The sequence below is a fragment of the Odontesthes bonariensis genome, chromosome 9 (genome assembly GCF_027942865.1).
Source record: "Odontesthes bonariensis isolate fOdoBon6 chromosome 9, fOdoBon6.hap1, whole genome shotgun sequence".
Lineage (NCBI taxonomy): Eukaryota > Metazoa > Chordata > Actinopteri > Atheriniformes > Atherinopsidae > Odontesthes > Odontesthes bonariensis.
In genome coordinates, this window is record NC_134514.1 from 14,190,605 (window position 1) to 14,293,768 (window position 103,164).

At 40.1% G+C, this 103,164-nt stretch overlaps 3 protein-coding genes and 1 long non-coding RNA gene across 7 annotated transcripts; 2 read left to right on the forward strand and 2 right to left on the reverse strand.

Moving 5' to 3' along the window:
• The first annotated feature begins 645 nt into the window (after window positions 1–645).
• Window positions 646–74,247, forward strand: LOC142388218 (roundabout homolog 2). Of its 4 annotated transcripts, none has more exons than XM_075473233.1 (26): window positions 646–1,199; window positions 12,817–13,143; window positions 25,407–25,564; window positions 27,973–28,093; window positions 28,170–28,308; window positions 29,279–29,406; window positions 36,197–36,321; window positions 38,650–38,821; window positions 39,250–39,455; window positions 47,901–47,982; window positions 48,197–48,365; window positions 56,087–56,253; window positions 56,570–56,691; window positions 56,903–57,119; window positions 58,463–58,581; window positions 60,272–60,449; window positions 63,397–63,600; window positions 64,478–64,520; window positions 64,613–64,749; window positions 64,843–65,130; window positions 67,198–67,336; window positions 69,777–70,102; window positions 70,308–70,424; window positions 71,172–71,351; window positions 71,587–71,711; window positions 73,624–74,247. In XM_075473233.1, the coding sequence occupies exons 1-26, from the start codon at window positions 1,145–1,147 to the stop codon at window positions 73,633–73,635; spliced, it is 4,056 nt and encodes a 1,351-aa protein (XP_075329348.1). In that variant the 5' UTR covers window positions 646–1,144; the 3' UTR covers window positions 73,636–74,247. The 4 variants fall into 4 exon arrangements, with proteins under 4 accessions (XP_075329348.1, XP_075329350.1, XP_075329352.1 ...); XM_075473235.1 differs by having other exon boundaries at window positions 71,590–71,711; XM_075473237.1 differs by having other exon boundaries at window positions 70,332–70,424.
• On the reverse strand, window positions 42,870–44,949 carry LOC142388219 (uncharacterized). Its single transcript, XR_012770296.1, has 4 exons — window positions 44,890–44,949; window positions 44,521–44,688; window positions 44,064–44,159; window positions 42,870–43,250 (listed from the first exon to the last, which is right to left on the reverse strand). It is a non-coding gene; the product is annotated as an uncharacterized LOC142388219 (long non-coding RNA).
• A 6,336-nt stretch (window positions 74,248–80,583) lies between the features above and the next one.
• Window positions 80,584–82,415, forward strand: LOC142388801 (lens fiber membrane intrinsic protein-like). The gene is made up of 5 exons (XM_075474360.1): window positions 80,584–80,664; window positions 81,315–81,507; window positions 81,897–82,046; window positions 82,136–82,270; window positions 82,354–82,415. Exons 2-5 carry the CDS (start codon window positions 81,333–81,335, stop codon window positions 82,413–82,415), a joined length of 522 nt encoding a protein of 173 aa, XP_075330475.1. The 5' UTR covers window positions 80,584–80,664; window positions 81,315–81,332.
• A 290-nt stretch (window positions 82,416–82,705) lies between these two features.
• LOC142388220 (heat shock cognate 71 kDa protein-like) lies at window positions 82,706–95,161 on the reverse strand. The gene is made up of 10 exons (XM_075473238.1): window positions 95,060–95,161; window positions 89,726–89,935; window positions 89,444–89,649; window positions 89,106–89,249; window positions 88,800–88,868; window positions 84,399–84,885; window positions 84,103–84,305; window positions 83,805–84,003; window positions 83,454–83,686; window positions 82,706–83,372 (listed from the first exon to the last, which is right to left on the reverse strand). Exons 2-10 carry the CDS (start codon window positions 89,928–89,930, stop codon window positions 83,184–83,186), a joined length of 1,935 nt encoding a protein of 644 aa, XP_075329353.1. The 5' UTR covers window positions 89,931–89,935; window positions 95,060–95,161; the 3' UTR covers window positions 82,706–83,183.
• Window positions 95,162–103,164: the final 8,003 nt, after the last annotated feature.

The window sequence follows — 103,164 nt, forward strand, 5'->3', positions numbered from 1 at the left end:
CCGGAAAACAAAAAAATATTAATTTCATTTCAAGTTTCAGAGGAAACTAAGTTTAAGTTTTTAGCTTTTTTAAATGTTCTAAGCATTAGTGATTTCACAATATTTTATAGCTCTTCAACCTGCTTTTTAACAACAACAAAAAGGTCTGGAAAATGTAACTGCAGAACATATAATATTATTAAACAAGTAATTGACTGATTGATTGATTTAATCATTTTCTTTACTCTTTTTTGGCTTTATTTGAGTGTCATCACAGGTCAGCATTTTCCCCCTAAGGTGGTCCGATTTTGAAAGATTTATTCAGTATTTCGGGACAGAAAAAAAAGTCTATATTTTCACACTTTTATGATCTTCTTGACCCTGAATTTGAAATACTGCCTTTAGCAACAACTCAACATATCATTCTTCAACCAAACAACAAATGTGAATCATTTCTATTGTTATCTTTGCCATCTGGACACTTGCTCAAATGACTATTTTAAACCATAACCCCAAATAGGCTGTGGTAGGCTTCCATTTGTAGTTAAGTTTATTTAACTCAATAATTCAGAGCTCTGTTTTGGTTTCTGTCTCTTTAAAACACAGACTCTCGAAGGCTGGGGAGGATTTGTTGCGGAAAGCTGGGAGTGCGCTGCCCTGCTCTGCATGTGGAGCGCTTCATATTCGCTCAAACTCACGCCGCAACCAGCGACTGGCCGGATCAGAGCACAGAAAGGAGAGGAATCGTTTCATTTATGACTGGGCTAAATATAGTATTTTCTCCTTTTTATGTTGTTTTCGGAAGAAGCAGCGGGGCATCCTAAAAAGAAAGTCAGCGTGTGGGTGTGTGTGACCATGCGGGAGTGGAGAAGTGATGCTGCTGAGTTTAGTTATTAGGTTTCTCCGGGGCGGTGCTGCTGCTGCTACTGATCCTGCAGCTGACATGCCTTTCTTGTAGGGACATCATCAAAGTTTTTCGGGGTTATTTTACTCGCGTGAAGTGTTCCAGCTGAGTCTCTGTCTCCAAACTTGTTCAGTTGGCCTCGTTTTTCGTCAAATCTGCGCCCGGCTCAATGACTGAAGGTTTGGTTTAATTGATCAATTGAAGCTGAGTGGACCGTCAAGAGGCTGCAGAGTCCGGACTTGGCATTGGTAAAGTGTGGAGATGAACTTTGGAAATTTCCTACTTGTGATTGCTTCATTCCTCGCCATCGCTTCAGGTAAAATATTTATAGTAATTTACGGAATTCTCCTTTAAAAAAAAAGGGCGCATTTTCTTACTGGTTATTTCCTTTCTGTTACACACTCATGCACTCCCACCCACAGCCCATATGGACTAACATGCCTGCAGCCTAGTTGACACGTTTTATCGTGTTTTCTGTCCCTCTAGATGGATGTAAATTTTGTGTTTAATTTCCACTCTGCACGTTTCTGACAGCTGGGAACTGAGCACATCCTCCAATCAAAAATGGATCATAAAGGGGAAAGTCGTATGCACAGTGATTTGTATAATATTGAAATACCAAGTGGGAATGCCAAAAAGATTCACATTTTGTCTGCCCCCCCAAGAAAGACCAACATCGAAAAAATTAAATCAATAACTCTCTCTTTTAGTGTAACTGTGCACATCTCTCCTCACCCTAAATAATTAAAAGCTCAGTTTTGATTGTCTTTCACAAAGGGATTATTCATTTTAACCATCGCTTTAATGAGAGATTACATTCCCTTAATCTAAATCGCAAGAGAAATCAGGGCTCAGAAAAACTGCTCATGTGTGAGGAGACTCAGGACTGAATGTTAGGTTTCCGTATTAACTTCAGGGAATATCTATTTTACTTAAACCAGAGCCTGTTTGTTTTTAGATTAAATATGGACGGCGTTGATATTTGAGAAAATGGAACATAAATGACATTTTCAAAAAAGAACATTAGCTGTGTCACGGATAAACTTAGCATGGACAGTATTTTTCACGATGCCCTAAAGGTACCCTGTTAGGTTTTCAACCACTACAAGTGCTATGGAGCAGTGTTTTTACACATGGGTCCTACATTTTGTTGCACGGTCTATATTTAGCTGGTGCTTCCCTTTCAGCTGCAAGAGTTTTGAGCATGGATGCATTGTGGAGAACTGAATTCTAGAATTTCAAGATGCTTTTGACATTCCGGCTCAGCAGCAAAACCTACAAGAAAAATAGCGAAAATGCTAATATTTTTAGGCTCCAGGAAAGGAATACAGTGCTTTTGTGGATTGACAAAATCCCAATGAAAAGAGTAAAGCTGACCTTTGCTGAAGTTGGGGGTGACCTGTTGAAAGCTTTAGAGATGGTTCTTGCATGACGGTCTGTCATGCGAGCAACACTGCTAGGAAAAGGGTTGCAATAAGGCTGAGAGGTAGTGTCATATTCAGCACTCTTTATACTCCCATGGTTGTTCCCATGAACAAATGTACAGGTGTACATTTCAAAGACTGATATGCACTGCCATTTTTGTTACACCTCAAAACCCATAACACACAACATGCATTCAGGTTAGAAACAGTGCCGGGTTTCCTTTGCTAGATTCTCAGTTAAAAGAAACAAATAATAAAAGGAGAATTGAAATGGTAAAGATAAGTTCCACTAGTGTACACAATGTTTATGTGCTTGTTTGAGGAGACTTTTGCACATTTCAAAGAAGACTTCATGTGTATCGGGGAGAGTGGAAACAACTTTATAAACCTAAAGATTGAAATAAAACTGACTCATTAGCTTTTTCTGGTCTGAGTTGGCAAACAAACTCACATGAATTATTGGCACCTTCCCAGATATGATATAATATCCCAGATATTTCCAGAAATGAAAACGTCTCTTCATTTACCTAGTAGGAGGCTCCACCAACTCCTACAATGCAAATCTTCAACTGCTATTTGCTCCAGCATGCTTACAGGATAGTTGCCAACATTTTAGGCTTTAAGATTTGTACTAAACAGGAATTTTTAAGGCAATGAACCAAAACCATAAAATCAGGGGCAACAAAACCAAAAAGCATTGTTTTAAAATGCCATAAAGGAAAAACAAGGCCCTGGATACATTTGCATAAATAATGCAGATAAAAAACATGCATACTATACCCCTTTGTTACATGCAAAATCATATTTTCAACAATTATTTTTAATCTTTCTTCAAACCGTGTTTACACATGTAAACATGAGCAGCTTAGAGCTATTTAAACCTCATTTGGAAAAAAAGTGACAAAATAAATAATTAAATATATATATTTCTCAGCTTGTATTCATATAGTCTTATTCGATTTTGATTTTGGGTGCTATAAATAACTACAGCATCATGGTTATAGATCAGGACGGAAATGAGACATTTAAACAATAACGAGTACTTAGAGATTGTTCTGATTTTCTAGCACAATATTAATTCCAGATTTCCAGAAGCTGTTTAAGCAAAGCAACATATAATGCTCCATCTGTTAATCTGTCTCCCTCCTTTGGATCCTCTCCCTGCAACCCTATACTGTTCAGGTTATGCGTTCATCTATTGAAGATAAAGAGGAAGTTATCCATAGCCCTTATTTTGACTATGTGAGAACTTATGCAGCATGTTTTGGACTTCTTGTTTCTAACATCATGTTTCTAAATCTCTGCCGGGTTCTTAGCTCTTAAAATTGTTTGTTTACTGATTGATTGATTGATTGATTGATTGTATTGCGTTTTTTATTCTGGTCGCGGTTCCAGAACTCAGACCACCAAATAAAACAGATTTAATTTTCCCTACATCACTGATGAAGGTCTCAATTTCTCATTGAGTAAAACTGTGCTTCTTCTTTGCTGTTGCTTTCATTGTCCTATGTAATTAGTTGTGGTGCACCACAATGTAATGATATGCAAATTACTAATTAGGGGATTCAAGGCTTAAAAATGGGTGTGGAAATCAGCTTTGAGATGTGAGTAAACTTTCAGGGTGACTTAAATTTGTAGGAGGACCATACCTGGCTTTATAAATCCTGCATAAAGAATGTAGTTTTATTCATGAAAACTACAGTTTTATGCATCTGACTCCTCATTTCTCTACTTTTTCTGAATTACCTTTAAACATGTCTTGCATATTTTTGTGTTGCTGTCTCTCATCCTTGGGACTGACACTGATGATAAGCAAAGTAAGCAAATATCAACTGATACTTATCAATGCAGCAGATTTTAGAAGTGCGGCACCATTTTCAATCTTTGTCAGGGATAAACTCTCACTATCTCTCAACATTAAAGGCACTTGTCAGCACCCATACCAACTGCCTCCATCCATTAATCTGGAGTGAGCATCTCCTCTCAAACTCACCTCTGTTACTGTGCACATTCCCAGCGGTAATGCGTGTAATTTCCACAAAGTGCTCGAATAAAGAGGATTCAAACAAGCCACATGGCCTCTCTCTGGCAGATACTGTCCAGTTGAAATATGACACTTGCAGCAAGATAGGCTTTGTTTATGTTAAAGTTCAGTCAATAAATTTCTCTGTGTGGGTTTTTGAGATAATGTGCAGAAGGTGTCGTCCATGTTCTCTCAAACCTCTGTGTGATTGTGAGGAAAACAACAACAGTCTCCTTCAAAGCAGCTCAGCTCATCCACACACACACACACAAAACAAATCTCAATTAATACACTCCAAAACACCCCATTGAAATTTTAGTTATCTGAAGCTGTATTCACTCAGCTGTTGTGGTGCTCAGTGTGGAACCAATCGATGCTGAAAACAATCTTTAGCTGGTGGTTTGCGTCCACTCTGTCCCTGCGGTCATTACTTAGTGACACATGCGGCTGAAGACTGACTAAAGCCTGCTACTCTCCTGCTTGATGAAACAGTGGAGGATAAAACCACTGTAGATGCTGTTTAGTCATCTAATGTGCCACAGCCTTGAGTCATGTTGCCAGATGATGATGGTGTCCCACTTCTTTTGCAGTGCTCTATGACATAAATATTAGATCAGGGACAAGGAGAACAGTTGTGTTTTACAAGTGGGGCTCAAAATTCTCATTCTCAGACCGAATTAAATAAACTTGACTTCTCTGCTTTGAAATGAAGTTTGCAGTGGCATGTTAGAGATTACTTGGCAATGTCACACAAACTCGCTGAATGTTTTTGGCCTTTTCAAGTATGCAAATGAACCGAAATTGAAAAAAACAAAGAAATCTCAGCAGACAGCCACCAGCCCCACAGGCAAGCTGCCAGCCTTCTGGTCCTGTCTCACTGTAACTTGCATGAGTTTAATCTCTGAGCTTTCTGCAGGTTGTTGTTTTCTCTTAAGATATGAAGCTGTGAGCTCAGACAGGTCCAGGTTCTTGTATCTGTTTTATTCTGCGCTTGGCAGTTGCTAAAAGGTTCAGGAGATCTGAGGCAAAACAGAATGTCCCCTCTGTGGCTTCCATGTTTTCACACATTAGCACGACAGCAGTAGAATTCTGCCCCTGGGGAGGATGCAGGGTTAATAATTGTAAATGCTAACTAATGAAAGTCCCCACTCTGACCCCTCCCACCCTCATTACGTAATGCCACAGCTTGGAGCCAAGAAACGCCAGTAATGGGCTGAATCAACTGGGTTTTCAAGACATGATCTTGATCTCCCTCGCAACTCTTCCAAAGCTTATGCTGTGTGTTCAATGAGGCAAAAATTAGGAGACGCCATGAGCAAACATGTGGGTGTATGTCAGAGTTTGCAATTAGGACCAATGCAGTAACTTGTCTATCAGAGCTGCGTGTGCCACTAATGAGGTTTAATTTAAATGAGCTGTCTCTCTTTCGCAGGAATTAATTTAATTTCCTTTGTGAATAAATGAGAATATTTTACAGCTAATCATCATAATACATACTATCAACTCACACGGACTCAAAACTGTTTCTGCATTAAAAATTTACAATCTTTGTAACGCCATTTAAAAAAGAAAACAAAAATTCCTGTTTTTTTTCAGATTTTCACTTTGTAAAAGCCTGATGAAAAGAGACCAGTTAAACAACAGAGTAAAAATAATTTGATGAAGGGAAATATAAACGTACAGAAGATTATCAGAGGAGTCTGGTGCTCACCTTCATTTTGTAAAAGCCCTACAGTTATTTTTGTTTATGTGTCTGGTCAAAAAATTCACTTTGCCTCTCTGTACACTGTCTGATTAGGCGCCTTTGGCATCTGAAGAGTCATTTTTCCCTCAGCAGTTGCTGCATACCAAAAACAGAGCTGAAAATTGAGAGTGACAGAAACATGACTCCAAATTAAACCTGCTTGTCAATCTCATGGTCTGTGGTTTCGGTTTAGTTCTTTGTCTCTGTTTTTAATCAGGAGCCTTTTAAGGCTTGTTTCTTTCTGTTAACTGTACTTTGAGATGTTCTGGGTCTTGGTATGCCTTCACTCATGTTAATTCAGAATCGGTCTCTCTTTGTGCGCCTCAGTTAGTTTAACTTCCTAACCTCGTTTCACACCAAGTTTTTGTTTTCTGATTGACTGATTTTTTTAAATTCTTGGTATATACCAACTAAAATACTTCAATAATCTGGAGACATCTCTGTGTGTAAGCGATACACGTGAAACAAATATTGGATGTCCGTAACCTTTGGGCGCTGCATTAAAAACAGGCATGACTCTGTTATGGAAATCACTGCATGGATTATGGAACACCTCCAGAATTCATTGTCTGTGAACACAGTTCACCGTGCCATCCATGAAGAAGAATAATGAATAAGCCATATGTGAACATGATCCAGAAAAGCTGATGCCTTCTCGGGGCCAAAACTTATTTAAAATGAGCCTTGGCTTGAATATTTCAGCAAGACACTGCTAAGCCACATACTGCATCCATTACAACAGCAACTGCATGACTTTATAGTAGAAGACCGACTGAAGATATTTGGAGCATCATGAAACGCAAAATACAAAAAAAGAAGACCCAGGACTAGAATCCAATATCAGACAAGTATGGGACCAAATGCCCAGCAACTGGTCTCCTCAGTTCCTAGATGTTTAGACTGTGAGACGACATGAAGAGGGGATAATACACAGCGGTGAACATGGCCCTTTCCCTACATTTTGAGATGTGTGGCTGCCATCAAATCCAACATAAGCTGTGTCCCAACTTTTTGGGGAATTGAAAGTTATATTTTTGTCGGTTTAAAGTCATTGACTACTTCATAAAACAGTTGTTATATGGAGGGACATCAGATTTAATGAGATTTTCCTCCAAATCTGTCTCCTTACACCATGTAGTTTACGGCAGGGAGGCAGAAAAAGACACCCCAAGGCAATCTACAACTGGGGCAGAAGAATTAATGCTCACAATATTAAAAAGTCATAGTAAGAAGAAAAAAAGCAAGCACCGATAATAACCTGGTATTTTGTACTCTAGAATATTACAAGATATTTGTTAAATACATTTTTTTTAACTATGATTCAAATAAGTGAGGCTGTTTGATAAAATGTGCTGCACCTCTCTTTGAGAAGCAACTCTCACTCTGACACATTCATTTGTACACTGGATGGCCTTGAAAGTGTACTGGGGAGTGATAACCTTGTGAGCTCGGCACATTCTCATCCTTAAAGCTTCCTCCGTTTGTGCGACAGCTCAAGGTTAACTGCCATTCACTCTTATGGCTTATCTTGACTCTGTTTTGCTCCTTAAGCACGCAGAAGTTAACGCGTTTTAATGGAATTGTCAGCTCTGACACCGCAGTATAGAGATGAAGTGTGCTTTGTGACCGTAGGAGTCTAACAGTGTATTATTCTGTACAACCTCAGCTCCAAAAAGGTTGGAACACTGCAAAATGTAAGCAAAAACAGAATACAATGATTTCCAAATCTCATTAACCAAACGGATATTAAATGTGAGACATCATACTATTTCATGAAAAATGGTAAAATGCTACAATCAAATGTAAGATAACCTCATTTGATTCATTATATAGTAAAATGTCTCACTTTCAACATTTCATGTATATTCTTTTCTTCTATTATGATTTAAATATTGATTTATCGGATTTACAAATAATTGCGTTTTATTTTTATCTTACATTTTTCACAGCATCCCATTTTAATGTTGACTTCGAGGTTCTTGGTAAATCCAGTGAGATGGAAATCTGTTGAGAGTGGGATTGAAGCTGCACAAGCTCACTGAAACCCACAGGTGTTGTGTTGTATTTGCTGCTCAGAGGACACCTGAAACAGTCTGATGAAGCACCTGTTTCTTCTTCTAAAGTCTTTAAAAACAATGACTATATATAAATCGTCAACGTTAAAAAGTGCTGTAATGTGACACAACACATCGATCAAATCGTTGCCCTGCATTTTATCATTTGTAACAGTGTTCTAGGTGAATTTGAGAAGGTCGTTCTAAAACGTCTCTTCCTATTTCTATACTTCATTCTGAAACTCTTCGCCATATTTAGCCAGTGTTCTTCCCTGCTTGTACATACCTTGTACATTTGAAAGTCATTTCACAGTAGAATGCCCCAGATTCAAATTTTCATACAAGTCACTCTCTGGGTTCCCATGTGCTCACGGATTTTTTTGAGGACCCAGCGCTGGCTCAAATGGGCCGTGCTTATGATCCGACTAAACACATACCTTTAGAGATCCCCATCACCGCCTGTGACATTTATTTTTCTGTGACACAAACAGGGTTGACAGAGTTCTTCTTTAGCTAAAAGGTGCTTTCAAGTGCTGCACTGCAATCTTCCTGTCATGAGGCAAACGTTTCTCTGAAAACATTTCCTCTCACAAAGAAAATGTGTTTCGGCCGTGCTTAAAGTGACACCGACTTTTGGCTGATTGCACACTTGTCACATGAACAAGTTGTTGCTTGTCACTTCGGTCACCTGAAGCTATTTGTAATTCTTCTTTTTTTTTGACAAGATTATTTTCTCTGTAATATGTCAGCATGGTGCCCCATTGTGCCAGTTGCACGACAGCTGTAGTTGCAGTAAGTGACTGAATAATTTCAGCACTCGCTTTATCAGTATGAAAAAGTGTTTCGATCACAATTTTATTTCTCAGCTGGACTGTGGCTGCATATCCAGAGGCGTTTAAATGACTTTTGATATTTTCAAAAGCAGCTATCCTATTAATCGACTTGAATAAAATAAAATCAATGCATAAAAATTTGTCATGGTGTTATTTGTGCTCTTCAAACCAGCTGAAAGTAACAAGGATTTCACGGAATTTGCCCACACACAGCTGAACACTACAGAACAAACAGTCTTAACTACAGTGGTTAGAAATTAGAATAATAGGAGGATTGAAATGCCCTGCTGATAATAGATGATGACTTTGTTAATGGCTGACAAATGGTTCTTTTGGGTGCTGGTAATGATGAAGTAATCAACTCGATAAGCCTGTGTGCCTGTAGGTAAATAGTAATTTGTCTGTACTTAAAGGAGTCCCTGAATGTTAATTTATTTTCCATTTTCCTTTGAGAGTTTGGACACTTTAGATATTAAGGAAATCAGAATAATATAAAACATTTTTTTAAACAGACTGTTTTCACATCAGTTGTCAAAAAATCCCAAATATTACTTTGAAATTTTAAGTTCAGCAAATTGCTCTTCTGATTATCGAATGTAAACAGTGGATGTGCAGCATGACGTGTGGCACTCTTTATGACAAATCCACAAAAAGAATGTCACTCGTCTATATACATTTCCTCTTTAACAAGAGCATTTTCAACTCTTTATTACGCTGTCGGCCCACTGCTTGACAACTCTTATCAATTTTGCTTCCAGCTTCAGTAGGCAGCTGCTCTCACAAAAAAAGCTCCAAGAGTCAGCCTGACTGCTAACCTGCAGAGCTCTGAACAGCAGACTTACACAGTTAGGGACTAGATGGTGAACAAAGTGGAGCATCTATAGCTAATGAGGCAGACGTTTCCCTGCAGAGTTGAAACAAACTAAACACAGAGCTAAAAGGAGAGTGATTATTGGACTTGTAGTCATCAGGAGCCGAGACATGACTAAGTCAATGTTAATGTTGCTTGATATATTCTGCATGTTTAAATAGTCCAGCGTGGTCTCACTGTAAATTCTCAAAACAAAATGGACTCATGCAGATGTGACACCCAGCATGACTTGCAAAATTTTGCTTTTTTTATTTAGTTTCCTTTTATGCATTGTAAAGAGAAAATGTGCATAAATTTGAAAAATACAAAACAACCCCCTAAATCAATGGACTATTTCTTTTATGTTAAGTATGTCTTCACAACTTGCTTCAGTGTCTCTACTTTAGTGGAGGAAAATGCATTTTAGATAGTATAATTGTACAGCAAGTCCCTTTATGATGTTATCTGTAAAGCACAATTTGAAATACAAAAAAAAAAAAGAAACCACGAAAGCTAAACGTAGCTGTCTTTGTAATATAATCTGTGGCCATAGATGCAAATATTTAATTACATAACTTTTGAAGCATCTCAAATGAAAGTTAGCTTTAGTGCTGAACTTGTGCAGATTTGTGTGGTAAAGCTGTCATTTTAGAGTCATTTATTTGGATAAAAACTAGTGCAGAAGCTAGAAGATACTTAGAAGAGTTTTTTTGTATGGCAAAAAAACAACAACAGCTGCAGTGCACAAAGTTTTGCATGACTTTGGAAGACCTTTGTTTAAGAGAATGACCTCTGTCATGTCGGTTCTCTTGGCGTTGGCACGAGGATGTAAAATTTAGAACCATTGTCCCCGGGAGAAAGCCTGTGGCTGTGCTGTCACTGGCATTGACATGGCAGCCAAACCTTGTTCATCACATGATTCATACTGACCCGAAATGTTTCTCAAAACACGGCAAATACCATCTTCTGAGTGCTCCAAATGCTGTGAAGAAAATGTGTATTATCAGATTGTGACCCATTTGCTCCAGTTACATATGGCGAGTCTAGAAAGGCAGTATGAATATTTTATTCTCTCCCATTCATGTGCTCTCAGCCTGCTGGAGTCTGGGATGCTTTGTGCTGTGGACTCAACATTACGAAGGTTTGGGAGACATGCACGAACCTCATGAAAGAATCCTGGCAAATTTTAGGTGTTTTTGCACCACTTTGAATGAATGGGGTGTTATCTTTTAATCCAATCTCCATTTTTTTTTAATACTGTGTACTCATATTTAAAACCAGTGTTAGAAACTTGGTATGTGTATTGCAAATATGTGGTTTATTTTTAATAGATCTGTGAATATCTATTAAAAGATGCAACTGAGTTACATTGTGGGAAGTTCTGGATACATTTTTCTGAAGCTTATTTTTCAGAAGTTGTTCTATATCAGTATCTCGGTTTTAGCTCCAGAGAATTTGGCCTTAATTCCTTTTTTTAGCTTGATCTTTTAAAATCTCTATTCCAAGTATACAAAGTCAATGTGAATCTAAACTACAGGAGGACTCTTAAAAGAGGGCAATTCTTTCTCTCCTAGTATATTTTTTTTCTTATGTGTGCGGTAAAATGATGTTACCGCTGAGGAAGAGAGGACCTTTGAGTGATGTAACTGAATTACATGAGCTGGGATTTGAAATCCTTTGCGTGCTTTAAATCCATGGTTCAACACATCACTGAGCTGTGGAGACTCTTTCTTGTGGACAGTCGAATACATCAATATGTGCTGGCTGCAGTTGCACCAGACAGGCGTAATGAAATATCATCTTAAAGAAAGCACATAATGGTATATAAAGGAGTATCTTCCAGGTTCTGTTTTTCTTTCTTAAACATTGTATGTTTTTACACCAGAACACTCTGAAGGTGCAATAGCACATTTTAATGGCTCGATTAGTATTCATCCACATCCTGCATTAGCGTCTCGAGCTGTCCTGCTTCGTGACCCCGGGTGTGAGCTGCGAGCACTCAGATCAGTCTTTATATGTTTACCTCAGGCTTATGCTCTGATGATGACTCCTTGTCTGCATGGATCAAATCAGTCCATGAAAAGACATAAATCTCCTTATAGCATAAGTGCTGGTATATCCTGATGCCCCCTGGTTAGAGTATAATATCATAGCAGCACGTGTGTGATTAGGTTACTCCTGACTGCACCCCTACAGTAATAACAGAGAATTTTTTATACAGTCAGAATCTGACTTAAATGTCTCAGCAGCAGCATAATAATCAGTGACACAGTGACCATTTTATTTCCTTCTTTAAAAAAAGAAAGTGAGGTAGAGACCATCTGCTCCTCAGAACCAAACTAAGAGCAGCAGCTTTTGAATTATTCATTCTTCTGACTGTAACACATTGTTGGAGACATTTGGTAGTGCTCCAAGAGCTTACCTCAGGTCTCCAGGCAGCGCACCTTTCCCTCACAGCCAAGCAAAGATTGTAATGGATCCCCAGGGAGACAGATTTATCGAGAAGAGAAGTTATCTATATCCCTCGGCCTCGCTCCTTCTCTCTATTTGGGTCTTTCCCCTATTAAATACTAAGAACTCCATGTCTTATTCTCAACTTTCCATCAACTGTTATTTCGACATCTGCAACAATCCTAACTGACATTGAGATTAGCCATTTCCATATCACATGGATGATTGGATCCTAGGAGCAGGTGGTGGCTTCAGCAAAATATTTCACTCTCTGTAAAGCTTGTGTATGTTGTGCCGTCTGTGTGCAGCTAAAGGAAGAGTAAATAGGGTCAAATATTTCTGAAACTCATGGGAAAATGTTAGGTGGAACTTTAAGATGAAATCGCCAATACTTGTTGCTTTGTTACTCACAAACATTTCCAGAGCATCTAATGGGGAATGTCTTCGTTGTTCAGATGGCTTTGCTGCTGTCTGTCCTCTTTAGAGTATTTGATTTGTATGTATGGTATGTGGTCAGCTGGTCATATAACATCTGTCCTCTCCTTTACTCATAGGATCCCGAGCACGGTTTGAAGACAGCGCTCCCCGGATTGTGGAGGATCCCTCAGATTTAATTGTCTCCAAGGGGGAGCCTGCCACCCTCAACTGCAAGGCAGAGGGTCGACCAACCCCCAGCATAGAGTGGTATAAAGATGGTGAGCGCGTGGAGACCGACAAAGATGACCCCCGTTCTCATCGCATGCTCCTGCCCAGTGGTTCCCTCTTCTTCCTGCGCATCGTACACGGGCGCCGGAGCAAACCAGACGAGGGTGTCTACACATGTGTGGCCCGCAACTACATGGGAGAGGCCTTCAGTCGGAACGCCTCACTGGAAGTTGCAGGTAAGCCTGTATCCTTAATAATTACCTTGATATTGTGGGTTTTTTTTGCACTACATCGATATAAACACAAGTTTCATGGTTGTGTCCCAGATCCTTTTGGCTGTCTGCTGGTGAGTCGAGTAATGATAAATAATAGCCAAACTGTTGGAAGCAACCACTGCTGTACATGGAGATTTATTTAGTAATAAGTTCTTGCCTTTAGTGTTGTGACTGATTATACTGCAAAGGTGACAATGAAGCATTTTGTGTTTGTGTGTTTGCTCAATTTCCCCGCCTCTACATGGCAGAAAACTTGCAAAACTGCAGTTTTAAGTCCCTGCTTTTATTCACCAGAGCTTTGGTTTTATATAAATAACAAACATGGCAGACGATTTTTAAATCAGAGACTGTGACTTTTAAGGGTATTTCAGATGTCATTTCAAACCATCTGTAGTTATCCATATAATTTCTTGTTGTCTTTAACGAAGAGGTAACGTAAGGCCAGCACTGTGTGCAGTCTTTCAGTTTTACCTCAGTAGATGAGCAGTTAGGGTCCCCTGCACTGGCCTCGCTACAATCAATATTTTTAATGCAAAAGTATCACATTTTTTATTACAAAAATTGGCTCTTGTTGTATTACAAATTAAGACTTTTACAAATGCATGTAGACCTGACAATAAATTGCTATCAGTGCATTCATTGACAAAAAAACTTACATCTGTTTTGGTGATAATTTTAAATTTAAAAAGGTATACAATTTGATCAGTTCCAGCTTCTAACGTGGGCAAATTTGCTACTTATCATTTGAAGTAGTTATTTCTTTATTAAATTGTAGTATGACGTTTGGAAAGTTGAACTGATGAAATGCAATTATTTTTCCTTACAAATCAAACAACAATGATTCCTTTTAGATTTATGAAAAATAATTCAAACTGAGCTGTTCTCACATATTGAAGCTTGAATAATAAAAACATCTGTATTAGTTGGTAGAAAAGATCATTTTATTTCATTTCTCATACTTTTGAGCTCTTAAAAAGTGACATTAGAGAATTTGACAGATGTTTTTGCTCTTTGGCTCTTCCTACAGTTGTGGGATGTAACACCACTGTCATAAAAACAAATCTCCATGTAATCCCTACACACAAATTTTCTGTGGAATTGAACAGGCAACAAAAACGCCACCAAAGCCCCACAAAGCAAAACTGTGTAGTGCAACGCTGTGTATTTCAGCCCCTTAAGACTTTAGGGCACTTTCATGCTCAGAAATGTACCCCACAAAAGTTGATGTACTTGAAAATGAGTCAGAAGCACATAGTCTTAGGCTTCACGCATTTATCTAGCATTGCTTTAATCCCTTAAGTATATTTCCAACACTGGGTAAGATATTTACAATCTTTACATTTACATGCACAGTTAAGTTGAGTCACAGTTATTGCTTGATAAGTCCACATAATTGGACTCCTCTCCTTGTCCTAGTACACATGTATGAGAGGAAAATCAATTTATTCACCAAAGTTTGTCTGAACTCACTGCACTAGGAGGTGATACGCCCCCTTTCTGCTCGTGAATATGGGGCTTTTTCCAGTTGACCTATTACATTACAGACAATTGACAAACAATGTAGCTCGCGGCAAATTATTAACCATATCAAGCTGTGAATTGGCCAGCTTTACAGGTTTTGACATTTCACACATGCTGTATGCTTTTTGTTTTTCACAAATAAGGTGCATACTGCTTTAGGTCATTCTCAGTGTCTGGCTTTTCTGTTACTACTGAGACAAAACTGCAGAGGTGAATTTCAATTAACTCATGACTGCATTATCTGTTTTTTTTTAGTTCCATTTCAAATATTTGATTCAGTGCAGTTTGGTCGGCCTGTAAAATTTCTCAGTTCTATATCTTGCCTGCATACACAGGTTTTTGTCATAACAACATCATAGGTGTTGCTTTTTCCAGTTCCGTTGATAGCTGTAGTCGAATTTGTGTTGCTTTCTGCATTGAACACCTTTAAAAGTCTGCCTTTAGTCTAGCTTACACAATATGCAAGTTTTGAGACCTGCATAAAAGTGAGGAATCCATATCTGGAAAGAAAAAAAAAAACTTTTCTGCTGGAGTCAATAAATAATGGAGCTCTCCTGTAACATCCAAAAACATTTAACAAAATCAACAAAGAAAAAAAGCCTGTAAAATTTCATCTTTGTGTCATAATGGATTTGTTCACTGTCCCGTGACTGGGTTTTAGGTAACTTTTATTAAACTGAAGAGTTACAGAAAGCACAAGTTACCAATAGAGAATAACTTCCAAAGTCACCAATTCTGGAATTTCCATTTTGATTACTTCTGCTGGACTTGCTTAACCCTGATGTGTGTTTTACTAATGGTACTTGAAGGTAATGTACTTGTTAATATCAAGTAAAAACAATTAAACATGCCTCCTTTAAGTCCTATTACCAAGTGTCTGTGCCATCATTTAAGGATAAGTCCAGTTGCTGAATGAGCTCTCTCCATCTTTGTTGTTGAGATGCAGCACACAAGGAGTTAAACAAGCAGATTTCCATAAAAAGGTCATTTATACACTAATCATTTTCTAAGATTTCATTTAAGTGCACCGAAAATAATTTCAGAAACAGCAGCTTGAAGCAGCCATTTTACTACCTGCATTAAAGTTGTAGTCATGCTCATGAGAAATATGGTTGAAAATAAGTAGACTACAGTTTAACTCCAAAGCACAGAATACTAAAGCATGTGTTTTCATTCACTGATCCTCTGCCTTTCATTGTCCAGAAAGATATTTTCAAAAGCATTTGGGCAACTTTAACCAGTGAACCGCTGTGATTTTTGCTGAAAATAAACCATCACTAATCAGTTATGTTGGACAGCTATGTTAAATGTTTATAAATCCAACACCTAGAGTTTTTGTTGCCAACTGCTGAAGAGTATGGTGGGGAAGTGTGATCTTCGTCATATGTTGGTGAAAGTGCCAGGGAACGTGCAATTGTCATCCCTCCCTGCTAATTGTGCCAGTGTGGCCCAGCTCTGGGATCCTTGCCTTGAGGAAACGGATTAGTCAGTGGGTTGATTAGGGGAAGGAGCAAAACAGATTTGCAAGGTCGAATTGTCTTAAACATACAAAACAGCAATTTGAGCACTGCCTTATCTTCCACCATGCTAAGGCTTCCTTTCTGGCAGTGTGTGTGGGTGTGTGTGTGTGTGGGTGTCTGTCCTTATGGCTGGCTGACCTCATCAGCAGCTGTGTCCAAAAATAGGGACAGCCCTCTCAGATATAATATACATTGGGAGGCATAAGCGTCTGCAGCTCATGCAGATATCCAAGCTGGGAGCAGATAGCATGTGTATACTGACATATTGCCTCTTTTGAATTGTTGATAATGAAATTTAGCATCGTGTGCTGCTGCAGATTACACCACCGTCATATGGAAGAGGAGATGATTCACCTACAGGCACAGCGTGACTAACAATATCAATAAGTGCCTGTTTTGTTCTAATCTCTGCTTGCAGCCATCGAAGGCATATGCTAAGGTAGCATGGTGGTGGTCTTAGAGTTCCCCTCCCCTCGGTGTGAGGTTGTGCTGACTATGGGGTAAATAGTGACCCAATTAGCAGTGGCAGGGAGGTGGGGGGGTATGCAGTGTTAATGAGAGGCCAGTGTTAAGCTGGTGGTCTTGCAGAAATGTGTGTTTGCTGCGGCTGTGTGTGAGGTAAGGGTCTGAGGAACAACAGGTGGGGAGAGGAAGAGCTTTAAATTCCCTTTGAGCAGTAATTAATACTGATGCATCTGTTCGACTGTTTCTGCTCAGAGGAGGCACCAGGAGTGTTGATGCTAACCTGGTTTTAACCACATTAGTTTCAATTTTTTTCCCATGAGTGCTGCATATTGTTTTGGACTGCATGACCAAGATTTTTACACTGCCACACACTTTACAGCCCTGTGAATCTTTTGTTCTAAATTTGGCACAAATAGCACTTATTCCAGGAAACTGCAGGTGCTATGGGTAACCGGCGATTGACTGGACCTCATACTGTTTCTCTATATTTCCTTAACATCTGAGGCATGCTTTCTTTTATAGTATTGGCACAAATGATATTCTAGCACCCAATAGACATATAAATAAACAATCTTTCCCGACATTAAATTATTTCATTCTTTTATCACACATACAGTGGTTAGCTGTTACTGGGATTAAATTGATTTAGATTTTCTCTTATTTACTCTACATCTACATCTATCCACATAAGAGTGAAGTAGATCGGATGTTCTGCTCCCCAATGGAACAAGATCTAAGGAAATAACAGTAAAACGAGGTGGCACTTTTCATCAAGTTGCTGCAAATTTTTCCAAGTAGTTAATTTAAAAGAAAATTAAAAACAAATCCCCTTTGTAAAAATATACACTGTTTTCCCCAACCGACCAAACTGTTTTCAAGGCACCTCTAGCCAAAGAAAAAAGTCATATTACTTTAAATCCACCAAAGATCCATCCATTTTCTATACCTGAATCCATCGGTCGGGTTGGAGCCTATCCCAGTGGTCACTGGGCAAGAGGCACAGTCCTGGACAGGCCACCAGTCCATCACAGAGCCACACAGAGACAAACAACCATACACACTCACAAGGACAATTTTTAGAGAGACCAATTAACCTAACATGCATGTTTTTGGACAGTGGGAGGAAGCTAGAGTACCCAGAGAGAACCCACACATACACAGGGAGAACATGCAAACTCCACACAGAAAGGCCCCAGCCAGGAGTTGAACCTGGAACCTTCCTGCTGTGAGGCAACAGTGCTAACCACCGCACCACCAAAGGTCCATGAATGTAAAAACAAAAAAGTTTAATTTTAGTGGAAAAAGCACACAGCAAACCAGGAAACATTTTGGCTCATCTTGAAAGAAAGCAGTCAGTTCTCCTTAATACATCCTAGTGGAGACATACTCTGCATCATCTGCATGGTATGTTAGAGTAAACTGATTTTTCTTTTTTAAATCAAGAAATAACACAACCCTGTCTAGAGGATGCCAAACCAACATTCACTTCTGCTTTTTCCCTTTTTGTTTCATAAGGAATTACACCAACTGCGAACCGCTAAGGTGCATCCCTTTCTACCCATCATTGCCTCAAATATAATTTCTTAATATCTTTTACAAAAGGTTAGTTTTCTGAGACATACAACAGCTTTTTCCTGTGGATTAACCGACATAAAATAGCTACATTTCTTTAAATAATCAGTGTGTTCAAAGTGTAATAGAAACTAGCACACACACTTATCCTGATCTTACATGTGAAGATCATGTACGCTTATAGCCTGGAAATGCATAATTCCTTCCATGTGTAATCCCTTTTGTGAGAGCTTTTTGGGAAATGAATGATGTTTGAACACGACCTCTCCTTCCTTAATTGGGTTAATATGATCAGAAAGATTCTGTTGTAATGAACAGTCTAAAGCGCATAATGCTTTTTAGGTGATAGAACTCAATTGAAACTTTTGCTGACATGAAAAATCCCTTTGTCCATGTATATTGAGTGTTGAATAAGAAACAAATTTAGTTCAGCTTCACAAAGTGAAGCTGTGAAGTGTGGCTTGTCACTGTAATACTTGTCATATCGGTTTCTGCTGTGTGTGGCCATTTCTTCATTTCATCCTCCCACCCCTGTGCAGGAGAGGGATGAGGTGTGATCACGTTGGCTCCTTTAAAGTGTGACACATTGTTATAGCTCATCTTTTAGTCCCCAAAAACGGTAGGAAAACCAAATGTATATTCATAGCAGATAACTGGAAATGTTGCTCATAATTTCCAGAAGGAATGAGACAAGATTTAAGACTCTGAATGTGGAGATAACCTAGCAGAAACAAATGATGACTTCACCCCTGAGTCACGAGGTCTGCATAAAAGCGTAATTCCTTTAAACGATTCAAGAACACAGACACACATTTACAGGTTAAGTAATGCGTTTCTGCTCAAATGCTTTTTGTGTGCCCTGATGTCCACATGTTGTGTTTTTTGTATAGCCATTGTTTCTCCCTTGTAGAGTATGTCATAGTAAGGAGCTGGCATTGCTCAGAATGGCGGCAGCACTCATTATTCAGCTTTCTTTTTTTTGCTTTTCACTGTAGGCTGCCAGTAACCGGCTGACTTGCATGGCTGTTGTAAAGCCAGAATAATGAGGCAGTGGGAGTGGACTGAAATCTATTCCCTTATACTTGGATTTTTTTTTTTCTTTTTTTCAGGGGAAGGGGTAAAACGGTAGTTCTGGCAATTTCAAAATCATGAATGTGAATGTGTTCCTGTTTCAGAAAGTAGACAGTGACATGGTGTGGAAGGATTAGAATAAAGTAGGACAAATGAAAAATAAAACTTGCTTAAAAGGCTTTATAGCCAGATGTTCCTCTTACTTCTGATGAGGGATTATGAAGGATTCAAAGTTCTGAAAGCAGCTTGTTTTTTGTTTCCTTCAGCTTTGTGTTCTCCTTTCATCATAGAGCATCAGCAGGTATTTATCATCCCTAATATAGCTGAAAGCTGTGCGGTAAGGATACATCTAAGTATGCAGTTTATATGAGACCAGTCAAGGGTCACTGATATTACACAGTGTTGTCTTCATTAGGTGTCATTTTTAACTAACATGATCCCATTTTTTGGAACATGGAGGAATTTATGACCGAACGTCTCTCATAAAGGCTGTTTGCTCTGGAGTAGCTTCTCATCCCCCATCAACACATCCAGACAATGGGTGGATTAAAGCAATATCTCTTCTCTGTAGACAAAGCTCCCATTAGCTATGACAGGGCAGTATCATGGCAATGGGATTAGACCACCTCCCTAACGGGTTTACCATTCATGAAATAAAAGAACAATTGGAGTGATGCAGTAGGATCATTTCAGATTCAAATATGTGCACTTTTGCTGGCCTTTAAACTTTCCACCTTCCCACCTGTCAGCTGCAGACACACAGAGACTGATCTCTATTCACACATCTGTCTGGCTTTCACTGTCTGCTTCCCTCTCTCACTGTTGCCTCCTGTTTTTATGTTTTTACTTCCTGTCCTGGCTGTCTCACCCAGCCATCATGTCCCTGTTGACTGAGAGTGCATTCAAATGGTCTGTGAACTGTTTATCACCTGCACCCATGCAAACCAAAGTGCAAAAACAATACCTAGTCATTTTTGTGATAAATGTGTTTTCCTCTGTAATGTTAATTTCTCTACAAACAGCAACAGATGGCCCCTGTGCTGTGTTTAGCTCTTGAGCTAAAAACTGTATTTTAGAGTTAAATATCATTTAGAATTTAAGTGATGAATATTCTCGGAGAGATTAAATCTCCTAATCTGTATATCCCTGAAATATTAAAGAAATGAAAATGAATGGTTGCTCTCTGAAAAGCACCCACAGAAACAATGATGAAAGTCATTTTTTGTTTGCTTTGCTATTGTTTAAGCTCACAGGAAGTGCCTTGGGGGAATATGAGGATTTGTCTCTGCAGAGTCAGGGTTAAACCTTAGCTGCCCTGCAGGAACTGTGCTGCCTGTCTGAGCTCAGTGTGGATGGACTGGAGCAAGAGGAGATTACTTGGCAAACCCAGTCGTTTTATGTCTGGGAAGTTCCTGTGAACGGCAGCCCCCTCGGGAGGGGGAGTTTGTCTCTGTGTCTATGGAGACGGATCGATTCCGTGGTGGAGCCGTCATCGCACAGAAACATAAGCGGGAAGCTCTGTTCTGCGTGGCAGACTTTAAAGCCGGAGCCAGGGAAAGATCACATTAACTTTAACATAGCTTCAAAGAAAATTGTGCGTCTCATAATGTCAAGAATATACTCTGCTCCCTGGCATGTGAGTCAACCCTCACATGTCCCACTTTCTAAGGGCCTGTGCCCGGGGGTCTCTGGGATCCAAATGCTACAGGTGTGTGAGTGCATGGGTCATCTGTGTGACTTTTGTTGTTGTGTGCGAGTGTGCACTTCAAGGATGAGCTGTCTGAGCACAATTTTTTTCTTCATTCACTATGACATGGAAACAAAGGTCTCCCATCTAACCAGGCCTCACAGACAGAGGTAAAAAAAATAATGCAGTGCCTTTATTGAGCTCCTCAGCTCGACAGAACATCTGAAACAGGCGAACCAAGTCAACAATGGCAGAGTGATTTGGTGGTTTTGAAGCAGTGTTAGAACCTCGAGTGGTTATAGCTATTAATTCTGCAAGGACTGTCTTATCATGTGAGGATTTTTGAGGGGATGTATTTCACTTCTCTACAGATGACAACCCCCCGCTAATCTCCGATTGGTCCGTTGACACCTGCTCAGACACGTATTACTTGGCCATGAATATTTATAAGCTATCTCCGAAGCCTAATGTAAATTTGATTTTGTTAAACAGGTTATAAGTTTTCATTCTCTTCAGACTTCTCAGTTTTGTTTATCAAATGTCACAGCATTGAAAAAAATGAAAAGAAGGAAAATCCAATTTTCTCTCTCAATAAAGAGGGTAAACTCCCATTTCATTTCAATAAAGTTAAGTTATATCACTGTCTGAGTGAAAGAGGCGTGCAGATAAGGTAAATGGATTGCGCAAAGAGAAAACTGTCTGCTGCCTCGCTAAGTTTTGGAATATTTATTGCTGTTTACCGAGGACAATCTCACCTGTTAACCCATTAAGACCAGATGCAGCCGGATGCTCCCTTTCAGATTTAAAATGGTGTTTATGTGCTTCTCTCCTTCAAGCCAGATGCAACAGCGGCTTTTTGTTTTTTACCCCTTTCGTGAAACGTAATCAATGAGTCTTTTGATGTATTGATGTATTTTGTAAAGACAAAAGTACTGAATTACCATAAAAGATTAAAGTTTCTGCTCAGTAACCCTTAGTTATAAGTTTCTAGTTTCTTCAGGAGCAGAGGATTTAAGGATTTGGTGAACTTTTGTGAATATCTTTAGGTTTTATGATGCTTTTCTTAGAATTTGGTGTGTATTTTTTAAGATGCAGGGAGAAGCATTTTCTGTTCTCATAGAATGCAATTTGATATTTCTCTAAAATATAAACCGTTCTTTATTACCTTTACACCAGAATCTGGCCCAATAATGACTGAAAGCTGTTTTATGGGTATTTTCTTTTAAAACAATTAAAATGTCGATGACTCGTCCTGCACTCAGCGTCCTATTTTTGTCTGTTATTGTCCGATTTTTATGTACTTCCCCCAAGTTTCCAGCGACCTGGATACATTTTATGAAAACCGCCAACCAAAATGGGCTAGCAGCGTTATTAAGGACTCAACCCACCCATTTCACAGATGTTTCACCCCCCTCCCATTTGGAAAAAAGATACAAGACCATTCAGGTAAACAGAGACAGACAGTAACAGCAGCCTCTTCCCTAAAGCTGTAGACTTCATTACCCCACAGACACTGAAGGCAGCAAGCAAACCAGCCAGTCTTATCTCCTCCACCCCAACCCCAAACTGCTGCCATGGACCAAACACTCTACATCCAAGAGTGCAAATACAGTGTTTACAATTTGTGCTGTACCAACTGTTTACAGTGGCATGGCAATATTTATGTTAATCAATGCTGCTGCTCCCACAGAGCTACAAAGCCAAGTTTTTCTGTATAGCTCTAATGACATAAAGTCATGTCTTACTTGTTCTTTCCTGGATAAGCAACAAATTATTTAAAAAAAATATCATCAAGATAAATCGACTCACAAATTACAGCATTGTTTGAAATACAATGTGCAAAACTGAACAAGCAACAGTTAAATTATCAGAGCAGAAATCTGAATTAGATAAACTTGATTTGTTTGAGGGCAGACTATTCATAACAGTTTTTAAGGTATTCCCTTGTCACCAGACTAAAAAAAATGATAGAATTGATCAAATTTTGGTTGCCATATGATTCCATCCGTTTTATGAGCAGGACTATGGAGATGGGAAAGAGAGCGGGAAAAGCTGAGGAGGTGAAGATTGTAACAGAGGTGGAGAGGTGAAGAAGAAGAGGGTGTCGGATGAGACAAATAGCTAACAGTTTGTCATAGATTTGATTAATACTTGTCCTTATTGGAGCAAAGACTGACACATGAGTTGGTGAATTTGAAAACTAAAAACAGAGTAACATATAATTAAGTATACCATTGTCATCAATATTAAAACTCTCAGTAAAACCTCAGATTGTACAAATTTTGTTTTGATTTTATGTTGAAGAAGTAGGACAATACAAATCACTTTGACGAAACAGCTTTCAATGATTTTTTTCTTAAATAACAATAAATTTATGCAACCTGTGTGAGAAAATTCAAAACATTTCTGTGATGGGCTTGGCCCCAGACTGCTTCAATACCCTATCAACACCCAGGAAACCAGAGTTTGAGACCTGCCCTACTTAATGTTTTCTAGTCCTTCCACTTTTTACTTTTCTCTCACTCACAAATGGTTTGGGTCAGATGTTAGAAATAAATGGTTATGGTTAGATGCTACAAAATATATGGTTAGAAATCTATACATGGTCTGAGGTTCCCAGCATGTCACGTGGATGCTGGCCCACGACGCAACCTGCTAAGTATACATTGTAAAACGATTGCATTCTGCAGATACATGTACCTATTACATGTTTTCCAGAGAGACTGGGCTGAAACTTTATCTCCAGCCGATTTAAAATTAGAACTCTGAAAAGAATCAACAACTGGTTGGATCATCCAGATGTCTGCAAAATAACTGAGACAAAAGCTGCATGTCCCACACAAAATCTTGACTTAAACATGAAGGAACAAGCACTGTTTGCTGATGTCACATCAGAAAAAGTTAGAAACAGTATTATTGTAATATAATGAAAATGTTATGAACAGTCTCTTAAAAAGTCATTGAAAAATAAAAATTGTTTTCTTCAGAGAAACAAAAATAAAATTTAAAAAAAATCACCATTTTTTGCAGCAAACTGCAAGAATTTTGCACCTTTGATGATAAATTGACTTTTTTGTCCCTCCAGTGTTACTCCTGGGATGATACTTGTGCTTGATGTATCTAACAGCCTTGAGTGCCAAATTTTTTGAATGTCCTTCAACAGTTTGAAAACAGAAGAAAATGATAGTTTCAAATTCATTTACCTTTTTTTTTGTTTTGGCTTGACTGAGTATTTCAATTTACAGGTCTTAAAGATTTCCACATGCTATCATTACTTGAAGCATTGTTTTATAGCTTCAATCAATGAGTGGGAAGTACGACTCAAAGGCAAAGTCAAAGGCAAGTTTGGGGCTGTTTGGAGTGTAAACCGGATGTTGTAAACCCTTGACTGAAACACCTGACTGAAAGGTGTGTAAAGGGGCTAACATTTAGCATTTTGCCACAGATTGCATATGGTTGGAAAAGGAGAAGATATGTTATCTTTGTATCAGCGAGACATCTCTGAAATATTCATGACAGTGTAAAATGAGACTGCATTGATTGATTAGCCTGGGATAATACACGTTGGTTGAAATAAAAAGCCTGCAGGCTGTAGCTACAGGATGTGGTCCAACATGACGGGTGAAGCCGTTTTGTGTGTCTGAGTGTGTGTTTGAAAATGTGAGCCTGTCAGTGTCCAAGTATGAGTTTCCATTGTACAGGAGGTCTCATGAGAAGGTTCAGTCCACAGTTCACACTGAGGCTTTCATCTGTCAATCACAGTAAAAGATTAGAAGGTCGCCATGTCAAACCTCTCATCCTGCCCTCATCTAGAGGGTGGCAGGAGCCAACACTTCAGCGTTGACACGAGGATAGCTTTTCGCATGTAATACTGATTCCACTTGAGCTACAACTGTGCTGCAGATTTATAATATAGCGATTCAAATCAGAGACGCAATCTTTTCTTGAATGCAGGGGCAATTTTCTCCTCCTCTAACATGGGCTAAATTATGAATGTGATATTATTTGTTTACTCGATGTTGGACTGAAAGACGTGCATAATTCATCTGCTCTGACAGGACAGACAGGAGGAGTAAGACACAGACTTGGGAAAACATTAAAACCACAGTCTAACAGGATGTTGCTGGGGATTTGAGCAGTCATGCACAAGCCAACATAATAATGAGCTTAGTCTCATTCAGGTTGTTTGCAGTCAACCGTCAGCAAAATGATAGTTCATCCAGGAAAAAGTAGTCTCAATTATATTTTGAAGACAAATTGACATTTCATTTGATGATACTGGTTGTGTGGTTGTGCTGCTGCTCACTAGTATGATTTCAAGTCATCAGACAGAATCCATCAGACAGACACAGCCTCTCAGCCTAATTAGATTTGTCTTTTCTTCTTAGTACTGAGAGATGATTTCCGTCAGGCCCCAAGTGATGTGGTGGTGGCTGCTGGTGAGCCTGCGGTGTTGGAGTGTGTGCCTCCACGTGGTCACCCTGAGCCCACCGTGTCCTGGAAACGCAACAACGTCCGAGTCAGCACCAAAGATGAACGCATCTCTGTGAGTTCAGCATTTATACAGAAGGTGTAGGGGACTACATTTCCAAATATAACCTAGAACTAAACTTTCAAGAAATGCATGAAGTGAAGTGCACAACTACAGTGCTCACACACAATTACAATTTTTTAAACAGTAAAGGTAGATTTAGATTGATTGTCATCAATGAATCCAGTGAAAAACAAATCCAACAAAGAGCTGAAAAATTAAGACATCATGGTGAAAAGATGTTTTTTCTCAGCAACCATAGAAGTTGTTGATTGAATTTTCACATTTAGACCAGATTTCACTCAAATTAGCATTAAGTAATAGATTGTCTCTATACAACACATGCTTACTTTTCATATTTTTTGTATGAAATGTAAAATTCTGTCTTTAAGTGGGCCATATATCAGTAATCAGTAAACCATAACTTTAGAGAAATACTCAAACCTTTTTTTCTAAAAAGCAAACAAATCTTGAATTTCTTACTGTAATTAATTTGAATATTTATGTAACGGACACAAGTACTGTAGGAAGGATTTTTTTTCCAGTGCTTCACTCACCGTCTTCATTGCATTTGAAAAAAGTATAAATAAAGTTAGACTTTAATGGCAGCTAAAAATGTTTGCGATAGAAGAAAAGAAAGACAGAAAAACTGATAGGATATAGTAACAGTGTCCTGAAATATTGTACAATCAGCAGATTGTATTTGGGTGTCCAGATTGGGCATAAATGGAGCATCCACAAAAGGTTTAATCTTTTCAAGCAAGTATGGGTCATGGCTCACCACTTTGTGCCAAACTCTGTCAGAGAATCTTCAATCTGTAACAAAATATACAAATGCTCTTTTAACCTTTACAGTACTCATTACTGTGAAAGGATTCAGAAGGTCTGAGGGAATCCCAGTGCGTAAAGACCAAGGATGCGCATGACCTTTCAGCCATTAATCCCCCTTAAGGCATTGCATGAGAAACCATTCTGACACCATGACCAGTAAAGCCACATGGGCTCAGGAGTACCTTGGAAACCTATTTTTACTCAACACACTCTGCAGCTGCATCCATAAATGTAGCCTGAAACTGTGTTACACAATGAGGAAGCCATATAGCAGCTCTGCAGATAATTGCCACTGAGTTTTCTGGATGCAAGCTAATCTCAGATGTACAGAAAGAACGCGGACGCATTAAATCTGCTTTTGGGAAAAAACAAACAAAGATGAGGAAGACCTTTGCGACTGATGGAACGGGGGAGCATCAGTGTCCATAGCATCGGAGGCTTACATATGGGTGAAGGTACCATTGATACAGAGGCGTATGCTAGAATTTAGATTATCATTGAGATATATGCTACTATAAAGGAGACGTCTTTTCCCCGGGACGTCCGTGGTTATTTAAACAGAACCTCATTCTGCACAACCTTCAACAAGGTGGTGTCATAGAAACAGACTGACCTGCCTGCAGTCCACATCAGTCTCCTATTGAAAATGTATTGAGGATCATGAAGAGGAGAATCAGACAACAACAACAACCATGGCCTGCTGAGTAGATAAAGTCTTGTATTGTATCAGGAACAGACACAGATTCCTCCGAGAAAACTGCAACAATTCACATCCTCTGTTCCCAAACAATCAAAAAGTGTCTTTAAAGGAAGGATGGTGGAACAAAATGGTAAACATGTCTCTATCCCACTTTTTTGAGTGTGTTGTTGGCATAAAATCCTACATTTGTTTGTATTTTAGATAAACGATAAAGTCGGTCGGTGAAAACCCTTTTCTTTGTACCTCTGTCAAATGAAAATTACAGGTTTATGGTTCAAGGTTTTATTTTTTGGTTGCAACTGCTGGCTTCAGTGGAGAAGACTCAAGCTTACACTTTGTTCCTTGCTGTGTCACATATGTTCTGACATTCAAGGAGAAATCTATTATACAAGAGGGAGAGATATTGAATTAGATTGACAATGGTTTCAAAATACTATAATTCAGAGTAGACATCTTGGTATGCTGTGGACTGGAACACATCTTTGATTCTTTGTGTCACTGTTGTTTTGTCCCCTCATGTGTAAAACCAAGAACTGAATATGTGAATGCTGAAAGGTTTTTTTCAGAGGTGACGAGCTGAAACTAATGAAGGATTAACAGCGGTTATAGAAGCAGCAGCAGAGGGAATTTTTTTTTAGATTCTGCAGATTTCGCGAAACTATGTAAGAATAACATCACTCGTCAACTATAAGTAAAGTGCACTCCACCACTTACAGATGACTAACAAAGTGTTTTATTGTGAACTTCTGATACATTATAACACTGGAAGTCTATTCTAATGTGGATTTTTTCCATCAAGGGTTGAAATGTTATCATTAACATGTCTGTCATCTTTATTCAGGGTTTATAAAATGATAATGTCTTGAGCTCTAATTACTGTGCACATATTTAGATACGTGGGGGCAAACTGATGATCTCTAGCACCCGGAAGAGCGATGCTGGCATGTATGTTTGCGTGGGCACGAACATGGTTGGAGAGAGGGACAGCGATCCTGCAGAGCTGGTGGTGTATGGTGAGCTACATATGAATACATATGTATTACCAGGAGCATAAAGTGGATGTGCATCAAGCCTTCTTGTGCCCTGCAGAGCGTCCTGTTTTGGTACGGAGGCCAGTAAACCAGGTGGTCATGGAGGAGGAGACTGTTGACTTCTTATGTGAGGTCCATGGGAATCCTGCTCCCACTGTGCGATGGCGACGAGAGGAAGGAGAGCTTCCCCGGGGAAGGTGAGAGTAATAGACATGAGTGCAGACCAGTGGAGAGATACACAGGCTGAATCAAAAATACAGCTTCGCCATTGTGGAGGAAAATAAGCACGTTGTAAGTGTTGATTCTATGATTTCATTTGAATGTCATATTCTGTTAAGGTCAAGGTGACTGTTCACGTTTACTCCCCTCAGATTGGAAATCTGCATTTTGCCTATCTTGCTTTCAGGCCCCAGCTGGTATCAGGGCTCCAGTTAGTCTTAGTTTGCTTACATACTGTTTAAAACCACAGTAATGCCATGGTGGCATGTACTTGAACTGTGTCTGAGGACAGTATGAATAACAGTTTCTGTATTTCTTGTTCACATATTGCTCATTTGTGCATATATGGCTATTTGTAGACTTGACTAGATTATTCCTTGAGCTCTGTATTTATTCTATGCTTAAATGATTCAAAATAACAAATATATATAAATTCCTCTTAAAAAGGTCAGACTGGAATGAAAATGAGTGAAAAAGAAGAAAATAAAATAAATAAATACATTTGATTCACATGTTGCTTTGCATGACAATGACAATGGAATTAAACGGCATATTTTTTAATTGAAATAATTCTCTGCAAAAACAGAGACTGTCTTGACTTGTATTCAAAATGCTGTTAGGAAATCATAATTTTACATAAAATCCCTCGGTAGTTGAGGTTAATTCCGCATGTTTCTTGATGCACAACTGTTTTAGAATTTTCTTGGAGTCAGTGACAATATCTAAGGCAGATAAGGAACACTGTTTCACTGGTTTTCCAGATAACATTAACTGATAGGAAAGACAATCTTAGCAACAAGATGATTGACAAGGAAAGGAAAGATATTATCTTGCCCCACTAATAGATTTTTTCATTTTGTGCAGAATAGTAGCCTACAGGGATTCTTTTCTTTATTTTTCTACAAAGCCCTGTTCGGCCTTTTATTATCTCACTTTCTTCATTCCCAGGTTTGAAATCCGCAATGGCAACAACCTTCGTTTGTTCCGTGTGAAAGAGCAGGATGAAGGCACGTATACCTGCACATCTGAGAACAGTGTGGGCAAGACAGAAGCCTCAGCCATGCTGCAGGTCCACGGTAAGAAACACATCATGCATATTGAATTTGAGGACGCATGCATTCCTGAGTATGCACAAAGCTCTCAATCCAAGGCTGTGTTCACTCACAAGGTAAAGTTAGGTCGCATGACAACGACATCAACAGAAAGCCTGCTCCCACACGATATCCAATGGGCTGTGTGTTTATATCAGAGCATCTGTGTGAGTCCATGCTCAGGGGTGGTGCCAGGAGCTTATGTTAAACCGTATGGATTACCCCATTTGACAGATGTTTGGTAGATGTGTGCTTTAACTCACTGCCAGAGAGCAGTCACGGTATTAATAAGACATGACTCCCCCTCTCCCTTCCTGTCTCTTTATCTCCCTCCTCTCTCCGCCTTACTCTGTGCCCTTTTTTTTTCTCTGTCTTGGTTTGAATGTCTAAGATGACTTCATCCACTAATGCCTTTATCAGTGCAAATGAAATCCAAACCCAGCGTTTTCAGTCTCCTCACTTTTTTTTTGTTTGTTTCCACACCTTTTCATACTCCATCAGGCTTTTTGTTTTGTGGCTCTTTGTTTGATCCATTTAAATAATTTTCCATTTCTCTCCATCGTGTTTCAAACCCTGTCATCATTCCAGTCGGCTCATTCCATAAGCTCACTCTCTATCTAATTCTTATCTAAATAAGGCATTCATGTTGTTCGGTAATTTAATTAAAAAAAAGAAAAAAAAGAAGCTAGTCTGTCTCGTATTCCTAATGGTTTTTAAAAGCAACAATCAGTGCTTAATAGCGTAAATAAGTCTCTCCATTAGGTCCTGACATGTTGACAACATTCCTGTTGCTGCAGTCAGGCATTAAGTAAGCCTCGAACAGAGTGACTTAATGTACACCAGGTTAAGGACTCCTCTCCTCCACTCATCCGTGTTGAAGGGAGTGTGTCATGATAATGTGACATGTAAATCCTTTCCTCAGTCACAGCTAGAGCAGTTAAAATGCAGCTGAAAGGCTTTTATTCACAACTAAACTATCTGTTTGGCTCAAATAGGAATGTGGTTTGACCCTAATGCTGCATTACTGACCTTAAACTATGATGGATATGCACATGTGCTTTTACATATGAGAAGTACGAGGTTCCTATTAAAGGGGTATTTCTAGCTATTGAGTGATTAAAAGACTAAAAAAAATTTAAAAAAAGATCTTCAAAGTCCAATAGAATTTTTTACTTTCTCCCTCCATTAATGGTAAACCACTATATCTTTCTTCTACTCCCTAATTTTGGAGCACCCTTTCTTTTCATAGCCTCAGGCTTCATTAAGGATAACCCTGATGAGATCACTGTGACATAAATGTACTCTCAAGAGTGCATTTACAAAATATGTGGTGCAGAACACAAAAATATTGAGGAGATATAAAGATGTCAGACATGGAGAGATAAAACTGAATTCAAAAGAAGGTACATACAGAAAACATCACAAGTAGCACCAGGATCAAAAAATGGCCAATGGTATGCCACTCTTGATGCAGTGGCATATGCTACTGTGTTGAGATGCAGCTGTCAACTGTTATGCCACTTTTCATGAGTCATGCTACTTTCCAGCTCACTTTCTTTCCTGTAATCAAACTGTTTCATTGAACCCGTCCCCTTACGCATATGCAAATTTGAAAACCAGCTTTATAACATGCACTGCTCTCAAGAAACTTTTTTTTTGTCATCTATCTCTTAACAGTTTACTTTTAAAATATGGGAACATGAAAATGGATCTTAGTTTAATACTTTTAAAAATATCTGATTGTGAAGCAACTTCGTCTTGCTCGTCGATGCAGCCAGTGCTTTATTGAGCTATATTTAGTTGGTATGTCGTCAGCCTTTCCACATAGCCAGGCTGTGTAATTAATAATCAATTGAGAGCTCAAGCCTTCAATCACAATTCTGATTATTTCATTCAGCAATAAACGTTCAATCAATGTAAGGCCAAAAATATTCGTTGTTATTATTTAGTCTCTCAGAAATGTTTTTAATGACATTATGGAAATGCATACCATATCCAATCCCTTAGTAAACCCATTAGTAGTGCTGTTTGTGTAGAAGCATGTCATTGGCATCTTTCAGCAAAATAAACATCACCATAAGTTACAAGGATAGTCTGCCTTATTAAAGGGGAGGAGGACGATATTTATATATGCTTATCCATCCATCCATCCATTATCTTCCGCTGGTCCGGGGATCGGGTCGCGGGGGCAGCAGCTTAAGCAAAGAGACCCAGACGTCCCTGTCCCCGGCCACTTCCTCCAGCTCTTCTTGGGGGACCCCGAGGCGTTCCCAGGCCAGCCGAGAAACATAGTCTCTCCAACGTGTCCTGGGTCTTCCCCGGGGCCTCCTCCCAGTGGGAAGTCCAGGAGGCATTCTCACCAGATGCCCGAGCCACCTCATCTGACTCCTCTCGATGCGGAGGAGCAGCGGTTCTACTCCGAGCCCCTCCCGGATGACCGAGCTTCTCACCCTATTTCTAAGGGAGAGCCCAGACACCCTGCGGAGGAAACTCATTTCGGCCACTTGTATTCGCGATCTCGTTCTTTCGGTCACTACCCACAGCTCGTGACCATAGGTGAGGGTAGGAACATAGATTGATCGGTAAATCGAGAGCTTCGCCTTCTGGCTCAGCTCCTTCTGCACCACGACGGGCCGGTGCAGAGCCCGCATCACTGCAGACGCCGCACCGATCCGTCTGTCAATCTCCTGCTCCCTTCGTCCCTCAGTCGTGAACAAGACCCCGAGATACTTGAACTCCTCCACTTGGGGAAGGATCTCATTCCCGACCCGGAGAGAGCATTCCACCCTTTTCCGGCCGAAGACCATGGTCTCAGATTTGGAGGTGCTTACATGTATGTAAATTAAGGTTCCTAACGTTTTGTCGCTGTTCCCAGCAGCTGTCCTTAGAGTTCTCAACGGGCCTGAAAATTACAACCCGACCCGACCCGGCCCGTGGCTTTCAAAGCCCGAGCCCGATGTAACCCGACACATTATTATAAATTATCTACCCGAACCCGGCCCGCGGCCCGACGCCGGGGCTCGAGTTTTCCCATGTTATCCTATGGAGACTGACGGGCTGTGGGTCGTTACGGCACTTATTTGCAGTGGCGAATGCCCACAGCTTACTGTATGGCGGCTCAGGCTGGACGTCCCTGTTTTTTTGCTGTCATATTTTAACAGCACCTTGCATTTTGAGCATTGCACATAACCTGTGGAATTTCCATCAGAATCCAGCACCACTCCAAACACTTTCCAGACCTCTAATTTTCCCACTCCTGTAGCGACGGTGAATTCATCTTCTTCTCCGCTAAAGGCGTGCACGCAGCGGTGTCATGTCTGTCCCCGCTCCATGCAGACTTTCGTTACGGTAGATAGATAGATAGATAGATAGATAGATAGATAGATAGATAGATAGATAGATAGATACTTTATTGATCCCCAAGGGGAAATTCACCATGATTCACGGTAAATAGCAGCGATTATTAATTCTTTTTTTTTTTTTTTTTTTCACTGGGTGGAAAAGATTAAGCCCGAGGACCGACCCGACCCGAGTCATCTGCTTATATTTTCGACCCGAACCCGGCCCGAACCCGTGGGTCCCGTCGGGTTTTTCGGGCCGACCCGACCCGTTGAGAACTCTAGCTGTCCTCTCATTTTCCAAAGAAATTATTTGAAAAAGCACATTTTAGGGTCTCATTCACAAATAGAAGTTCATAGGTGTTTTTTTTATGATTTGAAAAGAATTGTATATAGCAGTATGAACTTTTCTCAGGGACCTGTAAACACTTGTAAATGACAAAAAAATGATGCTTTTCTTTTCAGCAGCACCTGTTGCAAAGCTGGGTTATTCAATTTGCATATTCTGAGGCAGGTCTCATTGCACAATCTGGTAACCAGACAGAAATGGCCATTCAAAATTAAACTGCCCACACCGTGGGGAAGTGGCGTGACTGAAAATCCTAGTGGCATACCAATCGAGAGCGACGGGGCACTGCTTGAGAGCAGCGGCTGACCACAGTACGATCGGCATATCCCTTTACATCAAGCGCAGCATAAAAGCAGATACGTTCTAATTTTTAAGAATTATACAAAGGAGCAAAATGGGAGTTAGACATAGTAAAACATTTATAATAAAACAAACAAATAGAAAAGAAGAGGAAGAGGAAACAAATAGGTATTTAACTAACCCTCATGTGAAGACTCTTTAAAGTGTCCTTTTAAGTCATACTGTAGGAGATATGGTTGTAGTCAAACAGCACAGTGGCAGCAGTTGCTCTACTCTTGGTTTAAATTTGTTGACATGTTTTAATTTCACCATAAAATAAAAAGAGCACCACAGAGAGACAGAGTCTCTCAGAAGTAAAGATGAGGTTAAGTAATCTGCAAAAAAAAGCGAGCAATTTCAGAAAAATGCTCCTCTATGTAAAATTGTTGTGACTTTGAATATTCCGTCTTCAACAGTACACAGTATGTGAGCAAGGGACACAGCCAAAAAAAACCTATTGGACATCTGTGGTCTTCAGCATTCAGGCCGCACTGCTTTAAAAAACAGATATGATTCTGTCATGGAAATCACTGCGTGGGCTGAGGAACACTTCCAGAAATCACTGTATGTGAATACGGTTCACTGTGCTGTGCACAAATGAGGAGAACAAAGCGAAAAACTGTTCTGTGGTCAGACAAATCGAAATTTTAAATTCTTTTTGGAGTGCAGATGGACCATCAGACCATCAGTACTCGGTTCAAATGCTCTCATCTCTGATGGCATGATGGTACCTTAGTGCCTTTGTAAGTGGATACTTGCATATCTGTAAAGACACCGTCAGCACCAAAGTATAACAGATGTCATCTCAAGGGACTTTAAAGATACAATCCAGTTCAAGCCAATTAGAATCCAATTCATTGTAATCCAGTCATAATCCAATCAAATTCAATTAATTAAATTCCAGATTATTTCAACAAGACAACTATTACAATAGCACAGCTTCTTGTCACCTCCAATAGAATCCTATATCAGACGAGAACCGGACAATATTCTTCTCCCAACGGTCCAGCAACTGGTCTCCTCAGGTCCCAGATGTTTACAGACTGTTGTTAAAAGGAAGGGGGCTTGACATAGTGGTGAACAGGACCATGTCCCAATTTTTTTTACTACCATTAAATTCAAGATGATCTAATATTTTTAAATGAAATCTGTCACTTTCAACATTTCGTATGTTCAATTTTGAGACCTCCAAATAATTTCACTCTGTTTTATTTACATTTTGCATCCAAACCATTTTTATGAACTGGTGAGATAGAAAATCCTCTTTGAGACTAAAAAACAGGTTTCTGCAAAGTGGGAAGAAAGTATTCCCTTTGACTAGTAAATAAACCACATTTTCCAGGTGAAAGTAAGCATCTTCTCAGATGTTGTGTTCAAATACGGTTTGATCAGATAATGTCCAAAAAAACAGCAGATAAGCAATAAACCAGATATCAAGTTCTTCGAGTATTGTAATCATTTTCACTGTAGGCACAATTTATTATCAGAGCTTCTAAAATTCAGGAAAGAAAGCTAAAGCCTGTCTTACATCAGCTGCTATACTAACCTCAGATACATTGACATCAATAAACTGATAACAGGTATTAGTCTCAGTTTATTGAAATTCTTACACCAATTATGAAATTATAGCATAAACCTGCCAATAAGAGCCCTTGAGAAGATTTCCTCCTAGAAACAGCCTCAGTTGAACCCTTTATGACATCCTAACAACTTAAACACTGGAATAAATGAGATAAATCTAATGCTCTGTGTGACTGAGACATCCCATTTGTTGAAAGACGCTAGAGCGTCTCATGAAAAGAAAATTCACTTAAACATAATCTCATCACTTTCATGTTGATGAAAGTGCGAGGTGCCTTCCGTGGTTGTTTTCAGTGAAAGTATTAAGACATGACGCAGATGACTCAGTTCTCTCGTTTCCTGAGCCAAATATGTGTTTGTGTGCTGTTGTGTGAGGTCACAAATATTTTTACACACATTCCTATTTTGGGGACATTTCTTAAGTGTGTTTTAGACAGGTGGTTGTAAACAAGTAATAGTTACGTGAATGAAATGACTGTAAAGTCTGTTTAATGTCTCCTCGTGCCATGGATACGTGACTCTGTGTGTGTGGTCGTGTGTGTGCATATGCATTGTGTAGAGATTTGTAGAGAAGATGACACCAGGCTGGATAAACTCCTCATTCAGCGCAGAATGTGAGCCAATTATTCAGACTGGAGGTAGCAGGCAGTGGTCAGTGTAAATCTTCAGAGAATATGATAACGCAGTGATCTGACCTAAGCTGGAAATTGGCAGATCTGGAGAGACCTTTCCCAAAATAACTCTTTAAATGTCATCAGCTTTTGCTGCTATGATCTGTTGTTGTTTTTTTTGAGCGTTTTCTTTTTTTTCCTCAGAGGACCTGAAGGTGATTTATCTCATTAAAGATGTGAGAGCAACGATAGTGTAGTGGCAGATCAAAAAACTTAGAAGGTCAAAGAGACAACTCTACATCCTTGTTAAGAGCTAATAAGGGCTTCATCACTCGAGATCGGTTTGTAAACAGAAGTGGTGAAGAGTAACTTAACACATTTACTGCTTTTTCCCTCCATATTTTTTTTTTACATTTTGTTGTTTTGATGAGCATTTCCCCACCAGATTAAGGAATTAAGTTGTTTATATTGTGAGAAGACACAATCAAAGAAAAGCAGGTGCTTTCTTGCAGAAGTAAACCTTTTAATGAGTGATTGCTCTCCTTCTCCTCTTCCAGTACCACCCCAGATTGTTACAAAGCCCCGAGACCAGATTGCAACCCAGGGGAGGAGCATCGCCTTCCAATGTGGCACTACAGGAAACCCTCCACCTGCCATCTTCTGGCAGAAAGAGGGCAGCCAGGTAAGAGACTGGAGCACAGCATGGGAAACTGTAGGATGCTAAATATTGGAACAGCACAGACCCCCAGGAAAGTGTATTTTACTTATTGAATCTCATAATGAGGGATTGCGAATACACAGTTCCAAGATGTCATTTATGGATTAGTTTTCGGGTTTGTAAACTTTACTTGTTGCCGAGATTCACACCTTCTTTATTTTAAAGAAAAGAACGAGTCACCACAACAGAAGCAGGTTTTGTCTGATCTAGTCATGACACCTTTTTTTTTTTTTTTTAAATGCCCACACGCTTCAAGACACATTTTCAAGATATGAGTACAGCAGACTTTCATTTGGCTCAGCCTTATCTTAGAGACAATGTGTTGGAAGATAGTACTGTATTGTGCTGGTGAGAAATGTTCCTCCTCTTTGCGAGAACAGCATGCTGACGGGGATGGGAGCGGAGGAATGAAGTCGGTGAAACAGGGAGGGCTTGCAGGAAGTAAGCCAGGTGTTGAAACTACATCTGCAGGGCAAACCTGCAGATAAACACTGCCCTCATTCCACATTATCCCCAACCTTTAACACGGTGTCTCTCAATTAGCAGCAGGGATCACTGAGTCAGAGGAGAAGGTTCAGACATTTTCAGGAGGTTAGCTACAAATATTTATGAATAATCTACAGTCTGTAGGGTATTGGCACGGCTTGGCTGTTTGTAGAGCTTTTTGCTGTATCTGGGGGATTATCTTTAGCCTTATAACCTTGGTCCGTCTACTGAAATCTAAGCCTCTTAGAGGAATGAAATGGATGGCTGAATGGACTGATGCATCCCTTCCCCCTTGCTCGCATCCACGTCAGTCATAGAAAAACAGGATGAGACTGCTATAAAATGTCTGTTACAGGGCATCATCCTCCAAAACAACAAAACAACCCATCTGTTGTTCTTATCCTTTTTCTTTTCATTTCATTTTGTGTTTGGGAGTTGATCTGTTGTCCGTTGGATGCTAAATGATGCACCCAGCAGGGATGGAGTAATTAGTCTGTTAATAGTGAAATAGATCAAGATGCATGTGTCAACAAATTAGATAATTGATTAATTTTTCGAGTCATTTATCAAATGAGACGAATGGCTGCACATATCTGTGCTCAGTGACAAACTTTATTTCAAACCCGTTTTTTGTAAAAAAAGGGAAACGTTTGACTTGTGATGGTGGTGATAAGAAATCAGAGGATCAGCAAAGTTATAATACTGCTCAGAATTTGAATTTAAAGCAAACATCTAAGAATACTCTTGAAATATAAATGCAAATAAATCAATAATCTGAATATTTTGATAAAAAAATATTTATGGCTATGTCTAATCAAATCATTGACACAGTTTTGGCACTCTTGAATAGAAAAGGAAGAACCATTTGTGCCAAACTTTGTGTTCACATATAATGGTTTTATGACAAAAAAGAGGCTCCTTTTTTGTTTAAACAATGTTGAAATAGAAACTTGCCAATGATAAACTGTTGACAATGTTATTAAAAAGTTTCACAGTTCTAAAAAGTGAAAATGCTTTGAAGAAGAAACTCAGCGGGAGATGGCTGCAGAGACTAGTGCTGATTGTACAAAAACACCGAACAGGACATCTCCAGAGTTTCAAATGCTGGAGCTGGATCTGATGTGCTTAAGTGGGGCTTTCATGTCGTATCACACACTACACACTGAACCAAGTCGACCTCTGTGGGCAAAAAGGTCAAAGAGAGCACTGATAATGAAAGAAAGTTCATAATTTAAGTCACCCTCAGACGGTGTTCTCTGATAATGTAGAGCTCTTCGGGAATGTCATACATCAGTTTGTTAATAGGTGGCAGAATGACGCTCATGAGGATGAGAACATAAGACTGAAAGTTAAACACGGTAGAGGTTTGTTTTGATGCCTGTGGTACAAAGGTCACTGAATTCATCCACAAAAAAAGGAGGAAATTATGAAATCAGAAGAATCCTAATGTATTTTAAAGTGCAATTTGTTGCTCAGTCTTAGGGAAGGTTGTGGGTCTCTCTGCAGGATAGAAAACCCAAAGTGTACATTAAAAAGCACAAAAGCATGTCTGAAAAGGAAAAGAGACACTGGTTAACACTGTTTTCTGACCTAATTCCCACTGAAATCATTTGAGGAGCTGAAGTGTGTCATTGCAAAAAGGAGTCATAAAAGAGCTTGAATGCAATAAGAGTGGGAGGAAGTACGAGCACACATTTTTGGGTGTATGCTTGGACAACACAGTCAAGCTAATGACACAGTTTTGGTCTGAATGAAGAGAAGATCTCCGACTCTTATTCAATATCTCTTTTTTATTTGCGTATTCAGATGTTGCTGTTCCCTGGCCAGCCACCATCGCAGTCTGGACGTTACTCTGTTTCTATGAGCGGAGAGCTGACCATAACTGATGTTCACCCTGAGGACTCGGGCTTTTATGTGTGCCAGGCCATCAGTGTAGCAGGAAGTGTTTTAACCAAAGCACTCCTGGAGGTGGAAGGGGGTAAGTCTTGGATCTGCATGGTCACATTTTTGCCTGGGAGAGGTTAGTCTATACTATTAACTAATGAGGGGAAACATATTAATTACTTAGTAGGTGCATAACAATAAGGCTCACAGAGGCAGTGAAAGCACTGATAGAGACCCCATGCTGGATGAGCAATGAATTTAAGGCCTAATATTCTTCCTCGGGCAGCTTATACACAACAGATTTATGCTTTTTTTGCCAGTCTTTATGCAGCCTGTTGTTTTCTGTCTGCTAAGTACCTAAGTATTTTAACCCTTTGCAATCAAACAGCTGGCAAGTTTACAATCGTGTTTTCTGTCTTTTGTTTGTCTTCCAAATGTGTTTTTCTCCACTTTTCTTCTCTGCATTCTTGCTTGAAAAGCGATGATCACAACATTCTGCCTTCTCTCCACCTAAACTACCAGGTCCTTCAGGTCGTATCCCACCAATCATTCAACAAGGCCCGGCCAACCAGACTCTATCTCGTGGTGCAACAGTGCAGCTGCATTGCCGCGTAGCCGGAGGTACCTCAGTGAAGATTTCTTGGGAGAAGGATGGGGAGCGACTTCAGGGAAATACACCTCGACTGACCTTGATGGAGAATGGCACATTGCAAATGGCAGACATGAAGGTGTGTGTGTGTGTGTTTGTGTGCGCGTGGGGGGAGCATTTATTGGAAAGGGCTTGAAAAGGATGAGTATTGAAAGTCAGCCGCCCTAAAACGGAAAGGAAAACTGACTGAATGCCTGATGGAAACTACAAACACAGAATGGAATAATAGAATGTCTCATCTCTGACCTCTTGTCACCTTCTCCAAAGCCCACATAGTGACAGGATTTTATCTCATTTCAATCAGAAATTCCATTTTCGCCGGCAAAATTAAGGTGAGACTGAGTTTCAAAGACCAGTCTTTCTAAGGCGGTGCATTATCTCTCCAGTGCAATTATGTGCTCATGCGGTGTGTAATTGTAATGTTAATGAAGGCGCTTGTTTATAAATGCTAATGTACTCTGCTTTGATGGAAGAGGAGTCAGGAGCCCCTTTGTATTGTCACCCCACCTGGAGGTCAGTGAGTGAATCCAGGACAGTGCAAAGGCAGCATCAGTTTCATTAATTGACTTGCGATAGCTTATTAATCATCTAACTGGCTTTTAATTAGATCTCCTGGCTGGACTTTGCCTATTCACCTCCTACCCCACCCTGTTTCTCAGTAGTGCTGTGCAGCAAACTTGGAGCATTAGAGTTTGGTCTGGTGCACCGCTGAGGCAGGGGAAATCTGCCATGGCAATGTGCTCAATGGAACAGAAGACATGCATTAGTGTGGCATCAAGGGGTTGACATAGGGGGAAAAAAAGAGGGGAAATGGAGATGACGAGTCAGGGCCTAAAAATATTTACCCTGCTGTTGCCCCTACCAGCCATCAATATTTTAACGGCAGTTTGGAGTCATCCAAAAAAGTTCACCTGCCTGCACGCTGCGCTTTCTGTCAGCCAGAGGTCAACACTGCAGAGGATGATCTCATATGGTCTGATGGTGGTTCCAGCAGACTGGCTCTCAGCCAGGACAGCGCCACAGCAAACACCACAAGTATCAGTCAAGCGTGCATCCACATAGAGTTGATGATATAAACAGACAGGCAGGTTGAGTGTGGTGCAGTGGAGCCCCAGCAAGGAAGGAGAGTACTGGAAGATGGTACTGAAATGAAAGTACTGTTACTTCCTCAAAGCAGAAGGAAAATGTAGTGGGAGAAAAATGCAGAAATGGCCTCCGTTAAGAGTAAAAAGTGCTTTCGTTGAAATGTACTCATTTGACCTCATAGTTGACCTCATCAAATGCCTTGTCCCTCTTCTCTGGAAACAGCTGATGATCATTTATGAATATGTAACCGCCTTCCTCTCTGTGGCCTTGTAAGAATGAGCCAGAAGAGAGGACGAAGCCTCCTCAGTGGGTGTCCATAGACTTCATCTCGCATTGTGAAGCTGCATTTGTCAAACAACAGGCAAAGTTGATAGAACTGAAATTAGAATAAACGGCTGTCGCTGAAGCAAAACAATCCAGGGATGCAATCCATAGATAAACATGCAGAGATACAAATTAATACAGGTGCTGCACACCTTTTATTGGGTGTAGCAAACTCACGTACAATGCTAGATCACAATTTAACACTGCTTTTTGTATTCTGCTGCTCCACCACGAAAACAATGTTATTTCGCATAGAGAATGCCTTTTTAATATTAGACCCCATTAGAATGTTAATTCTTCTGGAAAGCACAACCTCTATCAGGTCTCTGGTCAAATAATAGTTGCACTGATAGAGGCAGAGAGGTAAGGGATCAAAAAAATCAACATGCCTGGACAATTCAAAAACAGCACCTTATAAATAAACATAAGCAAAGCTAGTAGCTTTTACAGTGGAATAATTAAAGTTCTGTTGCAACAGCTGATTAAGTTACTGTACTTGCATATGCGTAATGTGGTTGGTCTCCAGAAGAAGCTATGTCTATATTTTTGGTCAAACAAAGCTGACAGTGCATGATAGAGGTGTTGCCTCTCAAGGACTTGAAGTTACTTACTTAGGATGTTTAACTTTAAACTCCGTTGAACGTGACTAGTGTTCAGATTGATGTTAAGTCATTTTTTGGTTCCTAACTTATCTATAAATGCTTTCAATCAACAGAGAGATTTTAAATTGCAGCAAATGGGAATATCCCAAAAATAAGAGTTTAAAAAAGATAGGCACACACTCAAGACTCACACACAATTTGTTACTCCCCTTTCTGACAGCTTCTGTGGAGAAACGTTTCGATTAGCATGAATAACGTTTAAATTAGTCAAGAAATATGCGGAACCTTTACATAAAGCTGCTGGACCCTGTGTCTTTATTTCAACAATGAATCATTGTTCCGTGCGTGCAGAGAAAGGTGCTGTTTGTAGTGAGAATTATTACACAACGCTGCAGTTGCCCCCAGCTCTGTTGGGCTTTTTGATGTGTTTCAGCTCATTTTTCAGTTTTCATGACCTGCGGGGTTAAGGTTCTGGTTGACTTTCACTCAGAGTCAGGCTGCTGTCCTCGGATTGCTCCATAACTTACACAGGGATCTATTTAAATTCGCAACAAAGGCTTTATGAGGTAACAGTGTATTAGTGCACTGTAAACCCTAATAAGTTCACAGAACTCAAAAATTATTTTGTAACAGATTACACAAAAATATTTTAGTGATGTTTTTAAATGTTTTAAGTTTACATAAAATAAAAATTATATGTGCAGTTGCCTTAAATTATCTCAACGTTATCTTACAAATATTGATATTTCTCAACTTATAATTAGGGAGTACTTCACTTAAAATTTTCAGTATTTTCAACTCATAAAATGCTGGAAATACACTCAAATTTTTTAATATTCCTCAACTCATAATCTGGGGGACATGCACTCAAAATTAATTCTTTACTGAAATACTGAAGTGACACCACAGTGACAATTTAACAACTTTTTTTATTCAACACAATGTGCTTTTTAAAAAGGCACAAATCAAAGGAGCTCAGTCAAACAAAGTGCTTGTCATAAATTAAAACAATAGGAAAAGGAGATGACTCCAGCAAAACAAAATGTGTTATTCAGTAAACCTTATGATAAAAACTCACAAAGGTTTCATGATAAAATTTAAGATTATGAGTATAATCCATCCTCAACAACGACAACTATTAGAATGTGGAGCCATTTAACACTGTTTAAAAACGTTTTGGCACTTTCTGTACCGTGAAGCCTGCAACTTAAAAAAAAAAAAAAAACATTCAAATAAGGTACTTGTTTCTACTGTGCTGTACTTCAAATGGCAACATCAGGTAGTGCATCAAGGTTGGCATTAGGCAAAAGAACATTAAACATGTATAGTGCATGAATTGAACAGTCGTTTCCAACAAGTTATTCAGTGCATAAACTTTGACTGAGCAATACGCCAATGTTGTGATATTTATCTATTAACAATCAATTTATTAAATCTGAGGTAGAAGAGACAAATGGTTACATTTGTAAAGAGGGAAAAAAAACAAAAAAAAAAAACAAAACTTCCTCAATACTCACTTCAACAAATAGTCCATTCTGAGTGATTCACTCATTGAACAAATCATTCTTCAGCGTCAGGAGACGCCCTTTCAGTGGTTTGTTGTCCTCAAGACACATCACAACTTTTTGGATAAATGTGAATGTAAGCTCGAGATTCTTTGGGTACTGTAGGTCTAGCGCATAGATGTACCCAAAGAGCAGGAGAAATGAGTCAGCCAGATTTGTGGGACCACTCACAAGTATTTCATCCTCCACGACAATACAGATGCTCTCAGGGCTGAGGAGGGCCGCATCAGTACTGTCATCTGTGATGACTGTCAGAAGAGCCACCGGAGTGTCAGTGTGGTCTGGACCTTCTGCTGACTACAAAACACAAATAATACAAGAATGAGTTCAGTCCCTCAAGGATACAAATCATGCTAATGATGTCTAGACATTACTGTTGCTTAGCACTTTGGACTTAGACTGCAACTTAGCTACATGTTTAAACAATTTTCTTTACATATGCTTATATCTTATGCTAGATTCACACTTATCTGTTAGCATACTTTTTGTTTAGTGGAATGCTTTACACTTACCTTTTAATTTATGTAATTTAAACAGGAAGTTACGACAATTACGGAATATCCGCTCATGATGTCTGTGATTTCAGTAAATTACAGACTTTTGTTTGTCCCGTCCGAATGCGCCACAAAAAATTACAGAGGTGCGGGGGTAGTTGCGAATTACCAGTGATCCATAGGTAATACTTATTCCGTGCGAATTGGGCTTTACTATGTGAAGTGAAACTCTGAGTTTTCAGTTCCAGAACAGCTGATCTGAGTTAGGTAAGTTGACTCTGAGTATGTTAACTCTGAGTTGATCTCGTGCCTGACGACTAGTAAAAAGCCACCATCAATGGAGCTCCGATACTGTGATTCACCAAGGCAACAGGGGAGAAAAGCAGACATTTTCTGGAGGGACAACACATCAACTCAGAGTTCAGAGTTTGTTGAACCTCCTTTCTGGAACAGTCCTCTGGAATGGATAACACAGTTTTTCTCTCATCTCAGGATTCACTCTGAGTTTTCACATAACCTGCTTTCTGGTTCTCCTAGAGTTCTTTGAGTGATGTGATATGTTTAAGCTGACTGAATAGCTAGGCAAAGGGATTGATAGTGAGGCCAGTACACTTACGTTACGGGTCCTGAAGAACTTGGAGGCATCTTCACGCAGGTATACAGGAAGTGCACGAAGGACGAGGGCCCGTCTCATATTTACATCACGTTATTCCTAGATGGACAAAAAATATCCATTACAATAGTAATTACACAAATACAGAGCAAACTGTTTTTTCAAATTAATAGCTTTCTATTGTAAATACTTTAATAACTCACAAAGGAAAAAACTTAAAATTGTAAATACAATTTTATGAAAGCAGTATTTATTAGGACTTCTTCAAATTGAAGCTGATAAAGTATCTTTTTAAAGGTACCTCTTTCTGATAGAATACATCTAGTCAAGACGTCTATTTCTGATGAGATGACAATGTGTTCATGGCATAATCCCCTAACCTCGGGGCACAGTTAAGGCACTTTACACTATGGCAGCTGTCTTACAGTTGTTTCTGAATCAGGCAAAGTTAAATATTCACCTGAAGGTCATAAATCCTCATGAGCTTGGTTAGCTCCTCCGCTATCTTGCCAGTCTTGGTGGCCTTGTCTCTGAACAAGGTGATGAGTTTAGACGTGTATCTGCCCAGCTCCTTGTAGAATTGATTGCACAGGTTAATATTGTTGATTTGGTGGAACTCTGCAAACACCTGTACATGGACACAATTACACAGAAATGTACAAAGATGAATTATGAACAGAATTGTGAATATATTTTAAGAAGTTTTCAGTTGGCAGGTAGCAAAACCAAGGGCAATTTTATTAGGGATGAGTCAGAACCAAGGTCAAAATAGAAAGTTAATTTTCATTCTTTAATTTAAAACAGACTGTACAAGTTTTTTTTCTCTTACCTGTGACTCCATAAGTAGGGCTGGCCATCTGTCCACGACGTCTCACACCCGTGGAGCTACAAGAGCTTTATTTAAAGAATAACGATTTATTTAAAGAAATAGCAAAACTACTGTGGAAACATATAAAATAAAACCAATTTCACTGGAACTATTTCAAAATGCATCCTACCTGAACTGTTTCGAGATGATCTCACAACCACACACTTGAACCTACGAAGAAATACAAACACAGGCCCGGTCAGCATCATGACACTCACATTATGTTGTTCAGTATTGTTCGTTTCACGCTAGCACACACATACAACACAGCTCGACAACGTAAACTATTGACTGTGTAACGCGGTAACTTATTGAAATAAGCATACTCACAGTACGCACGTGCATTACCGGCGAACAGCGAAAACAACCGGCAGAAACCGGAAAGCAGAGATAACGTTATGCTTCAAACTCATGGACCTAACTCCACTGTCAACTTTCCCGGGCAAACATGCATTATGGGAAATGTAGTTCATCCAGGAAACCCGCTGATAACGTTACAACATTGTAAGATGAAGTAACGTATTTGTCACATTCAACAACTTCTGAAGTTACAATAACAAACATTCACTGTGCACATTGTACAATTGTATTCCCAGTTCCAAATTTAAGACTATTTATCCAGGGCTCTCAAGTTTTCAAGTTTGCTTGGAGTGAGATTCGGGCGGGGCAGGGGCCGGGCCATGTGCGTGGGGGGGTTTCTTTCGGGTTTTTTTTGGGGGGGGGGGGTCCCTTGCAGCATCCCATCGCCATAAACTAGCTACTTAAAGAACAAAGAAATTGTTTTATTTATACCAAAATCACAAATCTTCACTTTTACACTAAATTCTGCTATATTTTAAAATAAATTGTTTTAGGTATGCAAAGTCTTAACAAACAAAAAAACAGACAAATTAAATTAAGAAAGACAAACATAACCCCAAATGGGCCCCTTGAGCAGTCCCTCTCTGTGTGTGTTTGTTTATGAGTGTTGTTGTAAGTGTCTGTGGCAGATTTTGATGCTTGATGACTGATATTGGGGGCTCCCATTTAAAGCACTGTGGCTCAATGTCAGCCATTTTCACAGTCATGATGGATGACAGAGTTCCATTCAGAAACAAAGTGTTCCTGGTCTTGGTTTTATTGAGCCCCACCATGGAAAAAACCTTCTCTGCATCAGCATTTCAGTGCGGCAGAACTAATACCAGTTTGGCAATTGTAGATAGCCTTATTGGGAACCTGCTCATACCAGTCACCTTTGAAAAAAATTAACCACGGAAGCCTAATTACACTCCTACATATTTTTCATTTTTCATTAAGTTGCTCATGTCAAAGGGTGTGTGCTGAATATTTAGGCCTACTACTCCAACGAACACTTTAATCGGCAGGTGTTGGTCTTTTACAAGGAGTAGGAAAACTATAGTAACTAATAAAAGATTCAAATAAATGAAGATATGACCTGCTGATGATCCTGAAGGTTCTCTTCCACCTCCAGCTCGTCTACAACTTCTGCAGCATTCAGAGCATAATAGGCTATGTCCGCTGTGCATTCATGGGACGCGTGCTTGCAGCTGAAAGCTATTTCACACCCGGCAACAAGAAATTCTGTTTTCTGATTGGCTGAGAAATTCTATTTTGTGATTTGCCGATGGGTTGCTAAATCAAGACAGCTGTACCAGAGCTATAGTTCTGAGCTGTTCGAGCGCACAGTAACCTGCCATTGACTCGTTTATAGTATCGGCCATTAGAATTTCTGTGCGACGAAGTTGACCATTTCTCAGCGTGAGAAATGGCATGTGTGGCGTGTGAGCGTGTGAACTTGTTGAAATGCGTGTGTCTCACGCTCATTGCGTGAGACTTGAGAGCCCTGATTTATCGAAATTCAGTTTACTAACGAAAAAAACTGAGGTTGTGGTGGTTTGAAGCGGGGGGATAAAAATGCGCATTGCAAACAAATAAAAACAAATTAAACCGTCTTCCACATCCTCACGGGCTGACCAAAACTTCTCCGCATCAAGGCAAATTCAAGATGGCTGACTCCCTACCTGAGGGAGAGATAAGACCCACCCACCAGAACGTCATGACGTTGATAACGTCATGACACTACTGTATGGTTCCTAAACCTTTTGAGCGTTCCACACAAATTAGCTATAAAATATTGAGCCCTATTCAATTAAAGTGGCATAAATCTTAACAGAGCTCAACACTTTATAGTTTGGTCAACTCCATAACGACATTTGACTGTTATGACCTTATTAGTTATGAGCTAGTACAACTGTTTGGGATTACAGTGTGTTGTTTGGAGCTTTTTTCTGTTTCCCTCATGTCTGTCTGTTAATGCCAGTTTCGCTGTAACAATTCTTCAGCAATTTTATAGATAATTTTCCTCATAATTTCCAAGAAATTTGATGGATGTAATTTGGTGCTAATTATAAGCTGTTGGTACACATAATTGCTGTAATAACATAGAGCAGCAGACCCGCACAGCTAACAAAAATACATTGTATTATATGGGAAATTCACAGTTGTCTAATTATGAATTCATAACAAAAGAATAACGAATGAGTTTAAATGGAGCAGATCTCTCAGGGGTATTTTTATTCTCATTTTGAATCAGATAAAGTTATGTAGCTCTTTAGAAATGACTGACTTTATGATTATCATAATGCAATATGTTTACATTATAACTACATCAAACCGCATTGTGCGGCCTGATTTACGTGTGGAATGTTAATCTTTAAAATATCGAGCACCTTTACCTGTCAGATGAATGCAGCGGAGTAAAAGTAAAGTATGCAAGTGCGTCAGACTGACTGTACCGAGATTGGATTTTTTTCCATTATTGCTCAACAAATATAGTAAAAACATTGTGTATCTCACTGGTCGCTCATCTAAATAGATTCAAAACAACTTTTGAAAAGATCAACTACCTTCAGCAATTACTGTCTGACTTTATTCTTTAGTGACGGTCATAAATGCTGACTGCTTTTTAACAGGACACAGATTCAGGGATGTACACATGCGTGGTATCCAGCGCCACGGGGGAATCGAGCTGGAGCGGGATGCTAACTGTCAGAGGTACTTCCTCCAAAAACTCTCCACACTGTCCCTTCGTTACACTTCACACTCTGTCACTCTCACATAACACCTCAGTGCTCAAGAAACTACACATTCTGCTGGTGTTTCTCATAAGAGCACCATCTGTTGCATTAATGAGACAGAAACCACAGCAGTTACAGCCAAACTGTTGCTCAGAATCAGTCCTTTGATGTGGTTTCTATTTTTGTGATAGAGGACGGAGCGTCTTCAGGATCCAGAGTTTCTGAGTTCATCCAGCTTCCAGGACCTCCACAGAAGCCCATAGTGACAGAGGTGACCAAACACACAGTCACCCTCACTTGGCAGTCGAATCCACATGAAGGGGGAGCCGCTGTCACCTCCTACATTATCGAGGCCTTCAGGTTAGTCATACAATACTCACATTCCTCCATAATGGTATTTTAGAGAAAAGAGCACTCCACTTTGAATGCCTGAATCAGAGAAACTTTGTGTCTAACACACCATGTAAAAACTGTGTGTGTATAAATGATCAAATGAACTGTATGGCCTAATTTTATTTTATGTCTGTATCTTATAAGCATCATACCAAGCCTTATCTTCCACATTGCAGAAAATGCAGGATTTTAATTATAAGTAATTATATTCTCCAGAAATGTATTTTGCTTTTATGGATTAAAAAAAAAACCCTCTTTCCCTACATTTAAGTTATTGACCACTTATCACACCTCAGAGAAATTAAGCAAAATAGTGTTTTGGGCGCTTTTAGTACCTTTTTCTTTCACATTTTGAATCTTTACAGTGGGAGGCAGATTATTTTCTGGGTTACAAAGATTCCTGATTTAAAGACACTGTAGTATTGTGGTATGCACATACAGGCCACTGGACCAAATTTAGTCCTCTAACACAATTTAAGACCCCATAATAAGAGCAATGTTTTTCACTCCAAAGAAGGCTTACAATGACCTTTTACATAGGTTGACATAATTTCCTGTTGTCTTAATGAAATTTCAATGACATGTATTTGCAAAATAGCACAGAGAAGCATTGCAAAAGCTCCTTCTTTAGCCTCTTCGTAGTTCCACTCCATCACATTTTTTTAGATCCATTGTACCTTGTAAATGCAAATTTGGATGCAAGTTACACTCAAAACCCCCTGAAGCCATTATAATGTATGAGAGCGGTGGAGAGTGCAATCTTCTTTGGGGCTCTCTGTTGGGGCAGCAGCATCAGGGCCAGTGATTCAATGAAAACTGAAAAAACTGATAAAGAAGACTGGCTCTAGGCTGGGGACTGCTCTGGGGTCCCTGGAGCTGATTGTGTTTCCAAAGCTGCTAAGCGTAATGGACAATGTTGCACGACCTCAACATAACATAGTGATCAAACGATGAAGTGTGTTCAGTCAGAACACTTTTAGTGAAATCAGATAACTCTTCTTTTACCCTACATGAATTATATTACAGTTTTTTACAATTGAATAAACACTAAAATCAAAAGTATTACACAATTATCAAAAGCTTACACTCAACGAGCAAAACTCGGCCCAGATTTGCACCACTATAAGCACAGTCAGTTCACACTTTTTGCAAAACAATACACACAGTGATTTGCAAAACACTAAACACACTTGTATGCATTAGACACAGAAGTATATCAAGATGTCACTTCCTTGCAATTCTAAAGCACTGACTGTCAAATGACCACACCTATGTGCCAATTGGTTAAACACAGCCATCAGGTGTGTAAACACAAGATTGCTTAATTGTAGACTCACCAATCAGGTTTAAGCACTATAAATATGCAGCAGGTGAGTTCACCTATCTTTAACCAAAATGGAAGGAAGAGGAAGAGTGAGGGTAAGAGGAGGAATCGCAGGAGGAGAAGGAGGCAGAGGCCGCGCCAGAGATGGAGGCGGAGGTGGAGGTCGTGGAAGAGGAAGAGGAGGTGAAGCGGAAAGAAGAAGAGCACCAAATGAGAGAAGGAGAGGAAGAAATATAATTGGCCAGAGGGCAATTATCAGTGTGCCGGGGCAACAAGGGGGTAACATCACCCTGTGCGCTGCAATTACCCAGAATGGGGTCCTCCACCGTCATGCCAACATGGATCCCTACAAAACACCCCACATACTCACATTTCTGGACAGATTACACAACCTCATAGCCGCACAACCGCAACAGATGCAATACATTGTCACCTGGGACAATGTTCCATTCCACCGCTCTGCTCTGGTTCAGAACTGGTTTCAGCAACATCAGCAGTTCACGGTCCTATTCCTGCCACCGTATTCTCCTTTTTTGAACCCAATTGAGGAGTTTTTCTCGGCATGGCAGTGGAGGGTTTATGATCTGCACCCCCAGGCTTGCATACCCCTCATTCAGGCCATGGAGGAGGCCTGTGACCTGATTGACGCCACAGCCATACAGGGATGAATTCGGCATTCAAGACGATTCTTTCCACGCTGTCTTGGAAATGATAATATTGCATGTGATGTTGATGAAATTTTCTGGCCGGATCCAGCGAGGCGAAGAGATGACCAGTAGTGATTTCTGTACTGTGTTTTCTTTTTTTTTTGGTCATTTTTTTTGTACAGGATACAATTTTATGTTTGTCAGAAGCATGGAAAATGGGGCATGTTTTTTTTTTTTTAATTTTTATGTCTCTGTTGACTAAATTCAGTATATGGAGAAATAAATGACATTTTCATCAGTCTGCAGCATTGGTCTTGTGTCGTGTCTAATGCATACAAGTGTGTTTAGTGTTCACTGTGTGTATTGATTTGCAAAAAGTGTGAGCCGACATTGTGTTTATGGTTGTGCAAATCTGGGCGAGGTTTTGCAAATTCACTGTGTACTTCACCTATACTACTCTATTCACTCAGAAGCAGAATTAGCCAAAAGTGTTTAAGGTTTTCAACAGCAGTGTGTAACTGTTACAAACAGAGTTAAGTCATATGCAACGTGTGTGTTTCATATGGTAACAAAATATGGTTTTGATAAATGAGCGTATAGTTTTTACAAGAGTGTTTCATTTTGCAAAGGATCCAAGGTGTTTTGCGAATTGGGTTTGTGGTTGTGATAATTGTGTGTAGGTTTTGCAAAAAAAAAACACAACGCTCAAAATTGTGTTTAAGCAATCGAGAAAAACTGTAATTCAACTTCAAGTCCATACTTTCCACCGGAGCCATATACTTTGGCTCTGTGACCCCTCCCCAGGGTCCAACTTCAATAACCAGAATCAGAATCATTGGGCCTCATGCAAGAACATTTTCGTATTTTTATTCTAAATTTCTCTTACTTTTTTCGTAAGAAGGTCTTGTACGAACACGCCACGTCAGATTCAACAAACACACCCACCTGGCCTTCAGCTCAGTGCGCTCCTCGACAGGGGCACGGGTGTTTTGATGCGTATATGTGTCTCGTGCTCCAATTATGATTGGCAGTCCAGCCACGGCATGAAAGTCCCTCTTAATCTGTACTTGTTGGACAGCGGTGTATGGGAATTTGATGTACCATGGGTGATAAACTGATGAGAGTTTTGATGACCAAGGGGAGCGCACGACTCACAGAGGACAAAGACAACCCCGATCTGTCTCCAATCTCCCTCTGAAAGGTTCCAGTGGCCAAAAATCCAAGGGTGCTGAGGACCTGGACGTGTGGTGGAATTGGGTTTGATCGGCGTGTTTTTCTCTGGAGTTGTGGCTCTAGCAAGCTGCATATTTGTAGCAGCACAGTCCTTGGGAATCTTAATCGCGATGTCAGCCATTCGTCTGTCCCCACACGGTCTCTTCCACGAGCCTGACGCACTAAAGGCTCTAGCATGGTTGGCGCGTCTGCTAGCGCGAGCGGTGTTGATGACGTCACGATTTCGTGCCCGCCATGTATAGTGGCGCAAGTCGTTGCGCCAGTAGTTGCAATTTTCTCCGTCACAGAGGTGGCGCTGCTACGTGACGGTTACCGCTACTCTACAACCACGAAAGTGGAGAAGAAAACAATGCCGCTGTCAAGAGCAGGAACACTGTAATTAATGATACTGCTGCAGTTTTCGGATCATTTTAATTTTTTAATTCAGTTAATAGAGGTGAAGGTCTGAAGCCCCCGGCATCAACAGAGTCTCTGCCCTCTTCTTTGCCTTAACGTATCTGTCCCGTAGCTTCTTCCACACATTCTTACAGAACTCTCCCTCTTTCCCCAAAGTTCTGCCCATCTCTGTGCACCAGTTTTGGGAGTTTACGTGCTCCCTGTGCTGTTTCACTGCAGTTTCGTACAGCTGCCTGTACAAACGCACCTCCTCACTGAGCCTGGTCTCACATCGGTCCATCCGGTTCGTTGTTCTCGGCGCCGCCAAGTTACAAAAATCGACTGGTGCACGACAACGCGCTGCGCCGTCTTTTCAAGGCAAGCGCCATGCCTGAAACGTCATTTTGACGTCACGGTGCGACACCGCCGTGACAGACGCGGCAACCATGCTAGCGCCTTAAGGCATCCAAAAGTAGCAAGTCAGTCGCTGCGCTTCCCGTTACAGATTCAAATAAACCTTCAATTAGTGCACAATTTAAGTCAAACAGAATAATGTCAGCATAATTTTGGGGTATAATGTATATTTATTTATGTTTTCTTCAAAGTAATTAAATATACAATCCATTAGTCAAGCAAACTTGATTGGAATAACAGCGGACTTTTTTACGAAACTCCTACGACAGGTCTGGATCACTCGTAAATTCTGTTCGTACCTAAAAGAAAACGTAAAATACGAAAAGATTGGTGAATGCGCAAATTCTCTTAAATCACTCGGACGATTTAAGAACAAATCTGTGCGTACGAACGGTTCTTGCGTGAGGCCCATTGTTTGGAGAAGATGTGAGTTCATTGTTTGGTTTAAGTTTTCATTTGAGTGGAGGTACTATTCAGAATTTGTTACACATAATGAAATGTGAACTGCTGCTGGCAAGACGTTTGAGGCCAGCTGGGGATTCAAACCTTGGGCCTTGGTATTCCCAAGAAGTGGGTCGCTGACTGACTACGCACCTTCATAGAAGTTTAGAAAACAGCATTTTGAGAAACAGTCACCCATTGTAAACTATTCATTTATGTTCTTAAATGTGCACAACTTTCATTTAGAAGATCTGTGTTTGTCTCCTAACTGAGGTGATTATCCAGTACACTTTGTTTCATTTTTACACTTCTCTTTTATTCATTTGCTGTTGGGTTAGGTTTAGCCATTAAGAAGTATTTGGTTAAGTTTATGATAAATGTTAAAGATTGGAATCAAAATAGACTTCCTTGAGAACATCTACCATCTGTCCCATACTCCCTACAGTCATACAAAATATAAGCTACCACTTGAAACTGATTATAGGACTGGATGTTAAGACAATAAGGACACTAACATGAATAGATTAATAGTGCTTATAGTTAATGTTTAAATTTAGTTTAAAAAAAATTGAAATAAATTTCATCTCATTCTGATGGTTTTGTATCAATTCTCAAATATTTTGGTAAGGTTTTTCAAAATACAAAATGCTGTCCCTACACTACTAATAGGCAGCATTTATGCAACCGTATATAATGACAGCTTATAATGACTGATTGGGAAAAAAAAATCTGTAATTACAGCAACATCATAATTTACCTTTGGGATAAATACCTTTTTTGCCATTTAATTTCATTAGGCACCTTGAACTTTTTCCATGAACTAAGGTCTTTTGGGTGGGATCCTTTCCACCGTTTAGAATAGGGACTAAACAGAGTTTACTTTTCTCCTGAAAATGACGTTTAGAAGGAGGAAGTAATGATAGATGTGCAGAACCTTCAGGTTGGGTTTTGCAGAGCTGAAGATTTTTATTTGTTTTTTTGTATTATTCTTACTACTTTTAACCTAATTTAGTGTCTTCCTGAAGTTCAGCAGGCACCCTCCTCTTAACCTTCCAGCTCTGTTAAAGGTCTCAGCAGCCGACAGACTATTCCCCAATAATAATGTCTTCTTCATTTAGAGTCGTTAGAGTTTGGAAATGACTCATCCATGCCGGAGGGAGAGACAGTTCTGTTAAGTGACGTCGGAAAGTGAAACTGTGACACTCGCTTTCTCTGTGTTTAGCCACAGTGTCCTGAGGAGAACTGTAGCAGCTCTAACAACTGACTGGAGGCTGCAGCAAGACAGACAGCAAGTGACAGAGGACACAGTTACTGCAGTGGTCAGCCAGGCAGTTCTGTCCTGTCCTCCAGCAAAGGAGGGAGGGAATGCATGCCAATTCTGAGACATTAGAGAAGAAAGATAGAGAGTACAGACCCAAACACAAGCATTCTTTCCTGTATGTGAAAGAAAAATTAATTCACCGCTGCATGCTCCACCTCCTACAAACTGCATGGAAATGTAGATTTGTCAGGCATCAGAAAGAACAAAGACAGAAGTACCATCCACCAACCCCTAGATTTGTCAGTTGTCACATCTCTTCTTGTATACCATACACACCATCGCCTACATCTATGCTTTTGATTTAAAAGACAAGAAATCTTGATGGAATATTCATAGAAAAGCCTCCACTAAAGTTTCCACTTGAAAAGCAATTTGCAAATGCAGCTTGACTCTATTTAAATGGCATAACTGCTTCTCCGGAGAATATTTGGTGAGAAATGTGCCCCTGATGATAGGAAAAAGCTATGACCTGTGTGATGTAATTACTTGGCCATTTTCCTCTCCATGGAGTGGGGGAAAATGTTAAACACTGCTCATGCTGTTTGATAGCGCCCATACCTGCACAGCAGCAAACCATTTTGTTCTCACCGGACTCATTTACAAAATCTGCTGCAGGAAGGAATAAAAAAAATTTCTGTAAGTGGAGACCTGCTGTGTGTTATCAAATGAAAAGAATTTTAAAGATCCAAGAAAGAAATTCTTTCATTATTTAATTTGTTTGCTAAAGGCTGGTAAAAGATTGCAAATGAAATCTTTGACATTTCTGCTCACTTTCTCAGAGACAGATGAATAAAAAGATCAATATCTGAGTTATCTGAGGTCTTTATACTGATCAAACAAGCGGGATTTCTTATTTTATGAGTTTTTTGAGGTGACGGAAACTGGATTTTGTTACTGGTCGCTTGTTATAGCTTTACATTTGTCAGATGAAATGAAAAGTCAGTTCATTGAAAACTCTAATTAGCGCTAGTAACTTGAGATTGGAAATAAAATGTGTATGGTGATGATTTTTTAATAGTATACATAAAGGCTTGCACACAGAGATTAAGTTGATACTTTCTTTCTACACATATATCAAACCATATATAACAAAACAAAGTAGGATAAATTTTATAAGATTGATTAAAAAATTCTGCGAATTGCCTCTGCGATGGACTGGTGACCCATCCAGGGTGTACCCTGCTTCTCACCCAATGGCAGCTGAGAAAGGCTCTCGTCCCCCACAACGCTGAATTGGATTAAGTGGGTATAGAATGGATGGATGGTATAGACTCAAACCTTCACAGACTGAACTACTTATTTAATTACAGATAACTATTGAGACGTTTTCAAAGTGTGAGCCAGACAAATCAGATACAATTACTCTATGGGTAGCTTGCTGTTTCCCCAGTGTCAGAGATTTTCTGACCAACAAACAATCATTTACTCAAGATAAACAACTGGCGACCACAATTATAGAGAAAACCTTACCTCCAACTGAGTCATACTCAGGCCTTGAGATTGCATATTATGTTTTCTCATCCTTATAAGATTTCAAATAAACGCCTTAATCTGTTTATAAGGATGACTACTATAACTGCGTGTTATTTAGAATTTAGATCTCCCTCTGACTGACAGTTCCAATTTCATCCGTCTTTTCTATCAGGTCATCAGAAGTGAGTGACTGAACCAGGATCCATCAGGATAAAAGGACAGATTTAAATAGATAGATGAAAAAATTACGTGTTCTTTTTGAGGCTGCAAACATTTTCCTGATAAAGATCTGATAAAACAAAATCCTTCAGTCACGTCACATTCAGGTTAACTCATTCTGTCTCAGTAACAGGGTTTGTTAAGTTAAACCATGATCACAGGTGATCACATGACTTGTAGATGATTAAATGTTTTTATATTCTTATTTCTTTAGACTAATTATGCTTTTTTTGTCCTGCAGCCAATCAGTGGGCAGTACCTGGCAAACCGTCGCAGACCACGTGAGACAGGAGAGGCACACGGTTGTTGGACTCTTCCCGAACACAGTTTATCTCTTCATAGTCCGAGCAGTCAACTCTTATGGCCTCAGTGATCCAAGTCCAATCTCTGAGCCTGTCAGGACACAGGGTGAGTTACATAAGCAAAAACCATCCTTTTTCTCATAATACTTTTGCATTACATGAGTCCAACTGTTCAGTCTGTATTTTAGTTTCAGTTTTTGAAGAAAGAAATCAGAGCTACTGGATGTAGGGAAGAGATCGTGTAAACCTTTCTTTGGATGTACAGTGTCATAACTATTTGCTTTCTCAGTGCGATGTTTTCCTGCTCTGACCAGTGTTAAATTTCATATCTTGTTTCCTTTTTTTTGCTGAATGGCTGCTATTCAGCTGTTATTTTCCTTCTTTGTCTGGCCTGATCTGAATAGATTTCTTTGTGGTTTCAGATGGGAGTCCAACAGAACAGGGTGTGGACCACAAACAGGTGCAGAGAGAGCTGGGAGAGGTGTCTGTCTACCTGCAGATGCCTGAAGTTCTGTCTCCTAACAGCGCCAGGATTACTTGGACAGTGAGTCCAGTTCACTGAAGGAATAGGTCCTAATTTTCAAAGGCAGCTTGTAGTGAGCTGAGAACAAGCTAATCTTCATCATCATTATCTTCAAAAGTTCTTCCACTCATTTTGTAACGTGAACAGATTAACTTGAAGTACAAGCACACTTTGCTGGCCTGATTACTGATGAAAATGTGAAATGTCTCTGTTTGTCCTGCCAACTCTTCAGGTTGCCCGTCAGTCCCGGTACATTCAGGGCTACCGCATATTTTATCGAACAATTGGTAGCACCTGGCTGGTCCAGGATGTGGAGGCCACGTTAGACTACAGCTGCGTCTTGGTAGATCTGCACAGCAACACAGAGTATGAGGTCAAGATACGACCTTACTTCAATGAGCTACAGGGACATGACAGCCTCATGGTTCTGCTGCTTACCCCCGAGGAGGGTAAGAAATGCTCGCTGATAGTGTTTTCAGTGTCAAAAAATGGTAATTATCTTCTAAAAGTGGGTCATTTTGAAAGGAGTTGTTTGATTTTCAGAACATAACTTTTTCCCACTATTCTGTGGAACAACCTACTCCTTCACATAGTGGAAGGCAGAGAATTCACTTGCTTTTTTAACCTTGTGCTTATGTAGACAGCCATCTCTACTCCTGGTGTTATCATTTACATATTTACTACATCTGTAGCCACATCTGTAGCCGCTACACAGCCTCTGGCGGTCACCTCCAAATAGTATCTTGCGTACAAGTAGTGTTCATTTCACAGCAGACTCTCCAAAAAAAACACAGGATACCCAAGCTAGCCATCATAATCATGCGTGCATAATGTGCACTAAATCTCAAACTATTCCTTTAAATAATTAGTCGAGTCAACAGCAGCATTAAAGTTATTTCCTGGTGTCGTGGGTGCGCCTAACAGGCCTGGGCCTGCTGACTCCAGAGTCTGTTCAGTAGAAAATGATGGCTAAAAAAGAAACTTTCCCAACTACAGCTAAACTAATTAATAGTTATATCCCCGTGTTGAGATATTTTAAAGCAAGCTTGTTAAAGCAATAAAACAATAAAAACTCACTGATGCCAATTTAGAAATGCATCACATATACAGAATTGCTATCAGTGTGATGATGCCACAAGCTTCCATCTGCTTGCCAAAGCATATATTATCATAAGAAATGGTGAGTAAAGTGAAACATTTGACTCAGAAGTCGAGTACACTGCTGAAAAAAAGATGTCATATTGACAGTAAAAAACAAAAAATAAAAATACTAAGAACAACGTAGATAATACAGGCAGTGCCGAAAGTTTCTGTTTGATTTTCTCCACTGAGACAAGTTAACTAATTAACAGCACAGCATGCTGCTCACTATAAAAGGCAGCTTGGCCTCACCCAGCAGTCGTTCTCTCTTTCTCTGTGTCATCCAGCTCAATAAAAATAGTTACAAGGCCAATCCAAAATGTTCCTTTCCCCTCCAAAACTGAAACCATGGCTCCACACCTGGTGCTTTCATTCAAATACATCTGAATGATTTACGTTTTCATTTACGTCACTGAAGAATCTTATGACTAATCATTTAAAAGTACTTTTACTTTAAATGACTAATATAAGACGTTTACTTTGGTTTTGATCCAGGTTCTATAAGATTGGTACTAAATCCCATTCTTTATTTCCAGAAAACATTTTGGAAAAAAAGACAGAAGTTATAGACCTTCAAATGAATCATGATTACATCACTGGTACCTGTTTCTAACTTCACTTATAGCGCCTCTATTTTCTTCTCTTTCACCAGTTTTAAGTGCTGCTCCACAGGCTGTATCAGTGGTGCAGCTCAGCAACAGCTCCAGCATCAGCGTCTCCTGGGAGCCGCCTCCTCATGATATTCAGAGTGGCATCATTCGCGAGTACAAGGTGAGACCACACCTGACTGTTTGTCTTCTGAAGTTTATTTGTGCTTTAAAGTCACACTGTCAGACTGTTTTGCAGCCACACAATGTGGAACAAGTTGTATTTTCTCATGCAGGTATTACTCAGTGGTGTGCAGAATAGTTGTTTAGATGATTATCAGCCAAGCTGATTAACAATTAGTAAGAATTAGTAATTACTCATTGTCACTCATGTGCTGCTAGTACTTGTTTTGTCATCAGTTTCTCTGCTGAACACTGAGTATCCTTGCCATCTGTTTTCTCTGTGGAAAAACACAAAGTTCTGATTTTCTGTTAGCATCAGTACAACACTGACTACTAATCATCAGGCTGCTGTTTCATGAAGGAGTTTAGTTCTACTGTTTTGATTTGTTCACATCGAGAAAGTAAGGAATTATCTTAGAGTCATGAAAATCCAAATTATTTTAAATTTAACCCATAGAAAACAAGGATCACACCAAATTCCATTAAATTCTTCATTTTCTGTGAAATACGAAATAATTTTGTATAAACTTTGATAGGACAAACTGTAACGTTGCCTGTCAACTGTTTTAAAATGTAGCATTATTGTGTGCAGTAAATGTCACTACCGATTATTTAAAAGAAAAAAGGACATATATGAAGATATGGAAATAAACACACAATCTCAATATATGAAAAGATGGGGATGAAATTTATTTTAGAAATTAGAATTAAATGAAAAAAATATTTAAAAATAAATAATCCGATGGAAAATGCAAAGGAGATTAAAAACAGGGATATATTATTTTATTAGCTCGAATAAAATGAAGAAATTTAAATGTATTTTCTTCATGTAGAAATATAGCAGAAATATAATATGATTTTATTCATATTTTTTGCCTAAAATAACAATTCATGCCATTTTTGTGGCATTTCTTGGCATTTGGCTGTTTCAGTCATCCATACTGTGGGTGACAGTAATTAGAATATCTCAGATACATCTAAATTAAGATGAAATCTTAGTCCTAGTCCTTATTTCAGCCTCAAAAATCCTTGATATTTTCCCTCAGCTGCAATTATTGCACAATACAAATATGCAGAAATTTTAATTGACAATAGGTGCGACTTTGCACTATATGAATAAAACTGAACTGAATCAATGTAAACAGAAAATTGCGGTAGATGTGGCTGTTTCTATTGCTACTACATTGCTATCAGGTACTTGTATTTCTTTATTATATTTATTTCAATTTCACTCTTGTTTCCCTGTGAGTTTTGCTTTCTGTTCAGTGAGGCAATTTGGGTTTCACCTGAGCTTAAAAAGTGCTATTATAATAAAGATGAGTTGGGTTTTGTGGCCTTAAAAACCACATATATGAGAATGTGGCCTAAAACTGTTGTTGTGGATTTTTTTTTACCTGCCTTTAACATTCATAGATAACAGTAAAAAAAAAAAGCTAAATCTTGTATTGGTTCAATTTGATTTCAAGTATTTCAAGAACCGAAAGAACCTACATATCTTTGCGTTTCTTCAAATCAATAACATCAGAACTTTAAATCAGTCTTTGAATGGTTATTAAATGTCTCCTGTATGTCTACCACCATTTTCTGCTCTACACTTAAGCACAGATAAAGTTTTAGTCCCAGAAAACAACAGGTTTTCATTGTAATTAATCAGCTTCAACCCTGACTCTTAACTGTTTGGTTTTTCTCAGGTCTGGTGTGTGGCCAGTGACTTGGAGCAGGAGAGCCAGATAAACCGAACCGTGGATGGAGCGGTTCTTTCCATCCTGCTGACAGACCTTCTGACTGACGTCCGTTACACTGTGGCGGTGGCTGCTGTCACCAGCCTGGGTGTAGGCGCTCAAAGCCAGCCTGTCAGCCTGCTTCTCAGTGAGTCACTCAAACTGTTACAGCTACCACACATTGAGAAATATGGCAAAAAGCACCCACAGCAGGATTACTTTACAGCAGGTGAAATCTATATGTGGAGTGGGGTGAATTGGTTCAAAACAGGGTGATGCGTGATCAACACGCATTTTCCAAGCTTGAAAATATGAAAGGAGCTTGTGAGATATTCACAGTAACATTTATTTACCTGTGTTGAATCCTTTGTTGTCTCCACTTTTCTACTAAATTTCCTGTGATGTGGAAAATACTGTGATAAAGTGAATTTGCTTTGCTAAAAGCATTTCTCGCAATAAATAGGCCTTATGTATGGATAAGGAACTCCTATCTTTTTGAGATAAAAGACCTGGAATTTAATACATGAATACATTCACAGGTCCGTGTCTCACACTCTTCGCTGCAGTGGTAAAACAGTTGAATAACGGCGATAACGGAGAATGTACTGAGCTTTGTCCCCGAAACAATGCCAAACCTCATTACACACCTGCAAGCTTATCTGTCTTTGTTCCTTCTTCAACGGTTTTGTGATTAGCATGTGTGAACAAATGGATTAATGCTCCTCAGAGGAAGAGAGGATTTCTTGATTTATGATCGTCTGTACACTAAACTAACCTGCGAGCTGACTGAGAAAGGATGGGACACAGATTGATTCATGAAGGAGTTCTGTTCATTGAAGTCAGCCCAGCAATTAGAACTTATGGATGTGGGGAGAGATATTTCCATATTAGGCCTTTAATCCACAATCTCTTTGCCATTTCTTCCATAGTGACACAGAGCTTCTAACAACTATTTACAAATCCAGAATTTCACACTTTCAGTAAGTGAAGCACAGAAGCTCTTATTCAGTGAGGTGAAGGGTCAGAGACTGGATAAAAATTACAGACGATAGAAAAAGTTCGACTGAAACTTGGACACATTTTGTTCTGTGGATGGAGATGAATTTCTAAGCGTATATTTTTTTTCAAACTGGACTAAATAAATAAATGAATTCCATTCACTTCTACTGTTTTCATGAAATTTCAGGATGGGATTTTTAGAGCTTGAATAAAAAGCCAAGATTTAGCTTCTGTTTAAGCACTATAAGGATCACAATCACCTCGATGAATCTAGACAAACATAACCAGTCAAATGTTGCTTATTAAATCTGACAAAAAAAGTATGAAGAATAAAAAGTACAACAAGCTGTGTTTTTATTAGTATGATGACACTTTTATCTTATTTTATTTTATTTTATTTTGTTGTATTTTATTGCTTTCACTGTTCTTTTATTGTTTTTATTTGTTTTTACATATTCTTCTCTTTATTTATTACCTGCTGTAAAGCACTTTGGTACATCGTAAGGATTGTCTGTAAAGGGCTTTATGAATAAAATACATTTACTAGGGCTGTGACTCGATTAAAATTTTTAATCGAGTTAACTACAGGCTTTGAAATTAATTGATCGAAATTAATCGCATTTTAATTGCATATACTTTATCCTTTAGAAAATTAACATTTTCAACAATATTTCAACAAACACAGAACATATCCCTATTTGAAATCTGAATGTAGCATGCATGAAAACACAGTATATAGAATCTTGGATGTTAAGCTGCGTTGGGCCCCCGTTAGCTTCCACGCTAGCTGCTACATGTTTAGCGTTGAGGTGATATTTGAGGCTTGATACGCTGCGGTGATACGCGAATTCCTTGTTGCATAATCTGCACACAACCACGCTCTTGTCGACGCTTCCATCCGTCTGTATTTAAAAAAAAAAAATAATAAAAAATTATAGTGTGCAATTAAAATGCGTTATTTTTTTTAACGCGCTAATATGCGTGTAGTTAATTAATCGAAATTAACGTGCTAAAGTCCCAGCCCTAACATTTACATTTATTATCAGTTGAATTATCTGTTGCTTTGTTGGTTTTTAGTTTATAAATACCTGGTTGCACTAATAGCACCACAGCAGATGTTATTAATGTAGGAAAACTGAGATTTCTCTGTAATGATCAGCCAGTTATTCCAATAAAAGGAGTTGGTTTTCTTAGAGGTGGCTTCATACCGAGCATGCCTGCTTTGTTAATAAATAAGCGTGTTGACACAGGAAAAAAAAATAAGTATCATGCCAGCCCTACCAAAACAATGCTTTTACAATGCACATAAGCATGTTAGTCTGACCAAAATCATGAAAAACTAAGCTTCTCAAAACTGGAATAACACACGCAGATAATATGGTTGGGGTTCAATATACGTATTGCATTAAAATAGCCTTTTTCTGGATTACCGGCTGGCAAGACCTGCTTCCTCTGCTAAAGACGCTAGACGTGCTTGACACACGAACCAGACATCCTATTGAAATAAGGTTGTTTTTTAGAAAGCCATCCTAGAAATGAAGTTTTCATCTTTATCAGCACAAATACAAAGTTTTCTGTTTCATTACCATTTTACATTTCACCGTAGAGTGGGCTGAAGTAATGAATGATGTAAATTCTGAGTGACTTGCATAAATTGTGCACAGAAATGAATTCAAGTTGAAAAAAATAAGCAATGTTCTACATTTATTTGTGTGTCTTTTTCGGACAGAATTCTGCCCACTGCTTCTTTCTTTTTCGTGGTTGTTTGGTGATTTGGCTTTTGATTGAGTGTGTTTTAAAAAATGATCATGAGCACATTAACTAATGGACTAATGGACTGAAACAGAGGGAGAAAGGCCCTATCGAAAAAGTACTGCACTGATACCTCTACAGATCCATGAATTGATATGTTCTGAGCTAAAAAATTATAGATGAATAAGGGGGGAAGGTGAGAAACAGTTCAGCGTTTGACATGCAACTTCCCCAAAAAGGCTGAACTATTCATGGTGATCACTACACAAAAAAAATTGTGACCAAACACGACCACTTGTTTTTTTTATCTTTGTATCACATGGTTGTATTAACTTTTCTTTCAGCTCAACCGCTGGAGGTGAAGAGAGGCAGTAACCTCAGCGTAGCGGAGCAGATCACAAGCGTGCTCTGCCAGCCAGCCTTCATCGCAGGACTGGGCGTGGCTGCTTGGTTGGTGCTGATGGGCTTCAGTGGATGGCTCTACTGTCGGCACCGCAGGAGGAAGCAGCTGGGACACTACACCACATCCTTCGCATACACACCAGCAGGTGAGCAAGAAAACGGACCATGACTTATCTGTCTGATCAGGGTTTATGTCAAGTTGTTATGCAGATGAGCAGAAAAGTTACACTTGTTGTGCCTCACGACTTTGATACACTTAAAGTTGTCATATCTTGCACGAAGAAGAAGATACAGGGAAAAAAAACCTTCAGCTTGTAGAGCAGACCATCAGATTTTGTTTTTAACTAGAGACAGTGACAAAGCTCTTTATAGACCTCTGGGAATATCTTCAGCAGTGATGAATGTTTTCAATTTCAGATTGTGTTTTGCAGAGCGACTCTTGCGCTTTCAACACATAGTCGGTTAATTAAAATGTATTTATCCCTGCTGGGTTTTTTGCAAGGCATAAATGTAAAAAAACAACAGAGACAAACTGAATGCAATGTAGAATGTAATCCCAACAATATGGCCTTTGGTACAGTACATAAGCACACGAACGTATCATTGTTTAGTGCCCAAGGCTTTCAGCAAAACGCGTGCAGTCACAATTATTTCCCAGTGCTTGTTGTAGTATATCATGTTTTCAGTTTGCAATCCACTGTGATCACGTCAGTTTAGACAGCAGAAGAATAACATCTGCATTTTTATGTATTGCAAGCATAATGTATCGTTTAAAGATATGTCATATTCCTCTTAGTGTATGTAGGTCAACAGTGTATTTTCATAGAAATCAATTCAAATCTGCTTTTGCTAACCTCGCTTGGGATAAACTGTTTATTGGATCATATTGTGGAATATAATGTTTCTGTATAAAATGTCTTTATCCTGTACTAAAACTGTAAAAATGAAAATGTCTTGAGGCAAAAGCTTTCTCTTCTCTGGTGCCAAACAAGATTTATATATATGCTCTTTTTCTTCTTGCAGTTGGCTTTGCTCACAGTGAAGGATCAGGAATCATCAATGGAGGGTAAAGTTTCCATTGTGGTTTGATTCAGATGGTTAGGTGCCTCTCTGTGTTTTACAGAAAAAGCATTTGTATACTCTCATCTCTCTTCCCAGGCCTGGGTTGTTGGGATCAAATATGGGCAACTACCCTTGGCTGGCAGACTCTTGGCCCACTCCAAACCTAACCCACAACAGCAAAGACTCGGTCAACTGCTGCTCCGGAAAAATGGACTCAGACAGATATTATAACTGTAAGAGCTCTTGGATGTTTAATGTTCAGTGAAACGGCACATGTTAAGGATTAGATGTTTGTTAATAGAATAACACAGTCATTTGCTGTCCAGCTGTAGGGATCATCAACTACCCGAACCAGACAGAGAAACGTAGCACAGCGTCCAATGAGAGTCCCATCTACAGCACCATTAACACAACTGCTGAGGATGACCTGCTGGCGTACTACGACACCTACTCCAGCATGTCCTTCAACCAGGGTCCAGACCCTTACAGCAGCAACCCAGTACTGCCAAACAGTGGGCTGGTGGGTCTGGAACAAGACCTGGACCGGTGGACCATCCAGTCTGGTCAGTCAGGGTCTGAATATGCCAAACTCCAGTATGCAAAGAAAAGCAACGGTGAGTCTCCTTTGTCTTGCAACTTAAAGTATGTGTACTTATCTTGTGAGTACGACCTCATAAATGCATCCTAACTTAAGTGCTGATCCTCTACTTTTTAAGATTTTCTTTATATCAAAACAATCCAGTGAGTGCAACCAATAGTAAATAGCTAATTTGGTGTAACAGTTTTTCCATAATCTAGACAACTCTGAGCCGAAAATCAGGGCTCATGCTGTGGCCCGCACTTCGAAAAACTGGGAGCTGTCTAATAAATAGAGTGAATCAGATGCGAATGACAATTCTTAAGGACTTCACAAGGATATTGTTAAAAGAAAATCTGATCCCACTTGATCTGATGTGGGATTGCTATGCTGAAACTAGTGCTGATCAAAAGATGGCACGTTCCTGTCGTGTTGCCTCATGTGGGCTATATACACGAGCCCAAGCCAGTGGAAAAAAAATGGTAGTTTGAAAAAATAACGAAAAAGGGGAAAATGTCTCAAAAATGGAAAATATTGGGTATCACTCTGACAGTCATTGCTCACGTACACCCTACACATATTTATCCACAAGTGTCTAATTAGTTTGACTGTGTGAAAATAAGTGCAACTGTTGCAGCCACAAGAAATTGTGGAACCTCATTATACGCTTTCATATAGAATGGTCCAGTGTTTCCTGTGTTAAATTAACTAATAAAGGAAGAATCAAAGCTCCTTTCCTTGGCATTTGAAATATTCAACCAGCTGTTTGATGGCTGGCACTGAGATACTTTGGCATCATTTCACTCAATTAGGGACTTTCCTAAGAAAGAAAAAAACTGTTCTCCATTCACCAGATCTGTTTTATCTGTGGCAGCAGTACACTTACCCTTTCTGTCCTGTAAAATGCTGCTTTTTATATTCATACAGTAATCAGTTTATTTCCTATTTCCTATTTGCTGCACTAAATCAGAAACCACTATTCCTGTCCTCTCATGTTTAGCAATGATTTATAAAGATCTTAACATCCCAGTTGAAATACTAAGAAGCAGAGTCTCTTTCTGACTGACCTAGTGTCATTTTATGAAATGGGGCAGAAATGTGACAGTTTGTGTGTGTTATAACATTCATTGTTTAATGGCTACTCTAAAAGGGTAGCAGTTGGCTTCATAAAGTTAGCTTTCAGAAATAAATGTTGCCTTGGAAACCTCCAGTTTCCTCCTCATTGTGCTGTGATTTCGAAGAGCATTGTGTTTAATTCATGTCAACACAGATTTTTCATCAGCCACTTTCAGTATAAGGGAGTTATGTATTTTCCTAACCCACATGTGCATGTTTAATCAAATTCAAACTATAAATACAAATGCAATATATAAGTCTTATACCTTTTTATGTGCTATCTAGCGGACTTTATTGCCTCGTCCAAAACTTTGAGTAAAAACATACCACAGCTAAGAAGATAAAATAATGCTGAACTTAGTGGGGCAGTCAGATGTGAAGTGCATCTCCAGAAACTCAAGGTGCTTTTGCAATTGAAAAAAATAAAAATAAATTGTGAACAAGCCAGAACGTCCTTCAGGTGACTGTAGGCAAAGCACAGAGAAAGATGGGTTTCAAAAGACAGCGTTTTGTTAAGCATAATCCTCGTGTATACTGGAGAACAGTTTGCAGCTTCTGCTTCAGGGTCAGGGTGAAGATGAGTTGTAATACAATGGTAAAACACGGTGATCACAAATCATGCAACTGCTTTCAAAAGACTGAAAGCACAACACTAAAGAATAGTTTAAAATTACTTTTAGAAGTAAAAGTGGTTTTGTAAGTGAGCTTACAAAACCAGAGAGACAACGAAAGCAGCGAAGTCAGAGGTACAATCCAGATCACAGTGAAGGTCCCAAATAACACCGTAACAGAATGGACTAAAGAAAAATAGAGTGCTACAAATCTAAGGCATAAGGCACAAAGACAAGCTGGGGTATAAATACTGAAGGGCTGATTAAGTGGAATCAGGTGTGCAAGGATGCAGTACAGGTGGTACAAGAAACAAAAGAAGACTAACCAGATATGCCAAAATCCCCAAAAACTGTGATATTTTCTATTGTGTTTTTAGACAAACAAGTTCATCAGAGGGCTACGGAGTCCTCGTCCAAATCAGCTCCTCTCACCTGGGTAGATGTTTTATCGCTGCCTCTTCCCGCCAACAAAGACAGAAGTCATGCGCCATTTGACAAAGAAGAGGCACAGCACAGGTGAGACACATTTTGAAATGTTGTTCAAGGTTCTTTTACTCCTCAAGCAACAAATTTATTTTTGTGCTTCGGCCTCTGACTTCCCTGATAGAGGCAGTTAAGGAAACATATCAAAGCTGGTCTGTAACATTGTAGAGGCTGTCAGGCAAAACTTGAGTGAAATCCGGGGTCTGAGGAGTTTGCAAATTAACAGTTGTGTCTGTAGGCAGTGGGGCGATTGTGCTTTGGGGCTGCAGAGAGGAGCGTCTGCTCTAACCAGCTCGGACACATTAGATTGCGGACATAACGGGGTGGGATCAGAGGGCTGTTCTGACTGTGCCGTGTCTTTTGTAATGACATTAGCATCCATCTGACAGGCTGGATTAGTACGTTCTATTTTCAATGACACGTCCGTTATTAAATTAGCCCTGATGGCACTGAAATGACAAGAGAAATCAGGGAGGTGGATCTCATCCTCTGTAACCCTTTACTGGTTCCTTTTTCATAGTCACTTGGAAATATGTTAAAGTTTTGATTATACATCAATATTTGTCACCCTATAAATATCAAATTTTTTCTTTATATATTTGATGTCTTTATTGACATTTATAAGGGCGTGTCGTCATCTTGTTTTTCTGTCATTAAATGGTTGTTGTTGCAGAAATTTGTTTAAATCAGTTCAAATTGTGTTGAAGAAATCAGTTTTCTTCGGAGGTCCCTAAATGCAGAAACTTGGTAACATAACAAGAAAGAAATCTACCACCATGCGCTCTGAAGGTCGAGCCATATTCATACCATTCACTTGCATGTATGCTTATGCTTGTAGAATAAGGTCAAACACAGTTTCTCCTCTGTGGCTCGGGCTGACGTCACTATTCAAATTAGATATGGCCCTCTCAGTTTTGCAAGGGCCACTGCAAACTAGACCTACGTGTCCTTTGAGAGCAGCAGGGATCTGCTGAATACATTAGATGTTTTTTGAAGTGTTTTACATATGAAAAACTCACATTTCAGCCTTTTTCTTTTTTACAATTTGACTTAGTTGTTTGAAACTTTTACTATGACGTAACATTATCGCCATCCCAGATTTGTAGTCTTTCTTTATATTTTGGACATGAGACAAAGGTGAAGAGCCATCTTACTTTGTTCTTTGCACTGAGATAATATTCATTTTTTGATGTGCAGAAAATTAGGTTCATTGATGCCACTGTTGACCTGCTGTGTTGCAACATTTAGACAGGATCGTTAGGAGGATCAGGATAATTTTACTAACCCTGTTTGCACATAGAATATATGAATAGTTTGTTGAACATGGTGTTTTGTTACAATCAAACTTCATATAATTTCATGAAATTACAGCTGAAACAATTAGCTAATTAATCAGAAACTGCTTTGCTAATCTCCCTTTTTCAAGCCAAACCATTTGATAGTTCCAGCTTCACAGATGTGAAAATTTGCTGCTGTTCTATTTCATTATTTTAATCGCTGTAATGTATCTTTGGTCATTTTGAGGTTTGGATAGTTGGTTGGACAAAGCAAACACTGTTAGGGTGTCACTTTGGGGGATTTGGGACAGCATTGCAGCCTCTTTTCAGCATATTTACAAACCGAACAATCAATTAATTGAGTAAATAATTAGTTGTTTCTCATTGGTTGTAGCAATATACAAAAAAAGGTCAAAACCAGTACTAACTCACCCAATTAGAGTAAAATTCTAATATAATTGTATCTTATATCATAATACAACCCTCACTGGAGACAGTGTTAAGCATTTAGAGCTTTTACCCTTAAATCTAAGTAAAAATGATATCCTGAATCCTGATTATACTTGTAAACTTTAACCTAAGTATAATTCTAAATGCATGGCTTTTATTTGCACCTTTACTGCAGTTTTCCCTTAATAATTACCTGGTCATTAACAGGATTGTGAAGAGCTTGAGGTCATACTGTTGAGGAGAGCCATTTCATTTGAACCAGGTGTGTTGGAGCATAGAAATATTTTATACATGCGGGGCCCCTGAGGACCAAAGCTGAGGAATACGCCTTACTGTGTAGCATTAGTTATTTTAGGGTTGTGCACTGTTTTTTTTTGTTATCCTGATGTGGTTTAGAAACAGTTGCTTGCTAAACATAACACTGTGTTTGCAACACTATTTGTTGCAAACGTTTTTCTCTTACAGATTTTGGTTGATTTTATGACAAACTTTTGCAATATTCAGTGGTCACTTTCTGAGCTCAAATTTTCGGACATCCTCAATATCAAGCAAAATTATTGATACCGACAGCAGTTTATCTATACCACTGATATGATGAAATGTGAAATGAATAGTTCCACTTTATGTTCCACGTGTTCTCACCGTTACACTGCTTATATAAAGAAGCACAAGTAGATTTCACATCTTTTTTGTTTCCCTCAAAGGCATAAACTCATGCTGCTCTTACTCCATGATCCATCCTTTAGCTCTGAGGATGAAGATGATGACTGGTGTCCTCCGCTGCCAGCCAGAACTTACCTGACAGACTCTTCCAGGGAGGAACTTTCTAGCCAGACCTCGAAACCAGAGGAGCTTTCCTACACAGCAACACCCATAACTTCCCCTCAGCGAGATGCAGCGAAATCTAGTCCACACCTGCAGCACTTTGACCTCCTGGCCCGTCACCACTCGGGCTCCCAGGTGTTCCAGTCCAACCCGGATCTGTTTCCCAACACTAAAGCTAGGGATGCCAGTGATTTGTACATCTCTAGCCAATGGGCAGATGATTTCAGAGGGGAAAGCCTCAGCAAAGGTCAGTTTAAATTCACTTTAATGCCTCACATCTTAGGAGTAGACTGCACACACCTACATAGTGTCATGTAGAATCTTGTGTATGGTTTAGCTTAACAGAAAGTATTTGTACAAGGAATCACGTTGTATTTATCTGGAGTGAATCTTAGTATTCCTCAACTTTTTCTAAGTTACTTGAGGATGACATCAGCGTGCTTTCTTGTCAGTACAATATCCTGCTGTGGCTGCAGAATCGGGCCCCGCAGCCCACACACACAGATCCAGGAGTAAGAAAAGAGCCCCCAAGGATGGACAAAACAGGAGAGAGTTGCACGGCGAAGCAGGTATGATATACGGCGCCTTATTCATCCTATTTCTTTCATAGTTAAGAAAACAGCAGCATTATTAATCATATAACTCTTCATCATCTCGGCTTAAACAGAAATAGCTTAACAAAAATGTAATGGATTGCCCTAACATTTGATATGTTCATCCTCTAAATTAACTGTGGTGATCACTACATTCCCCCCTGAGGAATACCAATGTGCAATTTTGACACATTTTGTTTAAACCAGATTTTCTTGTTTGTTTTGTCTTTGTTTTTTTTTTGACTTTGTAAAATTTGGTTGTAACAGTTTGTCACTTCTCATTAATAGATCTTGGACACTTTTTGATTTTTTGTGCTCTTTATATACTTTTTTTTGGGCAGGACCAGTAACAGTCTCCTCTGGTTGCCTGGCAACTGGTCATGATGCCCATATATAATGGTCTATAGAATGCCCAGTGGTTGTTTTTTTCTCTGCAGCTTTTGTACTGATTAAACAAACATGATATTACATGGTAATCAGGGAGCTTCAGTGTCACTGGTACTTGAGGGCAAAGCAACAGAAACTGTTTCCCACTGTTTCCAGTCTTTGTGTAAAGCTGCATCTCCATGTTCAATACACAGCCACAAGAGTGATATCTTCTGATCTAGCTATCAGCAAGAAAGTGAATAAGCATATTTCCCAAAATGTCAAACTATTCCCTTTTAAGCTGAATTCCTTTGTTTCTTTTCTTTTTTTTTATCATTACTGATCAATCACATGCAGAACTCCCGCCTCCTCCAACCCCTCCTTCCACAGATGGCTCCCTGCAGCTCTTGGCGGATGTTTTGAGTCGCAGCCGAACAGATAGTGAAAGAAAAGAGGGGAGCGACTTGCCCACTCTTCCAAAGAGGGGGGGAGATTTGTCCCCCCAAAGGGAAGGACCTACAAAATGGTTATCACAAGGTACGAAACATTATGCTCACTTACAATATCTACACCAGCAGCAGATGTCGTGTAGCTTCAACATCTGGACCTCAGATAGATGTGCATTGATATTGTTCAGCTACATACAAATCCCTTTAAACTTGAGAACAAACCAACTGCCACAGTTGCAAAGGCATTTTTAGTAGTCGCAGGGGGTCTATTTTCAATCTGGACTGATACTAGCTGTAACTTTGAGTTACACGTTTATCATCAGCAGATGAGAATGTAATCCCATACGGTCAGCCAAGCATCGTGCCCAAGGTTCAGATGTCGGGCTACGGGTCCCTTGGTGGAAGAGTGTTTCCACGACCTTCCACTGCTGCCCGGAGGAGAGATGAGGTATGTCTGAACAGACAAATGGGAGCTGGTTAGGGGGTTAATAGACTGACTGAATAAATCAAACGAGTGATTCTACACTATAGCCATAAAACCTGTTTTATGATTGAAAGTCAATTGCTGTTGGCTTGAGAGTTTTATGTTTGTATTCTGCTAAATGATTTTACAAATGACGGATTGGTGAAACTGTAGTGAGCTGAAAGAAGAAATCCTATAATTTTGTCATTTTCCCGCTCCTACAGTGTCATTTAGCTTTTTGTCCAATTTAAACAAATTGATTTAAATAAGTCAGGGCCTGATTTCAAACTAGATTTAGAACCTGATGTGAAGCCAATGCAAATAAAATCAATCAATCAATGAAAAGCCTTGTTTTGGTGCATGTTTAAGTCTTCTTTTGATCTATATCACAGACTTTATTAAAGTAAATGACCTGGCCCTCAGCTGCTGGTTTGTGAACTGCTGTTTTGAAGCTTCACTTTTTAAACAAAAAGTACATTTAAACCCCCATATATTTTTAACTTTGGAATCATTTTCATACAGATGGCCAGCACACAGAGCAGAAGAAATTAATTATCTTATGACATCATGATTTTCTGACTTAGTTTGTCATGTGAGAAGCTGCCGCTTGAGCGGGAATCTGCTGGAGCTCGATATGTTTTATAGCCTGTCACTGATTTCAAGTTGAGCTCTGAAAGTCAGTGGTAATGCAGTTTGGTAACACAAATTGGCTTCACTTTTCACAGTGAGTGTCCATCATTAATATACAATCTAAGCTACATCACCATGTAACTTCTTTGTGTGATGCATAATGGTTAGCCTGGCATGCCAAAGAATGAGTAGTTGCCCTGTAGTCCCCTATTTCTATTCAAGAGCTGCTTCTGCTAACCAGAAAATGTCTCATATATTCCTAACATTTGAGGGCAATGAAGAACCCGTGCATTACTTCTTTTTTTTCTTGATGGCAGTTTCCCCATAATAACAGGGAAATCCTAGGATGTTGCTTTGAAAGCATGCCCACAGGTCAGAGCTCCATGTAGTATGTAGAAACTAGAGGTATGTGCCGCTCACTTATAAGATGAACTAATGCAGATTTAGATGAATGGGGAACATTATGATTCAGGGACAGTTTTATTCTGTCTGATTTTATGTAGTTTGATAAAAATTTAACATTTAACAAACACATTAATTGACTTTGTCTTGTGTTTTGTTGTTGTTGTTGCTTGTGCTAGCTGTAACAGCGTCTGACAGTTTTAGGTTGTATAATGTCATTTCACCAGATGAGCATTCAGATTTATTGAAATTAATTCATGCCCCACAGACCATATAAGTGGCCAGACTTGGATTTTCCTTTCTCTTTATGAAATACAAAAGTTTTCCAGACATAAATCTATATTAAGGTGCATTGTATGTTGTATGTGTTTTTACCTAACAATTCTAAAAGGTACCCTTGCAGTCTAGTAAGTAAAGGAAAATGTAAAAAAAATGCCTTATTAAATAATGTTTTCATTCACTACTCATTAAAAAACTGCAGGACAAAAATACATAATGATATGACAAACTTGAGTGAGCAGCAGCTAAACCTTGTTTGAATGAAAAAACCACTGGGAAACTGACGGTATGTTTGGAGAAGCCAGACCCGATTAATGCTTTGGATAACATTGAGATGGTCTAATGCTGACATATATGATATTACTTGCTTCCAGCCTCCTATGTTCCTCATCGAAGAGAAATCTTTTGTGTGGCTGAATTATCAAGAGAAAAAATATTAATAGAAATGAAAAATACATAAGTATCAGCTTTAAAAAATTCCGTATGGGTTCTCTAAACTTCCATGCTTCTCTGTTATTTGCATTTCTATGTCAGTGGAAATTTTTGCACTCATTTAGTTATTCTCTGTGTTGTGTTTTATTTGCAGAACTTCATCTAGACAGCAGCTGATTACGTGATGTGACATCCTCCTTTTTCCTCCACCAGTTACTGTCTTTGTGAACCATCAATCTGTTGCCATGGCTTCTTATGAAAAACTGAAGACAAAAGGGAAAGTGTCGAGGCCTGCCATCTGCCTTTTCACAAGTTATCTGTATTCTTTTTCTATTATTCTAATCATTTTATATTTTGGGATTTCCCTCACCCTTCTTCTCTATATATAGACATCGTCAATGCAATTTTTTTTAAAGATGTGATCAGATATATTGCTAAAAATGGACCTGGGAGAAAAAAATATTGTATTTTTAGGCACAGGGAAGTAAATTGAAGTGTTCCATTGATGTACAGCGGATTATTGAATGTATCTTCTGTTTACTCCTGACAATAAAAACCATTATTGTGAGTGTTTGATGAAAGACAGAAAAAGACCCAAGGCAGAAAATATGTTAATAGCCCATAATGTTGGTGTGCGTGTGTGTGTGTGTGCGTGTGCAGTGTTTGTGTGTCAGCGTTTTTATCTCTCATTTTTGTTTGGCTGTGTACTGTCGTTCTCCTGTAGATCTCCAGTGTGTTGATTTTTAAAATGAACAATAAAGCATTTGTTACAAAAATATTTTTGTCCCTGGGTGAATTGTTCTGAATGTGACAGAAGAATCGCAGTTGTGTTTTTAGCAGAATCACTCTGGGGAACGCAATGCCAGCTTTTATTTGGAGCACACATTCGAGATTAAAAATAGTCGACACGATTGAGTAAATCCTGCTTTAAAATTGGTCATTTGTGCAGATGATGCACTGGGTGCTGTGAATTTTATATTTTGTGCTGAAATTTGGATGTTGTACTCTTGTATCAATGTTTCTGCTTTTTGATGATTATTATCTGCAGTCCTTTTGAAAGTATTTACTATCTATATAGATATAGTAAAATATATATATTTATATAATAGGATTCTCAAATTTTGTTATTTGCCCAGAATTCTAAACTACAACAACAAATGTTGAGTTTGCAAACAGAAGTACACAGAGGTACTTAACTACAGACCTTTTAATGTCCACTCAAAGTTACATAAAATTTCTGAGATATCAATTAATTTTGTCTGAAAATGGTCAGAGGGAAGGCCCAAGATGTCCTGAAAAAGGTCAATTTTGGGGGGTTTTAATCATCCTGATTAGAGATTACAGCCTATTTATCTATCTATCTATCTATCTATCTATCTATCTATCTATCTATCTATCTATCTATCTATCACTTTTCTAGTCTTGCTGTTAAACTATAAGCCACATTCATCCATTCACACAAATTCATATGGCACCTCAGTCCATGCAGTCTGATAGGTTAGACAGTGCTTTTTTCTTCACACACTGATTAGTGCATTGGAGGCGATGTTGGGTTTGTCATGGCCAAGGACGCTTTGATATGTAGACCGGGGAAGCCAGGTATGTCACAATCAACTTTCCTATTGGCGGAAGCCTTCTTTTTCACTCTGAGCCACACTCCCCACAGACAGCACACTAAAGAAATTAGGACTTGGTGTCCTTTCCCCCATCACAGACCAGAAGCTGGTGGATGAAAGTTTGAAGAATCTTTGGAGAGAGTTGAATGGAGATACAAATTGAAAAGACCCAATAGTAGTTTATGAAATTATGTTTCATGCTATGTAGAGGTTTGAAACTGTAGTCCCAGAGGAAGTGACCACCATAGCTTTATAAAGTAGGTATAATAGGCAAGGCATAAGGCAGACATAGGCATACAATGACTTTAGAGGCCAAAAAGTTTAGTAATTTTACAGTTTGATCCTTCATTGCGAAACATTCCGTGCTGTGGACCACTGGTCCGTGTTTCAAATTCAGGAGTGAGACTGCGTTGGTCAAGGTCAGACCAGGCAAGTCCACTCTGATTGAGTTGTTCACATTAGATGCTTCTGTTCTGATTGGACTCTGATTCTGATTATTAGTGGCATATTAGTGTTGATGTACGCACAGCTCGTGAGTTAATAGACATCTGGATTCAGATCTATGGCAAAGACATCAGTTAAATAGGGTTGAAAATTATAGTCAACAGCAAATATTTGATAACGGTAATGCTTGTGCATAATTGTGATATGTATGGATAAGCAGCTGAGTACCTCTTCCTCAGGTGACTGGCAACATTTATGCAGAATGTGATCAGACTAGAACAAGGACATCATGTGAACATTTAACAGTGCATAAATCTCGTTTCAAAGATGATTGCACATTTGAGAGTTCAGTGGTGCAGAAACAAGGGGCACTGATCTAAATAAATGTGAGATGAATCAGTATTATAGATGTTCCAAAGTGAGCAAGAGTGAGAGGTGTTTTACTGCCATTGTTTAGGTCTTATCTTTTTATTTTCCTGTAATTTGTCTTTGGGTATGGCAATGTGTAGATAGAAAGGGTAATTCTGGGTCGAGATTATGTGATTATCTATTTATGTGTGTGTGTATTTTTTTAAATCTCTTGGATACTGTATCATGTCATTGTTTTAAGCCATCATCTAAGAACTGTAATTATTCTCTTTTGATGGGAGCTGTCATTTCCAGGATAACAGTACTTTCATCAGAAGGACAGGAAGAGTCATCGAATAATTTTCGTGTCAAAATGATGTGAGTCATGTATGTTCTTTTAGAAAACACTCCACCACCATCCTCAAAACTTTGAGCCTACTACTAATACGCCTTACATTTGTTTTCCCTTTAATTTTCCACGCATTTGTACAGTATCTCAGTAAGCCATCCAAATAAAGTCTTAGTCAATTATTCAAACAATGTGAAACAATAGGGAAAAGCTGAATCTAGTAAACTAATATATTTGAATTCACCTTCATATACCTCCAAATTGCGTGAGTAATAACTTGGAAAATTAGGTCCTAACGTGTGAAACGTGTGATTTCTTTAGTTATAAGCTACAGAATGTTGGCATACTAACACGCTAAACTAAAAGAGTGAGAATAGTAAGCATTACAACCTTCTTAATATCTTAATGTCAGCATTGCCAATGTGATCATGTTGGTGTGTAACTTGTTAGCTGCTAGCTTGTTTGCAGATGCTTGTTCAATTACAAAATAAATTTGTTGGATTTTTTTTTAACAGAGCAATATTGAGTCACACCTTAAATACATTTCAAATAACTGTTTGTTTTTGGAAATAAACTATTTTTTTTTTATCTATTTGTTGGAAAACCTGTTTGTGATTCAAGCAAAGTGAACTAGAAATCCCTTTTTTTCTGTGACTTGATAATTTAGGGGCTTTATGGAGAGAAAAACAAGAAGAAGTCCTCAGAGTGAGCTCATATTTTTCCACCAGCGCTTAATGACCTTGAGGTCTGAATAAACTGAGTTTGTTGTATCATATTCCCAGTAAAACGCCACTCTCTGATTCAAGATATTGTGTATGATGCGATGCTTTCCTCACATTGCAGCTCTGTGAGCTTGCTTTTGAATGTGGCTTAATGAGAGGGGGAAGCTGTCATCTCACTGTACGACTCCTGAAATGTGACAGCAGTGGTATATGAAAGGCTTTTCCTTATGTCTGTGCCGTCATCTGCTGCATGAGCCTCCTGTGTGCAGATCTTATTAGTTGAAGTACTACAGTAAAGTGAGCTTGACTCCACTGCCATCAACAAATACCCGCTGGGTCCTGCCAGGCTACAGAGATAATGGTAATCCGATGCAATTTGAATGGGTTACGCAGTTTAGAGGGGTTTCTACATTTTTATGCTTTTAGGCCTGTCATATGGATTAGGGTTTCTGTGGTCCACTCATCCTTCCCACAGCTAAGCTTGACCTGCTGCATTCTGCTATTGAGGTCACTTCACAAATCTACAAATGGACACCACTGGGTCAACAGTTGCATTCAGACAACTTCAAACACATTTTATGATCTTACTTCCATCAAAACTGACCTTATACATTCAAATCTCCTTTTACTAGTGTTTGTGTATTACACAAGCTTAACTTTTCACACCAAAGTATAAACTGGATTACAATTGGCTCTTCACAAAATCTTCTCCTACATATATATATATATATATTTACATGTCTTAAACTGAGCTTTAAAGTGGTCCTCAAACAAAATACTGTTCAGTGAATAATTTTCCAAAAGAGGCATCCAGAGCCAAACCCTGCACCCTAAATTTTTAGCATCAAGATCAATTAACCATAAGTGATGCACAGTTTTGAGTGGGATGGGGATTTAAAATCAACATTATGTGATAAATGAGATGATAAAAACCATCTAGAATATAACTGCCAGTGTTTTCATGTGTCATGTGGTCTGTGTGCTGCTCTTTACTCAGCCCGGGATATCAGAAAACTATCCAGAAGAAATAGATGCCATCGATATTGACAAATATACAGAAATTAGATTAGGTAAAATGGGATTATGAAATGCTCACATAGATGTCAAACTGCATTAAGAAACAATATATATTAAACAAAAAGCAATAACTAATTCTATTATGTATTTATATATATATAAAAAAAATTAAACTGAGTAAAATATCAATAAACAGAGAATGAGAGAGTAGGTCCAAATATAAACTGATAGAGAGCAGCCACAAATGGAAATGTTTTAAGGAGGACTGAGACTTTTGTAAAGCATTCTGGATCAATACATAATGAATGATAGGGGAGGAATTGATTTTGGTTGAGATGAAAGCACACAAAGAGCTACAATCTTGAATAAAGAAAGGCATTCATCACATTTGTGGTAATAACAAACCAGCTAATAAGAGGGAAGTTTTGAGTACTGATTTCAGCATGTGACTCAAGTATTGATGAAAGGCACCACCTAGTGGTAGTAACTGTGACTGGCAGGGTGACTGTTCTGGATATTAACTTCAAACGATGTGGACTAATTATGAAATTAATTTACCAGGAGATTATTAAATTCATAGGGATGCATAAATGTGGCAGTGTTTATTTTCAAGAATCCCTGTAAGACAAACCAAGTCCCTGACAGTGCCTAAAGGTTTTACCCCAAGTTCACAATAACACCATTAATGTGATTTTCTTTCTTTATACATCTGCACCAGAAAAAAGGAAGAAGGATTGTGACAACCCCAGTAATGATAACCACTGCTCATTATATATGGGGAATTTTTTTTATCAATGCGTTTCATGCTTAAAAAGAAAGAAAGAAAGAAATAAACTGTAAAAAAAAAAAGATCCGGCAGATAAAGTTCAGAAAAAGGTTGAAATTCTGATCTTATCTGCTTGGGATTGTTGCAGTTGTAAAATTTTGTTCAGGCGAACAGCGCTGAATGAACTTGTCCATTACACTTTCATATCTGAACCTCCAGCACTTTAGAACCACCAACAGGACGTTTGATCGGCCTTTATGCTTGTACCTTTTGAACCATTTAAGGTAATGCTGGATTAACTGAGTGAAGCAGAGTTTGAGCGCCCTTTAGTACCATTTTCTATTGTTTTTTTTTTTATTTAATAAAAAAAAACATTTTATTTTTAATTTCACAGGCTACAGTTTTTCTTTCAAAACTTCACAAGAGTTTATCAAACCGTCAAAGTTATGCTCTTCAGACAAGAAAAATAGCAAAAAGGGACAATTTTCATCAAAAATGGATCGAAAATCTATTGTGTCATCTATTATCTGTGTCACATTCATTCACCTATTCATTTACAAAATTAAAAAGTTGAATGAACCTAAGTTAAGTAAGTCCTATATTTTTGGTTTAACATACTGTTGACAGTTTGTTGTCCAGCTCTTTGTTTCATTTAAAACATTTAGACCTAAGTATATAAATGTTGTGAGAGCTAGTAATACAATAGATTTTTTTTTAAATGTCAACATGTTTGCTTAGTAATCTAAAAACTAGTGATGAACATTTATCCATGACTCCCTCGAAGTAGCAAACACACCAAACGTTATTGAAGATCATCTTTCCGAACTGATTTATACTCTGAAAACATGTCCTTGATTAAAGACTACTCTTTCCACCTCGTTCTCAACAATAAGCCGCACCATAAAAACAAGAAAGTGAAACAGTAGTTTCTCGCTCAGAACTCTCTCTTTCTGCCCTTACTCATTTTGCAAGGTGCTACAATGGAGATTAATCACTTTTATCGCACCTTCCTCACACAAACTGTAGAAACCAACAGCTTTATTAGCCCTACTCATCACACCCTGCTCTGCCAACTTAATCATATGCATGTGGGCCCGAGAATTTATTCTGTTTGGCGACATTCAGTTTCCTAATTATATATATGCTTTGTTTTACAAATGTCTGAGCAATTCTTTTTTTTTATCTGTAATTAAATGAATTCCTCTGGGATGGCTGAGTGCCAATTAAAAGACAGGGACTTGTAAATTTTAGACTTAATGCATAATAAATTGAAGAAAGCACAATTTGTCTTTCAGTTGTTACGAGGGCTGAAAGAACATTAAAAGGACACTGCAGTGAGTGCAATTTCTGTAATATCTTCATCAATAATACCAGATGTCTGAAAGAAGAAATGTTGGATTGATTTTATGTAAATTTTCCAATTTCAAATATAGTTATCTCGGCACTAGCTGGTGCAGAGAAGTGTGTTTAAAGGCAGAAATGAAACTCACTGAATAGGATGTTACAATGCTGTCATTATTACATGCAGACAAATTTAGCTACAACACAGCAAGTCAGACACAATTCAAAACTTTTAACCTTTTAAACTCTTTTCCACCAGCATTATGGGTAAGGCTACTGCATTGCCATGAGTCTACTGTGTGAGGTTGTGGAGCATTTTGAATGAAAAGCCCAGTGTCATCAGTATTACTGAGATGTGAGCAGCGCTTTAACAGTTTTGTATTTTCAGCAGATTCTCTAAAACACAAAACTCATCCTCTGTGATTGGTTGAGGCTCAGCATGCTCCATTGTTCCATCAGCCCGTTTGTTCGCTTGGTTTCCTATGCACAAACAAAACTTTCCTGCCATCCTGGGCAACATTTGGCTACTCTGTGCCTTGACAAGCCGGAATATTGGATTCTCTGACTTTTTCTGAAGAAAAAAAAGATAAAGGTATGTCACCAACATGAAAATATCATGTGCGGATTGTCATGTTGATATCTGTTTAATGCTGAGCATTTTTATGGATATAAAAGTAACTTTGTATTTGATTTGGTAGCTAGCCTTTTGAATTGTGATTTATTTATCAATTTTTTTTCCCTAAAAGCAAGAGTGGAAATGCTCACTTTGCATAAAATATTCAAACAAAATGCCGTGTTTTTACAGACGCACCACTGATTCTAACTGGAAGATTCTTGAGCTAACCCTGTTTAGCATGCCATGTTTGGTATCCCTGAAAATCTATCCGACTCAGTCAGAATTCCATCTATTCATTAGCAGGTTTTAAAAAAATGTTTATCAGCATCAAATGTGTGTGTAAGGAAGAAGCCACCACTGTCTGGCAGCGTCAAAGACTAAAGACTTGTCAGACCGAGGTAGCTGCTTCTCCCCCATTTAACAAAGAAGGGATGTTTCTCTAATCAGACCTGTCTAGCTCTAACATGACATGTTTTGCCATTTCCCGACTACATCTGCACATTGTTTTATTCATATCCAGCGCTGCCCCTCACTCTGTAACAGGAAGTATTTGCTGTAATTGGTTGAAAAGCAGCAGCCAGATGTGGCGAGGCCCTGACCTGCTCTGTTTTCTCTCCCTGTGTCAGTCACTGTATTTTGGCAGGATGTACAGCTTCATGGGAGGTGGGTTGTTCTGCGCTGGAGTTGGAAACATACTCCTCATTGTCTCCACGGCAACAGACTATTGGATGCAGTATCGGCACTCCAGCAATTACATGCACCAGGGCCTGTGGCGGTACTGTTTGCCCGGGAAATGTATGACACACACAGACAGCATCGGTGAGACTGCGTGCTCGCCTTCCACTGCACGTGCACGGGAAGGCAGCTCCTCATTTATATTTATCAGTTTGCTGACAGCCGGACTGTGACACTGAGCAACACTGGGGTTGGTTCCCTCTCGTGGCTGAGAGTGGAAATACTGCTAATAGTATATGAACATTATTAAGAATAATATTTTTCCTTTATATATGTGAACAGTGTTTAAGGCAAGAGGCATTTAATTTGTTACACCATAGAAAGAGGCTTTTTTCTTTTGTCAAATTAAAAGCTGTCTCCTGAACGAGGACAGGCATAGAGTATTGAAAATGAATCAGATGTACACTATATATGACAGATGTATTTGTGTGGAACTTCTACCAGAGTTATCAGATCTCTCTTTTCTCTTCCAGCATACTGGGATGCCACTCGGGCCTTCATGATTCTCTCCCTGCTGGCTTGTTTCATTGGCATTGTGATTGGTGTCATGGCCTTCATTCACTACTCCTCCTTCGATTGGTTTGACAAGACATTTGCAGCCGGCATTCTCTTCTTCATCTCCTGTGAGTTATTCCTCCATAGCGACATGGTGTTTTTTTGTTTTTTTTACAGCAGTGAAAAGAATAATCATTTCTGACTTTCTCTTGTGCAGGCTTCTTTGTGTTGCTGGCGATGGCTGTGTACACCGGAGTAACAGTGAACTACTATGGTAAACGCTATGGCAGCTGGCGGTTCTCCTGGTCCTATATAATGGGCTGGGTGGCAGTGGTGCTCACGTTCTTCTCAGGTACGCATCTTACGATCAGATTTTGCAGCTCCACCTGCATGTTGAGCGTCTTGCTATCAATAACCATTTTACTCTTTTTAAAGGTATCTTCTATATGTGTGCCTACCGGATGCACGAATGCCCAAGAAACTCCAACTCTCGCTGACCTGCCGAATATGTCACTCACACCATAATACACGGCCAAAAGGAGCCAATACCCACATGAACTTTCCAACAACTTCCTGCTAACCTAAATATTCATGAATATTCAAAATAAAAGTGAGAAAAAAAAATGCATTGGATTTGTTTTAATTCTGTCTGCATTGTTGAACATGATCACACTGACATGACATTCCTACCGCTGCTGATGGAGCTCAGCATCAGCAGATACTTTAAGTTTTTAGTACTAGTCACAACTTATTGAACGCATCGTATCTACTGAGTTTTATGGTGATCAACCTGTGGGTAAAAGTCACACGACTACTAAAACCTCAATGTTGGGCATCAGTGGAACCCTAACCCTCACAGAAAAAAAAAAAAACTTCCTTAAGCGCTACAGCATTTCACAAAGAAACCTTTAAACTAAAAAAACAAATTAGTCCAAAATCGAGAGAATTGTTTTATTAAGTCTTATTTTGAAAAACATTGTGCAATAGAAACAATTTCAGCTTCATAGAGTAACCAAGATAAACACCCTATGGTATTGTAAACATCAACAACTTTAACTTAAAAGAACACAAATGCTTTAGAAAAAAACCAACAAGTGCAAGTGGTGCCTGGCATACAAAATATTGACAAGACGATCCCGAAAGAGCTGCAGTTAATGGTTTGTGGCAGTTTGATAATGCTGACAATATGATGTGGATAGCATTCACACCAACCTCGTGAGAGGAGAGAACATGTTCATGCACGTTTGTTAAGCCTCTACTGTAGTTTAGTCCAGCTCCTCGATGGTGGGGCCAGAGGAAGCTCCACCCGCTCCAGGGGCACCAGCAGCTCCGGGGAAGCCGCCAGGCATTCCACCTGGTACACCTCCAGCACTTTGGTAAAGCTTAGTCATGATGGGGTTACACACCTTCTCCAGCTCCTTCTGCTGATGCTCAAACTCGTCCTTCTCTGCAGTCTGAAGGAAGGAAACAGATGAGGGAAAGTCAATATTCACTTTAAATCCAAAAATTTTATTTGCAAAACCACACAAACAGACCTGATTTCTATCCAACCAGCTGATGACCTCGTTACTCTTATCCAGAATCTTCTTTTTGTCCTCTTCGCTGATCTTGTCCTTTAGCTTGTCATCCTCCACAGTGGACTTCATATTAAAGGCATAAGACTCCAGACCATTCTTGGTTGTCACCCTCTCCCTCTGCACACCATCCTCAGCCTTGTACTTCTCCGCCTCTTGGACCATACGCTCAATGTCCTCCTTGCTCAAGCGACCTGAGCACCAAAGAAAAAAAGATGGAATTCATTTTTAAAAAACGCCCACCCAATGACTGACTGGACTGCTGCGCCTCAACTTTCACAATAAAGGCGGGGAGCTTAAACTTTAGGTTACCTTTGTCGTTGGTGATCGTGATCTTGTTCTCTTTCCCAGTGCTCTTGTCGACTACAGATATATTCATAATGCCATTGGCATCGATATCGAAGGTCACCTCAATCTGAGGAACCCCCCGAGGAGCCGGAGGAATGCCAGTCAGTTCGAATTTCCCCAACAGGTTGTTGTCTTTGGTCATGGCCCTTTCACCCTCAAACAACTGAAAATATGACGGGTCGACAGGTCAATGCATCTATTATTTCAGTGTAATGCATTATTTTTTGGGGGGTAATTAAAAGAAAAACGATAGTGGTCTGACCTGAATCAGCACACCAGGCTGGTTGTCTGAGTAGGTGGTAAAGGTCTGGGTCTGCTTTGTGGGGATAGTCGTGTTCCTCTTGATGAGCACAGTCATGACTCCACCAGCAGCTTCAAAGCCCAGAGACAAGGGGGTCACATCCAACAGCAGCAGGTCCTGCACATTCTCAGATTTGTCGCCGCACAAGATGGCTGCCTGCACAGCTGCAGAACAAACAGGTGGAAATCAGCTTTGGAGGTATGTCCCAGTAGAGCAAGGCAAGTAATGTTTTGTGTATAGACACACATGGATCATACCTGCACCATAGGCCACTGCCTCATCGGGGTTAATGCTCTTGTTGAGGTCCTTCCCATTGAAGAAGTCCTGCAACAGCTTCTGGATCTTGGGGATACGAGTGGAGCCTCCCACCAACACAATGTCATGAATTTGAGCTTTGTCCATCTTTGCATCACGGAGAGCCTTATCCACGGGTTCAAGTGTTTCTCGGAACAGGTCTGCATTCAGCTCCTCAAACCGAGCTCTGGTGATCAAGGTGTAGAAATCGATGCCCTCGTACAAGGAGTCAATTTCAATGCTGGCCTGTGTGCTGGAGGACAGGGTGCGCTTGGCCCTCTCACACGCCGTGCGCAGATGACACACAGCCCTCTTGTTGTCGCTGATGTCTTTCTTGTACTTGTGTTTGAACTCAGAGATGAAGTGGTTGACCATGCGGTTGTCAAAGTCTTCACCGCCCAAGTGTGTGTCGCCTGCTGTGGACTTCATCTCAAAGATGCCATCTTCACAGTAGGAGGCAGGGAGGTCACAGTGGTCTCATGGAATGTTAAGGGGCTGGGCCATGTTACTAAGAGGGACAAGATTTTCCGACATCTTAAATCTTTATCTGCAGATGTAATTTTCCTGCAAGAGACTCATATAAGACCAACTGAGCAGCGTAGACTGCGGTGCAGCTGGATATCCCAGGTTTATCTGTCGTCGTTCACTTCTCATGCTCGTGGGGTAGCTATTCTTTTCAAGAAAAATATTCCTTTTCAACTCACTTCTCTTAATACAGATCCTAACGGCAGGTATATTATGGTTTCTGGGACTATTAATTCATTTCCATTGACATTTTTGAATATCTACGGTCCGAATGTAGACGATCCTAATTTTTTCAAAAAAGTTTTTGATTTGTTGCCAGATGCCACCAACTCTAATATAATAATTGGAGGTGATTTTAATTGCTATTTAGATCCTTATTTGGACAGAATGTCTTCACGTCCACCTCCAAACATTATGTCAGTGCAGGTCCTGAACAATTTGATTAAGACTAGAAATGCAGTGGATATTTGGAGGATTCAGCATCCTACGGACAGAGACTACTCCTTTTATTCACATGTCCACAAATCTTACAGCAGAATAGACTATTTCTTGATTGACTCGCGTCTAATTCCTTCTGTCACTAATACTAAATACCACAATATAATAATTTCGGATCACAGTCCCCTGTTGTTGTCCTTAAACCTCTCTCTTCCTAAACAAAACTACTCCTGGCGCTTTAACCCTCTGTTGCTCTCCGATGTTAACTTTGTGGAAACTATTACTACCAAACTAAAAACCTTTATAGAAATTAACGATAACGGTGAAGTGTCGGATTCTACTCTTTGGGAAACTCTAAAGGTCGTTATTCGCGGAGACATAATTTCCTATGAATCTGCCATCAAAAAAAAGAGAGAGAAGCGTTTGTTAGAAATCAGGAATACTCTCCCCACCTATGAAGCGGCATACCGAGCCTCAATGTCTTCTGAAGACTACAATAAGATAGTTAAGCTCAAATATGAGTATAACTGCATTTTAGGAATCCAGACAAACAGCCTCCTTCTGAAACTGAGACAAAAACATTTTGAACTGGGGGAAAAACCCGTGGGGCTCCTGTCGCGGCAGCTTAGGGGCATGCAGGCTTCCAGGACGATTCACAATATTAAATCTGAGGCAGGCGCCTTGTTGACCGACCCTATAGAGATAAATGATCGTTTCAAAGAGTTTTACAGTGAGCTGTACTCTTCTAAATGTGATGCCACCCACTCTGACCTGGCCAACTTTTTTGCCTCTCTTGAAACACCTAAACTTGGTGATGCAGCCAGCAAAGACCTAGACTCCGATTTTACACTGGAAGAAATAATCTCTGCTATTAAGTCCTTCCCATCAGGCAAAGCGTCCGGACCTGACGGCTTCGGCTGCAAATTCTATAAGAAGTTTGGTGGCATCCTTGCTCCGCTTCTGCTCAGGATGATGGTTAGTTCTAAGAGGGACAAAATGTTACCAAAAACACTCTATGAGGCCAATATCTCCCTCATTCTGAAGAAGGGCAGGGAGGAAACAGACCCGGGCAGCTATAGACCTATTGCACTTCAGAATTCGGACAGGAAAATAATAACCAAAATATTAGCTGGTCGGTTAAACAAGTATTTGTCATCTATAATTCATCCTGACCAGACAGGGTTCATCCCCGGTAGATTTTCTCCAATGTCAGGCGCCTTCTTAATGTTATGTATGTCGATCACGTTGAGACCAGTGGGGCAGCAATTTTGTCTCTGGACGCACACAAGGCTTTCGACCAGGTCGAGTGGCCATATATGTTAGAATCCCTGCACAGATTCGGGTTCGGTGACTCTTTTGTATCTTGGGTGAGACTGATATATGCTAACCCGATGTGCTCCATTTTAACCAATGGTGATAGATCGTCACCATTCCCTTTGCGTCGCTCGGTACAGCAGGGCTGCCCTCTCTCGCCTGCCCTCTTTGCTGTCGCGCTGGAGCCCCTCGCCTTAATGATAAGAACCCATCTGGAAATTGTGGGCTTGGAAGTGGGAGGTACTGAAATGCTCATTAGCCTGTACGCAGACGATGTCATATTAGGCCTAAAAAAGCCAGAGAAATCTGTTCCCCTTCTGCTAGAACTGATCACCTCTTTCGTAAAGCTGTCTGGGTATACAATTAACTGGGCAAAGAGCAAATTTATGCCCCTCTCAAACACCTACACGCCTGGTTTCCTAGAAAACATCCCTTTTAGGTTGGTTAAAGACCACTTTACATATCTTGGCCTGACAATACCCAAGGTACGTGGCCAGGCTTAAGGGAAATATTGAGGCTTGGAAGATCTTGCCTATGTCAATGATCGGGCGTATTAACTCGATTAAAATGGTCTCCCTTCCCAGGTTTCTCTACCTCTGTCAGAACCTTCCTATTTTCCTCACATCAGCCTTTTTTATAGAACTAGACTCCATAATTTTGCCATACATTTGGAATTATAAGAACCACAGGATCTCAAAAGCCCATCTACAAAAGGCCAAATCAGAGGGAGGACTGGGTCTACCCATATTTAGACATTACTACTGGGCTGCTAACATGAGGGCCCTGATGTTTTGGCAGCTGGAATCTCCGGGCAGTTTGGCCCCTGGGGCCCCCTCCTGGCTGAATATGGAGGCCAACTCGGTAGTCGGATCATCTTTATCTGCCTTGCTGTTCTGCAAAACAGAGACGTTAGCCATCTTGAGGAGTCAAAGTTTTGTTGTTAAAAACGCTGTTAGAATTTTAAACCAGGTGAGAAAAGCCTTGGGTCTGCCAACGACATCCGTACATACACCTATCTGCTTCAACCACTCCTTTATGCCCTCAGCATTAGACAGAGTTTTCCATGCCTGGAAGGACAGGGGTCTTACCATTCGCACCATTTTCGCTACCTGCAAATCAGAGACTACGTTCGATCCAAAATCCCTGATTTTAAAACTCTCCCTAAGGAGCATGTGTTTTTTGATGTCTTAAAGAGCCCCCCTGATTCCAGGCATCTCATTACCAGATTTGTGCGTTTGTTTGATGATTGTAACGGGGCTGCCACGGACAGTGTGAGGGAGGCTTGGGAGGGAGAGCAAGGCATTGAGCTCTCTGCAGAAACATGGGAGAAGTGTTTGGCTATGATACAATCCTGCTCGGTTAACAGCAGACATCAGCTGATTCAATTCAAAGTTGTTCACCGTCTTCATTACTGCAAACTCAAACTGCACAGGATTGCCCCCTCTGTCTCACCGCTGTGTGACAGATGTAAAGTGTTGGAGGGCACACTGTCTCACACCTTCTGGTTCTGTCCCTTGCTGACCAGACTCTGGGACAAAATATTCGACTGGTTCTCCAAGGCCTATAAGAGACCCTTCCAACCGGAGGCTGAACTTGGCATCTTTGGCTGCTCACAGACTACAGTAGGCCTACCTGCAGCAACACAGCAGTCTCTGATGCTGGGGATGACTGTTGCAAAAAGGCTAATCCTACTGGAGTGGAAGTCCACGTCTCCCCCTTGCTTTCAGAGGTGGTTGGCTGATATGGCTTCAGTCATACAGATGGAAAGACTCAGGTTCACAAGGACTAATTCAATGGGAAAGTTTCTGACTATTTGGGGGCCCTTCCTTGCCTCCCTGGATGAGATCAGGACAGATGATAAATAACTGGTAGCTTTACTGCATATTTGTTTATACACTCATTTATGTGTATGTGTGCTTACTAATGTCACAGATATCTTTTTGTAATTTAATTTTGCGTGTCTGAGCCGGGGGGGGGGGGGGGGGGGGGGGGTTGTTATTGTTGTTGTTATTGTCATGTCTGTTTTACTTTTTTAAATGAAAACAAATTTAAAAAATATATAAAAAAAAAAAGATGCCATCTTCAATTGTCAAGATGGAGACATCGAATGTGCCACCGCCAAGGTCAAAGATGAGAACATTTCTCTCAGATCCAACCTAAAAGTAGAAATGGCTGGATTGAGATTCAAAATTCATCTAATAAATTAACCGAATGTCACAGCAAATGCTCTAAGACGTTCCTCAAAACATCAGTGTGCTGTATTTTGATGATTACATTTCTTTTGGATTACACACCAAAGTGGACATTGTTCCAAAATTGTTGGTTATAGCTACTCGAAGGGCCTCAATGACATTTTAGCAGTGCAGAAAACCCTAGCTTAAGAGTTGTTTTACCTTTTTGTCCAGGCCATAAGCAATCGCGGCAGCAGTGGGCTCGTTGATGATGCGAAGTCCAGAAATAGTACCTGCGTCTTTGGTCGCCTGGCGCTGAGAGTCATTGAAGTAGACAGGGACGGTCACAACAGCATTTGTTACAGTGTGCCAACATGAATAGTTACACATTAAAAAAAGTTTAAGACATTGCCAACATTTAAAAAAACAGCATTTATGCAGTTTTTCACCATATCAAAAAAAAATAAGACCTTACAAATCTAGATCCTAATAAAATTACTGAGCTGTAGTAAACAGAACACAAGCAGTACAACGTTGTCTTTACATCTCTGTATAAGTACCTTGCCAAGGTAAGCTTCAGCAATCTCCCTCATTTTAAGCAGCACCATGGAGGAGATCTCCTCTGGGTAGAAGATTTTGGTCTCACCCTTGTATTCCACCTTTACTTTGGGGCGTGAAGCATCATTAATAACTGTAAAGGGCCAGTGTTTCATGTCTGACTGGACAACGCCGTCATCAAACCGGCGTCCAATAAGACGTTTGGCGTCTAAGGGGACACAGGAGATGCAATTAATGATTACAAATGAAGGTCACTTATCATACTTGAATAAAGAAAATCGTACGAAATACGGTGTTATTGGGGTTCAGGGCCACCTGATTCTTGGCTGCATCTCCAATCAACCTCTCTTTGTCAGTAAAGGTAACGTAGCTGGGTGTGGTCCTGTTTCCCTGGTCGTTGGCAATGATCTCAACTTTGCCGTGCTGAAACACTCCCACACAGGAGTAGGTTGTGCCCAGGTCAATGCCAACTGCTGGCCCCTTCGACATGGTTCCTGAAGGAAAAAAAAAAAAGACACTTCAACTGTCACTTGAGTTCCATTATGTGAAAAGACAGATAAGTACATTTTGCTCCCTTAAGTTTTGAGGGGCAGCTCCCATCTTGCACATCTGACATACGTGGTAATGAGGCTATTATCAGAATCTGAGCTGCTCAAACAGAAGTGTGAAAAAGCTGTCAGTGAAGAGGAAGTCCACAGCGCCCGTTTACGAGATGACAGATCAGGAGTCATGGGCCTGCTCCAGGAACAAAAACCTGTATGATCATCATTCTTTTTAATAGGTTTCTACAGTGTGTGGACTTTGTGTGAAATTCATTCTAATATAATGTATTAAGGTATGGTAATAAATCAGATGTAGAACTAGAGAAGGGGTAACATGGCCGGTAATACAACCTGAAAAATGTTCATTTGTAACAAAAAGGTTTTCCAGACAACCCAGTCAGATGTTACTTCTTAGCACAGTTCACATGTTTACTGTGTCTACAGCAGCAGCTCGTCAATTTACTGTAATGTCAGCGTAATAATAGACCACACGGAGGAGGGGGTGAGGTCATTACCACTAACCCCTGTGTGATACTTCTTGTTCTAGGATGTGGGGTCGCAGACAGTGTAGATAAGGTGAATCCGGACACAACTCATTATGTTGCTGCTTTTTATTTCACAGAAAGTTTTTGGCATCAAGCTGTGTTGAAAATTTGGAACTCACTCTGAAGAGAACCTTTACAAAACGTATTAAACCATGTGACGAGCAGGGTTATTTTCTCAGTCTGATATAAAACTTCGTGGAGCTAGAGGAACCTCCACCCGCTGGCTATAAGAAGCAATGCAGGTTTAAAGTGCTTCGCGTCCGCAAGCTTTGTCTGTGTTTTATGTGCAGTATTTGGGTGGTGCAAGAAGCATGTGTCTGGCACTCTGATAAATAACAATAATTTTTCACTCCAGCTCTCAAAGGTGAGGATTAAACACAACACTTGAGCTGTTAATCAAATATGACATGTGCTCAAGGAGACTATGTTGACTATGACAAATCTGCCATCTAATACTATACCATCCCTACCAGGGCTTCTAAAAAGCAGTATTGACAGGGCCTCACCTCGGACCATACTTTGAAAAAGACAATCTCAATCGTCAAACTTTACTTCTTTTTTTTTTTTTTTAAACTTAGTTTAGCTCAGTTCTTTATACCCTAAGGGGGTAATTATGACGTAATCCTACAGACACTCTAAAGTGAACAAAGCTATCCAAATCAATATTTGTGCTAGTTAAAAAAGTTGATCAGATCTTAGGAACGAGAGGGCACAAACAGTGAGCAGCAGCAGGCTTCAGGAGCAGCAGCAATAGGCTTCAGGATCAGCAGCAGCAGCAGCAGCAGCAGCAGGCTTCAGGAGCAGCAGCAGCTGGCTTCAGCAGCAGCAGCAGCAGGCTTCAGGAGCAGCAGCAGGATTCAGCAGCAGCAGCAGGCTTCGGGAACAGCAGCAGGCTTCAGCAGCAGCAGCAGGCTTCAGCAGCAGCAGCAGGATTCAGGAGCAGCAGCAGGAGGCTTCAGGAGCAGCAGGCTTCAGGAGCAGCAGGCTTCAGGAGCAGCAGGCTTCAGGAGCAGCAACAGCAGGCTTCAGCAGCAGCAGCAGGCTTCAGGAGCAGCAGCAGGCTTCAGGAGCAGCAGCAGGATTCAGGGGCAGCAGCAGGATTCAGCAGCAGCAGCAGGCTTCGGGAACAGCAGCAGGCTTCAGCAGCAGCAGCAGGCTTCAGGAGCAGCAGCAGGCTTCAGGAGCAGCAGCAGGATTCAGGAGCAGCAGCAGGATTCAGCAGCAGCAGCAGGCTTCGGGAACAGCAGCAGGCTTCAGCAGCAGCAGCAGGATTCAGGAGCAGCAGCAGGCTTCAGCAGCAGCAGCAGGCTTCAGCAGCAGCAGGCTTCAGGAGCAGCAGCAGGCTTCAGGAGTAGCAACAGCAGGCTTCAGCAGCAGCAGCAGGCTTCAGGAGCAGCAACAGGCTTCAGGAGCAGCAGCAGGATTCAGGAGCAGCAGCAGGATTCAGGAGCAGCAGCAGGATTCAGCAGCAGCAGCAGGCTTCGGGAACAGCAGCAGGCTTCAGCAGCAGCAGCAGCAGGCTTCAGCAGCAGCAGCAGGCTTCAGGAGCAGCAGCAGGCTTCAGGAGCAGCAGCAGGCTTCAGGAGCAGCAGCAGGATTCAGCAGCAGCAGCAGGCTTCGGGAACAGCAGCAGGCTTCAGCAGCAGCAGCAGGATTCAGGAGCAGCAGCAGGCTTCAGCAGCAGCAGGCTTCAGGAGTAGCAACAGCAGGCTTCAGCAGCAGCAGCAGGCTTCAGGAGCAGCAGCAGGCTTCAGGAGCAGCAGCAGGATTCAGGAGCAGCAGCAGGATTCAGGAGCAGCAGCAGGATTCAGCAGCAGCAGCAGGCTTCAGCAGCAGCAGGCTTCAGGAGCAGCAGCAGGCTTCAGGAGTAGCAACAGCAGGATTCAGCAGCAGCAGCAGGCTTCAGGAGCAGCAGCAGGCTTCAGGAGCAGCAGCAGGATTCAGGAGCAGCAGCAGGATTCAGCAGCAGCAGCAGGCTTCGGGAACAGCAGCAGGCTTCAGCAGCAGCAGCAGCAGGATTCAGGAGCAGCAGCAGGCTTCAGCAGCAGCAGCAGGCTTCAGGAGCAGCAGCAGGCTTCAGGAGCAGCAGCAGGATTCAGCAGCAGCAGCAGGCTTCGGGAACAGCAGCAGGCTTCAGCAGCAGCAGCAGGATTCAGGAGCAGCAGCAGGCTTCAGCAGCAGCAGCAGGCTTCAGCAGCAGCAGGCTTCAGGAGCAGCAGCAGGCTTCAGGAGTAGCAACAGCAGGCTTCAGCAGCAGCAGCAGGCTTCAGGAGCAGCAGCAGGCTTCAGGAGCAGCAGCAGGATTCAGGAGCAGCAGCAGGATTCAGGAGCAGCAGCAGGATTCAGCAGCAGCAGCAGGCTTCGGGAACAGCAGCAGGCTTCAGCAGCAGCAGCAGCAGGATTCAGGAGCAGCAGCAGGCTTCAGCAGCAGCAGCAGGCTTCAGCAGCAGCAGGCTTCAGGAGCAGCAGCAGGCTTCAGGAGCAGCAGCAGGCTTCAGGAGCAGCAGGCTTCAGGAGCAGCAGGCTTCAGGAGCAGCAGCAGCAGGCTTCAGGAGCAGCAGCAGGATTCAGGAGCAGCAGCAGGCTTCAGGAGCAGCAGCAGGCTTCAGGAGTAGCAGCAGCAGGCTTCAGGAGCAGCAGCAGGCTTCAGGAGCAGCAGCAGCAGGCTTCAGGAGCAGCAGCAGGATTCAGGAGCAGCAGCAGGCTTCAGGAGCAGCAGCAGCAGGCTTCAGGAGCAGCAGCAGGATTCAGGAGCAGCAGCAGGCTTCAGCAGCAGCAGCAGGCTTCAGCAGCAGCAGGCTTCAGGAGCAGCAGCAGGCTTCAGGAGCAGCAGCAGGCTTCAGGAGCAGCAGGCTTCAGGAGCAGCAGGCTTCAGGAGCAGCAGGCTACAGCAACAGCAGCAGGCTTCGGCAGCAGCAGCAGGCTTCGGGAACAGCAGCAGGCTTCAGGAGCAGCAGCAGCAGGCTTCAGCAGCAGCAGCAGGCTTCAGCAGCAGCAGCAGGCTTCAGCAGCAGCAGCAGGCTTCAGGAGCAGCAGCAGCAGGCTTCAGGAGCAGCAGCAGGCTTCAGGAGCAGCAGCAGGCTTCAGGAGCAGCAGCAGCAGGCTTCAGGAGCAGCAGCAGGATTCAGGAGCAGCAGCAGGCTTCAGCAGCAGCAGCAGGCTTCAGCAGCAGCAGCAGGCTTCAGCAGCAGCAGGCTTCAGGAGCAGCAGCAGGCTTCAGGAGCAGCAGCAGGCTTCAGGAGCAGCAGCAGGCTTCAGGAGTAGCAGCAGCAGGCTTCAGGAGCAGCAGCAGGCTTCAGGAGCAGCAGCAGCAGGCTTCAGGAGCAGCAGCAGGATTCAGGAGCAGCAGCAGGCTTCAGGAGCAGCAGCAGCAGGCTTCAGGAGCAGCAGCAGGATTCAGGAGCAGCAGCAGGCTTCAGCAGCAGCAGCAGGCTTCAGCAGCAGCAGCAGGCTTCAGCAGCAGCAGGCTTCAGGAGCAGCAGCAGGCTTCAGGAGCAGCAGCAGGCTTCAGGAGCAGCAGGCTACAGCAACAGCAGCAGGCTTCGGCAGCAGCAGCAGGCTTCGGGAACAGCAGCAGGCTTCAGGAGCAGCAGCAGCAGGCTTCAGCAGCAGCAGCAGGCTTCAGCAGCAGCAGCAGGCTTCAGGAGCAGCAGCAGCAGGCTTCAGGAGCAGCAGCAGGCTTCAGGAGCAGCAGCAGGCTTCAGGAGCAGCAGCAGCAGGCTTCAGGAGCAGCAGCAGGATTCAGGAGCAGCAGCAGGCTTCAGCAGCAGCAGCAGGCTTCAGCAGCAGCAGCAGGCTTCAGCAGCAGCAGGCTTCAGGAGCAGCAGCAGGCTTCAGGAGCAGCAGCAGGCTTCAGGAGCAGCAGCAGCAGGCTTCAGGAGCAGCAGGCTACAGCAACAGCAGCAGGCTTCGGCAGCAGCAGCAGGCTTCGGGAACAGCAGCAGGCTTCAGGAGCAGCAGCAGCAGGCTTCAGCAGCAGCAGCAGGCTTCAGGAGCAGCAGCAGGCTTCAGGAGCAGCAGCAGGATTCAGGAGCAGCAGCAGGATTCAGGAGCAGCAGCAGGATTCAGGAGCATCATGACCCAGGCTATCAACAGCAGCTCCAGCATGGAGGGCGTGTCACCACAACATTTCAGTAGCAGAGAACTTTCTGGAGCTTCACTTTCTCACCACGCCACTTCATTAAAGGGGAGGTCCAGAAAGTTATCTGAGGTCTGCAGCCCTGCAGATATTCATTAGAACAGGACCCAATCTCAATAAAAAAAACGCATAATTTCAAGCCCGTGTGTTAAGAGAATGACTTCAATGAGACGCAGATTTCGGTTAGATTAATTTAATGTGCACATCAAAAGTATAAAGAGTGATGCCCACTGATGAAAAAAAAAGAATGTTGAGATGCAGAATATTTAAATTCGCTTAAAAGTGTCAAATGTAAACTCGGTGAAGTTGGCCTTAACGTTAAGAAACGTACAGTCGTTAACTATGACGGTACAAAACAATACCGTCGCAAACCTTTCACCGACAGCCACGTACCTGCTCAGATTTAAAACCTGTCGTGCTCTCAGCTTACAGCGGCTGTAGACTTTTCTCCCCTCGGTAACTCGGCTCCAGTCTTCGCTTGTCTGGTCGACTGTTGCTCTGCTGGAGCAGCCGCGACCGTCGGCCACCGTACCAATCCTCTCACATAACTTTCTCTGCCTCCACAAACGGCCCAATAAGAAATATTTTCTGCATATTTCCACAGCAGTTGCTACCAGGAAAATGAAACCGGTTGGTTTTAAAGTGTAGTTTCTAGCAATGTCTAGACTGTTTCCCAACCGGGGGTTCGCGGAGGTACTGCAGGGGGTACGCGGCGCACGGGGAGTTTTATTTTTATTTTATTTTTTTATTAAGGCGTCACACTTTTATGGAGGACTGTTTATGAAGGAGACTCCAGTTTTGTGATGAATGTTACATGAGTTAGGCCTGTTAATGTATTCTTAAAAAGAGAGAGAAATGAGTTATGTTCATGTATTCTTAAAAAAAAGAGAAATGTAACTTGTTTAAGTTAGATAACAAAGGAAGATTATTTTGATTTAGTATTTATGCTATTTTGGTTAATTATTTATATTTCAAGAAAATGTTTTTTATTCTTATGTTGAATTCAACTGAGGTTAAAAAAAAGAGAGAAAGCCTGAGAATTTTATGTTCAAGTTAAGGATATTAAATAAAATGATTTTCATGTAATAACCACTGTGTTGCTCTACTTTTGGAGAATCATCGCACGCGTTGTATGTGTGAGGGGGTACTCGTGGTGTGACAAGAAGGCTCATGGGGTACTCAGGCCAAAAAAGGTTGGGAAACACTGCTAGAGGATGGGAGGTAAAATCCAGAAGCTGAGGAGTTCATGGTTTACTCCGGTTGTTCCCAACACTTGAGGCCTCATTGTCACTTACCTGCAGCAGGGCCCAATAAGAATATGCCCCTAGTTCCTGCATCTGCTGTGACTGTCTTTTTAATGTGTTGTGCTTTTTCCCTCCAGATTTCACTGAATCACAAAGTGTACCAAAAAAGCATCTTTAAACAGCCATGACAGTAGCCATTTACAATGTCCTTTTTTTGTGGGCATGTCTTGGCAAAATATGGTCCTGGAGACCCCTGCTTAGAGGGCAGCTCCAGTGTACAAAAAGAGCTGGAATACGACTAAGTGCATTTTTTCTTACTGACCAACCGAGTAAGCATAGGTAAGGTGACAGAACCAGCCATGACAACAGCAGTGACAACGCAACAGTGAGCTGACCAATGACTAAACTGACCAGAGATATCTAATACTGGGAGGGTTGATCATTGGGAGAGCAACAGGTGAGTAATTACCAGGAGAGGTGTGAACGGAGACCAAGTGACGAGACTACGACAACTGAGGGGAAAATGATGAGAATTGAATAACGCAAACTAAACCGGGGACACTGACAATAACAAGAGACTAAACAAATCCTGCAATAATCAAATCTCATGAAATACATACTCAAGTGAAACATGATCCCAGATACCAACAGAGTTAAACAAAGAGTTAAACACATGACAACACTAAGTTAAGGACTTGGTAAAGCTAGAAACTAAACACTAGAAAAACAGAATACAAATGCTAATTACAAAGAACAAGACTACATAGTCTAACACTCAGGCCTGAAGGCTAAAACCATGTATCAGAACTCAAATAGGAACAGAAACAAAACACAAAACACAAGTATCTGCATTAGATACCTGTCTGTTTTGGAATTGAGTTTTTTTTGGTTTCTTAAACTGTTTATAGTTTATAGATTCATTTTATTATGAAACCTTCAAAATCCCCAGGTCCTGTGGGGGGATCCTTTTAGTTATACCCAAAGTGAGAGCAAAGACCCATAAAGAGGCATCCTATTGTTGTCATTATTATCATTATTATTATTGTAGTTGTAGTATGTGGCTCCTGTCTGTAGAACTACCTTTTTAAAGACCCAAAGGCAGCAGAGACTGTTGATGTTTTTTTTTAGAAATTTACTGAAGACCCGATTTTTAGTCTACCTTATGGATGAAATCTAGTTCGTATGTTAGAGGGTGTTGTTTCCGTATGTTAATTTTTAAGGATGTGTATTTGTCCCCTGTAAGATAAATCAGTTCATATCTATTCAGTTCAGTTTTATCTAGCGCCAACAGCAATTATCAATTCCAAATTTGATCAATTCATACAAAGCCTAGATAAGGAAACAAACGGATGGCATTGAAACTTTTCTTCAGTTCCAATCTCCTGTCGCAAGCGTGCACGAGAAGCAACGGTGGAAAAATAAAATCCTTTTTAACAGGAAGAAATGACCGCCCTTCCTGAATCTGGCAGAACCAGATTCAGATGCATCATGGGAGGTCTCCCATCAGTAGGCTTATTGCAGCATAACTATGGGATGTTTCAGGGTCACATGAGCCATGCCTAATTCTAAGCTTTATTTGATAAGAAAGTTTCAAGTCTAATATTAAAGGTGAAGAGGGTGTCTGATTCCCGAACACATACTGGCAGCTGGTTCCACAGAGAGGGCCCTGATAACTGAAGGCTCTGCCTCCAATTCTACTTTTACAAACAGTACTTATAGGTAGACCGGCAGTCTGAGAGCAAAGTGCTCTGTTAGGAAAATATTGCACTATAAGATCTTTAAGACATGATTGAGCTTCGTCATTAAGAGAATCATTTAAAATTCTAGATACGTGTGGTCAGATGCAACTCTGGGATGATTAATTTTCAAATAGAACAATTCATTTTGATTAGATTCTTCACATTTCTTTGGCATAGATATATGTTTTCAGTTGTAAATGTGAATGAGGAAGTTCTATAAAGATTCATTAGTTACTTTCGGCAAGATATAATCATTAAAAGAGATAATACACTATTTTTCTTTCTTCATAGCACAGGGAAAATGCATCTGATAGCTGTTTCACTTTTTTTTTACATTTTAAAAGTCTCACATTTGTCAGTGAAATACAGTCGACTCATTGATGTGTGCCAGTGAAGTAGTGCTGCACACCCACACTTACATTTTACTTTGGCATTGACGTGGGAGTCTTGCTTTGATTCTGTGGAGGAGCTACAGCAAAACTTAATTCAGCTGGATACTGACGTTAGAATTGGGCCATGGACCAAATACTAACACATTTTATTCAACGCAGGAATCTGCGCCCTGATGTACGAACATCCTTAATGTTAAAATCCAGTCCGACTTGTGTCGGTCAGTCTTTACACTCCTGTTATTCTTATATACACACTTGATCTTATATAACTTCTCAGATTCGTTGACGGTATCTTTTATAGGAGAAATGAGATGCTTAACTATGTCTGTAGATGCCTGGTACTAAGCAAACGAAAGAACCAAACCCTGAACAAAGTAAAGAGAAAAATCTTGTGACAATGAATGTTGTGATAACAGGCTTGATTTTGAAAATGAAAAATTAGGTAAGTAAAAAAATAAATAAATAAATAAAAGCGGGACACAGATAATTGTCATATCCAATACTGGGATTGGTTTACTTTTACAATGTGTCCTGATATGACCCTTTTATGTTACTGTAACAACATATTGTGACTCTGCTACTGTTCAGGTGTTGCACAAATTTTCAGATATGACTCATAGTACAGCATGGTCTAGTTTCAGTCAATAGTTTTTTGAAACCCTTTTGTAAGATTAAATGATTCAATACTTTCCACATAATTTGACCCTATAAAGATGCTGTGGAAAGAAAAGAAAGAAAAAGATATGATCTAGATAGATACAAAAGATATGGGCTGTATATTCATGCTTAAATGAAACAGAATAAAATGATGCTTTGGGAAAATCGTCTTGATAGCAATAATATGTAACACTGTGAGGACATAAGCGGCATAAAACCAGCTTGCAGATAGGGAGATCAAGTAAATGATCCGTATAATAATGATATGAGGGAACATCATAAATATTTTTGTATCAGCAACCTGCTCCAATTGACTGTCAGGTTGTTTCATGCCTCTACGTGACAAGTGCAAAATCAAGTGCAAACAATTACTGACTGACTCTAAAGGCATAATATCATATCACGGGAAACACAATTACTGTTTGACATCCTTTTGTGTTACACATTGGGCTGATAATAAACTGCATTTTCCCTGTTATTGTTGGTTTCTATGTCACCTGCTTATACCATAACGGTCCCCTAACAGGTACATGGCTGCTATTCTTGCTTTATTGTAAACATCAATACCGGCTTTTGTTTGCATTGAAAGTCAACTGTCCCTCATCTTTCTGTGTCGCATCAATGGACACATGAGACGCGTGTTACATTTTAGCAAAAGGTAAAGGATGTGTAGTTCCAAAGTAAAGCCACAAAATGAAGTTTCATATAGATATATTGACACATCACAATCCCGTTTTTGTCACACCCATGGGATTTTCCCCATGTTTTTAGTTATGTTTTATCATGTTTTAGGTTGTGTTTTGGTTCTTGAGTTCATGTTTTGCCATTTGCTTTTCCCCTCACTTCACATATCAGCTCATTAGTTTCATTAGTTGTCAGATCTTTACCTTGATTACCTGATTTTCACCCCCTCATGCCACGGCGTCACGTTAGAGTTAAGTATTTATCCATGCCATGCTTAGTCGTTTGTTTTTGTCATAGTCCTGTTAATGTTTTGATTTCACAGTTTAAGTTTTGTCATCCGGCTCAGCCGCGTCTTTTGTTTTACCTTTGTTTGCAAAATAAACCAAGTTTTTCTTTTTACACCTCTGAGTCCGCATCCGTGTCCTACCCACCACCCCAGACCTGACAGTTTTTTTGCAATCCTGCTTTTTGTCACTGGGAGAAAAAATTAAATAAAGTATGCTTCCAAAAACTACCACAGGCCTGGTAATTGTTTATGTTTATGTTTATGCATTTAGCAGACGCTTTTATCCAAAGCGACTTACAAATTGTTACACCTTAGGTTTAATTTCACAATTAAAATAGATTGGATTAGAGATTACCTTATGACTTTGGGTCTGATTCTAGCCCAATGTTCCCTGTTTGGATCCTGATTCTTGGCCTTGGAGAACTGTAGGCCGTAAAATGATAAGAACCTTGAATTTTAGATTTTTATTTCTTGTAATGTTTTGTGTGTCACAGTCAAGAATGGACCATGACAAGCCGAAAGGTCCACTATCCCACTGGACCAGCAATTGGATATCACGATAGTGGATATAATTTCTCACAGGAAATTCCTGAACCAGCTCACTGGTTCAATTTCAACCATATTTGTGTCTGAATCAAGTTTTAAACCTAGATTTCTTTTATTGGTGAATCAATATAATCACAGTTTGAATAGCTCATTATACTCATTTACAAGTTTGTTCATTAATTAAGCAGCTATTGCCCCAACAGGCAACATGGACAGGGTTGGAGAAAAGTGTGTACTGACCACCATGCATCTTTTATGTGGCAGAATAATTTCCAAATAACACAAATAGAGAGAAAAGGGAACTCACAACAAGCATAATAGGACTTCTTAAGTCGATTTTAAAATGGTTACCAAAGACTTTTCTGTTTCTGCATCAAGAATATGGAGCATCCATCACCTGGAATCATGGTCGTGTCACTTGAATGTAAGTCAACTGGTCTGAGATTAAGGCGCCAAGTATATTGGTGCAATATGATCAAATAGCCTCAAGCTGTCCCAATTTTGGTCCTCAATATTTTTGTTATTTATTGGCCTACATACTTGTATTCGCTGACAGTGACACCAACATATCAGTGATAAGGCGGGTCTGGCATCTGGGTGTCCTCCCAAAGCTCACAATGGATGTTCCTGGTTTTCTGCGAAAAGAACAATGTCAGCAATACTGCTCAATTCAGTCTCTGGTTCCATTCTAATGTAAACATTTCATGCTGAACATGTGGCTCCATATTCAGATATAAATCAAGTTCAGTTCATCATCAAACCACACATTTTTACAAAATTCAAGCTAGGTCCTCAGACTTTGCATTCTAAGCAGGACGCTTTAAAGAAACATGCGCGTGTTGAACGTACAGAACATTTGTGTTTTTGAGTACAGAAAAAAGTCTTCTTTCCATCTTTGGGTAAAATCAAATCTTCAAACATCAAAATGTATTCAGAAGTTTTCGAGTACACAACTAGTCTGAGTCAGGAATCAAATCTGCCTTAGGTCTGTACTCTTTCAGTTACAGTATTTCCCCCGGGCGACTTCATTAACTGCTTACGGGTCCAGGTTTTGTGAAAATGTGCCCTCGGTTTCGCTGATGGCATCGCTTGCAAACAAATGCTGTTCATTGACAACAATGGAGAGATTAAAACTGACATTTGACATCAGATATGCCTAAAGTAAGTCTATCGGGGACTTTATTCAAGCTGTATCCTCATGTTGTATTATGATGGCATTCTTTAGGGACTCGGGAGTCCCTTTTCGTGTCATGATGCTTCACAAAAGTCTTTGGATGGTCTCAGATAGGTGTGTCTTTTGTTCACAGAGTGTACAAAAATTTCGCTGGCACTTCTATTAAAAGTTTATGGCCTAAGGTAATAACAAAAAATGATTACGAAACCCTCTTAAGAGTAACAGTGAGACTTTTATCACACCAAAAGATCTCAAAGGGGAACACTTCAGATCAGATCATTGATCTCAGCCATTCATAGACCTATGAAAAACAGCATTGTTTGTGTGTATACATTATAGTTTCCTATGCAAACACTCTTCTTGCACATAGACAAGAAATCAATCAAGAATTTTATGCATTTGTTACTATCAATATTGTAACAAATATATAAGGTGTTGTGTAAATGCAGTGTGTTCATTCATAAACAATGCTGAACCAAAGTGATAAAAATTAAACAAACCATTGTTTATTCGTTAACTTTGCTCAAGAGCAACATACCTGCTCATTTTCTTTAAGACGGGTGCCAACAGACCAAAACATACCTCGCTTTTTGCATAATTTATGACACAAATTATTAGTTTTAAATTTATATAACTTATCAAGAAATCTCTTAAACTTACGATGAGCATCGACAACAAAAGTCTGTTGGAAAAGGATTATGATAGAATTAAAAACTTTGTTTCAAATTGAACAACTGTTGTGCTTTTATTAGCTACTTTTGCATGAAACATTTGTATCTATTTGGTCCACAAGTCCTCCTACACTGGATAACAGCCGTGTTTCTGCCATAAAAAGAGGACCCTTCAGAAGGCCCTCAAACTTCTGTTCTGTGATAAGTTTGAGGGTACATGTTTTAGAGTGGGAGGCAAAGCGATTTGAGGATAGGCGAAGGCAGAAAAACAAGAATAAACACAGGTGTTGCACGTCTCGGATGGAAATTGCTGATGGAAAAACAAACGTCTTTGGACTGACGTTGAAGTTGCTTGTTTTTTCTTCGACAGGTAATTAAATCTACAAATACAGAAGTGTTTTGTTGATGGACCAAGGATGAGGAACATCTGAGTTTGTTGCCATCTCTAACTTAACCACTTTTTGGCCCAGTTCAGACACATAACATTGTGACAGAATATTTCAAATGTCAGTGTAAACTGTCATAATCTTTATGCTGCACACATTTCTGTGATTCTTTGGGAAGGTAAATACATTCTAATCCAATAAGCGTAAGATATTATTTCAGATTTATAGATGATTTCAAATCTTAATCAAACAGCAGTATCAGAGCGACTCTGACTATTTCCCAGCTGCCCTCTTTGCTGTGGAGACCAAGCATGTTGGTGCTTCCACCAAAACACCACAAGGTTGTGGCTTGTTTTGACATGTTGCTGTTAGCTTCTTGTATTACAAAAAAAAAATTATTGAAAATAAAAGGAAATATTCTCTTTCAAAGTCCAAAGCATTTCTAATCGTCTCCAATTAAGCCGATCAAAGTCAAATTTTGCCTTATCCTCTCCAAGAAACTACAGATTTGTCCTTAATGTAAGTTACTCTAACAAGGAAAAGAATATGTGATAATGACAGTGGAAAATCGCTACTTAAGTACTTATTTTCTTGATTATTTGGCCCCTTTATAGCTCAACTTTCAGATCAATATTTCTTATTCAAAACATTTGTTTGGCAAAACCAGACAACAGTTCCCACTAAGAATGATTAATTCTGAAGCCTTAAATAATAATTTT

Coding starts and splice junctions, on each gene's coding strand:
- LOC142388218 (XM_075473233.1), top strand. CDS start 1,145: ATGAACTTTGGAAATTTCCTACTTGTGATTGCTTCATTCCTCGCCATC. Junction 13,144..25,406: donor CGCCTCACTGGAAGTTGCAG/GTAAGCCTGTAT, acceptor TTTTCTTCTTAG/TACTGAGAGATGATTTCCGT. Junction 64,521..64,612: donor TCAGGAATCATCAATGGAGG/GTAAAGTTTCCA, acceptor CTCTCTTCCCAG/GCCTGGGTTGTTGGGATCAA.
- LOC142388220 (XM_075473238.1), bottom strand. CDS start 89,930: ATGTCGAAGGGGCCAGCAGTTGGCATTGACCTGGGCACAACCTACTCC. Junction 84,306..84,398: donor GGCAGTGGCCTATGGTGCAG/GTATGATCCATG, acceptor TTTGTTCTGCAG/CTGTGCAGGCAGCCATCTTG. Junction 83,687..83,804: donor CACGATCACCAACGACAAAG/GTAACCTAAAGT, acceptor TTTGGTGCTCAG/GTCGCTTGAGCAAGGAGGAC.
- LOC142388801 (XM_075474360.1), top strand. CDS start 81,333: ATGTACAGCTTCATGGGAGGTGGGTTGTTCTGCGCTGGAGTTGGAAAC. Junction 82,047..82,135: donor CATTCTCTTCTTCATCTCCT/GTGAGTTATTCC, acceptor TCTCTTGTGCAG/GCTTCTTTGTGTTGCTGGCG. Junction 82,271..82,353: donor GGTGCTCACGTTCTTCTCAG/GTACGCATCTTA, acceptor CTCTTTTTAAAG/GTATCTTCTATATGTGTGCC.